This window comes from Leucopleurus acutus (genome assembly GCF_964270905.1).
Source record: "Leucopleurus acutus genome assembly, chromosome: 1".
Classification (NCBI taxonomy): Eukaryota; Metazoa; Chordata; class Mammalia; order Artiodactyla; family Delphinidae; genus Leucopleurus; species Leucopleurus acutus.
The window spans coordinates 80,572,472-80,716,650 of record NC_139142.1 but is presented as its reverse complement, the minus strand read 5'-3'; positions in this window follow the sequence as shown (position 1 = coordinate 80,716,650).

The following is a 144,179-nucleotide window of genomic DNA, read 5'->3' as shown; positions in this document are numbered from 1 at the left end:
CTTCCTGATTTCATACTATATTACAAAGCTACAGTAATCGAAACAATGTGGTACTGGTATAAAAGCAGATACATAGACCAGTGGAACAGAATTGAGAGCCCGAAATAGACCCATGCATATATAATCATCTAATATTTGACAAGGGAGCCAAGAATACTCAATGGATAGAATACTCAAAAGGATAGTCTTTTTCATAAATGGTGCTGGGAAAATTGGATATTCACACTGAAAGCAATGAAATTGGACTTAGATCTTATACCACTCACAAAAATTAACACAAAACAGATTAAAGACTTAAATATAAAACCTGAAACTATAAAACTCCTAGACTAAAACATAGCAAAAAATCTCTTTTAAATTGGTCTTGGCAACATTTTTTTGGATATGACTCCAAAAGCACAAGCAACAAAAGCAAAAATAAACAAGTGGGACTACATCAAACTAAAAAGCTCAGCACAGCAAAAGAAATAATCAATAAAATAAAAAAGCAGTGTATGAAATGGGATAAAATATTTGCAAACCATATATGAGATAAGGGGTCAATATTCAAGATATATAAGAAACATATACAACTAAATAGCAAAACAAAACAAAAAAACCCACAACTAACCTGATTTCAAAATGAGCAGAGGACACGAATAGACATTTTTCCAAAGAAGATATACAAATAACAGGTACGTGAAAAAGTACATGAAAAGATGCTTAACATTACTAATCATCAGGGAAATGCAAATCAAAACCACATTGAACTATCGCCTCCCTCACACCTGTCAGAATCACAGTTATCAAAAAGACCAGAAATAACAGGTGTTGGTGTGGATGTGGAGAAAAGGAAACCCTTATGCACTATTGGTAAGAATGTAAATTGGTGTAACCACCATGAAAAACAGTATGGAGGTTCCTCAAAAGTAGAACTAACATCTGATGTGGGAATTTTCCTTCTGGTTATATACTGAAAGAATGAAATCTCTGTCTCAAAGAGATATCTGCATCTCCATGTTCAGTGCAACATTATTCACAATAGCTAAGACATGGAAACAACTAAGTGTTCATCAACAGATGAATGGATAAAGAAAATGTGATATATATACACATTTTATAAGAAGGAAATCCTGCCATTTGTGACAACATGGATAGACCTTGAGGGCATTATGCTAAGTAAAATAAGTCAGAATAAGAAAGATAAATACTGCATGATCTCACTTCTGTGTCGAATCTAGAAAAGATGAATTTTAAGAGACAGAGTAGAATGGTGGTTGCTGGGAGCTGGAGGAAACGGGAATGTTGGTCAAAGTGTGCTAGTAGTTACAAGATGAATAATTCTAGGGATCTAATGTACATCATGATGACTATAGTTAACAATATAGTTAACAAAAACTATATTTCAGGCATACCTGTTTTATTGTGCTTTATGGATATTGCTTTTTTTACAAATTGAAGTTTTATGGCAACCCTGCATTAAGCAAGTCTATCTGTGCCATTTTTCCAACAGCATTTGCTCACTTTGTGTATCTGTCACATTGTGGTAATTTTCACTGTATTTCAAACTTTTTCCTTATTATTATATTTGTTATGGTGATCTGTGATCAGTGATATTTGATGTTACTATTGCAAAAAGTTTATGACTTGCTGAAGGCTCAGATGATTTGTGGTAATTTGTGGCAATGAAGTATTTTTAAACTAAGGTATGTACGTTGTTAGACATAATGCTATTGCACACTTAATGGACTACAGGATAGTGTAAACATAATGTTTATATGCACCAGGAAACCAAAAAATTTGTGTGACTCACTTTACTGTGGTATTTGCTTTACTGGGGTGGTCTGGAACTGAACCTGCAATATCTATGAGGTATGCCTGTATTCACTTGCAAGTTGCTAAGAGAGTAGATCTTAAATGTTGCCACCACACACACACAAAAGGTAGTTATATGAGGGGATGAATAATTTAAAAACCTTATTGTGATGATCATTTTTTAATATATATGTGTATCGAATCATCATGCTGTACACCTTAAACAATGTTATATGTCAATTATATAACAACAAGGCTGGAAAAGTATAGAGGATTGCCAAAAGAGTTATCATTTAGGGATGCAAACATGTAGCGAATATATAAATGCAGGCATAGAAATAATAACCAAATTTAGTACAGTGATTATTCAGGAGGCCAAGGAAGAGAAAAATGGGATACATAAGGTTAAAACAGAGACATGCAACCATATATGTCATCTTTTATTTCTTAAAGTTGGTATGTCAGTGTACATTTTAACATCTGTATGACTTTTGGATATCTGATACGTTTTATAATATACACATTCAGTTATTTTTTTAATTTATAAATTCCCCATTGATTAGAATATGTACTCTTTAGCTTGATTTTTCTTCAATTTCTAATTTATATTAGCCCAACTCTGTTCTGTATAATTCAAAACATAAAAATTGGCTAACAGTAGCCCTAATCCTTAGTTTAAAACTTGAAAAAAATTGTCAGCCCAACAACCAAGCATTGACCATCTACTCTACGTGAGGTATTGTACCCACTGTTAGAGGGCAGAAATAAAAGATAGCAACCCTGCTCTTGGGGATCTTGCAGTTCAGTGAAGAAGATCAGCCTGTGAGTAATTATAGTGTAAAATGCAAAGCGATGTATAAAAGGAACTAATGAAGTGGGTCATGAAGTATGAGTGGCATTCCAGGTACAGGGAACACTATATATAAGGCAAAGCAGTGGGCAAAGCATTAACTGTTACAAAATTTGGGATTTTCTAAAGACTATCCAAATGCTGACTCTATCTTGAGGAAGATGGTACTGCTTGTCTCAGCTCTAACAAGCTATTGTTACAATTCTACCTATTCTAACCCTGTAGAATTTTCAGTTTGTTTTCTGGACATTCTTGTCACCTATTGCTCATCTGGCTTCAAGGTAATATTGAGCAATTTTATGTACTTCTTTTTCAAAAGGAAGTGCACAATTTAAGCTTATTACAAATGCTGTATCTAATTAAGTTAAATCATGTAAAATTACTGATATTCAACCATTTCTGACCTACGAAAACAGTAGTTTTATATGGTTTCACTCAATATTACCTGGCCAATGTCCCTTTTTCTTTTAATAAGTATACACAAATATTCTGGCTCACTTCTTATTTTCCTCAATCCAACTTCAGCGACTTAATATTTTTGCAATATTACATCTATTTTGAACAAAAAATATTCTACCATTTTCCAGAATATATGTGTTTCTATGAAGTTTACAGGGATGCCCTTTACTAACATTAGAAAATTGATGTGAACTGATTAATTAGAAAGTACATCAAAGTTGGAGGCAAACATATTTGCCTCGATGGTAAGAAGATGGAAACCAGAGGATGAGACACTGCCTTAGTTCCTGGGAGATTTGTTTCACTGTGATACCATTGAGTGTCACTTAATATGTTCAGTCTTTTAGGAAACAAGGCAGGTTTTGGGGGGCAAATCTATTCCTTTTACTTCTTTTTAGTTCTGTGTTTCGCTTGGCTTGCTGTATGTTTGTAAGTAAATTGGTACACATTTTCTTTAGCGAACCAATTTTTTTCTCTTAGAGTGATAACATGCAGGAGATGGAAAGAAATATAACGTATTCATTGATTCTCTCAATTAAAAAATGTTTAATTCTACCTGGTACTTATGCTGGCCTCAGAGACTGACAAGGAGAGGTCACAAAGGGCATTAGGTAATGATGAAGGAGATAGCACTAAACTATTAGATCCAAATATTTCCAAATGTTCTATTTGTACAACTGACCTTCTTCACTTGATTTCAATCACTGTTGTATTTGGATTGTGAAAGTTTCTTATTGTCAGATACTTATGGAATGAATGGCCGTTAGTTATAAAATGCTTCCTTTTGGAAGAAAAGCAAATATTGCTTTTGAAATCAGTAACTCAAGAGCGTAATAAAAGTAATTGAAGTACATTCACATGGTATTTTCTAATGTCATAATCTTTTTTTAATTTCTTTTTTATTGAAGTATAGTTGATTTACAATATTGTGTTAATTTCTGCTGTACAGAAAGTGACTCAGTTATACATGTATACGTTCTTTTTTATATTCTTTTCCATTATGGTTTATCCTAGGATATTGAATATAGCTTCCTGTGCTATACAGTAGTACTTTGTTATTATCCATTCTGTATGTAATAGTTTGCATCTACTAATCCCAAACTCCCAGTCCATACCTCCCCTACCCCCACCTCCCCTTTGGCAACCACAAGTTTGTTCTCTATGTCTATGAGTCTGTTTCTGTTTTATAGATAGGTTCTTTTAGATTCCACATATAAGTGATATCGTATGGTATTTGTCTGACTTACTTCACTTAGTATGATAACCTCTGGTTGCATCCATGTTGTTGCAAGTGACATTATTTCATTCCTTTTTTATGGCTGAGTAGTATTCCATTGTATATATGTACCACATCTTCATTCATTCCTCTGTCAATGGGCATTTAGGTTGCTTCCATGTCTTGGCTGTTATAAATAGTGCTGCGATGGGGTGCATGTATCCTTTCAAACCATGTTTTTCTCCAGATATATGCCCAGGAATGGGATTGCTAGATCATATGATAATTTATTTTTAGTTTTCTGAGGAACCTCCATACTGTTCTCCATAGTGGTTGCACCAACTTACATTCCCACCAGCAGTATAGGAGGGTTCCCTTTTCTCCACACCCACTCCAGCATTTGTTATTTGTAGACATTTTAATGATGGCCATTCTGACTGGTGTGAGGTGGTACCTCATTGTAGTTCTGATTTGCATTTCTCTAATAATTAGTGAGGTTGAGCATCTTTTCATGTGCCTATTGGCCATCTGTATGTCTTCTTTGGAGAAATGTCTATTTAAGTCTTTTGCCCATTTTTTGATTGTGTTGTCTTTTTGTTGTTGAGTTGTATACGTTGTTTGTATATTTTGGATATTAAGCCCTTGTCAGTCACATCATTTGCAAATATTTTCTCCCATTCTGTAGGTTGTCTCTTTGTTTTTTGGGTTTTTTTTTTTTTTATGGTTTCCTTTGCTGTGCAAAAGCTTGTAAGTTTGATTAGGTCCCACTTGTTTATTTTTGTTTTGATTATCTATTGCTTTGGGAGACCTACCTCAGAAAACATTGGTATGATTTATATCAGAGAATGTTTTGCCTATGATCTCTTCTAGGGGTTTTATGGTGTCTTGTTTTATATTTAAGTCTTTAAGCCATTTTGAATTTATTTTTGTGCATGGTGTGAGTGTATGTTCTAACTCTATTGCTTTACATGGAGCTATCCAACTTTCCCAGCACCACTTTCTGAAAAGACTGTCTTTTTCGTATTTTATATTCATGTCTTCTTTGTCAAAGAGTAATTGGCTGTAGGTGTGTGGGTCTATTTCTGGCCTCTCTATTCTGTTCCATTGATCCATATGTCTGTTTTTGTGCCAATGACACATTGTTTTGATTACTGTAGCTTTGTAGTATAGTCTGAAGTCTGGGAGGCTTATGCCTCCAGCTTTGTTCTTTTTCCTCAGGATTGCTTTGGCAATTCTGGTTCTTTCTAATGTCACAATCTTGATCACTAGAAAAATTCAATTAGTAAAATTTTCAACAGTAATATTAAAAATCAAACTTTTATGTAGTGCTTTCTATCTGAAAGAAAATTATAAAAATCAAACAAAATTGAGATATTTAGATTTCATTTTTTCAACAGTGGTTTGCCAAATTTCATATTCTGGAAATAAATTATTATGACGTTAAAAAACCTACATTTTAAAAAATTGAGTCACAATATAACTAATGTTGTAAATTTAGGCGCATCATGGTGAAATTTTACTCCAAAAATTAAGGAAATCTGAGCTGGAGTGCCTCTGGCCTATATTATGGCATCAATTGTCAAACTTTCTCTTTTTTTAACCACAGAATTGTTATTCCTGTATGTTGACTGCAGACTCTGCCTTAGTTTGGGAGCTATTAACATCTATCAGGATCAATTGTACATACTTGAACTAAGAAAAATGTACTTGACAACTCTAATGGCTCTGAAAAAGCCATTACAGAGTCACAGAGAAAAGGGAGAAAAAAGGCCAAGGCATGGCAAGGAATCAGAGGAGAAATTCTTCTCTTTTTCTCTTACTAACTCCTACCATTCTATTTTTAGCCCCAACTGTGCATTTTTTCCTTTTTTTTTTTTAACAAAGTTAAATGCATGTTTCTCAATGACTATGCTTTTGTGTTTTGTTGAAAACATGCATATATGATACAGACACATGGCCTTGATGCTGTGGTCTTCTGGGAACACATGGCATTCAATACCGTTTGATGCCAATGAAACAAGCACTGGGGACAAGACTTTCCTTTAAACAGAGCAGCAAACAGCATAAAGGAAATCATTCTTAATAGGTGGTATTTTTCAGGCCACCAGAGCAGCACCGCCTTCTGTTCAGTTCTACCCAACTTTTCAAACAGCAAGGAATGATGCCATTGGTGAGTGGAGTCATTTCTCAGTCTTTTTCATTGTTTTCCAGAGCAGCTCCACTTAGCAAATCCCTTACAAATCTCAATGTCATATTTAAAGTAAATACACCCAGAAAAGGTAACCACAAAAGCTTTAAAGTTCAGCCTGTTAACTTGTAAATAAGTGCTACAGACTTAATTTTCCTTTAAATAAAACAAAGGTGTTTAATTCTTGTTGTTATTTGATGAGTCATTGCCATTTTCCCCAAATACAGCAAATATTTACTTGTTATTTTTCCTTCTGATCCTGCCTCCTGTTGTATTTTCATTTTATGAGGCCACAGAATGGGTGAAAACATATACTGTCCCAAAGGTTACTTATAGAGAGATGATGGGGAAAGGAGCTGTGAAGGAGCTGCATAATTGATTTCTAAATCAAACGACCTGTTTATGAAAATAATTCTATAACTTCAACATCTATTTAGAATGTAACAGAGATCTTTCCAGGGAGAAGAAATGCATCAAAAAAGGAAAAAAAAAAAAGGGAGTAAAGAGAAAAAAAAAGAAAAGAAACAGAGATTTTACTTTTAGCTCATCCTCAGATTTGCAAGGGACAATAAGCGAGATTCATTAGGCCATTTGTTTCTGTCATCTGCCATGATTCAAAATGAAACACTAAATGTTTCATGGACTCAGAAAAAGAGTAGAATTTGTCTTTGTGTTGGCTGTGCAAAGACGGTGTGGCTTACAGCCCCCATACAAGAGGCCTGACGGATGAAAGGGGGAAGGGTGGTGCCATCTGAATGATGATGGGCTAATATCATCACCCTCTTGTCAGCTGTAATAGGCCTTTCCTCACAGAAATAATTCATAAAACCGCTACATTATATTCTATCCCTGACAGGCCCTATCTATCCTCCAACCCAGCAGGCTCACAACTAATAAGAAAATATGTGGTTCAGGAACCCTGAAAAATTAAACAGGTAGTTTATGAACAATTTGTTTCATGGGGATGTTTATTATGTTTATTAAATATTGAGCCTTTAATGTTTTCCCAGTACAGATGATATCATAAAACTGCTGACTTAAGCCTCGGATGTATTCTTAGAAAATGACATTTTACACGACTAGTAGTACATAGTAAATAACTAAATTATAGCAGCTTATGTGTATGTGTATAGAGACAGGATGTAGAAAATGTAATTTGTAATGTATATTTATGTACACGTATATGTGAGATACGTCCTTGTGTACCCTCGTGGATCACGTTCAAGCTTTCCTTGCAGGCTTAGGTTTAAAAGTAAGTTGGGGAATACCATTATTTTAGCATTTGTCTTGAGGAAGGTCAGCCCGAGGTTTGTTTTATTGCTTGTACTGAAGGAGAAACCTTGAGTTCAGTGTTTGAGGCATCAAGAGTACACATACTCTGGGCACTAATAATAAACTTAATCAGGAGTGTTACTCTGTAAGTACAATTTTTATAGAAATCCGTTATCTAGGTTTTCTCTGGAGACCAATGTATGTGAGCATAGGAGGGAAAAATGGCTTCTGGTAATGTGATATTCTTTATTTGAAAAGTACCAAATTAGATACAGAAACTGTTCTGCAGAGAACGGCAGAGAAAGTGCATGAAGCATGTTCTTTCTTTGCCCATACCTTGCGCATTACTAGCTTTGCTGTCATAATATATTTAATCAGTGTGACAGTAAATGATCTTCTGCTGTAGACAAGCAAGTGGAAGATTATCTGCATCTTACAGGGTTAATGGCCCTTCCATAATAAACAATACCCACAGTATGAAAATAAGGCAATAATTCACATACATATTTCAGAAAGCACATGCCCAAGGTGATTTACAAAGGAAGTTGGATGAAACCTGTGGTTAAATGCTCTGGCATTCCAGGTCACAGCTTTACTGATCTCAGAAGGATATCTTAATTTACTGTATATTCCCACAGAGAAACATACACACGTTTTATAATAAATACATCCTCACAGCGTTTCACCGAGGGTATATAGGTACATGTAATGTGAAAATTCAGATGAAATAGAAAATATCAGCATGAAGAGGTTAAATGCAGAGTCTATTTGAAGAGTGGTTATCAGTAAATCAGCTTCAAGCTAGGGGAATTCTTTAGGAGCCACTCATGTACCATTTTTGTCTAATATTTTTATAAGTATCTAAAAGAAAGGAATAGAGAGAAACTGACCCCAAGCGTGAGGATGACCCTGAAAGCAAGCATGCAAATTAAGGGTGACTTCTGTAAATTGCGAGGCATCATCAGAGATGAGTAGAAAGAGATTCAGAAAGAGGAGGTCCCCTTGGGTAAGACACACACATGGGATGGGGGATGCCTAAATCTTTGCAGGTGTGGCAAAAAGCTTTCATTGTGGATAGTAAGCCAGTTGACAGCAAAACAGAAGTATCTGAAAATCAAGCAAGGTACTGTAACTATTAAAATAGTCTAGCTTAGGGGATATAAAACAGTCTTTGTGCTCAGTACTGCTCAGCTTATGAGCTTTTCTCAGTCTAGCTTCTACAAATGAAGAGTGGTGTGGGGAATTTGGACAGAAAAGTTAAGGGATTGAGATATGTAGCTTACAGAAGAGAATGGTGAGGCTGAATAATCTTTACCTCTAAAGTGTTCTTATCTAAAGATGGGGAAAAAAACTGCGTTCCTGCTTGCCCAGTAAACTGGTCCAGCAGGATGAGTTGAGATTAAATGCATTATTTTTTATAATGGGATCGTTAGATGTCAGATTAGGTAGCAAGAGAGGTATATTCTGTTGCTGAGATTTTAAAAATAGATTTGATCTTCGTTTGTTAGGAATAGGCTAGAAGCAGCCTGTCCTTAAAAGAAGGTTGGTTGTTTAACCTCTTGTGGTTCCTTCCAGCTTTAAGAATCTGAATCTATGCATGATCAAGTTTCTGTCCCTGCACACAGTTTCTAATATTTCCACTGAGAACATATTTTAACAATTATTGGGTCACTCTGAGACCTCTTTCAAGGTTTAATTCTAAAGAATAAAAACTGTAACTCTCCTTTCCCAAATATCTTCTCCAAGTGGTAGGTTATTTTCTGATAGAATTGGGAAATTATTCATTTAAACTGGACTCATTTGGAATTTTTTTGTCCTGGCATAGACTTTCTGGGCTGAGGTTGCCACTCCTGGAGCTGGTATCCCCTGAAGGGCTGACCCTCCTGCCTTGCCTGTGGCTTTCTGTGTAGTCTGAATTTGTTAATGAAACCCAGAACCCTGAATAGTTCTATGCACAAGAGAGAGACAAAATGAACGGCAGTTTATGGAGAGAAAAAATTTACTCTGGGTCATTAAAGAACCGTGAACATCCCAAACAGCATTAGGCACTGTTTGGTCTCTGGGGCACATGTTGCGCTACTAGTTTCAGAAATCCTCTTAGAGGAAGGCAGCTGGTGGCAATTAATTACCCCCAGATAGCCTATGTATGGAAACAGAAAAGAAATTAGATTTAATTGGCCTTAGCACAATCAGGAATGTGGCATTTATTTAATTATGAATTGTTGGGAATGGAGCATTGATTAGTGTTTCATTTCATTATTAATATTCATAATACAGTTAATAACACATGCAGCATATAAAAATGAAATAAGCTTCTTGGATGTTACAGTAAGGTATTGCATGTTATTTTTAGAAACACATGAAGTATGTTCTTTTGACAATCAAAAAATTCTCAATTATATAAAAAATTAAGCATTTCTTACCCTTGAGTGTCAGTCACATTGATTATTTCAAAGTTTTCCTTTATCAAGCCAAGGTCTGATGCAGCCTCAGCAGAGCTTGTATTAGTGGGTGAAATGATTCATTGAAACCCAATTTATTTTCTATTTTGGTCTACCTTTTGGCTTTGAAGTTAAAATGTTTGTCATTAAGTGCCCTTGCATCTTTTGCTTGGTAATAACTGGGATTTCTTAAAAGGAAAAAGAAAAAAATCTGGCATTTGAATAAAAAGTACAGAAACTGAACTATCCTAACTATATGGGGCTTTTAAAATTGTCACAATTCTCACATACTGCTTTATCTTTTATAGAAATATTTGCCTAGGAAAATATTTTACATCATATTAATAAAATAATTGCACTTACACTGATTACGTAGTATTTTTCTTGGTTTGTATATATTAAATAAAATCCTTAAAAGTAAGCCTCCAGACTTTTTTACCCTATGGTTTTATAGGATAAACATTTGCCCCCAATTCAAGGGAATAACTTGCATTTAAACAATGTCTCCCTGATGGGAATGTCCCCCAAATGCCACACAGACTAAACAAAATGAATGCTTCTGACTGCCATGTTGTATTTTGAAAAATCTGTCTTATATTCCACACGTACCAGGCAATATTTCTGCACAGTTTCACACCAAAGCAGCAGGATTGGAAGTGCTTTGCTGTTGTATCAAACATTCATAAATAGAGGGAAAGCAACACCCCATGGTCCTACAGATGTTTATAAACTGAAGTGGTTGCGTGTTCTAGAAAGTAAGGCAGGCATCTTTTCGCTACACTTAAAAACAGTCACAGTGACTTGCTGTGCAGTCTTGAGAACACTATTTATTTTTAACTCCTTCACCCTTGCAAATGGGATACTGAAATTTTATGTCACAAACTTAAGTGTAGAGAAAGGATACCAAGCTCAGAGGTTAAGCAAAAAGCTAAAAAGGCTAACCATAAATTCACAACATCCAGGCTTGGAGAGAGGGTTACTTTACAGAGGCCAGCTTTTCTACTTCCCTTTCCTTGATTTTTTTGGTATTCTTTTCATCATATGAAAAAATTAAGGAAAAAAAAGCATTTTTCACAGAGGACACTAAACACTTCTTCATTTTATCAAACATTTCTTAAATACTGCTGGTGTATACATTCCTGTTCAAGATACATATGATATCAAAATGAAAGATGGGTTTGCCCTTACAAATCATGAAAGGACCAGCAAATCAAAGCAATCGTATGATTGCTTTACGTGGGGCACCCCAGAAACAACATTCAAGGAAAACTAATCCAGACTTTGGAGTCAGGAGACCCGGCTGTCATTCTTGTTATTCTGCCAGGAATTGACTGTGGGACCTTAGGCTTCACTTACTTCTCTCGAATTCAGTTTCCCCATTCGCACAATGAAGAAGTTAAACTCTTTAGATGATCTCTGAGGCCGCTTCATATCTAATATTTTATTATTGTTATCTATAGGATTGAGGCGATGTGATGGGGCCTTCACAAAGAGATGGAAAAATCCTAAAATTCAGAAATGTTATTTTGTAAGGGCATGTCAAATGTCTACTCAAAGCAACAGAACAGGGTCTCTGCCAAAAAGTATCCCTATGAAAATTGACTCAGAGACCTAACGGGAGAGCAGGAAGGAGGGGGATGCAATTGTTTCCTTTTCTTTTTTCAGGAGTAGAGAGACATTTCATAAATACGAGGGAAATCCAGCCTCTGTTTGGTGTGCTGTGGTCCCCTGCAGACCACACTTTGGGCTTTGTTTATCCTGTGCTGTGGCCTTAGCCCTGTACACAGGGCTGGGTTACTGCTGAGGAAACACCTCCGCTGTCCCTTAAATTGGCTTTTGAAAGTTAAACAGGAGAAAGATACATGCAGAGTGAGTGAAATCACACCTCAAATTATAGCCTCATTTGACATCATGCATCAGAAATAACAGTTAAATATTAACACACGTGTACATTTACATGTGTCTATAGACATAACCTCCACCTTCCTGCTAACTTCCCCACTAAGTTTACTGTTTTTGTTTCATTAGTTGTGGGGCTGTTTTCAAGATCTGCCAGTTGGAAGTCACTACGTTTTGCAAAGTTAAATGAACTTGGCCCGGGAAAGAGTTCATTATGTGAGAAATTTTATGTAAACATATGGGAACTGAATTACTCCTTGTTACTTTAAGCCAGTGACAAGTATCATTATCCGAAGTGTTGTTGGTTTGGTGCAGGAGCTGTGTGTGCTCCTAATGTACTTTCTTGACTTTTCTGCAGGAAAACCCTCAGACACAGTGTCTAATAGCAGCATGTACCTATCTGTCAACAAAGAAGTCCATGATATGAAATCACCACTATAGCAGCTGGTAGAAAGAGACAGCCAACAACCCATGTTTGACAGAACACCCACACCTTTGGTGGCTAAGAAGCCAGTTGCACAGCAAAAATTAAGGATTGGGACTTTATTTTCTATTTGTCTAACCCCATATTCCCATCACTCTTGTACAGTCTATATAAGTACGATAAAACTACCAGTGACACCAAGGCATCAGGACTCTTGCGGCAGTTATACTCAAAACAAAGATATGAAATACGCACCCATACATATGTATGTGCACACAAAATCAAGAAAATAAAGCCAGGTGAACATGAGTACATATCTACTGGGTATAATTATAATTACAAAACCAGTACATCCAAAACTTCATTATCAAACTATGATTTGACATGTCCCTTATAATGCAACTCATACATTTACAAATAAGTCTTCGGAGGTGTTAAAAAATAGAATGGCTGACTGGAGCTGTTATTTCATTCACAGGGACGGAAGGACATATGTGTCATTATGCATGTAGCTACTTAACTAAGGCTTTCTATCTAAAAATATTTTCTCTTTTGTGCTGAAAAATATAAACATATATTTTTAAGCTAAAAATTCTATATGTCAGGGAGTCTCTAAGTGCCCTGGTAAGTTCTGCCTTTTGTTGGAGTTTGTTAAAGTATTTTGGAGTTAAATCTAGTCTCCTTTTGACAACATGCTGGGAAACTGGGGACTGGGGAAAGGATTAGGAGGTTAAAAAAGGACGGAAATCCATATTTTTGGTTCAGGAGAAACTTGTATTTATTCTTATTTATTTATTTATTTGTTTATTTATTCATGGCTGTGTTGGGTCTTTGTTGCTGTGCATGGGCTTTTCTCTAGTTGCGGTGAGCAGGGGCTACTCTTTGTTGCGGTGCACGGGCTTCTCATTGTGGTGGCTTCTGTTGTTGCAGAGCACATGCTCTAGGTGAGCGGACTTCAGTAGTTGTGGCTCACAGGCTCAGTAGTTGTGGCTCACAGGCCCTAGAGCACAGGCTCAGTAGTTGTGGCGCATGGGCTTAGTTGTTCCATGGCATGTGGGCTCTTTCCAGACCAGGGATCAAACCCGTGTCCCCCTGCATTGGCAGGTGACTTCTGTACACACTTGACTAGAGTGTACAAATGTAACATATATACTCCTGCCAGTAACCTCTCCTTTATAAATAATGAGGTGCTGCATCTTAAGACTGATTTCCAGTATCCTACTGCAAGACTGAATTCAGAGCCTTTTATTATTATATATTTTGTTTATTGGCTAATAACTTTGATTTAAGTTTTGAAATCTAAAAGTAAAACAGAGACGCAATTGGACTTGTTGCAACTGATACAGCTACCACAGGCGATCAGATTACCTGTCCTATGTGGCCCCAGATGTTTATCTTATTGAGAGGTTTTTCTTGCCTCAGAATCCCCTCCCGCTGTTCTATGATTTCCTCTCCCTTTGGTGAGCTATTTTAGCTTGTCTCCAGCTGCCGGACAAAACAGTCTCACATCCCTGACACCAGAGGGGGAAATAAAAAGAACTTATTAAAAAAAGCATTTTCATGTCAATGTTTTATAATTTTGAAAGATTGAAAAAAGTTGTCTGCCCATCAGACATTGCAAATACCTGGTAAACAATGGGGAACACAGACTCTGAGGAAGAAAAAACTAATCAAACTTATGCCTCAGGGAGGAATAAGAGAGAGAGGATTTTATTATTTCCATGTGGTATTTTGAATATATTATTCTGAACAGCACTTAGCACCTTCATGGTGCTAAATTAATTTAAAATGATAATATTTTCCCTTCCTTTCTAAGTGTTCTCTTCTGTGGGTGTTGTAGGGTACAGGTGGTGGGCAGAAAACTTGGAGGTTTTGATCTTGCATATGAAATATGCAAGTTGTTAAGTTTTTACATGCGCAATTTGTTGCTGGGTAACAAACCATGGAGGTAGAATATGATTATATTTCCAGAATAGGTATTTTCATCGGTTTATAAAAACTGTGTATTTATAAATCTGTGTTAAAATTTTCAAAGCAGTTCACATTTGTATGGTACTTAACCCTCCAACTTACCCAAGTGCTAGTTACATGAGGTGGTGTGCTATGTAATTTACATAGGAGGAAGGTTAAATGACTTAATCCAAGCTGAAAGTGGTATTATCACCAGAAGCTGAATGCTGTCTCTTCTACCTCAGAGTAGAACTGAAGTAGAAACAGATTTTACTTGAAATAGAAAGCAGTGATCTTGCTTGAATCTGTTTCATCTTTAAGTTCTAGGAAACCAGGACCCACAGCTTAAAATGGGTTAGAAAGATTTTCTAGAAAGATGTAACAAAGGAACCTGGCTCTTGTGGCAATATCTTGTAACAGAGTGTAGTCAACTTGTAATTGCCTTTCTATTCTTTGCTCTTAGATTGTTGTTGTTGTTTCACATAAGGATGCTAAGCTTCGTGAAAAGAATATATGACTCCTCCACCAGAGCTAGACCCAAATGACACAGTATCCTCACTGCCCCTTTTCTTTGTAATCAGGGGCCTTTGGGGTGTTTCTCTTTTCTTCTATTGTACTATGCTTGCCCCTTTTTCTCCCTGTCAAAACGGACTTTCAGGAAATAAATTGGTAGCATTCTCTGACATTCTGAGAATTCAGGTTTTGTTTGAAACACACACACACACACACACACACACATACACAACTTTAAGTAAGGCAGATTTTTCTTGTCTTTCTCTCTAATAGTATAAATGAGGGAATAATTCCTCACTTACAATCACTGGCATAAGAATGTAAGTTGAAAAGTACACTTGAGAGAGAAAGAGATATTTAAAATAGAATGAAAATTTTACGAATGAATTGAAAAAAATACTAGTTACGGACATTGTAGACAAGATATGGACATGGGGAGAGAGAAGAAGAGAAGAGGAAAGGAATGAGAGACAGAGAGAAGGAGAAGGACAGAGAGAACCAGAGAAAGAGAAAAAAAGACAAAGAGGAAGGAAAGAAGGGAGAGAGGAAGAGGAGGACATGGAAGGAAAGAAAGAAGGGGGAAATGGGAAGGGAAGGAAAAACAAAGGAAGAAAGGAAGAAAGAAAAGAAAGAAGCAACTAAGCAAGGAGTGGGGAAAATATATGTACATTTCAAAAAGATATGTCAATAAAAACAGGAGGTCCCAGATAGGAACTTGTTTTTAGAGATTTTGAACTTAAGTTTGACTATGATAAGGTAGTCAAGGGCAGATTTTTCTTTTTAGGTATGGTGAAGATGAGGCAGTAGAAGACTATAGATGGACAGTCACCTTTTAAAATAAAAATTAAATAATTTGAAACTAATCATATTCTGAGCATTGGCTTCATGTCTTAATTTTTCAAATGGAAAGTCTTGATCAAGAGTAGTTTGAAGGTTTAGCCCCAGAGCTATTACCCTCATAATCAATCTTAAAGATTCTCCTATGAATTATTATTAATTTATGTATTTAAAGATATGTTTCTTTTGATTATTTTTAAATTTGGGTAGCAACCCACTAATAAGTTCATAAAATTGATTTAGATGGTAACAACAACTATGTTTTAAAAAATAAAATAGAATAAATAACAGTACATTAAGTTGGCTTAGAGTTGAATGTAAAACTGAGTACATCATGTGTAGGAATATTGTGTAGGAATATTGATTTCTGAAGTTTTTGTTTCAGTTGTATGTGTTTGTATGTGTGTATAGGTATTTATATATGTATTTTTATGGGCATATATTTGTCTAAAATGTTTGAAAAAGACTGATCTGGGTGGTATTGAACAAAAACTCACCAGGATATGTATGTGTCGTGTTCTTTGGGATATTTTAAGTGTCTCTCTTCCTGATGGGAGGATTGTTTATTTCAAAATGTGTCCATTTTGGTTTTCACCTTACCATATTTCCAGAGTTAATTTTTCACTCAAAGGTATAACTTGTTTAATGAATGTATGTAAAAAGTGCTTTGGTTCGACATCATATGTCACTACAGAATTGCAAATTAAAACCATGGTAAGATATTACTACATACCTATTAGAATGGTCAAAATCCAAAACAGTGACAACGTTAAATGCTGCTGAGGATGTGGAGCAGCAAGAACTCTTATTCATTGCTGGTCAGACGCAAAATGGTCCAAACACTTTGGAAGACAGTTTGCCATCTCTTATAAAACTAAACATACTCTTATCATACAATCTAGCAATTGTAGTCCTTGGTATTTACTTAAATGAATTGGAAATATGTCCACACAAAAGCCTACACATGGATGTTTATAGCAGTTTTATTCATAATTGCCAAAACTTGGAAGCAACCAAGATGTCCTTCAGTTGGTGAATGGATAAATAACCTGTGGTACATCCAAACAATGGAATATTACTCAGTGCTTGAAAGAAATGAGCTATCAAGCCACGAAAAGACATGGAAGAAACTTAAATGCATGTTACTAAAAGAATATTCAAGTGAGAGAAACCAGTATGAAAAGACTAAATATTGTATTATTCCAACTATGTGACATTCTGGAAAAAGCAAAACTATGGAGACAGTAAGAGGATCAGTGGTTGCCAGGGGTTAGTGAGGAGGGATGAATAGGCAGAACACAGAGGATTTTTAGGGCAGTGAAATTATTCTGTGTGATGCTACAGTGGAGAATCCATGTCATTATACATTTGTAAAAACCCATAGAATGTGCAGCACCAAGAATGAACCCTACTATACTCTGTGGACTTTGGTTAACAATGATGTGTCAGCATATGTTGATGGATTTAAAAAATGTACCATTGTGGTGCAGAATATTGTTAGTGAGGGAGGCTGTGCATGTGTGGGGGCAGGAGGTCTACAGAAACTGTACTTTCTACTCATCTTTACTGTGAACTTAAAACTACTCTAAAAGTAAAGTGTATTAATTAAAAAACAGATATGCTCTAAAATGTATCTGTGTTGCCAAGTTGACCTCCAATACATTATACCACTTTATTCTTCAATTAACATTGTATGAGAGTGTCAGTTTCCCCACACCCACACCAATTCTGTGTGCTATTAATTTTGCTATAGTTATTTACCATCTCAATATATGAAAAATAATATCTCATTACTGTGTTTTAATTTGCATATCTTTATGGTGAATGCTAAAGTGTCTTTTCCTATGTTTATAAACTATTTATTCTTCCTTTTATAACTGAATATTCCTGTTCTTTGACAATTGCATGGCTTTTAAAGTTGATGATCATTAAAAAAAATCTTAAATTTTTTTTACAAAGGTGCTTTGGGTTCTTTAGAAAAATAATATTAATGCAAATCTGAAACAGAAGTAGCAATTAGTACTACATGGTGAAAAATGACCAAGATGCCACCAGAACAATTGCCAACAAACCTGGCCTGTTCCTTAGCCAGCCTGGAGACCACCAGCCAGTTCTAGGCTCCCTGCTGTGGATTACAAAGCAACACAACCCTTGTCTTCAGGATCATATTCTTCAATCAAAAAGTCTGGAAATCTTTCCCTTTATCTTCCTTTTCTTCTAAGGAGGCAGAATGGAACAGAATGAATGGGAGGAGGAGGTAAGAAAGAAACAGGCAATAAATAGACCTTTTGGCAAAGGAATCAAAAGCTGGAGATGACACAGGAGAGAGGTAAACAGTTGCTGTCTGAATGTGGGAGCAGTTGCTGTCTGAATGTGGGAGCAGTTGCTGTCCTGGAGGCCAGTTGGCTTGGACTCAGGTGGAAAGCGCTAGCCCAAATGCCAACACGGCCATGGGATCTGTAGACTCTTCTCAACGTGATTATGGCAGATTCAGTCGAATCTATTTGTGGCCCCCGTAGGTGAGACTGAGCGGCAAAGAGCTTGTCTCATCTTGGTTCTTTCAGGCACCACTCTCTTAGCTAACTACCCGCCATCACCTGTGTGGTGCATCTGATGCTCTGGTCAGGGAGACTGTACTGCAAATGCATCCCCACCCTGCTTGCAGGCCTCACACCCTCAATCCTCCAGCTGAAGCACTGTTGCGAGGCCACAAAGAAGCTCTTTGGATTTGGCCAAATCAGTCGTTAAGAAGGCAGTGAAAGAAAAACTTGCTTCACCTGACAGATAAGCCACGTTCTATGTGGTCCAGTCTCACCTGGACAAATTAGGTATTAGTGCTTTTTTTGAGAGTCATTTCTGATTATGTATATTTACACTGATGCAACATTACTGGAATGTTTGGACTGGGAGGCAGGCTATATCGCGGATGGATACACACTTTCTGTGTCTCTATGTGTATGAAGGATACCGGCCCCCTTCCTAGGGCTTTGAACTCTTTGTCAGGATTGGCAATCACAGAAATCCTCCCTCTCTCTCCCATAGCTGTTTAGTTGCATTGAAATTATTTTCCCTGTCTCCGGAGGAAATGTCATTGGAATTCAGTCTCCTGATTCACCAGTTTCACATATGCATCTTAAATAGACAATCCCAAATGGAGGTGAACCCCAAATTATGTTTTCATCGTTAGCCCTCAATAATTTCGGACCGTGTCCCGACTCCCCCACTGTAGCTCCTGTCGCTGTAATCCCTCCATCATTCCATTTGCATGCCTTTATTATGTAGTCTTCCTTCGTGAGGGCAATGTGTCAGGAAACATCCCGTCTATAAGTGACTAGAGTTAAAATCATCCTCAACAAATCGGCAGTGCGATCGGCTCTGAGCCGTGCTAATAATGCCATCCTGTCAGCTTCCACGCTTTTGATAAACACTCCTTCTCAGCGAAGGATGTGGGGAAGTTATGTAATCATTTGGAAATATGTCAACATAGCCGTGGCATTGGGGCAATTAAGCCTGTTCTTCCTTACGTAAATGCAGAATGGGGTCAGAAAAGTGGGTACTTATACCCAATTTAGTGACGGTGTCTGGAGCCAATTCATTTGTTTAATAACTCCTCATTTGTGTACAGTGAAATTCCTCCAGGGAGGGGTGGCAGAAGGTGGGGAGAGGGAGGTTGAGAACAGCTCAACAGGAAAAGAACTAAATGGGGGAGAGAGAGAGAGAGAGAGAGAGAGAGAGAGAGAGAGAGAGAGAGAGTGTGTGTGTGTGTGTGTGTTAGGGGCAAGGTTGAGGTGATTTTCTTTCTGTTCATCCTCCTCTGACTTCAAAATAGTCACCACCCTCCTTTTCAGTCCTCCTGGACAAACATCCTGCCCAGCTGCTGGGGCTTCCTCCACAGGTAGTGGACACCTCCTGAGGGAGGGGATGCTGTCACTGACGGGTGCAGCAATCTACGGATGCATTGCTTGGCTTGAGTTCTGACATTTTCCGTGATGAGCAGTGACAACGTTTCTGTCCCTTTTAGTGCCAAATCTCATATAGTGGGGGAGACTCCCCGTGTGCCTACACAATTCGGTGCATATTTCATAACAATAATACCTCTCCCCTTCCTAATCCTCTTTTGTCACAATGTTATATTTTGTTTGAGTTTAAGTTTTTAAACTATTCATTTTTCTGGTCATTCTTTACACACACATCTGGGATACATCATTTCTTTGAAAGTGAGGAAAGTCAAGTTAGCATCTCCAATTCTTGTCAGGTCAGTGACTCAAAGCCAGACAAATTTTGGTGGTTTGGCAGCTTATAGGAAATGACAGCGCCCTTGGGTTGATGCTTCACCTTGCCAATGACCACAAAGAGATTGGAATCCAACCCTATCAGCCCCTTTGCTGGGATGCTGTCACGTGTGGTGAACGCTTCCTGGTGCTTGTGGTATTGGAGGTCTATGTAGCTTCCTATGGTGGTTTCTTGGCCTATAGTTTGAGGCCTGTGCCTGGCTGAGAGCGTGTTTCCCCTGCTTTCTCTACCCAGTGCAGCTGCTTCTGTGACGGGTAATTGGAGGGGTGGTGAATTTCCAGGAAAGCGTCTGGTGTTGAGTCTTGCATCTTAGTGGTTGTGGTCACTATCGTTTCTGATGCCAAGTGCCTGTCCTTGAATCAAGGCTGTCAGGGGAGCTGGCTGGAGAAGCTATGACTCCACATCTTGTCTGTAAGCCCTGTTGTTTGGAGATGGAGAGTGGCGGGAAGTGGGAGGAGGTGAGATGAAAGGAGAGAGTGGCTAGATCAGATAGGGAAGTTGGGGGGGTGGGGGAAGATAAAGAGCACTAGTGTTCAGATGTGCCCTTTCCTTCCTCCCTTCTCTTCTTTTGTCCTCTGCACACTCCTTTTTTTCCTCCAAACTCTTGTTTCTGATCTCATCTAGAATCAGCTCTTGACCTCTCTCTCTATTGTTAACCACCATGCTAATGTCTTCCAGGTGTTTCCCGTTGTAAGACTGAAAATAACATGATGGGTAAGAGAGGAAACAGTGAAGGGTCAACTATCTAAGCCTGAGAGTCAAAAGTGAGGTTTGATGAAACAGCAATCTTTAAGAAGGGAAAAAAGAGGAAAGTGGTGGGAGGCCTCTGTATCAGGGTCCACAGCCCATCAGCACACTGTAGGTACAGCCTGTGATGAGACCAATAACTGTGTTTCAAAGAAAACTGCTTTTCCTCCAGATACCCTACCTCACTGGGGCTTGACAAAACTGTACTCAAAATGCCAGCTACTATCTAAAAACACCCACCTGCAATTCCCTGCATGCAATACAGGATTAAAGGAAAAGCCATTCTTTGCAAGCTCTGTAAATGAAATTATAGAGTTTAATCTGTAAGCAAGGCACTTTCTTCACGGGGAGGACAGTAATCCTCATCAGAGTGACTATGGCAAAAGTAAAATTTTTTTTTTTTGCGGTACGCGGGCCTCTCACTGTTGTGGCCTCCCGCTGCGGAGCACAGGCTCCGGACGCGCAGGCTCAGCGGCCATGGCTCACGGACCCAGCCGCTCCGCGGCATGTGGGATCTTCCCGGACCGGGGCACGAACCTGCGTCCCCTGCATCGGCAGGCGGACCCTCAACCACTGCGCCACCAGGGAAGCCCAAAAGGAAAATTTGAAGACATTTATTTCAAGAAGCAAATGATTCCCAATGTAGTAGTTTTGTGGAATCATGCGAAAAGAGGATATTAGGTCATGGGTGACAAATTCCAAAGCGGAGAGTCACAGAATAATGGTTTGATGGTGTTGGTGGACTTAGGAGCCCCAACTAATTTGGACGTATTGATGGCACCTGATATGCTGTCGTCTTTAGGATATTTATACTTTCTGGGATAAAAGATATTATAGCGGATGTAATATATTAAGAAATATATATATATGACATACTCTAATATGCACATTTGTATGCATTATAGAAAATTAGAAACAACATTTATCCTTCATGAATCTCCAAAGTTGGCAGGTTCAGGGGAGCTATTGCTTATGGACAGAGCATGCCCAACAATAGAAGAAGAAAATGTCTAAGACTCTATCTACCACCTTGAGATTGAGTGACAGTAGTAAGAAATAGGCTTCTTATTTCAAAAGTAGTCTGCCAGTTTTTAAAAGTCAATCTGTACAGATTACTTAGGGAACTGCTTACCTAAGGTATTGTTGAAATTACTAGAAATGTCTGGCTGCCTCACATCCATTCCCTCTATTTCCTCTGCTTGAGAGAACACAGTCCCTCCCCTCCCCCACCACCAACCCCTCTCCTTGTTTTTCTGGGAGGTTTAGTTTTCCATGAATTTGTGATGACCCTACGACAAAAAAGTGTGTTTCCTACCTCACCTATAGGATGTTCTCAGTGTTCTATAGTTGTAATTGGTACATTGACTTCTGAATTGCTCTTATTTTGAGCTATGTAATTAGGTCATCCTGGCTAAAAATAGTTCAGATTAACATAAAGATTTTAAAAGGCATTCCCGTTTCCCCCTAAATAAAAACAACATTATTTCGTGAGTTCTTTGGTTTGCCATAATGCAGAAGTCAGTAACCAAGTGAGTTCTTGATTATTAATCTTCATCATTACAGTCCATTCAAATTGAAAGAGCTAAGGAGAAAATTTAAACCTACCAGAAACTAAGTTCCTCATTTTTCTGTATTCTACTGTTTAGAGGAAAGAATTTGTAAATATCAGACATTAAAGGGGAGAGATGTCCAGGCTCTATTCTGGAGTCAAAAATCAGTTCAGCTTAGTCTCCTGTGCCTGTCACATCTAGATTTGCTTCTGTACATTGAGAATTCATGGTCAGAAAACTGACTTCAAAGACACTGCAGAATCTTAGAATAAATAACAAAAAATTATATTATAGAAAAAGCCCTCTTATTGTAATTCCACATAATCACCTACCTCTGGACTGATTCTCTCCACACCTTTCACAAAACTGACTGATATCACCCACTTCCAAACTCTTATGGCAAGTATGTTGACATAGTTCTTCTCCCATTGGTTGAGTTGTATGTTTGCCAAGAGCCAGTTGTGTTTCCTCCCAAATCTGATTATGTCAGTTGTGCTTGTTCTTGTAATTAAATAATTTAATCAAATATTATATAAACTAATGAACTAAAAATAAGAGAAGAGAGCTGTTGTTTCTAAGTTGAATGCTTTGAAGACTCAACAAAGCAAGTCACTACAAAATCACTATCAAGATATTTAAGGGCAAAACAACTGTAAAGCACAGAAAAAAAGTAGTTTTTCAACTAGATTTTTCCCTGATATTAATGCACAGTTGTCATTAAATGTTTAATTCAGTTTAAACTGGCAATCATGGAGACTGCATTTTTTTGTTTGTGTGACTCCAGTTGAACTGACTTCTTTCTTTAGCCACAGAATCACTGATTTCAGTTTTATAAGATAAAAAGGACTCTATTGTATTTGGTTTGCTGTTCTTAAGGCAGTAGAGAATATTTATATACCATTCATTCATTTATTTATTCAACAAACAGATATTAACCGTATGGTATGTTCTAGGACCTATGCTGGGCAAAGAATTCAAGGTCATTGTCCTTTAGGGGTAGGGAGATAAATAAACTAATGGTGGCACTATCACTGGCATTTTGAGGGCAAGTAAGATTTGGCGAGAGAAAAGCACCATTTGTGAAAATCAGAAATATGAAATAACATGCTGTTTCAGGAGACCACTTGGAGTAACAAATCATGAGGTTAAGGTTGGCAGTGGCCATGTGGGGACGGGTCTATGTGCTGAACTCTGAAGTTTTAACTTTATCCTGAAAGCCGTGAAGAGTTGCTGAGTGTTTTTAAACCAGACTTACAAGATCAAATTTGTGTTTTAAAATGACTACTCCAGCATCGTTTTAGATTAAAGACACTGAAGACCAGTTAGGAGGATGCTGTCCAGTTGAGAAATGAAAAGTATATGAATATCTGAACTAAGACACACTTAATAGTGAGGTTATATGTGGGGAGGGAGGGGGGCATAGAGGAAGGAAGAGAGGAGAGAGAGAATGAATGAGAAATTAGTTTCTTTCTGAAGTTTCATCCCACCAGGATTTAATTCAGATCAATTATAGACTTATCAACACATATACAACATAATATTCTTTTTTCTTAAAATACTCAGTTGAGATTAGATTTTTAAGAACAGAGTATTTGGATTTTAGAATATTATGGTAAGGAACAATATAATTATTCCAATAATATTTTTAATCAATAAATTATATGAATTATAGCAATAATGCTTCTAATTTAGGAGGATGGTTAGTGCGTTAAAATCTGGTTCTTTGTATTGATTCCCCACTAGTTAGTGTAACAGAGGTAGCACTTTTTTTTTTTTTTTTAATTTTTACTGGAGTATAGTTGACTTACAGTGTTGTGTTAGTTTCAGGTGTACAGCAAAGTGAATCAGTTATACATATACATATATACACTCTATTTTTTTAGATTCTTTTCCTATATAGGCCATTACAGAGTATTGAGTAGAGTTCCCTGTGCTATACAGCAGGTTTTTTGGGGTTTTTTAAATAAATTTATTTATTTATTTTTGGTTTTGGCTGTGTTGGGTCTGTTGCTGTGCATGGGCTTTCTCTAGTTGCAGTGAGCAGGGGCTACTCTTCGTTGCAGTGCGTGGGCTTCTCATTGCAGTGGCTTCTCTTGCTGCGGAGCACAGGCTCTAGGCACAGGGGCTTAAGTAGTTGTGGCGCATGGGCTCAGTAGTTGTGGCTTGCGGGCTCTAGAGTGCAGACTCAGTAGTTATGGCACACGGGCTTAGTTGCTCCACGGCATGTGGGATCTTCCCAGACCAGGGATCGAACCCGTGTCCCCTGTACTGGCAGGCATATTCTTAACCACTGTGCCACCAGGGAGGTCCTATACAGCAGGTTCTTATTAGTTATCTATTTTATATATAGTAGTGTATATATGTCAGTCTCCAAATTTATCCCTCCCCCCGCCATCCCCTGGTAGCCATAAGTTTGTTTTTTACATTATTGACTCTACTTCTGTTTTGTAAATAAGTTCATTTGTACCCTTTTAAAAATGTTCCACGTATAAGTGATATCATATAATACTTGTATGTATCTGATTACTGTATCTGATTACTTCACTCAGTATGACAATCTCTAGGTCCATTCACATTGCTGCAAATGGCATTATTTTGTTCTTTTTTTAATGGCTGAGTAATATTCCATTGTATATATGTACCACATCTTCTTTATCCATTCCTCTGTTGATGGACATTTAGGTTGCTTCCATGTCCTGGCTATTGTAAATAGTGCTGCAATGAACATTGGGGTGCATGTATCCTTTTGAACCATATTTTTCTCCACATATATGCCCAGGAGTGGGATTGCTGGATCATATGGTAATTCTATTTTTAGTTTTCTGAGGAACCTCCATACTGTTTCCATAATGGCTGTACCAATTTACATTCCCGCCAGTGTAGCAGGGTTCTGTTTTCTCCACAACCTGTCCAGCATTTGCAGAACACTCTTTGACATAAATCGCAGCAAGATCTTTTTTGATCCACTTCCTAGAATAATGAAAATAAAAACAAAAATAAACAAATGGGCTCTAATTAAACTTAAAAGCTTTTGCACAGCAAAGGAAACCATAAACAAAGCAAAAACACAACCCTCAGAATGGGAGAAAATATTTGCAAATGAAGCAACCGACAAAGGATTGCTCTCCAAAATATACAAACAGCTCATGCAGGTCAATATCAAAAAAAAAAACCCAATAAAAAAAATGGGCAGAAGATCTTAATAGACATTTCTCCAAAGAAGACATACAGATGGCCAAAAAGCATGTGCAAAGATGCTCAACGTGACTAAATTATTAGAGAGATGCAAATCAAAACGACAGTGAGGTATCACATCACACCGGTGAGACTGATCATCATCAAAAAATGTACAAAAAATAAACGCAGAGGTTGCCTTTTTAAATGAATAATTTCAAACTTTGTTTTCCTTACTAATACTTGAGGATATTCAGAAGCGCATTTTAGAAGTTGGTTTATTTGTGGGTTGCACTTCCATGTTATTCTAAACATGATGCTGCCTAAATCTAGAACAGATTCCTGTCCAGTGAAGCTCCAAATTTAATTTGTTAGAAAGTATTTAAAGCTGAGCTTGAAAAGGAATATGTAAAAGCCAGTTTAGACTTGGGGCCGTCAGTCATCACTATGAATAGTCTGAAACAGAGCAAGCCCCAGAATAAAACAAAAACATATCATTCCATCAACTTGAAAACATTATTTTCTAATAAATATTTGTATATACTCTATCAGTAAAACTGCTTACCATCCTGTGATAGAGAAAACTCTGTTATGCTGAAAACCCCATCATCAAAGGTTATTTTAAAACCAGGTGACAGAATATATTGTGATGTGTTGAGTGACTTCTGGGTCATTGTGTCAACACTAATTTTCAATGGAAAATATAAAATCATACTTCTGCTTTAGAGGTTGATATTTAATTTTTCCTGGAAAATAATGTGATTAAATTATGAGTCTGGACAATGCCTCCTCAGGTAATAGATACAAAAGCTCAACTCTTTATATGCAGTAAGTCTGAAACTAACATCTTTACCCCTTTTGCCTTCTTACTTTGTTAGCTAAATGGGTATTGTATAGTTGAAAGCTTTAGCATCAACTAACAATGCACTTTTCATTATTCAGCGCTTTAAAAAAATCTTAATAATTTTGCAGTTCTAAAGATGAGATTGTCATAAATGTCCAGCTATATACGATCAGAATTAAATCATTGGTAAGCAGAGTAGCTTAGAAACTAGCACAAAACACCTCAGACTTCCTGTATTCTTCTCTTTATTCACGATGCTGTGCTTCAGGTAATTTTGAGGTGGCAGCTCTCCATTTATTGTACAATTATGTCATGTTATTTTCCTATTGCCACATAGCTGCCACAAAGCATGCTTCATATATGCCTGAAGAGTTTACCTTGCATGAATATTTGCATTAAATAAATGAAAATTCACCTCTTTCAACAGATATCATGCAGAGACACAAGTGTTCCCTGCTATTAGAAATGGGCTCGTACAGACTACAAAAATTGTAAATGAATTTTTGGTTGATTTGTTCCATTTATATAAAATAGATTGAACATGCAGGCTTATGAAAATGTGTTTATTTAACCAGAAACCACAAATATTTTTAAGAATGCACTTTCCTATTTAACTTTTAGTTCTAAGATTTCTTTTTATGAATCTGCATAGTGATTTTATTGAACTGTAAGCTAAAATGAAAGCACCAGTGGGATTTTGTAGGGTTTTTCTTTCAACAAAGTATTTACTTGGGATAGAACACAAGTTTTAGAGCTGTGATTGATAGATGGTTGAAATAAAATGTCTGCAAAAGTAGAGAGAGCAGATTCAGGGCGACTTCACTTTGAATATTTAACAGTCCAAGTCAATGCAAACTGTAATGGACTATGGAAAGCTCCCATAACAATTATGTATTTTATTATGATTAAAAATTCCCACATGACCATACCTTTCTTTCTTTGCAACCTCAGCAAGAGAAAGCTGTATCCTTTATTTATATACAAATTGCATTACTAGTCTGAAATGCTAGGAAGCCAAATCAAAACGGCAACTTCTATTGTGAACATTGGTGCTTGTACTCTTCTCCACAAAAAGCACATGAATATACACATAAACATACATATAATATAATAATTAGTGTTTTGAGATAGAAATTAAGTAACAGCTGAAGAAAAAAATTGCATCTAGAGAAATGAAGTCGGAGTACAAATCTATTTTGGTCATCCTGTCGGTAATTCATGCTGGATAATCATGAGCCCAGCAGTTAATGACCTCTACTCTGATACATTAAGTCCAACCAAAGATAATGGTGTCCCGGGTAAATTAACAAACCCAGTGGTAAACTTGCTTCCAGTTCAGCAGGAGACAGTGTGCAAATTAGCATTAGTTCTTAATAAGATCAGTGTCCTGCAATCCACAGTTCTACACTGTTCATAATGCTGTCTCTTTTCAGGTGAAAATTTTTTCTCCTGAGAAGACTTGCACAGTACATACTCTAGACAGAGACTGTTGTCATCCTAATCAGTTCCCCACCTTAAAACTTTCCTCATTTTTCCCACTTTCATGCTGTGAAGGTTGCTGTGAGTTGTTGAGAATGATTATTCATTTGTAAGCTTCTTTAATAACATTTTCACTAGATGTTGAGGTTCCCAGCAGAGTCAACCAAGAATTTGATTTTATAATTATAACCATTCTGCAAAAGTTATGGTCAATGTATGGGCAGTCTTGGTGGAATTTACTAATCACCACTTTACATATGTTTTTCAAGCAGCATTTATATTTTGTTAAATAAATGAAACACCCCATGGACAAGTAGGCACTGAGTTATTTTGCAGGACACTGGTTCTCTTAGATGGCTGTGTCTGTCCTAGAGTGTATTTGTAAAGGATAAGACCTGCAGTGAGAGATGAGAGGTATTTTTAAAACTCTATTTTAAAGCCATGTTTTACTGTAGGATTTGGAAAATTGTATATTTTTAAAAGCAATTATTAAGAAAAAACTATGATATGATATTGGTGCACATCTGCTACTTTATTTGAATTAGATATATTTGGCTTTTGCAGAGTACCTGCTAAAAATGATACTTGGAGTGTTAGTGTTGCAAATAAATGACATTTAAGTGCCTAAACAAATAAGGTATGTGTGTGTGTGCACACGAGTGTGCGTGTGTTAGTTTGTATGTACAACCACCTATCTTAGAATTGAAGCACACGATGTTGAAAGTCTGCATGCTTACTTCAGTGGTTTTGGGATGTTTCGGATACAACTTTTCACACATTATCTGTCAAAAATTTTGTAAGTTAAAAAAAAAAATTAAATACATGGATCTTGTCTGAAGAATTCTCTCACTGTAAAATGTTTACCTTTTGTGACACATACTATTATTTCATGATTATGTTAAAATACACTTAAAGAGTTTTACATGTTAACCAGCTACTAAGAATGCCTTAATAGAGTACTAATTTTTGTTAGAGGTGTCTCGACAATTTGAATTTTATATGCATGCATTATGTTTTCTTAAAATGGGAAAATTATGCATCTGAAGGAATCTGTCTAGAATAATGGGGTTCTATAGAGGTTACTTTAATCACGTTCTCCAGCAGTTATAGCTGTTTTACATCTTATTTGCAACAAAAGGGAACTCTAATTATCTTCAAAAAGAGCATAAAATGGTGTGTCTTGCTGCTGATGTAGTGTTGATTCCTGAATGCTGCTGATAGGAACTGACAACTAAATGCATGTCACACTTTTCAGACATCAGCCGTAGTGACAGGATAACCACCTTTTGTGACCTAGGAACCCAAAGAGGGAGTATATATTTGCCTGTTAAGTAGAAACAATTTGCAGTCTTTCTTTTTTAAAATAAAAATATACTTGTCCCTGGGTTAAAAATAATTTATTTACTGTTAAAACTTGCTTATGTAACTTAAATTTAGAATCCATCTACTGTAAATTATCCTAAGTATATTTAATCTCAGTTCAAATCATAAGAGAGGTGAGTAGCCTGAAACCCTGACCCTCCATATCCTTGGTTTTTTTTTTTTCTTTTTGGTTCACAGACATAGGTGAACATATATTTATGCTCAGTACTAGAGTCCTGCATGTATCATTAACATGTGCTTGCAGTTTTATTTCCAGCTCATACGGATCTCATTTATAAATACAAATGAGACGCATATAGCCTATTACAAAATATTAAAACTAGAATTGAAAAGAAGATTGCATGTTTTAAGTCTGGCTGCAGTAGTCATGTTATGTACAGCGTTCGTAAGATTGAACGGGTCGACTCTGACCCCCAGATGTGAAATTAATCAATGCAGGTCTGTAATATACTGCAAATAACCAACGTGTACCACGAGACTTGATTTAAAGTTCACATTAAGTGATGGTGAGCTGGTCTAGGAAAGAACTCATACTCATCCATACATGGCATGTTCAAATATACAGAACTCAACCTCAAAACTAAGGTTGAGCCTTTGTGGAGAATAAAACCCATACTTTATACTCAGATAGACTTTTATGCACAACAATAACATCAGATCCTATTGCTTCTATCTGTCTTTACTCCTCTCCTGCCTGGAGTGGGAGACTTGAAAAGGGGGGGAGGTAAAGAGCAGAATATACATTTTCCTATATTATATATACAATTATGCAAAATATATCTTTATTATGACTGCTTAGACCAGAGCAAATTTTTGGTGAGCTCTGAATTTTGAGCATACAATGCACATTTATAGCTCAGCTATTTATAGAGTGAATTAATCTACTTTTGGAATTAAATTGGCATTCTCTTTCCTTTTGCCCAGCTAGCTTTCAAGTATTCAATAATGCAACTATAAGGAGTAATAGTAGGCAGACAGATGGAGAGAGAGAAACAAAATAGAAAAAAGAGAAAGAGAGGGAGGGAAGTAGTGAGAGTTCAGAGAGAGGTATACCTGCAATCAAGTTTGATAAAAATACAAGTATGCTCAAATAATTATGTGTCTTTTAAGATTGTATATACCTTCTACTACAAATACAGTAAATCAAAAGTGGCTATAAATAAAACTATGTTTGAGCAGATGGTATAATTCAAACAAATTCCTCCATTCATCCAACAAAAATTACTTCAACTTCTCTTTTTATCTTCTAGCTTTACTGAGGTATAATCGACACATAACACTGTGTAAGTTTAAAGTGTACAGTGTAATGATTTGCTATATAGGTATATATTGCAAAATGATTATCACATTACGGTTAGTTAACACATCCATCACCTCACATAGTTACAGTTTACTTCAACTTCTCTTGAGTACTCTAGGAATTTAGGACACAGCAGTGAAGAAGACAAACCAAAGAGGTGACACTGTAGTTGGGAAGATACAGGGTATTATTAATAATTGAATTACAATCATGATAAGGTAACGGGGAAGTGTGGGGTACTCAGAGGTCAAGGAAGACATCCTTGAGGAAATGACCACAGGCTGTGGAGGAATTAACTGCAGGAACTGGGAAAGAGAGGAGAGAGTAGTGGGTCTATGTTGGATAGAGTGTGGTACAGTGAGTGATGTTGTCCCTGGAATTAGGCCACTCTTATATTCCTTTGGTAGTAAGAGCAATAACGCTCTTCGGTCTTTGCATCTGAGTTCAAGGAGAGTTTCTTGGACACTCTATGATGATAGAAAACCAATTGCGCGTTTACTGCTCAAACAAATTTATTTTTGCTGTTGTCGTTAATGTGCACTTTGGAATCTGAAAAAGATTAATTCTAACAATTTCTAACTGTGCAACTTGGGGCAGTTTACATGGAGTCTCCATTTGCTCATTTGTAAAATAATGATAACACTTACCTTACTGGGTTATTGTGAAGAGTAAAATACATATATCAGCATACCTAGTATTCAGTAGGTGCTCAGGAAAACACATTTTTAGTAACTTGAGTTTAATAAAGAAAATTGTTCTGGAAAAGATTTGGAGATAAAATAGAAGGAAATAAAAGCAAAGACATGTAATGAAGAAAAATTCAACTCCCTTAAAACCTGCTACCTAAAAATCCTTCACACAGGAATCATTTTCTCAGTGCTCACTTCCAAGGCCGCATCATTAACTAACCCATCAGGTTCCAGCTCCTGGAATTTAAGCCTTTCCAAGCCAGGTGCCTTCATTCTGCCTTTATTTTTGCTGTATCCTCACTAATCTGGACTGTCAAAATTAAATATGTCCAAAATTTAAGATATATGTAAATGTAAGAAATTTCTTATCATTTTTGAGTGCTTTTGCTGTCAAAGAATCTTATAAACTACAGACAAGGGGGTGATATCACTTTGTTTTGTGAGTGTGTGTTTTAATTTAGAATTTTTCAGTCTTGAACAATGTATATATTTCAGTTTAGACCTCTTTTAATTCATCAGATGAATTATATGCCAATAATAATCCTGGAAGAATAAACCCAAGGCATTTAGTTAGATTGTTTACACATATTGCAGAGTTATTAAGCTCCTAAATTGATTTCAGTTACAATTAATATTGTAGGTAAAGTATTTGGGAGTTTTCATTTTCATGACACTGTATTTTTTAATTGAAGTATAAGTTGATTTACAATATTATATTAGTTTCAGGTATACAGCATAGCGATCCAATATTTTTATAGATTATGCTCCAGTTAAAGTTATTATAAAATATTGGTTGTATTCCTGTGCTGTACAATATATCCTTGTAGCATATTTATTTTATACATAGTAGTTTGTACCTCTTAATTCCCAACCCTATCTTGCCCCTTGCCCCTTCTCTCACCCCACTGGTAACCACTAGTTGATCTTGTATCTGTGAGTTTGTTTCTGTTTTGTTATATTCATTTATTTATTTTTTAAATTTCAGATATAAGGAATAATATACAGTATTTGTCTTTCTCTGCTCACTATGCTTATTTCACTAAGCATAATACATTCTGTGTCCATCCATGTTGTTTCAAATGACAGAATTTCATTCTGTTTCATGGCTGAGTAATATTCCATTGTGTGTGTGTACACACACACACACACACACACACACACACACGCCACATCTTATTTATCCATTCATCTGTCGATGGACATTGAGGTTGCTTTTATGTCTTGGCTATTGTAAATAATGCTGCTATGAACATTAGAGTGCATGTATCTTTTTCAGTTAGTATTTTCAGGTTTTTTTGTATATATGCCCAGGAATGGATTATATGATAGTTCTGTTTTTTTTTTTTTTAAGGAACCTCCATCCACAGCGGCTGCATCAATTTTCATTCCCACCAACAGTGTGTTAAGATTCCCTTTTCTCCACATCCTCACCAACATTTGTTATTTGTGGTCTTTTTGATGATAGCCATTCTGACAGATGTGAAGTGATATCTCATTGCAGTTTTGAATTGCATTTCTCTGATGATTAGTGACATGGAGCATCTTTTCATGTGCCTATTGGCCATCTGTATATATTCTGTAGAAAAAATGCCTATTCAGGTCTTCTCCCTCTTTTTGTCAATCAGGTTGTTTGTTTTTCTAATACTGAGTTGTATGAGCTGTTTATATATTGTGGATATTAACTCCTTATCAGTCATATTATTTGCAAATTTTTTCTCCCATTCAGTATGTTGTCTTCTAGTTTTGTTGATGGTTTTCTTTAATGTGAAAAAGCTTTTATGGTTAATTGGGTCCCTTTTGTTTATTTTTGCTTTTATTTCCTTTGCCTTAGAAGACAGATCAAAAAAATATTGCTATAATTTATGTCAAAGAGTGTTCCACCTATGTTTTCTTACAGGAATTTTATGGTTTCAGGTCTTACATTTAGATCTTTAATCCATTTTGAGTTTATTTGTGTATATGACTTGAGGAAATGTTGTAATCTCATTGTTTTACATGTAGCTGTCCAGTTTTCCCAGCACCACTTATTGAAGAGACTGTCTTTTCTCCATTGTATATTCTTGCCTCCTTTGTCATAGGTTAATTGACCATAGGTGTGTGAGTTTATTTCCGGACTCTGTATTCTGTTCTGTTAATCTATGTGTCTGTTTTTGTGCCAGTACTGTACTGTTTTGATTACTGTACCTTTGTAGTATAGTCTGAAGTCAGAGAGCATGATACCTCCAGCTTTGTTCTTTTTTCTCAAGATTGCTTTGGCTATTTGTGGTCTTTTGTGGTTTTATATAAATTTTAGGATTACTTGTTCTAATTCTTTGAAAAATGTCATGGGTATTTTGGTAGAATCACATTAAATCTGTAGATTTCTTTGGGTAGTATGGACATTTTAAAAATATTCATTCTTCCAGCCCATGAACATGGGATACCTTAACATTTCTTTGTATCATCTTCAGTTTCCTTCACGAATGTTTTATATTTTTCAAAGTATAGGTCTTTTACTTCCTTGGTTACGTTTTTTCCTAGGTATTTTATTCTTTTCGATGAAATTTTAAACAGGACTGTTTTCTTGCTGTCTCCTTCTGATAGTTCATTATTAGTGTGTAGAAGAGCGACAGATTTCTGTATATTAATCTTGTATCCTGCAACCTTGCTGCATTCATTTATTAGTTCTAAGAGTTTTTTTGTGGAGACTTTAGGGTTTTCTATATATAGTATCGTGTCATTTGCAAATATTGACAGTTTTACTTCTTCCCTTCCAATTTGGATTCCTTTTGTTTCTTGTGTGATTGCTTTGGCTAGAACTTCCAATATTAACGTTAAATAGAAGTTGTGATAGTGGGCATCCTTCTTGTTCCTGATTTTAGAGGAAAGGCTTTCACCTCTTCACTGTTGAGTATGATGTTAGCTGTGGGTTTGTCATAAACGGCCTCTATTATGTTGAGATATGTTCCCTCTGTATCCACTTTGATGACAGTTTTTATCATGAATCGATGTTGAATTTTGTCAAATGCTTTTTCTGCATCTATTGAAATGATCATGTGATTTTTTTATCCCTCCTTTTTTAAATGTTGTATATCACATTGATTCATTCACGGATATCTCTCTTTATCTTTAAATTTTGCCATTTTAATTATCATGTGTCTTGGTGTGAGTCTGTTTGGGTTATCTTCTTTGGGACCCTCTGTGCCTCCTGTACCTGGCTGTCTGTCTCCTTCTTCAGGTTTGCAGAGTTTTCAGCTATGATTTCATCAAATACAATTTCGACCCCATTGTTTTTCTTTTTGCTGTTCTGATTGGGTGATTTCCATTACAGCAATTCCCCTACATACAAAAGAGTTCTGTTCCGAGAGCACATTTGTAAGTCCAATTTGTTCATAAGTCCAACAAAATTAGCCTAGGCACCCAACTAACACAATCAGCTATATACTGCTGCTTTTATGCTTGCTTCTGGACATCCTGGGCTTGAAATAAAGGTACTGTACTACTGTACTCTATACAGTACAATAAAGAACACAAAAGCACAACCACTTGTAGAGGATGCACACATGTGACAATGTACACCAGACACGTGAACTAACTTACGTGACTGGACATGTGAATGCATATTCTCATCTTTGAAAGTTCACAACTTGAAGATTTGTATGTAGAGGACTTACTGTATTCTATCTTCCAGAACATTTATGTGTTTTTCTGTATCACCTAGTCTGTTAACTCCTTCTAGTGTGTTTTCCATTTCAGTTATTGTATTCTTCAGTCTGACTGGTTCTTTTTTATATTTTCTAGTTTCTTACAAAATTCTCACTGATTCTTTTCCCTAATTCAGTTAGCATTCTTATTACTAATACTTTAAACTCTTTATCTGGTAAATTATTTGTTTCATTAGGTTTTATTTCTGGGGTTTTCTCTTGTTCTTTTGTTTGAAACAAATTCCTGTGTCTTCTCATTTTGCTTAAACTTCTCTGTCTCTATGAAATTAGATGAAACAGTTACCTATCCCAGTCTTCAAAGTGGTTGGTGTCCTTGTGTAAGAGTGTAGACAGTCTGCATGTGCCCACTAGCTTTGATGGTTGAGCTGGGTCTGAAAGTGAGCACAAGTCATGTCTTCCCTCAGGGTGTGCCAGCAGCTATCACCTTGGTAGGAGGTGGGGCTGGAGATGGAGGGGCTAGAGAGAGCCAGGTGTTAGCCAGGATTCTCCTCTGCTCAGTGGACAATACCACGCTTCTGAGGGTGGAGGTGGGTCCCAAGTTGCTGTAGCAGAAGCTCTTAGGGTTCAGGTCTGAGCTGGCTCCATTCTGTCTATGTGTGTGTTCTCTCCTTCCTCTCAGCACTGACACTCTTGCCACAGAGAGGAACAGTGCTGGAGCAAGAGGTTCTGGAGTGTGTGCTCAGCATGTGTCAGGGCACAGGCACGAGTCAGAGTTCTGCACCACTCCCAATCCTCTGCCTCCATGAGAGTCAGCAGTGGCTGCCCTCTCCCTGTTCAGAGATTATGCCAGGTCCGAGCTGGCTCCAGTCCCCACAACTGCATATTCCCGTTGGCCGTGGCAGCCCTTGCCCTAGTGTGGAGCTGCACTGCAGAGCAAGAGGGGCTGGAGCGGGCACTTGGCACAGGTCAGGGCATGGGCTGTGGCAATCCTGGCAATAGTCATAGTTCCAGACCACTCCTGATCCACTGCCTCCATGAGCGCCAGCAATGGCCGCCCTCACCCTATGCAGATGCCATGTCACGTCTGAGCCGGCAGCCCTTGCCCCAGTGTGGAGCTGTGTCAGGGAGCAAACAGGGCCAGACCAGGCACTCAGCTCAAGCTGGGGCATGCTCGGTCGGTCAAACTGGCCAAAGTTCTGGGCAGTTTCAGTCTACTTCCTCAGTCTTGTTTTGGGAGCAAGCAAGCACGCACCCTCTTCTGAAAGGAGTCTAGATAGCTTACTGCTCCGGTGTCAGGCCCACTGGTTTTCAAACCAGCGAAGGGAACTAGTCTTCCCGGTGTGGGGCCCCAAGGCTGAGGCATCCAATGTATGGGTCAAACCACCCACTCCCCAGGGAGCATCTCTGAGCCTGTATAATCCCCCGCCTCTTTTTTGTCACGTCCCAGGGGTGCAGGCCCTGACTTGATTGCTTCTCTTCCCTTTCTACCCAATTCCATGTGGATCTTTCTTACAACCTCGGTTGTATGAGTCTTTCTGTTAGTCTCGTTTGTTTTCAGTGAGAACTGCTCCACATGTAGATGTATTTTTGCTGTGTTCTTGGGGGAGTTGAGCTGCGTGTTTTCCTACTCTGCCATCTTGATCTCCCTCTGGGAGTGATATCACTTTGAAGGAGGAATTGTGATTTAGTCACTCAATAGGCCTCTCTTTTGGCTGATTTTACATGATAAATGAGGGGAAACCTATGTTTAAAGTCTGTGAAGCTAATCTTTTTTTCACAACTTTCAGGTAGATAGATGCAAGGAAGAAAATTTTTCTAAAAGATAAAGGCATAAGTTTAAGACCTTTTAATTGTTAGGATATTGTTTAATCCAAATGGGGTTAAATAGATAGTAATCATATAGAATTTCCTCTCCTAAAACTGAATTATTTTCATATTTATTTTAGATTACTAACATTCCTAAAATGGTGCAAGTACAGAATTACAGAGACAGGAAAATAGATAAACAGGCAGAAGGGAACAGTGTTTGCATTTCCCCAATGGCAAATGATGTTGAACAACTTTTCATGTGCTTATTTGCCATCTGTATATATTTGATGAATATTTTTTTGTCTTTTGCCTATATTCTAACTGGATTTTTTTTTTTTTTTACTGTAGAGTTGTGAGAGTTCTTTATTTATTCTAGATACTAGTCCTTTGTAGGATATGTGATTTCCAAATATTTACTGCCAGTCTGCAGCATAATATCGTTTTTTAAAAAGGCTATCTTTCCTTCATTAAATTGCTATTACACCTCTGTTGAAAATCAGTTGTGCAAAGTTCTGTTGGACTATTTCTGGATTCTATATTCTGTTCTATTCGTTTATGTGTCTTGATTACTGCAGCTATATAATAGGTCCTGAAATCAGTAGATAGATTCTCCCACCTTATTTTTCTTTCTCAAGATTATTTTAGCTATTCTAGTTCCTTTCCATATAAATTTCATAATAATCTTGTCTATTTTTACAAAAAAAAATCTTTCTGGAATTTTAACGGGAATTGTGTTAAACCTGTGTATAAGTTTGGGAGAATTGACATTTTTTCTTATGTTCAGTCTTCCAGTCCATAAATATGGTATGTCTCTCCATTTATTAAAATCTTCTTTTATTTCTTTCATCATCATTTTGTGGTTTTCTGAATACAAGTTCTGCACATGTTTTGTTAGATTTATACCTATTTCTTTTCTCTTTTTTTTTTGAGTGATTGTAAATGGTATTATATTATTAATTTTAGAGTCCATGTGTTCACTGATAATATATAGAAATACAACTAGTATTTGTGTATTTTTCTCATATCCCATGACCTTAATGAATGACTTATTAGTTCCAGGTATTTTTTGGTTTTGATTTTTAGATTTCTTGGTGTTTTCTATGTGAGATCATGTCATGTGAAATATAGAGTGTGTTATGTCTTCCTTCATGATTTGTATGGCTTTTATTTTTCTTGCTGTATTGCACCAGCCAGAGCTTCCAGCCCTGTGTTGAATAAGAGTGGTAGGTGTGAATATTTTTGCTTTGTTCGTGACCTTATGGAGAAAACTCTTTCACCACTAAATATAATGTTAGCTATAGGTAGTATATGAATTTTTTTTTCAAGGTGAGGAACTCCACTCTACTCTTATTTTTCTGAGATTTAAAAATTCTGAATCAGGGTTGAATTTTGTGAAATTCTTATTCTGCATCAATTGATATGATATAAATTTCCTTTCTTAGCTTGTTAATATGGCGACTTTATAGATTGATTTTTTTTTTTTTTTTTTGTGGTACGCGGGCCTCTCACTGTTGCGGCCTCTCCCGTTGCGGAGCACAGGCTCCGGACGCGCAGATTCAGCGGCCATGGCTCACGGGCCCAGCCGCTCCGCGGCATGTGGGATCTTCCCAGATCGGGACACGAACCCGTATCCCCTGCATCGGCAGGCGGATTCGCAACCACTGCGCCACCAGGGAAGCCCTATAGATTGATATTTGAACATTAAGCCATCCTTTCATCCCTGGAATATACTCTATTTGTTCATGAGGTAATATAATAATTTTTATATATTGCTAAATTTTGTTAATACTTTGTTAAGGATTGTTGTGTAAATATTCACGAGGAATATTGATCTGTAGTTTTCTTCTTTTGTACTGTCTTTGTCTAGTTTTTGTATCAAGGTAAAATGTATTGAGAACTGTTTCCTCCTCTTCTATTTTTCAGAGAAAGACTGTGTAGAAATGATGTTAAATCTTTAAATGTTTGGTAGCATTCTCCAGTAAAATCATATGGGCCTGTGTATTTCTTTGGGGAGAGTTTTTAAATTACAAATTCTATTTCCTTAATAGCTACAAAGATTTTCAAGTTATGAATTTCATATTGGCAAATTCTGGTAGTTTGTGTTTTTCCAGGAATTGGTCCATTTTGTTTAAGGTCCAAATGCATGTGTGTAGAGTTTTTTCCTCCCTCCCTCCCTCCCCCCTCCCCCTTTCTTTCTTTCTTTCCTTCTTTCCTTCTTTCCTTCTTTCTTCCATGTCTGCAGGGTCTGTAGTGATATTCCCTGTTTCATTTATGATGTTGGTAATTTGTGTCTTTCCATTTTTTACTTTGTCAGTCTTGCTAGTCTTGTTAATTTCTTTGATATTTTCAAAGAACCAGCTCATTGTTTCACTGATTTTTCTCTGTTGTTTTTCTACATTCAATTTCATTGATTTCTGCTTCTGTCTTTATTTTTTTCCTTCCTTATGCTTGCTTTGGGTTTATTTTACTCTTATTTTTCTATTTCTTAAGGTGGAAGCTAAGATTATTGAGACTTTCCATCATTTCTAACATAAGCATTTAAGGCTACAAATTCCCCAGTATTGTTTTGTCTGTGTCCCACAAGTTTTGATGTTTATTTTAATTTTGTTAGATTCAATGTATTTTTTAATTTCCTTGAGACTTGGTATTTGACCCATAGATTATTTAGAAATGTGTTGTTTAGTTTCCAACTGTTTGAAGATTTTTCTTTTATCTTTCTGTTAATAAGTTCTGGTTTGATTCCATTGTGACCAGAGAACATACTCTGTACTATTTCAATTGTTTTGTATTTTTGAGGTTTGTTTTATGGACCAGGATATGGTCTATCTTGGTATATATTCTGTGGATACTTGAAAAGAAGGTGTATTCTGCTGTGTGGGGGTGAAGTGTTCTGTAAATGTTGATTAGATCTTGTTGGTTGATGGTGTTGTTGAGTTCTTCTATATCCTTGCTGGCTTTCTGCCTAGTAGTTCTATCAGTTATTGAGAAAGAACTGTTGATGTCTCTAACTGTAATTTTGGATTTATCTCTTCTTTCAGTTATATCAGCTTTGGCTTTACATATTTTTCAGCTCTGTTGTTTAGTGCATACACTTAGGATTGCTATGTATTCTTAGTAGATTGGATCTTTCATTATTATATAATGTCCCTCTCTGTCTCTGGTAATTTTTTTGCTCTGATGTCTATTTTATCCAACATTTATAAAGCTAATTCTGTTTATACCTGATTAATGTTTGCATGATATACCTTTGCCTATTCTTTTATTTTCAGCCTCCCTATATTGTTATATTCAAAGTAAAGTGCCTGTAGATTACATATAGTTGGCCATGTTTCTTAATTCATTCTACCAATTTCTGCCTTTGGTTTTATTTAGACCATTAACATTCGATGTAATTATTGATATGTTAGGAACTAAGTCTGCCATTTTATTTTTTGTTATATGTTTGTCTCTATGGTCTTCATTGCTCTGTTTTATTTTAACTGCCTTCCTATGAGTTTTACCTGAATATATTTTATAATTACACATTCATCTATCTGTACTTGTTTTGAATGTATCTCTTTCTATAGTATATATGCATATAAAATCTCAGTTCACTGGTGTCATCATTTTACCAGTTTCATATCCCTTTATTTTCCACCATTTATAACCTAATAGTATGAAATATTTTATCTATCTGCCTTTAGAACTACACCAGATATTGTTTTGACTTTTGCTTCAACTGTTAAATATAATTTAGAAGACTGAAGAGGAGAAGGAAAGTCTATTGTATATCCTCATATTTTTGACACTCTATTTATTCTTCCTTCCTGATGTTCCAAGATTCCTTCCTTTATTTCCTTTCTGTTTAGAGAACTTCCTTAGCCATCCTTTTAGGGTAGATCTGCTGTCAACAAGTTGTCTTAGTTTTCCTTAATCTGAGGATATCTTGATTTCCCTTTCATTCCTGAAGGTTATTCCTGCTGGTAAAGAACTCTGAGTTGACAGGGTTTTTATGTTTTTGTTTTTTGTTTGTTTGTTTTCAACATTTGAAACATGTTGTGCCACTTCTTTCTGGTGTTTATAGTTTCTGATGAAAAAGCCACTCTAATTATTTTCCCCAAGGGGTATTTTCTCTCTCATAGCTTCAAGATATTTTCTTTTTATTTAATTTTTATATGTTTGGCTATCATGTGCCTTGGTGAGGATTTCTTGGGGTATATTCTGTTTGGAAATTATTAAACTTCTTAAATATATAGATGTATGTCTTTTGCTAAATTTGGGAAGTTTTCAGCCATTATTTCTTTAAGTACTTTTTCAGTCCCGCCTTCTTTCTTCATTTCTGCTAAGATACTGGCTACATGGATGTTAGATCTTTTGTTACAGTCCCACAGATCCCTGAGGGTTTCTTCCTTCTTTTTTTCAGTTTATTTTCTCTCTGTTGTTCAGATTGCATAATTTAAATTGTTCTATCTTCAAGTTCACTGATTCTTTTCTCTCTTCCCTCCATTCAGCTCTTGAGTACAACCATTGAGCTTTTAATTCAGTTATTGTATTTTTCAGTTCTAAAATATGTTTGCTTTCCCTTTGTATTTTCTATTTCTTGGGTGAGACTATTTTTTCATTTGTTTCATGTGTGTTCATAATTGTTCATTGAAACACTTTGATGTTAATTGCTTTAAAATATTTATCAGATAATGCTAGCATTTCTGTTTTCTAGGTGTCATCACTTATTGTCTCTTTTAAAAATTTTTCATTCAGTTTGAAATCTTCCTGGGTTTTGGTATGACAAATGATTTTCAAATGAAACCTTGACATTTTGGATATAATGCTATGAGACTCTGGATCTTATTTAAGTCTTTGAGTTAGGTGGCTTCTTCTGTTCTGGCAGAGAAAGGAGGAGCACTCCTTTGTTCCTGCCAGGTGAGTAGAAGTCCATGTTTCCTGATTGGCCTCTTTTGACACCTGAGGTGGGGGCTCTTTATTACAATTGAGTGAGGGTGAGAACTATGGCTCCCCCAGTGCCTCTATTGGCTTCCCGGGCTTAGAGGGTAGGAGTGTGTCCTTATTGTTCCCCAAGTAGCCTTCACTGACACCATGGTGTGAGGGCCTCATTAGCACTGGGCAGTGGTGATTCTCCATTAGTCCTCCTCTGACTTCATCCCACCAGGGATGGGGAGGGACATCTTATCACTGTGGTGGAGATCCAGGATCTCCATCACCTAGTCTCCATTGACATTGGGGCAGGGGTGGCTCATTACTATCTGGCAGGAATGGAAGTCCTGACTGTCTACTTGAACTTCTCTCACATTACCACCATAGGGGGTTTTGGATACCTCATTACAGCCTGGCTAAACTGACAATCCAAGTAAGCTCCCCACTCAGCCTTTGCTAGTATGGGTGAGGGTGGGGCTACAGTTTTTCTCTGTAGTGTTTGGCTATAGCAGAGCAGTTATTTTCTAAAAGTTTCCATTCTTACAAGGCTACCACTTTCCTGGTTGTTTGACTAGAGAGTGTTAGGCTTTGTTGGTTCTTCTTCTGTTTGTGCCCACTGGTATTTCTGGTATTGTCTGCTTCTTCGGCAACAAGTTTGGTATACATGAAGCTAAAAGAAAAAGCAGAGGACTCATCACCAAGTTTTTCTTTGCATCCCAAGTTCTCTAGCATGTCTGCCTTCTCTCCACATTTCAGAGACTTCATATGTTTGTTTTATATATCATGTTCAGGCATTTTACTTGCACTTAGTGAGAGGCACAGGCAAAAGTATGTCTACTGCATTTCCCGGAAGAAGTCTCCCTGTCCAGACTAGCTTTACCATTTACATTCTCACCAGTATTGTATGAGAGGTCTAGCTTCTCTACATCCTCTCCAGTATTTGGTGTTATTACTGTTGTCTATTTCAGCTGTTCTAATAGATGTATAGTGATATCTCATCATGGTCTTAATTTTCATTTCCCTAAGGGCTAGTGATGTTGAATATCTTTTAATGTGCATATTTGCACCTATGTATGCTTTTTGATGAATGTCTTTGCATGCCTTTTGCCCATTTTTCTATCTGATTCCAATTTAGCTTAGATTATCAGAAGACTGACTATTCGCAATTATTAAGCCAATTTCTGTCAACAGTGCTGCGAAATAGAGAAATGAGACAGTGTTACTTATTACCTACACCAGAGTTTCTCAACTTTGGCACTGTCACTGATATTTTGGACTGGATAATTCTTTGTTGTGGGAAATTGTTCTGTGCATTGTAAGATAATTAGCAGAATCCTTGGCATGTAGCCATTAGATACCAAGCCCCCTTTGCTCTCTTCCTCTAGTTATGACAACCAAAACTGTCTCCAGATATTGCTAACAATCATCTGGGGGTAAAATCATCCTCAGTTGAGAACCACTGATCTACACTCACTTAAGCCAATATTAGTATATGTATTAAATTCAAGATCTTCCATAGGCTCAGTTTGACTCTTTTACACATAATTCAGTCTTCTTTTTCTATCATGACTTCCTCCTCTGTGATGCAGCACCTCCTTCACTCCACCAGCAACTCTGTTGCACACCCCCACTCCTCTGCCTATTCCCCAGGCCTTCCTTCAAGTTGGTGTATTATAGATCACATGTAGTTCTATTAATACTATTTTTCTCTCATTTGCATGTTTTTTTCTCATTAAAAGGTCATTATCACAGTGGAAACCTCTTAGGGTGGCATAAAAAAGATTGTGAACAGTCCAGTCTTTACTGAAACTTTAACTCTACCTGATAAAGCTCCCACTGTGTTCTTGGCTCACTTCAGGTTTGTGATCAAAAAATGCTTAACCTTCATGGTTTCATCTGTTTCTTCTCAATGTTTTTTCCATTTCTCCATAATTTCTTACTGACCTCTTCAGCTTCTCCTGAATATATCTTAACTCACTTTGTTTCTGCTAACTAAATTTGATGCTTTTTGCTCTTCTTTCATAATAGGCGATCTGAATTGCCCTCTTTCCCGTAGTATGTCCCATGTAGGATTATTTATATAAAAGAAAGACCAAGAGATAACCCAGTCACTCCTAAATGAAGTCAAGGATTTGTATCAATGTAATAACAAGAAATTCTCTTGTTTTCTGAAACAGGAAATAATAAAAATGGAAATGTGAACCGTATGTTGGAAGTATAATATAAATTGAGATCTAAGAGACATAAATATCTAAGAAAAAGGACATGCTTAGTGCATAAGGAAATCTGGCCAGGGTGACCCTATTTCATGTATATAAATGGACAGATAGGCGTAACATGATAATAATCTGTATCTTGGCTACACAACATTCCTTAATGTGGACCTCGACCACAAGGGACAAAAAATGATTATGTTAGATTTCATTATTTGCATTATTTTAAATACAGTATTTAGCAGAATAAGGATGTCAAATCATAATAATGGCCTCTCTTTTTCCTTTTCCTTTCTAGAATTGGTTGAGTAAATGTATCACATTTTGCTAAGAACTCAGCCATAAGATCACAGGAATATATCCTCCTAATCAATTAGAATTAACTCATTCTGTGCTGATGTACTTCACCTTCTTCATGTTAGAGTTGTAAAACAAAGCATTGATATAAAGTGATTCAACCATTTATGGATTATCAGGTTTTTAATGTTCAAAAGATGTGAACATCTCTGATAATTTCAGGACGTATTTTTATTTCAATATTTAATTCCAATATTTTCCTAAGCCACGGAAGTCTAGATGTGATGAGGCATTACTTTTGTGTAAACTACAGAAATTGAAGGAATATTTTGCTGTCCTAAACTTTATTGGTTGTTGGAATGTTTGCAATAACAGATAAAATTTAGTTGACCTTTTTAAAAATTTGACTTGACTTTTTTGGAGCCAGTCGTTTTCCCATTGGATTTGAGTAAAAGGTTAAGCCAGCTCTTCCATATAAATTATTACATATTGGTGAGTCACATAGGTGTTGGGAATTTGACAGGTTGTGAGGTTTTCTTCAATATGTGACGCTAGAAAATATGACACCCAAAACTAACTTGCAAGATGTATTTTTCTCAAAACATCTTACAATTTAGGAAATGCTCCATTTCAGCATGCTGCAAAACCTGTTTTAAAAAGCAATAGTTTTTAATTAATGTCAACTATTGCGTTTGAGGATTAGTCATATCTTTTGCTATTACTATTCCTTTTGTTTACAATTCTGCTTATTAGCACATCCGATTGGAAGAGAAGTTTTTTTTTAAGAAGTTGGAAATTTGAGTTAAACCATTACATTATTTTCTAACATCCCTGGTCAATTTGGGAGTGGAGATAGTGTGGCCTATGGACCAAATTACCAATCAGGAACACATGTGAATTTCATATTACATTATAGGTGACTTAGAATCAGCATAAGTGAACTAAATCAATGTTCATGATGTGCTATTGTAATATTTTCCCTTAATATGCTTAGCAGCATCAGTAAAATGAATAAGAATAGCATTGACTAAAACATAGTTTTATCCAGTTCTGAAAAATAGGAGTTATAAAAAAGGTTTTTTAGAAATATAAGGATGTACTATATACAAGAGAGGACTGGCCCTCTATTGAAATCATTGAGTTACCAAAGTAAAATGTATAAATATGTATAGAAATGTAATCCTTTATAAGATTAAGTTATAACTGGCATATGTGTGTATATATGCATCTGTGTACGTATGTCTATATCTGTATCTACCTATATCTTAGTTTTTTCTATTGAAAATATAATTTCTTAATTGTGGCAGGTTTAAAATTATCTAAGCCAAAAATTTGAATAAAAATTACATTGTGTTCATATTGGAGCAAAGGAATCAGTCTCTCCAACTGTTTTCTTGGAGCAGTTAAGAAAAAACACTTTTTTTTTTTTAATCAAAAGATGAGTTTTAAAGAACTCGAAGAGCACTTTAAAGTGTAAGTTGATCTAAAGAATTCTTGGAAATACTTTTCTGTGGTAATGAAATAGAGAATGAAGCTGAGAACTTTCAACTAAGGGTTAAAAAAAGTAAATTTAGTCATTTGTATTGTTTTGTTTACTTAAATATAAAAGTCAATATATATATATATATTTACATAGATATTTTCTAATTGCTCTACTCCCCATTGCTTCTTGTATCCTGTTTCTTCTTTTAGGCCAACCTTTTTTTTTCCTTATATAAATTACTTAGCTCTTTTATCAAGGGTCTTAGAGTCACCAGCTATCTGTCTTTATTTAAAAATATCTTAAATAGAATTTTTGTTTTAAATGATAGCATAGATGGGTATTCAAGTCTCTTGATTATTTTCCCACACAAGTAAATAAGTTCTATTTGGTTATTTTAAAGCAACTTCTTTTGTCTTAGTTTTTATTTTTTTTCTTTCACTATGCTTTCTATTTCTACTTATATGCCTTCAATCCTTTCAAGTATACTAATTTTGTGATTCAATTAATATTAAGTTCCTGGAGGCAAATCCTCTAGTTTATTGTGACTATTGAATTTATTTCATGGTGGATCATTTCCTTTCATAATTTTTAATTTTGAAATTTTAGCCTATTTTTAAAGAGATCTGTACCTACTGACTTGTTGAAAGATGGCTAGAATTTCTTTTTCTAGATGAATTCAAGATTTCACTAGTCAAGACAAGTTTTTACATTTTTCCCCTATAAAATCAAATTCCATAGTTCCACATGTAGTGTAGGCCTAGAGTTGGGTTTCTTAAAGTAAGCCACCTTATCTTGTCTTCTCTTGTCTTCTCTTGTCTTGTCTTGCCTTGAAGTTGAAGCAAAGGCAAGTTTTGGTGTTACTTTTCTGAGCTGGAGAGTAGGATATTTATAATCCTTCTTTTCATGAGAGATAGCACATAAAGACTCTAAGGTTTATGCAAAAATCTCTGTTCCAACCTGCAGTCTTACCTGGGTTCTAAATCATGTTCTTCAGTCTGTGTAGATGTTAAAAACTGCAGAGCCTAGCCATTAGAATTTATGCCATTCAAACATTCCTCTGCGGCTATAGAGTTATCCACTCAAAATTTTACCGTTTTAGCTTTATTTCTTCTTCCTTTCTACCCCTGAATATTTCCTTTTCTTTCATGTGTCATTATTGTATTGTTTCATATTTTTCTTGTATTACCTTGTTAATTATACCTTCTTTACTCTTCTTTTAATGGATAACTTAGAGATTACAAAATATATGTTTGACTTATTGAAATATAATACATATTATTACTTTTAATACTTTTAAAATAATGTAGAATCCTATAACATATAGTCTCCATTTACCATTCTCTGACCTTTTGCATTATTGTTGTCATGCATTTTAATTTTCCCTATATTTTAAACTCCAAAAGACATTACTATTAATGTTATTATTAATTTTTAAAAATATTTACCCACATATTTATATTTTCCAGTAGTCTTTATTTCCTCCTGCATTTCCGTGTTTACATTTGGAATCATTTTCCTTTGGCTTGAAGGACTCTTTTAGGGTATATTATGACAGGCTTCTTGTAAACCAATTGCTTTAGTTTTCCTTTGATAACATCTTTATTTCACTTTCATTGCTGAAAGATATTTTTGTTTGATATGGAATTTTAAATTGACAATTATTTTCTTTTAGCACTTCAAACATTTCTTTCCATTATCTGCTGGCATATGTTATTTCTATTGAGAAATCAGCTTTCCGGCTGATTGTTTTAATGTCTTCTCTCTCTAGCTGTCCTTTGATTATTAATTGTCTTAGGTATTTAGCAATTATATTGTGGTTTTTGGTATTTATCCTGCTTGGTTAAATTTCATGCATCTGTAAATAAATCTTTTCCATTGATTTGGAAAACTTTCCTGCTTTCTTTGTATGATGCTTTTGTCCCATTTTCTCTGTCTAGTCTTTCTGGAACTCCACTTTCACACATATTAGAAATTTTGAGCATATTCTACATTTTTTTTTTTTTTGCTCTTTTTTTTTTTAAGTTTCATCCTAACTTCTGTGTTTTAACTTCAGTATTTTCTATTGACTTGTCTTCCAGTTCATTAATTCTGATTTCATTTGTATCTAATCTACTAAAACTTTGTGTTCTTAATCCAGATATTGTATTTTCAGTTCTAGAATACCCATTTGATTCTTCTATATAGATTCCAATTCTTAATTATTTTGCTTCTAATCATTTTATGTATTTTTATTCTGTTCATCTATTTTACTGGACATATTCAGTACTAATAGTAGTTTTAAGTATGTATTGGCTGCTTCAAAATGTGGATTATTAACTGGTCTGCTCCTATTGTCTATCATTTTATTATATACCAGGCATTGTATATTTAAAATCCACACACTCTCTAGCTGATATTCTCTTCTACCAGAGAGGATTAAATGTCTCCTCTGTTAAGAAGGTGGAATGTAGGATATGATAGGGTTGGAGGGTTTATCAATTCAACACAATCAAGGATTAGGTTGTGTTGAGAGTAGGTTGCAGTTTTGATCAGATTTAATCTATGAGTGGGTCACCCTGATTCCTAGGGCATGGCCACCAGGGATTTCAAGTGACAGCCTGATGAATCTTTGTCTTTTCAGCTCTGAAAAACCTCAGGAATTACATCTGCCTAAGAGAGGATTAACCTTAGCTCTTTAGCCTCACACTCCATGGAACTTCACAGTTTGGTCTTGAGGGGGAAACTGACGTTGTGTTTGATGTCCTCAGGTCTCCAATTTTATCATTCCAGCCCTACACAAATGCCAAAGTTTCCGTTGTTTTCAATGTATCTCAGAAGCAGCTTCTGCCAGATCCGAGTCTGGATTTTCAGCATCCAGTTATGCTCAACATTGGTATGTGTCCTTAGGGAAAACTACCTGTAGATCCGTAAACTGAGTATCAACTCACACATTCCAGGGATTTTGTCTCTTCTTTGCTTTTTTAAAATTGTCTCCTCCTCCTGATGGGTCTTGGTTTTCTCAGTACCATGAAACTATAGGATATTTCACTCTTTCCACAAATTTCAGTTTAGCTCTTTTGTCTTCCATTGAACTTCAGAATTCAAGGGATGTCAAGGGTAGGGGAAATGGCCTTTTGTTTAAGGTCCCGTTAGGTCTCTCCAATTTTGTCAGTGCAACTTCTGTGATTGCTAAAAGTTTTTCTTGTTTTTCTTTTTGCATCAGTGGCCCTGAGGTTATGTCAAGCCCTTGTTCTTAACATCTAGCCTGTACCTAGAATCAGCAGATGATATGGGGGAAAAAATCATCTAACAGCTTACCTTACTTTTGGACACTTTGCCCCTCTGTGGAAATTGAGTCCTTCTAGTTCTCATTACTTCTACAGCTCTCTGATACTTTCAACATTAAATTTTTTTCTGTAATGTCAGCTTTTCCAATTGTTATAAGCATAAGTATTGACATAGTATATCTTAACTGGAAGCAGAAGTCAGTTTTTCTATATATCAGTATTTCATCTATATCATTGGCATGTGTTTACAGACAGAGAGGGATCTGTTTAGGTATACCATTGTTGACATTATTATCAACAAATATTTTTGTTGAAATTTTAAGCTATGTAATTTACTAAATGCTTGATATAATCTACAGGCGTATCTTGGAGGCACTTTGGACTAGGTTCCAGACCACTGCGACTAAGTGATATCGCAGTAAAGTGGATCACACAAATTTTGAGGTTTCCCAGTGCACATAGAAGTTATGTTTATACTATACTATGGTCTACTAAGTGTGTAATAGCATTGTACATGGCTTAATTTTAAAATAATTTGTTTATAAAATATGCTAACTGTCATCTGAGCCTTCAGTAAGTCATAATCTTTTTATTGGTGGAGAGTCTTGCCTTGATATTGATGGCTGCTGACTGATCAGAGTGGTGGTCGCTGAAGATTGGGTAACTGTGACAATATAAGGCAATGAAGTTTGCTTAATCAATTGACTCTTCCTTTCACAAATGATTTCTCTGTAGTACGCAATGCTGTTTGATAGCATTTTACCCAAAATTGGAGTCAAATCCTCTCAAGCCCTGCTACTGCTTTGTCAACTAAGTTTGTGTGATATTCTGAATCATTTGTTGTCATTTCAACAGTCTTCCTAGCATCTTCACCAGGAGTAACTTCCATCTCAGGCAACCACTTCCTTTGCTCATCCATAAGAAGCAACTCCTCATTCATTAAATTTTTATCATGAGATTGCAGCGATTCAGTCACATTTTCAGGCTCCACTTATAATTCTAGTTCTCTTGCTATTTCTACCATATCTGCAGTTACTCCCTCCACTGAAATCTCGAACCCCTCAAAGTTATCCAGGAGGGTTGGAATCAACTTCCTCCAAATTCCTGTTAACATTGATATTTTAACCCTTTCCATGAATCATGAATGTTCTTTTTTTTTTTTTTGCGGTACTGTTGTGGCCTCTCCCGTTGCAGAGCACAGGCTCCAGACGCACAGGCTCAGTGGCCATGGCTCACGGGCCCAGCCGCTCCACAGCATGTGGGATCTTCCCGGACCGGGGCACGAACCCGTGTCCCCTGCATCGGCAGGCGGACTCTCAACCACTGCGCCACCAGGGAAGCCCATGAATGTTCTTAATGGCATCTAGAATGGTGAATCCCTTCCAGAAGTTTTCAATTTACTTTGCCCAGATCCATCAGAGGAATCATTATCTATGGCAGCTATAGTCTTATGAAATGTACTTCCTAAATAATAAGACTTGAAAGTCGATATTACTCCTTGATCCTTGAGCTACAGAATGAATGTTGTGTTAGCAGGCATGAAAACAACCTGAATCTCCTTGTACATCTCCATCAGAACTCTTGGGTGACCAGGTGCATTGTCAATGAGCAGTAATGTTTGGAAAAAAAATTTTTTTTTTGAGCAGCAGGTCTCAACAGTGGGCTTAAAATATTCAGTATACCATGTTGTTAAACAGGTGTGCTGTCATTCAGGCTTTATTGTTTCATTTATAGAGCACAGCCAGAGTAGATGTAACACAATTCTTAAGGACCTTAGGATTTTCAGAATGGTAAATGAGCATTGGCTTCAACTTAAAGTCATCAGCTGCATTAGCCCCTAACAAAAGAATCAGCCTGTTCTTTGAAGCTGTGACCAGGCATTGACTTCTCTCTAGCTATGAAAGTCCTAGATTAAGTCTACCATCTTATATGAGCATCATTCTCAGCACCCCAAAACAAATAGAGTATAACATCAAAGATCACTAAAATCATTTTGTAGATAGGGACAAATCAAACAATTAATGATTGGTGAAGTTGGGATTTTAATTCACACTACTAAACCACACTGCCTTGTACCAAATCCTTATAGGGTATAGGGCATTATTATTGCTTTTAGTTATTTTCTAACTCTATAGACATTTGATTTTCCACTCCAAAATAGGATCAATCCCTAAGCTGTTGTTACCAAGTTTAATACGAGTTTAATAATACCACTCTTATTTTAGGCGTTTGAAAATATATTGGCATGTCATATCAGTACCATATACAATCTAAGCATTTGTGTAGCAAAATTCCTGATACAAATGCACTCAGTATTTAGAAAATGGACCCAACATGCGTCATTGTCAACTAAGTCTCTGTTCATGCTGATTTCTGATGGTTTTGCAGAATATTGTGTTAGTTTTTAGGGCTAATGAGTTTAGCTTAATTTCTTTACCCCTCTCAGCCAAGTCTTTCCACAATGTGGCTTCTCCCATGGGGTCCTTGCTAATAAATATTTTAATTGAACTGCTTTATTAAAATGAGTGTCTATATGATCATCTAGACACCCCACAGATGTGAGGAGAGATTATGAGTTTAAATGAGATTGGGGTAGGCAGATCCAGATTCTATCCTGATACTGCATTATCACAAACCCTGATAATAAAGAAAGCCAAGTTCACAGAAGATTAGTAAACATAATGAAATGAAACTTTAAGTACTTGTTAAGTTTGCTTTCAGCAAACCATCAATATTTATTAAGCATGAGAAATTGGCACAATTTCCAAGCAGAATGTTATTAACCACATATTAATTTCAGTTGCTATGTAACTTGATCATTCACTGATTTTATTCAGCTAGGTAGGTCATTGTCTAGTTTCTTATCCCTATAAAAAATGATCTTCCATCCATATTTTGTAAACAAAGTAATCAAAATTGTTGCTTCCATTTCTGTTTAGAATAGAATTTTCCCTTGTTTCTTTGGTTTTTCCCTGACAGCCACAACTATTCACAATTCATTTTATTTTGAATAATATTTATCCCTTTATAATTTGTTTTGAATTTTTATGTGATTTAATAATTTTGTATAACTCTATTATATAAGTTGCAAAAGAGTATTTGCCCAACAAATCAAAAATTTAAGAAGGAACAAAAAAACCTCCTTAAAAGAAATTTTCAGGTCTTTTTATACTTCTAAAAGTTTTTCTTACCATATTCATTCTCTATATGTAATTAAATCTAAATAGCATTTAAATATAATTATATTAAGATGTTGTATTTAATTCAAACCTTGCAATAGTCATGGATGTCAAAGATTTCATATTCTAAGAGAAGAACAAAATAGTCATAGAATAATATTAAGACCTTCCTCTATTCCTACACCAAAAGCAGGTTATTACAACTTGAGAAAAGGAAGTTGAGATCTCTCTTAATTTAAACGACATCTCACTTGATAAAGAATTTAAAACTTGAGGTGGTAAAAGATGAGGGAGAAGAAAGGAATAGATGTTATTGCGATGAAGTAAAGCAAGGCTTCTTTTTCTTGGGAAGGTACAAGGAAGAATCTAAAGATGATTCAGTTAGTTCTAGAAAAGAGGTGTCAATGACAAAATGATGAAGATTATATCTCTCTTCATAAATACTATTTCAATTTAAGTAACAATAAAGTTGTTTACAAATAAATCCTTTTAAAATCATTATTTTGGGGCAGCTGATTAATCTGAAAATAAAAACATCCATCAAAACTTTATCAAATCTTAAGAATATTGGAGTTTATTATTAATTTTATTTGTACCCCATATTTGGAACATTATGAAGAATCCAATCATAAAAGAAATTGGGCAAATATACCATTTAATATTTGAGCCTGATAAATTGTCCCATTTTAATATAGTTAAATCAAATTTTTTTAGACTTTCTTTGAGTCCTAATAAGAATATGTTTTTACACTGTGAGCTTCTGAAATTGCATTTTAACACTGGCTATGATCCCCTCATCCACATCTGGCTCCAATCACCTTTTAAACTTTCTAAAATCATCATAATAATAAAGATAAATTGAGTACCCCTAAATACAGCATGTCTTGGTTTCCCAAATTTAGTTCACTCTTAGAATGTGTTCTGCTTCCATTCTTAGTTTGCTTTCACTCCTCTGGTCACTGCTTTCGGGTCTCTCAAATTATATTCTTGTGACCTTTTTTGCAATTTGAAAACATCTGGGAATATTTCAATCCACCCTAGAATTTGATCCATGAAAAAGAATAGACCAGATAAATGTCCCTCCCAGGAATTTCCTTGGGTCCTATGAAGATGTGCCTAATTCTTTCCTTCTCAAGTGACCTTTGGGTCACAAAATATTCCTTATCTTTCCTCTCAGGGTAATAGTTATCTACTGCTTTATATTTATTTGATTATATTACAATATAATTCTTCATAAAACTAAAAGGTCCCCAGAATGGTGATTTTCTGTCTGCACAGAGATTTGGCTAGCCACAGATAAATGGTAGACTTCTTTCAGTAAAAAAACTCTAAAAATTAAATAAATACCATCTCTTTCACCTATTTCTCCTGCCCCCAATTCACACAAATCCCAGTCTGTGGTAGCAACTTTGTGAGGCTCAAGGCACAGGGTTAGATGAGGCACAAGACCTACTCATGGGAAACCTACAGTATAGATGTTGACAAGTCGCCTAGATTCCTGTGCAGTTGGCAGAGGAGAATGTAAATTCTAGCCTCAGTGCCACTCTAAAGATGCTGTTTATTTTCTCTGTGGCTCCAAGTTAGTCTCCCCTACCCAGAGGCAGCAATAGGGGATTTTTCCATTGAATTGTTTCATACCAACAGATCACGTGTTTTACCAAAATGCTATGTGATATATGTCTATATCTATATATAGATATATATAGTACTTTGACTTCTGTTCTTTTACCCTGAAAGCTCAGAATATAACCACTGTGTTCAATTACAGTTGCTTGATCAGAAAAAAGGAATTTCATTGGAAGGACCTTTTCACAGGCGTATACCTGAGTCTAATAGGTGGAAAGCCAGGTCAAATGATGTGAAATACTCTAGGTCCAAAGTCAGTAATCACAGCTGTAGACTCCACTCTGCCACAAAGTAGGAATGCATCCACGGTTTGCTGGGTCTCTGTTTCTCATCTCTGTGTGAAGGATGCCTCTTAGCTCAGACACTGTCTGATTAGAATACTAATTTCAAGCATCATCTGCAACTGCAGAAATTGCAATTAGAACATAGGTTTTCTCCCTTATAAATGGAAATTTTAGAGTCAGATCCAGTTAGAGGAATAGAATTCTGGCAGGAGAGTCTTCTAGAATCTCTTCCTATTGAGTTTGTCCTTCATCAGTGCAAGTGTTGCCTATGAGGCTTTCTAGGCCCAAGAGGAGTTTTGGGCACAAAGCTTTGAGCTTTAGAGTCCCTGTGAGTGTTGGGAATTGCTGGGAATTGTAAAGTGGTCCAGGAGGAGAGAAAGCCTGCTTAGAGTCAGGAAGCATTTCCATGTGAGCCTATCTAGCAAACTGCCCAAAGAAATCTCAAAGAAAGAAACATAAAACTCTAAGGTCTAGGAATTTGTTATAATTTCTTTTCTCATTCTATATAAATATTGCTGTCATACCTAATTTTGTATTAGTACTTGATATTCTTTTCCTTATAGCAGGCCCCCCAAATTATAAGTTTTGGTCCCACAAAACCTGGATCCTCTACTACTTACTCTTTGTTTTTTGTGAGTAGGAAATTACAGCATCCATTTTATAGTTAGAAATATGCTGAATACTAGGTACCAGTGGAAGGGCTTGTTGTATCACCAGCATCAGACTGCCTCAAAATGTAACTGATCATTTCAGGAGCAAGTGGATTTTGGATTTTTTTTTTTAAGATAGTAGGGGATAGGAGATGACCTATTGATTCTGAATTATCTCAGCAATCTTGCATGATATAAATTTACCTGGTCCAAAAGTACTTAATGCTAATATTTAATCCAAAATGTATATAACTCAGTGGCTTTCAAATATTTTTTAATGCAACTTACAGGAATATGTGTTAGATGGTTGTCATTACCCATTGTCTTAGTCCATTTGAGCTAATATCACAAAATACCACAGACTGAGTAGCTTATAAACAACAGAAATTTATTTCTCAAGGTTATGGAAGCTAAAAAGTTCAAGATCAAGGGATCAGCATGGTTAGGTAACAGCCCTCTTCCTGGTTCATAGCCAGTGTCCTCTCACTGTGTCTTCACGTGGTGGAAAAGGCTGGGGAGCTCTCTGGAGCTTTATGATAAGGCACTAATCCCATTTATGAGGGCTCCACCCACCTACTACTATCATCTTTGGGGGCTGGGATTTCAGCATATGAATTTGGGGGTGACACATTCAGACCATGGTACCTTAGATGGATTTTACAACTTGCTAATGGGTGACAGATTTTAGTTTGAAAAACAGTGCAAGAACACATTGACTCCAACTGAATTTTTTTCTGCAAGGAATACATGGACCTGGGGAAATGGACTAATCTAGTTGTCCTTCCTTATCCAATCACTTTTCACAATGAGAAATAGGACTTGCTGCTCCAAAGGGAAACTAACCACTGACAATAAGGAGAAATCAGTCATTCAGTGTACTGATGAGATTGTCATTGGTTTGTTGATTCATTTATTAATTGGGAGTGAGCCTTTCCCTGACTTTTACTGCCCATTTTACACAGGTGCCTCTCACTGGTTCATTGGCTACATTGTCTAATCATCCACAGGAGGCTAATTTAAATGGCTGTGCTATTGGTGATTAAGCCATCAGTTGATGAGGGAACCAGTGGTTGTTAGTGTAAATTTCCTTCCAAAGATTTTTTTTCACAAAGTATTTAAATATAGAAACTAGCTCAAGTTAGTGATTAAGAGACTCAGTACACTGGATAAAGAGTGGTATTCTTCCACAATATACAATTACTGAGAACAATCAGCCTATGTTAGCTAAATTGCACATCTTGTGAGAAAAGAATATAGAGAACTGAATGAATACACAGTGTCTTTGCTAGAACTATAGACTTTTACAGGGCTTCTTTTTGTATCCTATCATTCCAAAAATGAAATTCATCAGTAACTTTAAATGCAGTGAGCCGCAGAACAAGAATTCTTGATTCAGAGCTACCTTGTCATTTAGAGTTAACTGGTCTAATCAAAGAAGCTTAATATAGATATTAACTGGCAAAGTAGAACTGCAGATGCACTTTCAGTTATAAATTTAGTGCAGCAATTTCTTTTTATCTGTAATGGGGTTATTTATCAAATGTCTGCCACGTGTGGGAATTTGGAAGTACCAGGAAGCCTCATACTGTATTGAGGCCTTTAAAATACAAATCTGGAGAGTTTATTTGTAACCACTTCTTAATGTTTTTGCAAAATGTATAGCAATCATTGTAACAGCCATTGGAGGCAAGCATCTGTTAAGCAGTTATTCCCATTTTGTGGAAGAGGTGATCAATGACCCTTTCAGTAGATTTCCTTGCTAAGAGGAAAGTTCTGTTCACTTACTACGTTATGTGAACGATCTTAGCTCACTGAGCATGATGCGGTCTTAATGAATGTGTATTCTTGAGGATGTGGGTAAGTAAGGAAAATGGTCATATAAATCCTTCACTATTATGTGAGCAGTTCCTAATCTTCCTCCCATCACCTGGGCCTGCTGAGTACCACTCCTTGAGCACTTAATGCTTCAACAATTTGCTCCTCTGCCAAATGACCAGGTCAATGCCTGGTCCTGTTTTCCCAATGCCTGTGAATCTTTCATCCGGTTATGTTTAAGGAAGCCCTCTAAAGAAGATGCAGCTATTCAGTGTGTCACTTGCTCAATCCTGTCCACACTGAGAGAGGCAGGATATGATTCTCACATGGATGGATGAGGAAACAAAAAGGTTGGGGTTGGTAAGGGTGAAAATAAACATTTATGCTTATTTAGATCACTATTTAGTGCTGTTGTCCTGGGCACTATGTCAGACTTTTTCCTGGATAGCATCTCAATTAAACTTTAATTGATTTCCCAAAGACAATGAGTCTCAGAGAAGCGAATCACTAGCATGAGAGTTAGTATGCAGCTGAATCAGAATCCAAGAAGTGTATCTAAAGATAAACTTCATTACAACATGCTCTCAGAGGTCCCAAGTTAATCTGGGGCTGATCCAGGACTAGATCCCTAGCTCATACCTTCCTGACCAGTGTTCTTTTACTAGACTATGCTGTGTCATAACAGAGCTACAGCTCTATCAACCCAGAGCAAGAGCAAGATTGTCTTCTCAGTGTGGGCACTTGACTAATGTAGTAGCTTAGGTGAAGGGTCCAGAGCTTTCCAGTGAGAAGCCAGTCATTCAATTAGTCATCCAGCTACATGTTGGTGACACAGCAAACAGGGGGGTCTGAGTCAATCAAAATCATTTCTCCTTTCACAAATATAGCCAAGTGTTGTTGCCATCAGGGAAAAAACTGGGCTCCATTAATTAACAAGTAGCTGTGGTGGTTGATTGATGACTGAGCAAAGCAGTCTTGCTTACTTACTCTACAGATGGGGCTTTTTCATTGTGGTCATGACTCTGAGTGTCTTCAGGGCTTATTTTCAAGAGCTTCAAGCTCAACTGCACTGTGTTGATACTCCAGCACAAGACTGTTCTAATCTGTGATTACTTACAAAAGATTTGAATGGCTGTTGTCTAGATTTCCTTTCTCTGAACAGTGCTATTGAGTCTCTGCTGTTATGGTAACCATTGCTTTCTAGATCAAGATAGATGTCAAAAGAAATAATTAACCTCCTCAAAGCCAATTCAGTTAAATGATTATCAGCCACCTACTTAATGCCAGATATAGTTATAGACCCTAAGGGGGCTACATAGATGAATATGCAGTTTATCAAGAGAGGAAAACAGGTGCACAGATAACTCTAGTGTAATTCACACTGTGCTGTAGTAAAGGTGCAGGATAGGGATGGCCACTTTTTGTTAGGAGAATCAGCAGTATATTTGGACACATTTGATCTGTCTCTGGAAGACAAAAAGCATTTAAATAGAGAAGTGCTTTGGATGACAGGGCAGAGTCAAGAAAGAGCATTACAGTCAGGCTGGCAGGCAGCACAAATAAAGTTAGGTTGACTTGAAAACACATGGTTAGTGTGGTTACAAGTAGCACCATACTGAGAAATGAGGAAAGGAAAGAGGCAATGGAGATTCAGAGGCAGAGAAATCCAGAAAATTTTGTGAAACAAGATTGCCAAGCTGCTAATGAGATGCACCTTCATTTTGCAGGAAATGAGAAGCTTTTATGAATTTATAAGTAAAGCAGAGAAAAGAAGATTGTTTAGGACATACAGCAGTTTCAAGATGTCAGTCGATTAAGAAATAGAAAGTGATTCTGCCCACCTCAAAATAATGCCTAAGAAGAGTTTAAATAAATGTCACCTGGATTTCTATGGAAGTGAGTTAATTTTAACCGTGGATGTCAATACTCCAACTCACTATTTGAAATATACTCCCCCCTTCAGACTTCTGTTTATGTAGCAAATGTGTGAGAAGGTAATTTTATCTGAAACATTTGCTGGGGAGAAGGATAGCATAAAGGTACATCTTTCTTTGCACTAATAAAGGTGGTAGAACAAGCAATCTCATACATGCTGTTTTGAAATCATAATCTCTTAGCATGGTTCTAAGAATTTAATTTGGAAAGTATAGATCTAGAAAAAGTAAGTGTCAGGTGCAATGCAAAAACTTTCTTCATCTTTCTGAATTACAAGTGCTATTTGAAGGAGGATGTTACCCTGCCTTTGCATTGCCTATATAAAACCCAAGATTCTGAAGACTCATAGAACTTGAGCAAGAAGACAACAGAAAACATAAACAGCAAAAGATGAGGTATAATGAGTTCATCCTTAATTTTATTGTCTTTGAGAGGCAAATAAGTTGGTCATCTGGATTCCTTTAGCTCTGTGTTGACCTGGCTATTTTAATTATGCACATTTCTTAATGTGACTGTTTTGTGAATGTACTGAATTTTCTATATCTCTTTGCAGTATCATGTGCAAGTATACCCATATTATCATAGGGCATATTTTCAATCCTTGTCTTTTTTATTTACTCTTGGCTTAATTAATTTTAATCCTTCATTGGTGCTTTAAATTCCTTAAATGAGAATAATGCAAACTAGGGTGATTGTCACCTTTTTATTAGCAAATGTGAAACATGTGTAACTCATAATCACCTGGTTGTTCTTAGCCCCGGGCATCTTGAGGGCCTTTTCAAGATTTCTACTCTCCTCAGGCACTTACCAAAGGGAATGCAAGATTCAGTCGTTTTAACTCTATGAATCAAGTCCAGATTTGATTATTAAGGTTTCCTATTTCCTACTTGCTGTCACAAACCCATCCTGGAATTTGATTCACCTACTAGACATTTTAAGCTAGGTGTTCAAATGAAAATGGCCAAACACTAACAAAGACTTCCAATTGGAGAATGATGTGAGATTGTGTCAAGAACTCAATTTCATGTTTGTTTAGAGGGAGGCAAATTGCGGAATACTGATAGTCTCTGTTGTAATGAATCTGAGAATTAAATCCTCTTCCATACATTCCACAAATTTCTATAGCTGTAGACACCTTTGTGGGTATACTGATTACAAACATGTCAATCCAGGTGCGTTACAGAGAGAAACTATTTCTCCCCTTGGTCTAGCTAAAAGATAGCAGTAGTGGGCAGGAAAGAACAGCTTAATTAAAATTCTTTTACTTTTTAAAAATTTATTTATTTATGGCTGTGTTGGGTCTTTGTTGCTATGCGTGGGCTTCCTCTAGTTGCAGTGAGCAGGGGCTACTCCATTGCAGTGTGTGGACTTCTCATTGAGGTGACTTCTCTTTGTCATGGAGCATGGGCTCTAGGGCGGGAGGGCTTGAGTAGTTCTGGCTTGCGGGCTCTAGAGCACAGGCTCACTAACAGCGCCCAGGCTTAGTTGCTCCGTGGCATGTGGGATCTTCCCAGACCAGAGCTGGAACCCTTGTCCCCTGCATTGGCAGGCGATTCTTAACCACTGTGCCACCAGGGAAGTCCCTATTCTTTTAAATAAGAGTTTATTTCTTGGATCATTGGTAACAGAGAACTATGAGAAATTATTGAATTGCTGTATCTACACATAAGAATGGGTTGATGGCTGATGTAGGTTTTCTTATTTGTGAATAATCATTCAAATGTAACAATAAATAAAAGAAACCTCTAAGTTTCGTTCTTGTTTTGTTGTTTTTGTTATTAGTGCTTGGGGTTCTCTTCACGCAGTCATCTTCTTCTTGTCATCACATCATTACCTCCTCAGATAGACGCCCTCAACCACAGTCTACTGTGGCCCTATGCCACTGCCTCTATTGCACTATCTTCTCTTCATAGCAGTTACCACTTTCAGATGTTTTCTTACTTATGTACTTATATATTAGTTTACCACCTCTCTCCACTCTAGGATGTAAGCTCCATGAAAGCAGGAATGTTTCTGTCTTGTTCACCATTGTATTCCCAGCCCCTAAATCTGTCTGGGGTGAGGTCTGAGCTCAGTTATCATCAGGGTACAATTTTGATGAATTTGGTATTTATTGCCCATGGAATATAGGAAAGTTTTGCTTTCATTAATGAAAGTGTGTTTTTCAGAATATGAGCTTTTTAAATCCCTTTGAAGTAGAGATGTTTATGTGAAAGTGTCAGGAATAAGAAAATATTCATGTGTGTTTTTGCTCCTGTATTGCTCCTGCATTCTGCTATGGTCTGAATTGTGTGCCTCCCTCCCCAAATTCATACACTGAAACCCTAACCCTAAATGTAACTGTAGTTGGAGATAGGGTGGGGCCCTAATCAAATAGGACTAGTGTCCTTATAACAAGAGACACCCAGAGAGCTCACTCACTCCACCATGTGAAGACAAAGCAGCCATCTGAAAGCCACAGAGAGAACTGCCGCCAGAAACTGAATTTGCTAGTAAGTTGATATTGGACTTCCCACTCTCTAAAACTGTGAGAAAATACATTTCTGTTGTTTAAGTCACCCTATCTATGGTATTTTGTTATGGCAGCCCAAGCAGACTAATACACATAGTAATCAACAACTAATTGTTTTAATGAGTTTATTAGGAAATTTTCTATTTTTCATGCTATATTATTCAGGTCTTGTTATGCTTATGTCATTGACAGCATTACTTGAAATGTGCTGGTGATGGGAATGAGGAAGCAGTTTAATAAGATCAAAGCTGAAATTTCCACAATATAAAGCTTTTCCTTCTACAAACTTCTTCATTTTTATGTGATAGGTTCCCAAAATAGATGGCATTGTTTGGACAAAGAACAAGGAACAAGCACCTTACTTGTCATTATGTTACTGCTACTTCCATTTTATTTTATTTTATTTTTGAATTTTATTTTATTTATTTTTTTTATACAGCAGGTTCTTATTAGTACTTCCATTTTAGATTAGTCAAGGGTATAGTCTTCGGGAGAAGATGTATCTTCAAATGACATAATAGTTTGTGAAATCAGGAAAATACTAGAGTGTGCAGTTTTTGAGCACTCCTTGGACTTTAGGAAAGCAGATTAAGACCAAAATCATGAGCATGAAATAATTCCTATGTCCCTCTGTGTTATTTTCAGGAAGCAGATCTAGCATACACAGAGCAGAAAAGCAACTAATGGGCATATATTATTAACTTAGGAACACCTCCAAACATTTTGTGACCTAAGTTTTTTTTTTTTTTTCAAGATATAATGGGTACAGATGTCTGTGAGAGTAAAGAAAAGTCACTGTAGATAAAGGCTCACCCAAAAAATGATTATTTTAAAAATTATATTGGTCATTTTAACATGCTTTATATACTAACAATCTAAATTAATGGATGAAGGGAGTGCATACGTTGTTTTAATTAACAGCTGTGTTATAGCAAAAGTATAGGGGCTTATTATGGCATCGTGTATTAAGAACATGTTGCCAATGCATTTTATAAGATCTGTTATAAAAAGTTATGGAAAAATACAGCTATATCTTAGAATAATTCAATAGATATTAATAAAGCATTTGTGATTATGCCCTTAGTTTAAAATATTATCATTATCTTTCAAGCATATGTCAGCATCAGTGGCCAAGGATCCACTCCTGACCACTTCAATGGTACAGTGGTGATTAGCAGCACTTTCCCTGAGTGTGTCTTAAACATCCTCTCCCTTTATTAGTTTGGAAGAACTCACTTTCTGAATGGTAGTTCCTGAGACTCCCAGGGTGCTACCTGAATCTCAGTAGGAAAATAGAAAAAAAATTAACTCCCCCAAATCTTACCTACTGAGTTTTAAACTAGTTACTTGTAACTCATGTCTTAGGTACCGACTATGTTTGAGTTTTCCATACCATACATAAGTAATCTTTGGTCACCTTCCTTTTAATTCTGTTGCTTACATTATCAAATATATTTATTGATGAAGAATTTTTCTCTCAAAGTCTGGTAGGATTCCATAGCCCATTAATTGCTTTGAAACCTCATCAGTCAGTTTGTAATTTGCTGTCACTGGTGGGTAACAGTGCTGAATGGAATGGCTACAAACAAGGCCATCTATTTCAATTAGCCATTTGTTTTATGAAACATCAGTTTGCAAGAGTAAAGGTAAGAAATCTTCCCTAGATGAACTGTGCTGAAAATAGATATAACATTTTAAAATTAGAGACTCTTGAACAACTCAATGAAAAGTTCTGAAATGTGTTCTTTTTACAATGCAGGAAATTCAAAGACCTTGTAAATTATAGCTATGAGGCTAATAAGATCTAAAAACAAACAAAAATCATAGAATTAACATTGTTCCTCTCCGTAGGATACAGAATACAAAATGATGAATAACTAGTAGTTAGCTACAATTCTTTTACTTTTCTTAAAGGAAATCCTAGAATGTGATTTATTTCCCCCAAGCAAACCTATTTGCAATGAAGTTGGTATTTCTGGGTTAACCAAGCAAGAAATGTTGATGCCACCTTTTACAGTCAGTGGATAAATTTATTAAACTCTCTAGCTGTAATCAGGTAAGCTAATTTCATTCTTTCTAGTTTAAATCCCTTAGCTTTAAACTAAGAGTTTTACAATAGTCCTTTTAGATGAAAAATGCTTATAAACTTCTCCCATTTTAACTAAACAAACCCAGAAGACAACTGTGTTTCCTATCTAATTGATCCTCTTCTTAAAGTTTTTGTTCATGTAAAGGAAGGCTAACAAACAAGCATTGGCAAGGATGTAGAGAAATTGGAACTCTCACACACTGCTGGTGGGAACGTAAAATGATGCAGCCACCATGGAAAACAGTATGGCGGTTCCTCAAAAAAATTAACAATAGAACTACCACATTATCCAGCAATCCTACTTCTGAGTATATAGTTGTATAGCCAAGAGAATTGAAATCAAGATCTTGAAGAAATATCTGCACTCTGTGTTCATTGCAACACTATTTACAATAGCCAAGGTATGGAAACAACCCAAATGTCCATCAACAGATGAATGGATAAAAAATGTGGTTTATGCATGCAATGTAATATTATTCAGCTTTAAAGAGTAAGGAAGTCCTGCCATTTGCAACAAAATGAATGGGATTGGAAGACATTATGCTAAGTGAAATATGTGTATTACAGAAGGACAAAGTGCATGATTACACTTTTATGAGATATCTTAAATAGTCAAACTTATAGAAGCAGAAAATAAAATGGTGATTTCTAGGGGATAGAGGGAAGGCTAAATGGAGAGTTTTTATTTAATGGTTATAAAGTTATAATTTTACAACATGAAAAAGTTCTAGAGCTCTGCTGTAAAAATACAGTATCTATAGTTAGCAATATTTTATTGTGTATTTAATATTTTAAGAGAGTAGATCTCATGTTATATGTTTTGCCACAAGAGGAGACACAAGGAAACTTTTCCAGATGACAGCTATGTTTACTTTGATAGTGGTGATGGTATCACAGGTGTATGTATATGCCCAAACTCATCACATTGCATATATTAAAGATGTGCATTTTTGTGCATCAATTATAGGTCAATAAAGCTAAAAAAAAAGCAAAGCTAAATCTTCAAAGAACCCAGATATTTAGGCCTGTTTTGTTTGTAGCTTCTCAGGCAACATTTCATGTTGAGGAATGTACAGGGGGTAGAGTTGGTCTCCAAATTTTCTTATTTTAAAAACAGAAAGAAAAGAGAAAATGATTTTAAAGGGGGGAAGAAGGAAAGACAAAAACTGGAAATTTTCTTAGTTTAAGAGTAGACATATGCATATATATAATATACAACGTTATATGATTTCCATATGATTTTGGGTTTCTGTATATCATTTGAAAATATTTTATTTTTTAAGATTGATACACAAAACTTTGAATTTCTCCATACATGTTGGGTGTACCTGGACTTGAGTGGAAGACTTTCAGGATGCATGGTTAAGAATGTTACTCTGAATTAATAGTAGTAATGGTAGTAGCAATAGCAGTGTTAGGAATAGTAATATGATGACAGTAATAATGCTTTTGTTTCTCTTTCTAAGTTCCTTAGTCCAGGTAGTCCTCACAGCTGACATTTTATATTAGCTCTGAGAATAGATTGGAGTGATCTGATTGTGATCAGTTGAGAGTCAGGAACTCTTCCACAAACTGTATTTTTTTAACTTTAAAATCTTTTGTCTCCTTGTTTATGAAATGAGTAAAATATACTTGTCTTTTATTTCTTAAAAATGTTGAAGATCAATTGTAATAACTGATAAATCCCTGGAGGGCCAGCAACTGTGCCCTTCCTTCCGGCATAGCTTATGGTGCTTCTCATGAGGCTTTGCACAAAGAAAACACCAAGTATTTGCTGTTGAATTTAATGTGGAAGTATTTTGAAAAGCTACACAAATAATCAGTTATATAGTTTATTGTTTTAACATGTGTCATTTCAAAGCGTCGCACACTTAAGTGACATTATTGGTCTAAGAAAAGTCTTTGCAGAAAATACAAATACTTGAAATTATGGAACCAAAATTTTCCATACTTTAAAATTTGGGGGAAATTGTTCATGAATGAATTCTCATTTTCAGACTGAATTTACCACTTAGTTTTAATCTGTGTAAATTATGGTTGATTGTAGAAAACCTGTGAAAAGTTCAGTTTTCAGAATCTGGGGAATTTTATATCTGTGACTGGTTTTCTTAAATATAATGATTCCTAAAACCATGTTTATTTATTTATTTATTTATTTATTTTTATTTTTTATTTTTTGTGATACGCGGGCCTCTCACTGTTGTGGCCTCTCCCGTTGCGGAGCACAGGCTCTGGACGCACAGGCTCAGTGGCCATGGCTCACGGGCCCAGCTGCTCCGCGGCATGTGGGATCTTCCCAGACCGGGGCATGAACCCGCGTCCCCTGCATCAGCAGGCGGACTCTCAACCACTGCGCCACCAGGGAAGCCCCATGTTTATTTTTTAATTGAAGAAAGTTTCTTACATATGATTATGGTTTATAATTTTCCAAACTCTACTTGTTTTGCTTTCAATGGGTAGAAAATATTATAGCTTATAAAACTTGAGCACATCACATACTTTATATAATGGGAATTATTAGCTAACATTAGTTGAGCATCTGTGATGCTAGATACTGCTCTAAGCTTTTTGCATCTTTAAATAATTTAATCCTCCTAACAACTCAACAAGGTAGACATTATTGTGATCTCCATTCAAACTCATCTCTTGAAGTTGGTACCTAAAGAAAAATGACCCAATGTAGCAGATTGATTGCACTTTAAATTAATTATCTCAAATCTCAGATGGGCTCTCAACATGGTCTAGGAATCCTGCAATTTTCATTTAAAAAGCTTCATCCCTTGTTTTCCAAGGTGATGATTTCATAATTTCTCCTGTATCTTCAAATATTCTGCATAAACTTTTCCCTCCTAATCAGCTTCATTCTTGCTTTAAAAAAATGGAAACAGCTAGAGTAGCACTTTCCTATCTACCCACCACCAAATCTATCAACATTTACATCTTATTTCCCCTAATACAAGTAAACAAGAGTTTCTCTTTCTTTTAAGAAAAGTTCATCTACATGGGTGCTGGATTCTAGCCACACTCACCAGCTAGTCTGCTTCCCTTTCCCTGCCAGCTGAATCAGCAATCTCTCTCTCTCTCTAATGGACCACCTCCAGTTGCTTTAAAACTTGTGCCCTGTGTTTTTACCAACCTATACATTTTCTTTGGGGCTATGACCAGCTGTGGGCACTAGTTTTATTCTGTTTTGTTTTTCACAATCTTTTTTAAATAAGAACACCCTAGCCTGGAAATCTATCTAACTTCTTTGTCTATAATATTCACTCACTTATCTAGTCTACTTAACAATTTTTTTTAAATCCACTGGAATTCATTTCTGCTCATGGGTTCTGAATCAGACCTAACTTGTAAGCAGTGAAAATATTCCTGACCACTTTGGATTAACAGCATTTAGATCCAAGCCATTCTTTTGGTCATCTCAAAATGTATCGCCTTATGTGTGGCAGAGTGATATGAACTTCCTGGTTCTCAAATCCATTCTCAATCAGTTTTTGCTCTGGACACAGGATGATTTAATTTTCCATAAAGTAAGCTTACAGGATATTGTTGCCTTGGAAATATATATTTAGGAGGGTAGCCCAACATTTGCTGGTGATCCATTTTAAAGTTTTGTCAAAATATTATACAAGTATTTACAATAGCCAGGACATGGAAGCAACCTAAATATTCATTGACAGATGAATGGATAAAGAAGATGTAGTACATGTATACAATGGAATATTACTCAGCCATAAAAAGGAACGAAATTGGGTCATTTGTAGAGAGGTGGATGGACCTAGAGACTGTCGTACAGAGTGAAGTAAGTCAGAAAGAGAGAAACAAATACCATATATTAACGCATATATGTGGAATCTGGAAAAAATGGTACAGGTGAACCTATTCTCAAAGCAGAAATGGAGACAGAGACGTAGAGAACAAATGTATGGACACCAGGGGGGTGGGAAGGGAGTGTGGGATGAATTGGGAGATTGGGATTGACATATATACACTATTATGTGTAAAATAGATAACTAATGACAACCTGCTATATAGCACAGGGAACTCTACTCAGTGCTCTGTGGTGACCTAAGTGGAAAGGAAATGCAAAAAAGGGAATATATGTATATATATAGCCGATTCACTTTGCTGTACAGCAGAAACTGGCACAACATTGTAAAGCAACTATACTCCAATAAAAAAAATTATACAAGTAACAAAATTAGTCATCTAAATTTATATTAATTTTTTTGTTACTAAAATGATGCCTTGAGCTTAAAAAACAAATGACAGCAAACTTCAACTGTTACCAAAATGTAAAAGATACAAAAGTAAAAGTGTCAAAGAGTTTGCTTTTTCACCAGACTCTTTTATACTGAGGTGTGAAGCTAAAGATGGGCACCTATCAGAAATCATAAGAATGATTAATCCTCTGGGTCATATACTCCCTCATCACTTGCTCATGGCCAGATTCCTCATGAGCCTAAAACTAACTCCATTCATGCTCTGGGTCTAGAGCACCAAACTCATTTGTGTAATATATTTTGCTCTCACTGAATGCCAAGTGTAGACTAATAATCTGATTTGGAAAATAGCGAATGATTGTTTTGGAAAGTTGCAATTGTTCCTGTTTTAGGGGTGCTTGAATTACACATCTAGTGACAATAAGCATATTGATCCAAACATGTTTGGGCCACAGAAACAAATATCACAGAAATACCAATATTTGAATTTAAAATATGGCAGTATTGTCCGACATTCACTGCCTTTTGGCAGGCAATTCAGTGAATCTGTGAATGTATTCATGTGAATAATTGTTCATGATCAGACAAAATCTCTTGTCTGCTCTTGTTAGAGCCCACCACACGATGCCATAGCAGGGTTTTTGGAACTGTCTGAATTTTTCTGAATGGAACGCATATACAGGGGCACAGAGTAGGATTAAAACTGGGTTGCATTTATTTTGGGCTCCCTGTCTGTTTTCCTCATACCTCACAGCAGTTCAGTCCAAAGCACAGTTTTATAAAATGTAGAACTTCTTAGTTCAGGCAAGTGTTATTTGAATACTGCTTCTGTAGCACAAAAGAGATAGTCAAAAGTCAATTATGTTCTTATTTTGAGAGGCTATGATAATTCCATCACCACCCATCACTAATATTGAGCATTGTGTGGTTTTCCTTAATAATGTTTTTCACCTATAAATGATCTTTTGTCAAGGACCATGTGACCACAACAAAGTCACTGGAAATCACTGAAAAAGAAAACATTTTAGTATAAAGAGTTTATGAAAAATGACACCTTGTTGCAGTTTTTCCAAGCAAATTATAACTGCCTGTCACACAGACAAGGGTTGCCATGGTAAGCAGTTTTTTGAATAGGTGAGCGATACAAAAGTGAGACTGAGCATGTGTGAAGCTGGTGGGAAAGGGAAGTTCAGGTTGCCTGGAGCAAGAATAACTTCAGAATTTAAAACCACGGGAGAGCACAACACCCTTTCCCTAAATGCGGTGCAGGCAAATGCCTATTTTTCTCTCTCAGGCAGTTTCTTTCTAAAATGTTTAGTGTAGGAATCGCTACTGGTTAGTGGAAGAAAAGACTGAATCAGAGAAATGTTACTAGCAGGTTAGGATTTGTTGTTCATTGATTCTAAGGAAAATGAATCAACATTCATCTCTTTCTCTCCTCTCTTCTATGTACATCGTCATCATTGTGCCAGGTGTGGAGAAGAATTTCAGACATTTGGTCCTCAAACAATAGGCAAAAGGTAGAGTGAAATAACTAATAAAATTAGTAAAATTATTGAGTATGACACTATCATTTTTCTAATTATCCCTAATTTAAGAACTCTCATGTTTACATTACTACTTCATTTGTTGCCACTTAACAAAATGGAGATGCTAGTCAATATGTATCAATACATTTCACATTTTTGAACACTTCTGTGCTCTTTCACTTCTAGGTCCTCTTTTTTCTACCCACACTTTTTCCTTCAGTGACTCATCTGACCCCACAGCATTTAATACTTTCTATGTTGCTGGCTCCCTCATCTAAACAGTGAAAATTCCAGCCCAGACCTCCCTGCCCCCATCCTCAGATTTGTACATACATGTGCCTAGAAATAGCTCTACTTACATGTCTAACAGGTACCCTCCTTGTCAATTTACTGGCCTGAGCATGAGCTAAGTTGTCCCCTTCCGCATAAAATCCTTAAAAATGGTAGATATCGGTAACTAAAGAAGAAATCATGTACAAATGTGCTCACAAATAAGAAAGGGAATATATAAACAGAAAACTCTTAGGAATCCCAGGGGACGGCAAGCAGATAGGATTGGAGTTGTTGAATACTGGAAGCAGGAGGTGGCCTGGGAGAAATAATAGGAAAGGTGGTTGGAATACCCCAGCAAGAAGAGCCAAGTGAATCAACACTGTCACAATCTGGACCAAACAGTTGCAGTGGGGATTTCTTTCTCCAGGTAGTGTCAGGGGTGTATGAGCTTGGATCAGAGAGACATGGCCATATCCAGGGTGGCTGGTAATGGCTGAAAGAAATGGAAGGGAACCACACCCAGAAGACCAGCTGCCCATGTACAGCACCAGGAAGCATGTCTCACTCCTCTTCAAACTCACTGAGAAGCTGCCAGAATATCTTCTCAGCATGCTTTTCCATCCTTCCCCTTAGTAGGTCTTAGTTCATAGAGACACAGTTTAACAGGAAAGCACACAATCTCAAATTGTGGACACACAATGAATTGCCAAGCACTAAGAAAAGCCAAGAGCTTAAAAACAAAACCATATAAACAGTAAATACACGTGCTTAGAATAGTACAAGCAGAATTAACAGAACAAAGAGGCAAGAGCATGAAAATAAGTATAATAGACATACTCAGAGGGATGAAAGAAAATAGCACTCATGAAAAAGGAACATGCTGTCATGCAAAAGAACCAACTGGAGATCTCAAGAATAAGAACTGCAATTGATTAAATTATAGAAAAACTGGATAACTTAATAGAGAGACAGCATAAAAATGAATTAGACAGCTTGAAAATCAAACCAATGAATTCTCCCAGGGCACCCCCAGAAGGACTGAGGCATGGGGAATATATCCAAAAGTTCTAGTGTCTTATAGTTTCAGATTGAGAGAAAAGGAAAGATGGAAGGAGGCCATATTTAAAGAACTATTTAAATAAAAATTTCCCAGAAATATTTTAAAATGGTAAGTTTTTAGACAACATATACATGAGGCTGAGCAGAATTTTTTTAAAAACTATCATTTTGGTATAAAATTTCAAAATCCTGAGGATAAAAAGAAAAATCAGAAACACTTCTAGAGGTAAACAAAGCAGATTATTAATGCTAAAATAAGATTTAGAAGGACATCAGACTTCTTAAAAGCAGCCCTGAGTGCAAGAAGATGATGGAGCAAAATCTTGGAGGAGATGGTAAGGGAAGGTAACTTTATCCCAGGATTCTAACCAGACAGAATGCAGACAGTCAAATGTGAGGGTGAGAGTAAGACGTTTTAAAAGCAATTACGGCATGAAGGCATACCAGGATTCAAAAAGTTTACCAACTACAGATTTCTAAAAGAATAACTGAAGCATGTACTTAAGCAAGAAGAAGGTCTATTAGCATGTGAAAGGCAACACATGCAAAACAGAGCATTCGATTCCCTTCCCTAGTGTTGTCTCTGTCCCAATCTTCTCCTTCTCAGAAAATGGCACAATTATCCACAACAACACTTTTGATTCCTCTTTCACTCTTCACTTTCCATCTTTCCTTACATTCAACTCATCATCATATCCTATAGGTTCTACCTTCAGAAACGTCTTGCATCCATTCCTTTTCTCCATCTACATTGCCACCATCTGTGTTCAAGCCACCATTATCTTTCTCCTACACTACTGCAGCAGCCTCCTAACTGGCCTTCACTCTTATCTTATCTTCAGCCGCTTCTCTCACACAGCCAAGATGACTTTTTTAAAAGCACAAACTAGAAAATGTCGCTTTCTGCTCAAAGTTCTTCAACGGTTGTACATTACTCTTCCACCACTCATGTGGATGGCTTGTTTTCACCTCGAAAGTCTCAGGTCAAAGCCTGCTTCCTAAGCCTTTTCCTGACACTTGCTTTATAATGCACTGTTTATTTTCTGTATGATTCTTATTACAATCTGTAATAGCTTTATTTATTTACTATTTTATTTGCAATTTTTCCACGAGAATGTAAGCAGAGGACAGAGATCCCGCGTGTGCTGTTTGCCAGTTTTCTTTTACCTTGAAGGGGCTCATTTCACTCTGGGCAGAAAACTCTCTTACTGACATAGACAATTTGGAAAACAGCTACATTCCCTGGTTAAATGGACTTTAGGAGTTACGTGAGAAATATCTTGAACTGTATTAGGAATTAAGGTTCATACCATTCCTACGTAGGCATTCATATAAAGATAGTTGTCAGACCTGAGGCAAGAGGGTGTGCAAGTGATGACTCTAAACAGATCACAGATGGGAATAATGGGTCCCCTGTAAGAAACTCCCGTGGATGAGGAAGAAGTCTGAGAGGCTGACCAGACTGAGCCTGGGGGTTGAGGCTGTGCTCACCTCCCCACCTCTTTCCTCAGCCCCCACCAGGGGACGTTATCATCTGGGAAGGAAAGTTTGTGGCAAGTCTAAACCATCCTGTCTAGAAGCCTACTGTGGAAGAGCTGGGCTTAAGAGAAGGGTTTTTCCTATAATTCAGAGAGAAAGAGTGGTGAGCAGCAGAGACTTAGGAGAGGTTGCCAGTCCAGAGGAACATGGTTGTCAGGAGGAGTGACCTCCCAACACAGTGACCGTGAGTTGTAGCAGAGGACTGCAGGGCTGCAGGCAGGGGCTCTAAACTATATCTGAAACACCTGCCCTTCCCCATACACATGCCTACAGCCATCTCCCTCTGAGCCAGGGCCTCTGAGGGGACAATAATCTTTTCTCAGGAGCCACAACTGGAGGAGGACAATCACATTACACATATGATACTCCTAAGATTCTCAGAAGTATTTGGGGGAGAACACTGTCAGAAAAATCAAGATGCCATGCTAATGTTGGAGTAGGGGCTCAGAGTGTTAAGATTTGGGGATGCCCGGACTGAAATATGGCTTAAGGATACAAAGCTATGAAGACACAGTCTCTACATTATGGAGACCCAAACTAATTAGGATAAAAATAGCAGTAATGATAATAAACCTTATTGATTTTTCTGTGTCAGACTCTCTGCTAAACACTTTACATGCTTTATTCCATTCAAGCCTTTCAGCAATCATATGAAATAAGTACTTTTATTATCAATTTTCAGATGAAGGAAATGAAGCTTGTAAAGATAATGTGACTTGTCTAAACTGGTAAGGTTTGGAGTCACTTAGTTGAATCCGGACAGTCCAGAGGTCGTCAGCTAAACCACCGTGTTCCTTGGCCTCCTGATAGTACTGTGAGGAAACAAACCTATTAGCATTATAGTCACAATGCAGCTTAGAGGTATCTCCTAATCACAAGGAAAACAAACTTGCAGCTGCCCTTTAAACTCCTAGGGGGCGATCATGGCTATGACTACAGAATAACATGACAGCAGCTCCATAGAAGGGCTTGGTCCTTAGCTAATGGCTGCTTGGCCACCCAAGTCTGAAAGGTGGAAGAGGAACCAACCCTTGGAACAAGGTTTCAGCTGGAGTGGGGATAGGAATTCAACGGGATAGGATTCAACAGGAATGCACATGTTTGCCTAAGGGAGTCAAAGAAGGATTCTCAGGGGCAGTACCATTTGAAAGGACTCTGGACTAGGAGTATAACAGAAGAGGGCCACAGTCACATGGCCTGGGTTGACGATGAAAACTCTAGTCCATGGGAAAATAGACCAGGGCAAAGCAGGGCCCCAAGGCTGGACAACTGGACTACTGTATAGATTCTATTAAGACTGGGACTCGAGAAGATAAGATGGGGGCTTAGTCAAAAGGGATATTAGTAAGAAGGCAAAAATCCAATTAATAAAACTGTTAGATAAAGTCAGAGAAGTGTCAGTTGGTAAGTTGGCTTGAAACTGATTTCTTGAACAATGAACTAGAGCTTTGACTCCCCTAAGAACTTAGATTGACTGCAGTGAAGGAAACTGGGATGAGCTTGCAGGAGGGTCCCCAGTCACAAAGGAGAAAGACTATGAGAAAGAAGGATCTACCACCATCCAGTAATCTTGTTTCTGGTATTTTTCTCTGCTTGTTTAAAAGTGTTAAAGTTTCTCCTTATTCAGTTTCCAGCAAAATCACATAGACACAGACACAGGCACACACACACACACTCTCTGGCTGGTGAGTGAATGTTCTTTGTTGTTTTAAATCAGGCATCATGGTTAAAGTATTATTAAGTGATGAAATTCTCTTGCCCTGGTCTATAGGTTGGAAGTAACATGAAATTTATTTGGATTTATATAGTTCCCGTTGAAATGGGTGTTTTAGTCAGTGAACCTCAAATATTCTAAGATGGTAACAATATATAAATTTATTGCATTCTTAGAGAAGATAATGTGACATGAAGGACTAGATATCTAACTCCAGAACTCAAACTTGGTCTCATTTATAGTTTTTCTTTTTAATATTTGTTTTAGAAATTTGTCATTTATCTGCTTTTAATTTGGTAGTACATTTTATAATTGATAGCATCTTTGATTCAAAAATTATTATAGAGTTAAGAGTCTTCTCTGAGCAGTACTTTTTGCCAATATCTGGCCCTTAATAGCAATACTGGCTAAACTAGTGTTTTTACATCTAGCATACACCATCCTGGGCTAGGCTATTGATGTCATGTGTCCTGGAGTCACTACCTTCTCTTCCAGATTTACATCTCTGAGAAGGATCTTGTCTCTTCATCTCTACCCGAAGAAACAATAGGGCCCCTTTTCCCAGGCAACCACAATTTGCTGTTAATATTATGGAGTTAATAGTATAGAAATTCACATAATGATGGACAGAAAGAAATAAGAAAAGTTCCTAGGACAGGTCTATGACTATGATTTGTTTTTGTATTGACTTCCAAAATGTAAGCTATGATGGCAGAGTTTGTCTTTCTACTATACATGTTAATGTGCCCAGAGGCTAGTAAGCATTGAGTGCATTTAATATACATGATAATTAAAGGCATGAAGCCACCAATTTTGTTTTAAAAAAGAAGGGTTTAGTTATTTTTCTAAAAATGAAAACTTCTCCATAAATGAAGATTGAAGAAACAAACTGTTAGTCTGAAATCCCCTGAAATAGGAAATAATAAAATAATAATTCAGCTTCTGCAGAAAAGAATATGCAAGTCATTTACTGGGTGGTTCTATGCTATTCTCCCTACATACTATTGGCCATTTTCATACCAGAAATTAGGGGGCAAAGGACTGGGAAGAGACATAAGAGCTGCTGAAGCTACTGAGCCTAAAATCCGCATGTTCAATGAAACAGGTAAGGGAAGATGATAGCATTCTGTGTGCCCTGCAGCTTACTCTGTGAAATTAGAGCCCACTTTCTGTATCAACTCGTTCTTTTTCCCATTTTGAGTAGAAATGAGTCAGGAATCGACCCAGAATTCCCCAGCACGTTGGTCAACTAGGGCTTCAACAGATGAATTCTTTCATTCTGGTTCAATACCTATAACTCATAGCTCTAGAAGAGGGAGAATATTTTTACTTTGTCTTCATCATCAAGCATGCCCAAATGTGAGTTTTAGAAATAATTTTATGAATTATTTTAGTATATATTCCATATTTAATAAAAATATTAAATATATATAAAATCAAACCAACTGTGTCACTCAGCTTCTGAGTTATATTGGCAGGTATTTATAAGTCCAAGGTCACAGGATTATGGTATTTTGTCCCACAAACTGGCAGGAAAGCATGTTAGTGAAACATAAAGCTGGGGAGATGAACCATGAAGACCAATGTTATTTCTTTGGATTTTGAAGGTCCATTTTCTCCCTGACATTGATGTTTTCTAATGTGGGAGATGGGTCTTTCTTCTGGTTTAGACTGAAGATGCTGGTGAAGCCAAAGTTGAGTTTGAGCCGTGAAATGACAACCCCATTCAGCAGAGAGGAAAGCTCAGCCTTATCCTATACCACTCCTTGAGTGCCAGCAGCCCATCGCAGGGAAACTCAGTGCAAACATGTGGTTAGAGCCCAGTCACAATTGCTATTATCTGGGAAAACAAATCCAAGTACCTGTGTATGCTAGTACACTGTTCAGCCATTCATTCTTCCTTTCAGCCATTCATTCAGTAAGCTTTAACTGAATATCCATGTTTTATAAAATATCTATAATTAACACATGGGTGACAAATCCATCTGTTTTGGATTTGAATCCAGTATGTTAAGGCCGGCATGTATTTTGAGTGTGTATATTTGATCTAGATTGTTCATAACTGGGTTCTGATTTTTTTTTAATTTTTTTGTTTTTATTAAACACAGTATATGAGAGGTGGTGCTTAATTTTATTTCTTAGTGCTGTGGTAAGAATAGATTTCCAGAGAGGTATCAATTAGCATTCGTTGATTGATTCTTGTGGCCAACTTCCACTTTTACAAAATTCCTGCTTATTGCTAAAGGCAGTTTTTCTCTCCTGTGTCTTCATGGAACTCCATATGACTGTGAGAAACCTAAATCTCTTCACAAAATGAACTCTATAAATAATGCTCTGCTTTAGCCCTTAAAATTCCTTTTTATTGTATTACTGAGCCCCTTCTAAGATTGTGTTGTTGAATGTGTTTTGTGTGAGACCTCTGGGTGAATCAGTATTCGAGAAAGTGACCACTCAGAGCTCTTGCTTTCATATTATTACTGGCTTGGGCCAAAGATCTAAGGTTATTGAATTAAAACCGACACCAACCACTTTATCAAATAATAGTAAAATGTTTTTTGTTACATATACAGAGAAGTATACACATGCGTAACAAAATGGAAGACTCTTTAGGCTTACATTCTGTAAATTCCAAAATGAAGGTCAAGTTATTTGAATTCACTGTTTCTAAAAGCACTGTCATGCTCACTTTTTTCCTCCGTATTATTAATCTTTACCTTGCTTGCCTCAAAGCCCAGGTTTTGGTCTTTGAGCTGGTAATATAGTGTTTACTTCCTACCTGCAATATAGTGAAAAAGCACAGTCAGAAGATTTGACTTCAAGGGTCTGGATTGTTTCCTTGTCTTCAAAATGGAGACAATAATGGCATTCTTGTTCATTAGGATTAAATGTGATAATGGATGTAAAATTATAACTATAAAGTGGGTATAAGTTACCAGTCTTATTGCAGCTATATTAGAGGTGGAGGTGCTTCCTCAAATTCCTTGGAAGTTTCTAGTGGATTAAAGGCAGAACTTCTTTCACTCAGTTACAAATACGTTTGGTGATGTTACTGTGATATTTCTGTTTCCTTCCTGTACATGGAACCCTGACTAAATCTACAGATTGTATTTTCACTTATAATCCCCATGTATCTGATGATAGGATATCCCCGCCTGCCTTTAACAGAAGGGTAATTATTTGTGCTAGGGTGTAGAGTGTAATGTTTGTGAATCTTAAATGTCTTATTGTGTGCTTGAATTCTAACAATGAAAACAGAATAATGGTAGGGATTTCAAGATGGATTCTGAGGAGTGATCAGACAAGCGTGCTTTTATGCCATTGCCATCATTTTGAATTTTAAATCACCTTTTAAAGGGCACTAACACATTCTTGCAAATTAGTCTGCTCTCCAATTAATGTGCCGAACATGACAATAAGACCGGTTTCAGCTTGGCTAAGCAAACCAGTCAACCAGGAGTGTGTGACTTGAGGACTTGGAAAGTTTGTCTTAGTTCACATTTCCTTCCCCTCCCTCCTCTGGGGCCCTTTTAACAGCTTACATTTAATTAGACCAGTTAATCCACCTAAAACCAATGGATAGAAGAGTTTCTCTCAAAACCGTCCCACTACTTGTAACAATATGAAATTATGTTCTACATTGCCAAATCTAATTGCTACATGGAACAATAGCAGTGCATTTCTTAATCTAGATCACTGCTTTAAAATAGAAATATATTGTGAGCCACATGTATAATTAAAATTTTTCTAGTAGCTACATCATAAGAAAGTAAAAAGAAAATGAAATCAACTTTAACATATTTTATTTAACCCGCTATATCCAAATATTATCCATTCAACAAACATTGTTAGAGTGGTATTTTTACAATTTTGTGCACAATTTCAAAATCCAGTGTGTATTTTATATTTATAGCACATTAGAATTTGGACATTTCAAGTGCTCGATAGCCACATGTGGCTAATGATTACTACATTCCACAGACCAGGTCTAGATCATGAGAATTCTTGCCTTGATAAATCCATTTCAGGACATTTACTGATAAAGAGAAGGTTTCTTCTTTGTCTCTTTATTTTCCAGATCATACACAATTTTGACATGCATTAAATTTTATAAAAGTAGACTACAAATGGTAGTGATGAGAAATGCCAGGTTTTATTACAAGAAAGTGTTCATAAATAGAAATGACTTTGTGTTTTCAATCAAGAAGTAAATAATGCTTGCATGGGAATATGAGCATCAGATTTTCCAAAGGAAAATTGAAGAGTGGGGTGCAAGAAGAAACCAATTATATACTTTATGAATGTAGAGATGTGCTATTTCCCAAGTTCGTATAGAAAAATAGTGATTTTGAACTACAAAAAATGTTAAGTCATAGCACAAAATAGTCCTCTGTGGTATTCTTATCTGAAAAATACTTACTAAATGCCTGCCTTCAAGGGTTTAGGATTGAACACCACACCAGTAAGGATTGGCCCTGCCATACTGGAACTTCCATGTTAAAATAGGCCACAGGAATGCAAAGGTCTAGAGATTTAAGGGTTTTCTAAAATGCCCACCTCCCTTACCTTCCTCAAAAATGGTTTTCTATCTCAATTTTCCATTGTTTGGGGCAGCTTTTCTTTCCCATTCACTTTGTTTATTAAATTTGGCATAATCTTAAGGGAATAGGAAAATGAGTTGGGAAACTACATAGTTGCCCAGAAAATCTTTCAAATCCATGAAAGGGGAAGTATAGCCTTAAAATTTCTTTAGGCTTTCCTTGTTCTAATATCTAATATCTTATAGCATTAATGGATATGCACGTGAACACAGACACAGAGATACTATGACAAAAAAAAATGTCCTCAGCATTCTTGACATGTCTGGGGCCAGGCTGAGTTTTTGGTCCAGGAATTCCTTGGAGGGTGGTCTCAGAATCACCAAGAGCATCTTATTTGTCTAAACATGGTATCTTTTGAGAATGCATCTGCCCATGGAAAGGGGCATATTGTGTTCCTATATCTCAAGGCATTTAAAAACTTACTAATAGATAATTATAATCATATAAAAACACATATATAGATTTTAGTAGTCAAAATATAAGTATATAAATGCTATATTACATACTATATATAATCACCTTCATTTAAAAAGGTAGTTTATTCATTCCTTTAAAAACTATACAAATATTGATTCTCTATCTTTTGCTCAATTTAGTATGTATAAATATCACCTGAGGTGTATGAGAAATATTGATTCCCAGAGATTCAAATTCAGGAGTTATAATGTGGGGCCCAGGAATCTGAAATCATTCAAGCTCTCTCAGGGGATTTTGATCTCATACTTCGAGAGACGTGCCTCCATCTAGATGGACATCAATCAGAATCATCTATACAGGTGCAGAGATTGCTGTTTGTACAGATGGATTAATTATTGCCAGCAATGCTGATAAGCTTAGGGTCAAGTCAGTTAATAAATGTTAGTTCCTTGTCTAGGCAAGATTTGATTAACTGGTGCTTTTAGTATTTTAAAATACTGTACTGCCTAACTCAGGCATTCAGCACCTTAAAAAATCAATAAATAATTTGCATTTTAGAAAGAGCAATGAAAATGTTTAATATAACATCACAGTCATTGGTCATTAAAAATCCTTGTCTCTATTTAAGTGCTAACTATGAAAAATAGAAATAAATATAGGCATTTTTCTAAATATAAATTAGCTCTCTTAGAGAGAGCCCATTTTGTATTTGCTAAGGTATTCCTTAATTTACATTATTAAAGAAACGTTCTTACTGTTTGAAATGAAAAATTACCCTTTTGCCTACTAAAAATGGTAACATCTTTTTTTCTTCAGGTATATTATGCAAAAATATTTGTGTGATAGATTTTATCAGCCCAGCTGCGTCTGTCAACAGGTAGCTTTAAGTATTTGCTTCTAGGCAGAATTGGTGACAGGCTCTGATAATTTGATCTTATTCCAATGAGCCGAAAGACCTCATCAAAACTGGGAAGCTGCAGGTGTATTTCAGAGCCTCATAGCTTAACACGGCTGGACCTTCATTTATTTCAAAATTTAAATTTTATTAGCCTTTTAGTCATCATGTTCGTTGAGAAATTATTTCATATATTTCATAGCAGAGGCAAGAGTCATAGGGATTGAATATTGACGGCAAAAAAAAATAAATTCTTCATTTCTCTATTACAGAAAGTTATAATCCTTACTGTTCTCATAAAAGAAAGTGGAAATTAAAATATATCTGTGGTCAAAATACAATGTTAAATACTAAATACACAAACCCTAACCATAATCTACAATGTGGAGATAATTACTATTAAAATATTTCATTTCTGTATATGTAAGAAGCATACATGAATATTTTTACATAATTCAGGTGTAAAATTTTATGTGCTGTTTTAATAAATTTCAACTCTAAATCAGAAAGACTGTCATTCACTTGTATTTTCACCTTGTTAGTGTTATATAAACAGCAACCAATGAATTGTTGTAATTGATTTGAATAACTCGGGGCATTCAGGACCCCAAGTTTTTGCTGTTACAAATAATGCTGTGATAAATACCTTTATATGCTTATCATTATCCACATTTCTGTAGGACAAACCTTATGAGTATGGCAAAAGTATCAATATTTCTCTGCAACTTAATATGTATTGCCATATATACAGTTACACAATAATATGTGTTGCCTCATAGTACACAGTATCTATTGCTTTCCACAAAGATTGTGCCAACTTAAACTTATACCCCAGTGTTTTTAAGTTCTGGTCTCATCACACCTCAAGAGAATGCTGAATTTCAATTCATTTTTGTATGAGAGAGTACTCTTCCAGTGGTCTTTAAAAGCAGCAATTAAATGAGGTCAAAAGGAAGAACCTGACTTAATCTGTGAAAAATATGACTTTACTGTTAATTAACTGACCCCAAAGCTTGGTGATATTTTTCCCGATTAGCTCTTAGACCCTGAACTTTTCCTTGTGCTTAGGAAAGTCAGGCTAATAGGGAACATGTAACGGCAATCACTAAATGTATCAGGTATTTCAAATCAGAGGTCTAGTGGTTGCCCATTTTCCTTTTTGTTTTTTAAAACTTGCAGTTTTCTGAGGGGTTGGCTGTATCAGTTATTATCTCTTTGCCCTTGTCTTTTATAAGAGACACATATACACAGAGACATAGACCAAAGATAAACTGGGCCAAGGGCATCTTTCTTTGGATTGCCAGGATATGATATACAGTATCCAGTGTTTAACTATGTGTCATTATTTGTTGAAAAACCTCTCTCTCACTGCCATTTTACTTTTATTTATTTATTTATTTGGCTGCGTTGGGTCTTCGTTGCTGTGTGCGGGCTTTCTCTAGTTGCGGTGAGTGGGGGCTACTCTTTCGTTGTGGTGTGCAGGCTTCTCATTGCAATGGCTTCTCGTTGTAGAGCACAGGCTCTAGGCGTGCGGGCTTCAGTAATCGTGGCACGGTGGCTCAGTAGTCGCGGCTCACAGGCTCTAGAGCACAGGCTCAGTAGTTGTGGCGCATGGGTTTCGTTGCTCCGTGGCATGTGGGATCTTCCCAGACCAGTGCTTGAACCCGTGTCCCCTGCACTGGCAGGAGGATTGTTAACCACTGTGCCGCCAGGGAAGCCCACTGCCATTTTACTTAATACATGGAGCCTGATGTGGGGATTATAGGGGGCAAAAAACTTTCAATTGAGTGTTGCCCTACCCTACACATCCAAACTGAGAGGTTTAAAGTTGTATAATATTAAGTGTAATTGAAACTATTAAATATACCTGGTTAGTCAGCATTGTTATTAGCATCACCCATGTTGTTGTCTTGGTCTATAGACACATTTGTTGGTGTTTACCATTTTATCTGCCCTGACATCTCCATAGGATTTGATCTGGTATGTTTGGGGGACTTACCTGAATAGGCTTTAAGTGAACCTGAGAAAATATCATTAATGGATTTATCGTGGTTCTGAAAGCTCTTAACAGATACTGTGCAAGGTACTAAACTGCATGTTGGTATATCCAACTGCCTACTTGATGTCTCTACTTGAATATCTCATCTCAGACATCATGAACTCTTATTCCTAAAACCTACTTCACCTGCCACTTTATCGATCACTGCTGTTGGCACCAATATCCTCTTAAATTTTAGTCCGGTAACCCAGTAGTCATCGTTGACTCCTCTCTTTCTCTCATACCCGACACCTAATGCATGAAGGAATCCTGTTAGTTCTGCCTTCAAAATAGTTCCAGAATGCCATCATTTCTCATCACTTCCACTCCTACCTTGATCCAAGCTACCATCATCTCCCTGCTGAATTATTGTCAGGTGAGACAGATCATACCGATCCCTTCTCAAAACTCTGCAAGTCATTGCTCATTGTTTCATTGACAATAAATAAACTATCCCTAAGGTGACACTGCCACCCTTTTCACCTCCTTTCCTGCATTGATCCTCTTATTCACTTCACTTTGGAGTATTCTGCTCTCTCTTCTTTACCTCTGCATTAGGGCCTTTGTACTAGTGGTTCCCTCTGCCTGGAATGCTCTTCCTCCAGATAACCACCTGACTAAACTCTCACCTTCTTCTATTTTTTTTGCAGAAAAGTTATCATCTTAATGAGGTCTAGTCTGACCACCCTGTTTAAATGGCAACCCCAGCACTTCAGGTCCCTGTTACTCTGCTCTACTTATAATATTTTTCTAAAGCACTTATCACCTTCTAGACTACTACGTAATATACTTATTTACTATTTCTATAGTTTGTTGTTTGTCTCCCCCACCAAAAACTAAGCTACGTGAAGGTAAGGATCTTTGCCTGCTTTGTTCAATGATGAAAACTCCAAGAGTCTAGAACAGTGCCTTTGCACATGAAAAGGAGCTGAATAATATTTGATAAGGGCCTCCCAAAACACAAACAAAAATAAACTGACAATCCTGAGGCTAAGCGTTAACACTTAAAATGCTTATAAGCTTTAACGGTGATGTATGGAGATGCAGCTACGTGAAAATATGCTCCTGCCTCTTCCCCCTTTGCTCACACACTCTTGTTTCTATTAACTATTTCTTATTATCTCCTTCGGTTTTCATCCTAATTCCTGCCTTCAAACCTGTTCCATCAAGACCAACAATAATTTCCATCTTGCAAAATTCTCATCTTCTTGACCTCTCAGAAGGATTGAAAATATTTATCCAATTTCTTCTTCTTGAAACTTCATGCTCGTGGATTCTGTATCATGGTATTCTTATGCTTCCCTCCGCCCCATCTTGAGTCTCCAAGATTGGTTCCTTCCCTTCTGCTTAGCCTCTAAATATTGAAAAACCCCAGAACACTATCCTGGGCAACCTCTTCTTCCCTATTGATTGACCATTTCTACGCTTTCAATTATATCTATGCAGTTACTACTACTGAGGGTCTATTTCCAGCCTCGGCTTGAGTGCAGCATTGATGTATAGAACTGTCTACTTGATATCAGCATTTTGTGTCTAATAGGCAACTTTAAGTTAACAGGGGTAAAACCAGCCTCTCAATGCACTGTCCTATTTCTTTTCCTAATTCTTCCTTCCTATCTGAGTAAATGTCATGAACCACTACTCAGTTGTTCAAACCAAAAAACCTGGAAGTCATCTTGATCCCTCTCTCTTTAACACCTGGCCCCCAAATTAAACCATTATGAAACCATTTAGCTTATCTCAAATATACCCCAAATCTAAGCACTTGTTACCAATTCCACTACTGCCATCACTGGTTGTTACGATGACTTCAGGAGTTTTCTACCTGTTCTCTTTGCTTCCATTCTGGGTCTTTATAATTCATTGTCTACATAGCAGGCACCAAATCAGATCATGATACACCCTTGCTGAACTCTCCAAAAGTGTCCCATTGTATTTAGAATAATTCTGAAATCTTTACTGTGTTCTCTAAAATGCACATCATGCATCCCTTTCTACTTCTACATCTCTTCTCAGACTGCTCTCTCTCACATTCACTACACTCAAACCACCTTGGGCTTCTTTCTGTTTCTTAAGTGCATAAACTCTTTCCTTCCCTAGGGGTCATGTACCTGATGTTCCTCTGCCTGAACCACTGTTACTTCTGATGAGCCCAAATATTACCCTCTCAGAAAGTACTTCCCTGATCATTTACTCTAAAGAGTCATCCCTCTCCCCACCCCCCATCACATAACCCTTTTAAATGTTTTCTATCCCTAGGCCACAATGATAATGTAAGCTACACTAGAGCACAGATTCAGCCTTTCCCACTCACTGCTATATCTACATTGCCTTGTACGATTTTGGGCACTTAGATGGTGTGCAATGAACGTGAAACAAACATTTTTGAATAGATGAATGGATAAATAAATAAAAGAATAACTGAATAAATTAGCTACAGTTGAACACTTTACTGGTTGAGCATTTTTTCAGTCTAAAACCTTACTAAATAAGATATTTTCAGGCAGTTGTAATATCCTTTTTATACACTTATTTGAGACCTTGGCCAGTTTATGCATTTCTAAGGTAATTGGACATTTCTGGGTTTCTTTTTTGTTTTTGTTTTTACAGATGGAGAAAGTGAGATACAGATTGATTGTCCAACATTTCTGATATTCTCTATCTAGGGTCATTAAATCTCTATTCAGAATTGCTAATGAAAGTCTTGGCTCACCTCCAACCGTTGGGCCACACTTCCTGAACATAATCATTCACTTGTGTAAGAGAACAAAATATTGTGCACAGGACTATTTATTTATTTGGCTGCTTTCTTTTCTCAAGATATATGGTTCTTTACTTTCTTAGTATCAGAGAACTATGGTGCTAATATTAACTGAGTCCTCTGGGGAATACAGAATGAAAATTTTAGAAAGAGAACCAAGAAGCAGGTTGTCATTTGGATAGATCTTCACTATTTGGTTTTTGGACAGAAATCTGGACAGATCATTGCCACTTACCATGACAAAATGTTTATTTTCATTTTTTTCACAGAAGTGAACCCAAATAATTCCACTCAAGTTTAAATAACACATTTCATTTAATGAACAGGGAGACTTAAGAGTGTATTTACCCTTTCAATGATGATCACCTTCCTAGTAGAGTGAACCCAACAAGAGATATGACAATATTTTAACTAGAACTATTCGTTAACTATCTGTAAAAGGGAAGGATAATTAAAATAATCAAAGGCAAACTTGCCAAAACACTGCAAGGGTGATCAGAGAGCCTATCTTTACCAGATGAAAGAATGTGGCTACTCAGAAGTTACTGTTACCCAGAGGCTGGGATGAAAGCACTCATTGGTGAGACAGAAAATTCACCACAGAAATGATTGAATAGAAACATGAAAGAAAACACGCTCAGCATCCAAGCCTAGACCTAATTGCAAAGAGGAACTATTCCATGAAATGCAATTAAACTTCTAGGGAGATCAAAGCATTCTTCCACAAGGGAGGTATAAGGGCAAAGAAAGATTCCCCTTACAATTAAGAAGCATTATCAAAATTTAGAGGAAAATCCAGAATATCTCTTGAGATTGAAAAAAAAGTGAAATGAACATATAGGATAGGTTGTTTGTTATTATGGCACAAGCATAAAACATAAATAAATGCAATTAGCCCAAGATACTCTAGCTGGTAAAATAAATTACCCTGCACTGTAATTAAATGACATCTAAAAGCATCTTTATAATAATAGTTACTTCATTTTATAATATTTTTGAAAATTAAATTTACAACACTGAGTGGAAATGATTCTCTCTTGTGCTCAAATATAGACACAGTATTCATAGACGACTGTGCATTTGCAATGCTATCCTTCTGAACTGCTTGAAGCACTAGAAAGACAATGAAGTTCACTACTCTGTGCAAAGTAAAATGGAGGAACATGTTTTGTACATATACAGTAATGCCTTCCCCACTGAGAGTTTTTCTTACCCAAAATCCTAGTTAATTTGGATTTGATTTTTGTTTCCAGCTTTTTCCTGATAGCAAAGAAAACAGAAGGCAGGTGGAATTATAAGTTTTGTTGTTGTTGCTTGTTGCCTAAGAAGCCTGGGAGAGCTGGGAGAGATTAGGAAACCCAGAGTCTGATTCTGTTAGTGGAAATGTATTGGGCCTGTGTGTCAGTAGGGCAGACGGTTAGTAATTTAGTAAGAACGTATGAGAAGGTAGGTACCATGCATTGTGTTGTTAAGACCACATACCCTTAGACTGTGTATAGAGGAGTTGAAAAATAGCTATTCAGTTTTATCTCACAGATTAAAATATAGTTTCCCAAGGCTCTCAAACGATCAAATGACTTTGTGTCGGAGCCCAGTTAGGATCCTAAGGCAGGAAGAAATAGTGCTATGTCACAATATCAGAAAGGCATGGGAAACAAAAGAAAACTAACCTCTTAGCATGTATTTTATTTCCAATAGAGCACTTTCAGGTATTTTGTTAAAATCACAGGAAAGGAATATTTTATAGCAAGCATGAGATGCTAAATACAAATAAACTGTACTATTGCTAAGTAATGATATATAGTTGTTGATTTCCACTTTATATATTTTGCCATCTTTTTGCAATGCATATTTATAAGAATTTTAATAAATTAACATGAGATTTCTAGTTTTCTACTTCAACAAAGAATTTTGTTATTATGAGCCTAGTGGAGAACAAAATTTTCCTGATGGAAAAGTAGGCTAATAGCATGATTTTCCAAGGGAAAGAATGAAACTCGTATTTCCAATTTATAACTGGCATACATGTATAATAAAACCAAGTGTTCCATATCCCAAACCACATTACTTTTCTCTTACAAAATTTCCCAACAGGTGAATTAAAACTTTCTATTCTGGCAAAGTGGTTATTTATGGAAAAAAAAGAACGTAGCAATTAAGATTTTGAATTTTAGATTTTAATTTTCAGTAGCAACAGAATAAGGAGATTTTAATTTGAAATTTCCTTGAACCTCTTCCCACATTAACAGTATCTACTTTGACTTTATAGTTCTGTTTTTAAATTGTGTTATATTTTGTTTAAATCATTTAAACTTTTTTTGACAAATTTAATTAAAAATAATTATAAGCACATTATAGATGACACATGATGACTGAAAGTAAAGCAAATAGGGACAGCATTTCATGGCATTTACAGGGGGCCACAGCACTGCACAAATGGAGATTTTACCCAATTCATTCTGCTTTGAAAAAAAAAAAAAACAGGTTCAGACCTTGTGTATTGTATACTGTCTTTTGTATTAAAGGGTTAGGATTAAGAATATGTTGATATTTACTTTTATATGCATAAAGAGGCCCTGGAAAGATAACAACAGCAAACAGAGGATGGGCCAACAAGAGGAATACATTTCTTGAGTTCAGAGAAATCCTCCTAAAATTGCTGGTAGAGCAGTCGATAGCCTTCCAAAAAACATCCTGGAAGAGGGCAGTGACCCTGCACTTAGAGTGAACTTAGAGTAATGGCAGATGTAAGATCTATGAACTTAGTAGTAAGGCGGTTAAAATGTAAAAACAGAATCCCAGCACACTGGTAGGATGCAGTCCTGTGCAACATGCAGTGGAGTTTCAAGAGAACTAGGAAAGTGGACCATAACTTGAATTTTCATGTGGTGATTGAGAGAAATGGAGGCCAGAACTACCATAGTAAAGCTGTTTAGTGAAGAAAACCTGAGACTCTTTAGAAGACTTAGATAAGAAAAATAGTAGTACCAATGGGGGAACTACCATCTGAAGTGGGGAGGGACTACAGTGCTCCTGGATTAACGTGGAGAGTAAGTGACCAGTACTCAGCATTGTCAAAATTATGAAGTGACACTTTGTATAATGTCATCTTCATATGATTTACTTCAGTCTACATGAATTGTATGTCATCCTATATAACTTTAAGTGCAAGTGAGGTGGGTGCAATTCTGTTGAGTCTATATATTGAAGCTCTAACCCCCCTGTGACTATATTGTATTTGGCGATAGGGCCAGTAAAAAGGTAATAAAGTTTGAGTTTATAAGTGTGAGCCATAATCCAGTAAGACTAGTTTCTTTATAAGAAGAGGAAGAAACCCCAGAGATCTATCTCTCTCTCTACAAACACAAACAGAAATAGGGCCATGTGAGGAGACAGTGGAAAGTTGGCCATCTGCAAGCCAGAAAGAGAATCCTTACAGGGAACCGAATCAGCCAGCACCTTGATCATGCACTTCTAAGCTCTAGAATTGTGAGAAAATAAATGTTTGTTGTTTAAGCCACCCAATCTGTGGTATCTTGTTATGGCAGCTCGAGCAGATTAACAGTCTCCCCTAGAGAATTTATGGACATTTATTGAAACTTAATATGGTGAAAAACCACACCTGTCTTCTTCCTCCCCACACTGTGTATTTTCCATTCCACTGGTCACAAAAGCTTGAGATGCTGACCTCTTTTCCAACCACTTTTTCTCTTTCCCCACAAGGAATTAGGTACCAGTGTTACCTAGTTTTCCTCAATAATGTCTAATTCTAGTTAAGATTATTTTGATTGCAAAGAACAAAAACCCTCTCTGACTTTGAAAATTTCTAATTCCTTTTAACTCCTCCGTATTCACTGTTATAACATTTATTAGATGCCGTACCTACCTGACACATGGCATCTGCTATTTGGTGTTGTTGTGAGCCACCATAGAGCATGGGCCGTGTGTCTGTATATATTATACACTTGAAGAGAAACTTACAGAGGTGATCCCACCATTCTGAGTCCATCTTTCCATTTAGGCTGCTCTCTGAGTCTTCAGCTTTGTGAGACAACATGCTTCGAAGCTGGACAGAGTGCAGCCACTAAGAGACAGAGAAGACAACAGAGCTTTTAGAAATCTCAATGGATTGGAGGAGATAAACACTGAAATTTGGGCCTTCTAAAGTAACCAGGGATTAACAGGCCAAGTTTCCAGAGGGAAGGAAAACAGGGAATCGAGTCTGACACTATTCACTAGTTCTTTCTTTGAGACATTAGCCAGTTATTAAGCTGCATAGAAAGAAGCTGAATAGCTCAGGAGAGCTTCTGGCAGTTTCACAGTTGTGAAGACTTAAAAATTGAAGTTAAAATGCATCAAGAAAGAGATGCTCTGGTAAATATCCCAGGCTCTTAGTGGACCTCCTAAAGAGATACACCTTAGTACTGAGGGAGTACTAGAGGTAAACATAGCCTTAGAAAATCTTAAACTCAACCTTGAGTCAAAATATCATTGGATTGAGGTGATTTTCCCCTCGTCTTGCAACATGCCAGAGGACAGGTTAAATCATCTCTTGAGGTTGAATACATCGTCCAGATCCTCTACAATTTTTCATGCCCATTGTCTGACATTCAGATCAAAATTATGAGGCCCATAAGTAAACCAGGAACAAGAGAAACATCAGAAAATAGAAACAGACCAATAGATGATTCTGACTTACAGCTATCAAACAATGAGTTTGTGTTAATATTCTGAAGAAAATAGATGATACAATTGATTACATTCATCAGAGAACTGCAATTTATAAAAAAGAATATTTCTAGAACTGAAAATATAATAATAATAAGAAATATAGAGTGTACATTCTTTCTGGCTTCCTTTACTCATCTATGTTGCTGTTTGTATCAATAGTACATTACATTTTTATTGCTGAATAGAATTCCCTAACATGGATATACCTCAATTTGTTTATATATTCATTTGTTGTTGCACATTTGCGTTGTTTCCAGATTGGGACAATTACAAATAAGGCTGCTATAAGCATTCATGCACAAATTTCTATATGGATTTATGCTTTTTTCTTGCCTAGGGTGAAATACCTAGGAATATAATGGCTGGATAATTTGGTAAGTGGGGAGAATCAACATTTTAATACTACTGAGTCTTCCAACCTATAAATAAGATATATAGCTCCATACATTATTATTTAAAAAAATTCAGAGCAGAGTTTTGCAGTTTATGGTGCATAGGTATTTACCATATTTGTCAGATATAAAGTATTTTATATTTTTTATGCCTTTGTAAATGAGATTTTTAAATTTCATTTTCCAGTTGTTCATTACTAGCAAATGTGACTAATTTTTGTATATTGATTTTATATCTATCACCTTACCAAATACACTTATTAATTCTAGTACCTTTTTTGTAGATTTCTTCAGATTTTCTACATAGATGAGATGCCATAAACAGAATATGACTTCTTTCTTTGCAATCTGGATACTGTTTATTTCTTTTTCTTACCTTATTGCTTTGGCTAGAAATGCTAGTATAATGGCAAATAGATGCAAAGACAGCAGACATTCTTATATTGTTTCTGATCTTAGGGAGAAGTACTCATTCTTTCACCATTAAGTGTGTTGTTAGCTGTAGGTTGTTCATAGATGCTTTCTACTGGGGTGAGGAAGTTTCACCTTATTCCTAGTTTGCTGAGAGATTTTAATGGTAATATATTTTGAATTTTGTAAAATGCTTATCTGAGATTGACTATCATATTTTTCATTTTTACTTTATGAATATGGCAAACTACATTGATTGTTTTCAAATGTTAAGCCAAACTTGCATTTCTAACATTAACCCCACTTGATCACGATGTATTATCTTTTGCACATTGTTGGATTCAATTTGCCAAAATTTTGTTTAGAATTTTTTGTACCTATGCTCCTGATAGATTTGGTCTATAGTCTTCATTTCTTGAAATGTCTTTTTATGATTTTGGTTATCAAGGTAATGCTGGCCTCATACAATTAGTTGAGAAGTATTTAGTCTTTTTTATTTCTCTGAAAGAGTATTTTTTTCTTTCAACATCTTTATTGGAGTATAATTGCTTTACAATGGTGTGTTAGTTTCTGCTTTATAACAAAGTGAATCAGCTATACATATACATATATCCTAATATCTCCTCCCTCTTGTATCTCCATCCCATCCTCCCTCTCCCACCTCTCTAGGTGGTCACAAAGCACCAAGCTGATCTCGCTGTGCTATGCAACTACTTCCCACTAGCTATCTATTTTACATCTGGTAGTGTATATATGTCCATGCCACTCTTTCACTTCTTCCCAGTTTACACTTCCGCCTCCCCGTGTCCTCAAGTCCATTCTCTACGTCTGCATCTTTATTCCTGTCCTGCCCCTAGGTTCCTCAGAACCATATTTTTCTTTTTTTAGATTCCATATGTATGTGTTAGCATATGGTATTTGTTTTTCTCTTTCTGACTTACTTCACTCCACTCTATATGATACTCTATAGGTCCATCCACCTCACTACAAATAACTCAATTTCGTTTCTTCTTATGGCTGAGTAATACTCCATTGTATATATGTGCCACATCTTTTTTTTTTTTACATCTTTATTGGAGTATAATTGTTTTACAATGGTGTGTTAGTTCCTGCTTTATAACAAAGTGAATCAGTTATACATATACATATGTTCCCATATCTCTTCCCTCTTGCATCTCCCTCCCTCCCACCCTCCCTACCCCACCCCTCCAGGCGGTCACAAAGCACCGAGCTGATCTCCCTGTGCTATGCAGCTGCTTCCCACTAGCTATCTACCTTACATTTGATAGTGTATATATGTCCATGCCTCTCTCTCGCTTTGTCACAGCTTACCCTTCCCCCTCCCCATATCCTCAAGTCCATTCTCTAGTAGGTCTATGTCTTTATTCCTGTCTTACCCCTAAGTTCTTCATGACATTTTTTTTCTTAAATTCAATATATATCTGTTAGCATACAGTATTTGTCTCTCTCTTTCTGACTTACTTCACTCTGTATGACAGACTCTAGGTCTATCCACCTCATTACAAATAGCTCAATTTCGTTTCTTTTTATGGCTGAGTAATATTCCATTGTATATATGTGCCACATCTTCTTTATCCATTCATCTGATGTTGGACACTTAGGTTGTTTCCATCTCCGAATATTGTAAATAGAGCTGCAATGAACATTTTAGTACATGACTCTTTTTCAGTTATGCTTTTCTCAGGGTATATGCCCAGTAGTGGGGTTGCTGGGTCATATGGTAGTTCTATTTGTAGTTTTTTAAGGAACCTCCATACTGTTCTCCACAGTGGCTGTATCAATTTACATTCCCACCAGCAGTGCAAGAGTGTTCCCTTTTCTCCACACCGTCTCCAGCGTTTATTGTTTCTAGATTTTTTGATGATGGCCATTCTGACTGGTGTGAGATGATATCTCATTGTAGTTTTGATTTGCATTTCTCTAATGATTAATGAGGTTGACCATTCTTTCATGTGTTTGTTGGCACTCTGTATATCTTCTTTGGGAAATATCTATTTAGGTCTTCTGCCCATTTTTGGATTGGGTTGTTTGTTTTTTTGTTATTGAGCTGCATGAGCTGCTTATAAATTTTGCAGATTAATCCTTTGTCAGTTGCTTCATTTGCAAATATTTTCTCCCATTCTGAGGGTTGTCTTTTGGTCTTGTTTATGGTTTCCTTTGCTGTGCAAAAGCTTTTAAGTTTCATTAGGTCCCATTTGTTTATTTTTGTTTTTATTTTCATTTCTCTAAGAGGTGGGTCAAAAAGGATCTTGCTGTGATTTGTCATAGAGTGTTCTGCCTATGTTTTTCTCGAAGAGTTTGATATTTTCTGGCCTTACATTTAGGTCTTTAATCCATTTTGAGCTTATTTTTGTGTATGGTGTTAGGGAGTGATCTAATCTCATACTTTTACATGTACTTGTCCAGTTTTCCCAGCACCACTTATTGAAGAGGCTGTCCTTTCTCCACTGTACATTCCTGCCTCCTTTATAAGGTGACCATATGTGCGTGGGTTTACCTCTGGGCTTTCTATCCTGTTCCATTGATCTATCTTTCTGTTTTTGTGCCAGTACCATACTGTCTTGATTACTGTAGCTTTGTAGTATAGTCTGAAGTCAGGGAGCCTGATTCCTCCAGCTCTGTTTTTCTTTCTCAAGTTTGCTTTGGGTATTCGGGGTCTTTTGCGTTTCCATGCAAATTGTGAAATTTTTTGTTCTAGTTCTGTGAAAAATGACATTGGTAGTTTGATAGGGTTTGCACTGAATCTGTAGAGTGCTTTTGGTAGTATAGTCATTTTCACAATGTTCATTCCTCCAATCCAAAACATGGTATATCTCTCCATCTGTTTGTATCATGTTTAATTTCTTTCATCGTCTTATAGTTTTCTGCATACAGGTGTTTTGTCTCCTTAGGTAGGTTTTTTGTTTTTTGTTTTTTGTTTGTATTTTTGTGGTACACGAGCCTCTCACTTTCATATCCTCTCCCGCTGCAGAGCACAGGCTCCGGACACGCAGGCCCAGCGGCCATGGCCCACAGCCCAGCCACTCTGCGGCACACGGGACCCTCCTGGACTGGAGTACGAACCCGCGTCCCCCGCATTGGCAGGTGGACTCTCAACCACTGCACCACCAGGGAAGCCCTCCTTAGGTAGGTTTATTCCTAGGTATATTATTCTTTTTGTTGCAGTGGTAAATGGGAGTGTTTCCTTAATTTCTCTTTCAGATTCTTCATCATTAGTGTTTAGGAATGCAAGAGATTTCTGTGCATTAATTCTGTATCCTGATACTTTACCAAATTTATTGATTAGCTCTAGTCATTTTCTGATAGCATCTTTAGATTCTCTATGTATAATATAATGTCATTTGCAAACAGTGACAGCTTTACCAAGTTGGCTGAGATAAAAAATGGTACCATAGTGTTTTAATTTGCATGCTTTTGATTGCTAGAATGAGTCTATACTTAGTAGTGAATTCTCTCTTTGAATTCTCTCTTTGAATCACATGTTGATGACCTTTGCTTATTTTGAACTCAAAGTTTTATCTTTTTTAATCTTTATAACTTCTTTGTATAATATTTTTGTGACAATACTCTAGATATCTATAACTATGTGTGTATGTATATAAACTACATGTACAAACATACTGATTTAAGATCCGATGCAATGTCATTTGCTTTTTTTTGTCATCTAGCATAACTTGCATAGTAGGAAAAAAAATAATAATGACCACTCTTTATTAAGCTTTACTTTGTGGCAAATTTTAACGTATTATTCTTAATCTTAAAAAAAAAAGGTACGTAGTAGGCGGTATTATCCAATTATACAGTAAGAAACTGGTCTGCGAGAGATTAAATTATATCCCTAAGGCCACATAAATGAGTGAATTAAAATTTGTATCCAGGTGTATGGCTCTAAAGCTTATAGTCTTTCAATTACATTATTAATGTTTACATCTTTTGAGCCACTAATTTCCCTTCTGAGAATTTATCTAAAAATAATCTAAATATTTAAAAAATCATATAGATATCTGAAATGACATGGGATATAATAACAATATTGTAAATAGTTTACTGGCATTACAGTAGTGTATAGTTAAATAAATCTTGATATATCCACTTAATGGAATATTTGCCAGAAATCTTTATAGACTGTTGTGATGTAGAGAAGTACTTATGACTAAATATTCAATAAAAGCTCAGTGTAAAAACCTATATACATAGTATTTTTGCAAACAGATAAAATAGGCTTATAAAAAATAGGAAAAATCTGTATATAATTGATCATAGTTATTGGATTTGGACATTGAATTATGATGTTCTTCTCTATTTTTCAAGCACTTTAATGTTATTTTATTACTTTTGTAATTATTTTAAGATAAGCATCAGTACACAGCAATTGACAAAAAAGTCCCAAAGAGTACTGTAAACAGTGTCACAGACTTTGAGACAAGGCAAAAAACTATCACTGTCATGGTCAAAAGGGACCATAAAAGAGACTTCAGCATGGCCTTGAAAAATGAACAGAATTTAGATAGATAGATTGCTGGTTTTGCCAAATCATATCTATGAGGTGATGTCAAACATCATCTATCATTTTTTTAAAAAGAAGAAGGAGCAGGTGTTTAAGTATCAAATAATTCTCTTGGGACTTTTGCCCTCCCACTGTGATGGAACTAAGGTTAGCCTGGGGGCTTTAGATGAGACAGGGAGGAGAAATGGTGTCTCAATTCTTTATTCTGAAAGACTTAAAATTTATCACACACCTCTTCTGACACTCTGTCTAGCCCTTCTTTCTTTCCTCTCCTCTAGGAAGGAAGAGCATGTGGTGTTCAAAGGTCTTAAGAGGGTGCAGGAAGGAAGAAAATACTATTAGAACATGCTTCTTTCTGCTGCCCAACTTCAAATGACACTTTGGTTATATTAATCCCTACCAGTCATTCTCAGAGGAGGGTACTCAAAGTCTGCTTAGAGTCTCTGGGTTGAGCACAAGTTGAGAATGAATTTATTGGAGTGCTATGTTTACTAAATACTAATCCATTTCCCAAGATAACTGCCAATTAGCAGTAGGTATTGAGATCAAAGCCAGAAGTTAGATTGCGCATAGTTTCACTGAAGTATGGCTTTCTAAATTTATCTATTAACTACAACAAATAATTCATTTTTTGAATCTAACAAGATATTAAGGTATTATGTTATTAGTGTGTATAGGTGGAATAAAAAGCAATTAAAAGGTGAGGTCAGGGAAGGAGTGGAATTGCCATGAGTGTTTCAATTCGCACATTGATAAAACATGTAAATAACATTATAATTATTTCTCCTAAATCCTCACTTTCATTGATCAGTAAGAGAGCAGTATGTAAGTAGATTGTTTGTTTTTAAAGCAATAATCTGGAGTCATCTCTATTTATCACCAACATGAGAAGAAGTGGAAAGACAGTCTAACCATTGGCCTTATGAGGCCATATAGCATTTCCTACTCTCCACCCAGCCTCCCCACCCACTGAATAAAATAACTATCATGGAATGGCACTTTTTTCCTGCTTAAATTTGGTTTTAAAGTGAAGCGTAACTTTCTGAATAATTATTTTGAGCTTGTAAATGGTGTCTCTCTATAACCAACCAAGCATATAACAAGAAGATGAAGATGAGACTTATTTTCACTTCATTTCACTTCTCTGTAATTGACAAGCTCTCACTGGGTGTCAACTTTAAAAGATGACAAATCCTAAATCTTAGAGGACCTAATTCAATAGTTCAGCTTTCTAAATTGTTTGCAAATTAATCTACATTTTCAAATGAGTCAGGCATGAAATATAAGATGACATCTATATTACAAAAATATTAATTTCCTCGTCTTTCTCTTTTTCCTAGTCAAAGACAAAAGGTACATTTAAAATGTTCATTTTGTTAAGAGATTGTAAAAATGAACATATAGTGTGCTTGGCCTTTTCTCTTTTTTACACTAATTCATTTCCATCTATTTAAACCTGCAGGTTATTCAGTTTGTAAATGTTCTGTGTGTTGATGAGAGAAAAATTAAATTTGTGAAGTATTTTCAGTACATTACATTTTCTTAATGAAGGTTCATTTGGGTTCAACAAATATAATAATTTGAGCCCTGTTGATTTAAAGGCTAGCCTTAGCCCTCTTCCCAATTAGCTCTAGCCTCAGTTTACCCCATGTGTAAGTAAACACAGCTGTGTTTTTTCCATACAAGCGAATTGATAGTTGTATGGTACTCTGCACATTTTTAGTTCCTAACTTACCTTGCCGTAACACTGATGTCAATGGTCTGATTTACTGAAGGGTATAAAATACAAGACAGACATTGTGGAGTTTTCTGCTCCTGTAAAATGAAATTTCAGATAATTTTTTAACTTCCTTGATTAAACATATATTTTGTGCCCAAGAGTTAACTCTAATATCACTATCAAGAGAAATTGATCTATATTAATTAATGATCATTATAGGACAGTCAAATCATATTTCTCTTGAAGATATCACATTTCAGATAATGCTATTTCCTTAGTACTTTAACATACTCCACTAAGGAAGGCTAGGAAAATATCATCATTTCAGGAAATAGCAAGTGAAAGACTTTCCAAAAAGTTTTAGATATTAGATCCTCTTGGTCAACTGTTACAATTATCACTATCATATGTTACTGGATATAAAATTAATATAAAAGGAATTAATAAAAACAAACTACCCATTTATATTCCTCTGGGACAGGAAACCATGACCAGTGAATCAATTAGGTCACAGTTAAGTTCAACAGAGACTTGTTTCTTGAGGAACGTTATATAAAAGCATATATTTGTAGAGCTGAGAGGGACTTTACAGGCCACCTCATCCAACTTAATTGTTTTACAGAGAAACTGAGGCCAAGATAATCAATATAAATCCAAAGGAGAAAATTATGAAAATAAGTTCTTTAAAAATAGTCTTTTATATATTAAGCACATTTCATTATGTTTATTGGTGAAGAACTTAAAGGTGATTTTCATATATTAATAGATTCATGTCTGAGAACAAGACTATAGCCCTAACTAATCTAAAAAACAAAAAAAGGTCCTGAAGAACCTAGGTGCAAGACAGGAATAAAGGCACAGACCTACTAGAGAATGGACTTGAGGATATGGGGAGGGGGAAGGGTAAGCTGTGACAAAGTGAAAGAGTGGCATGGACATATATACACTACCAAACATAAAATAGATAGCTAGTGGGAAGCAGCCGCATAGCACAGGGAGATCATCTTCGTGCTTTGTGACCACCTAGAGGGGTGGGATAGGGAGGGTGGGAGGGAGGAAGATGCAAGAGGGAAGAGATATGGGAACATATGTATACGTATAACTGATTCACTTTGTTATAAAGCAGAAGCACACCATTGTAAAGCAATTATACTCCAATAAAGATGTTAAAAAAAGAAAAAAAAGAAGAAGAAGATAGGGGCCCACATTAAAAACAACAACAACAACAACTCTGTCTCACCCTGGCTACACTACACCAATAATTTCTGTTTCCTGCCATTTGGACATGGTGTCTTGGATCCAGACAATGTTAGTTACACATATGGGTTATGATGATTTGTTTCTTCTGTCTTCATGTCCATTCACAAACTCCATCAATAATAGAGATAATTATATTATAATAAAGTTATTCATATAGGTGTCTGTCTTCTCCCTTAAATCTTGTGATTCTTGAGGGTATGAATTTCTCTTTCTCCATAATGCCAAATAAGCACCATGAACAGGGAAGATGTTAAAAACAAAATTTTTTAATAAAAGGAATAAATGTGAATACATTTTCAGGATAATCAATTGTCCTCCCAATCCACCAGCTATTTATCTTCCTTATATATTTTCTTAACCAGTTAAGATCTGGTTAAGGTAAGCATATTAGCTAAGTCACTGTTTTCACCTTCCCTTGAGACTTTCTGTGTTGGATTGTAGCTTCCTCTTTGAAATACTAGTATACAAATTTAGCAGCCATTTTGCAGAGCAGCTGTATCTGATTCTTTCCTTTGCCTGAAAGAATATCTGGACTGATAAGAAATAAAGTGAGGTTATCTAAGGAAGCAAAGATACTAATGTCAATTGATGAGGGTTTTTGATATCCGCACTGTAGCTTTCCTCCACTGCTTTAATTAATACTTGCTTGTTCGTATTATTATCCTCAAATACCTGTACTTGGAAGATCATTAAAATACCCAGTTAAGAAGGTCATTCATAGATTAATGCCTAATGCGTAGAATAATCTACACTTATGAGAAATTCAAAAAGATTTATTAAATATATGATAGAGATAAAATGATTGCAGATTTGGCTTTTCTTCCCCAGTTCTATGTTCCCTCTTTAACTCTCATCTACAGTACTTTTAGTTCATTGAAATATACTAGGGACAATCAGGCATCTACTTCAACCTGGTTCTATTTTTTTATTTGATATTCAGGGCTTTCTCATGGTCTCTAGATTCTGCCCCAAGTACCTTTCATGGTATAGACAATCTCTTTGGTTTAGAATAGGGATTGGCAAGCTCTAGAAAGATAAAGGGATAGATAGTAAATATTTTCAGCTTTGCAATCTGTGTGGTCTCTGTTGCAGCTACTCAACTCTGCTATTGTAGCATGAAAGCAGTTGCAGACAGTGCTTAAGGGAATGGACATGGTTGTGTTTCAATAAAACTTTATTTACAAAAAACAGGTGGGAGGTTGGATTTTGGGTCATCGTGTCATGGGTTGCCAATTCTTGGATCTTCTTTTCCATTGTTACTTCCAACCACGTTGTACTAGCCTTTCAGATCTGGGACAAATATCCAGTTATGATTCTAAATCCATGCACTTAAGGTACTTTAATCTTCTATTGTAATTCATAGGAATGCTTAGACTTAGTTTTCTTATTTGTGGAGTAATGATAATATGTCATTTCTCTGTCTTTTGTGAAAATGAAATTACTATTGATATCTGTGAAAATTTTTTATCACTTGTGAAATACTATGTAAAGCTAACATAGAATTATTTTGGTGACCGAATCCATGTGATTATTCAAAGTTCTTAAACCATTAGTCTTGGAAATGGGAAGTTTAAATATCAGGAAAAAATCATGGCGTTTCTGATGATATTTTTCAAATGTTATCATATCAAGGTGGAGTAAACACACACTCAATTTATATTAGATGGCTACCTGGGACATCTTTGACTTCTTGCTATACTAATGTTATATCCATTTATTCTTAGTCAGCGACTCAAGAATTCCTTATAGTGAACACAATTGCAAACTGTGAGTTCTCACTTCACACACCATTTCTAATTAAGAAATAATTAAATGATTTTAAAATGTCAAGGAATTTGGTCCAGTGGTTATGTTAGCATAAATAATTATATGATTCTAATCATAACTTTCCAGTCTGCTGTGATCATTTCTAAGCAGATTTTACTCGTTTCTCAAAGTCCTGAATTTATCTTTAATGTATAAAACTGCTTTCTTAAAAAAAAAAAATCTAGCAGCAGAAGCCAGGAAGAAAATGGAGTACACATTCACTGAGCTGTGAAATGTGGAGATCTATTCAACTCCATTAACTACAAAATATACATTATCCACTAACATACTAGACAATGAATGACTCTATATGGAGTGCTACATGTCCAAATTACTGCAAGATGAACACTTTGGTAAAGGTTAGATGGTACAGATAACTGTTTACATATATTAACAGAAAGGTAAGCAGTGACAATCTTGCAGTCCTTTCACAAGCTTAATGCCCTCCAATTCCAATGAGCACTATAGGAATTTCAAAAAATTCTCTGAGAAAATCATCTATAACCTTTATTTCCAGGGTAGAGGAAGATTAAATTATTTGCAATACTTTTAATTTTAGAAAAGTTGTAACCCGTGTCAGTGTTATGATGATTTTTATTTATTAAGCATCTACTAAATGCCTCATGTAAATTTTATGTGAGTAAAGGGAGTAAACAGGAAAATAAACAAGTAGGTTTCCCTGTAGAACAAAAAGCTTAGTGACATTTTGTCAACATAAAATTTAGTAATTTTAAAGGGAAGTGATCCATATTTGTTTTTATTTTTAAATACTTTCTTAATTATTTTTATGATATATCAATATTCAGGAAGCTCTTACGAGATTAAAAATAAATTTTTTAAAAAAATTTTCTGGAGATGGAATTTTTTTTTTTTCTATTGTAAGATGGGTATTTTCTGAGTTTCCACAGGAGGAAAATACTAGACTTGAATATGTCACCATAATAATCAGCAAAAATGCTTATATGCGTAGTTGGTAACTACTGCAAACACAAATAGTTAAAATGAGTAAATGTCATCTTTCTCCTCTCATGGAATTTATTTTATACACAAACATACACACAGATTTATGTGGAGATATATATATATATATATATATATATATATATGAAAAAGGTATTTATACATAGAACAATAAATAGTTCAAAGCAACATAGGCAAAGTGACAAATAAGTAGTAGTTGGAATAATTGAAACAGGATTCAGAAAGACTAATATTTTCATCACGTATAATAATAAGCTAGCACTTACTGTGTGTTCACGGTGTGTTCAGCACTCGTAAGTGCTTTCTATACACATCAGTTATTCCTCACACCTCCTTATAAGTTTTGATATTACTCCCATTTTACAATAAGGAAACTGAGAAGTAGAGAAATTAATCAAATGGCCCCAGTTCACGTAGCCATAAGGTGGAATAGCCAGCATCTAATCCCAAGCAGTCTAGTTGCTGAGTCCGCACTCTGAATTATCAAGCTGTACTTCCTCCCTCCCAGTAACAAACTTTTATCAATACAAAGCCCCTTGACTTTTGTATGACTGATTTTGAAATCCTTATACAATACTTCTTCCAAGGTCTCTGACTCATATAATCTATTTTTGAACAACTCAGAATTATATACATTTCATATGGCATCTCTAAAGCACATGCACAATTTGTATTTTTGAAAATTCAGTTAATAATTAATATTTTCAGTTATCATAAAGTGATGTTTGCCCTAATCAGATGACTTGTTGCCACTTTTGAGCAGCAGAATTTACACAATAATTTGAATTTAATGCTATAATCATCTTTAATTGTAACTAACTCATGGAAATGCTAATACTACATCCTAGTCATGAAAAAGACCTCATAAAATTAAATTTGATCCAAGTTTGAAACCACTAGTAGCCTAAAAGCTGCAAGTTAACTTCATTTATATTTTCACTAGACTTGAGCCAATTGATTTTAATTGTAAAAGAAAAGATCAATATTTACAATCATGTATAAAAACCTGAAAATGTATTATCAGAGAGTGTGCCTATAAAAGGTAGGCATAATTCAGAGTTCTATAATGTGAGCTTTCTCTAAATTTCCGCTCTCCCATCAGTGAATAATACATAGGTTTATTGTTTACCTTACATGGTAGGTTTTCTTGTGCTGATTTTCAGAAGATGTTGTGTATTAAACTCATGAGCTTCCTATATAATACTATATTTAATCCTATATGTTCAAAGTCTATGTAAACCTTAGAAATATTTTCATGATTTATCCCAGGTGAAAAATAAAATATTTTTATTACACTTTTTGACATTCTGTGAATGGTCTGACATAGGAGGAGAATCTATAATGTAATATTATGGCCAGTTAGTCACTAGAGTTTATTTGTGAAGCTATCACCAACTTTAATCTAGGAAGAAATAAAGAATGATTAGTCAAAAATAGAAACGTGGTATGTACCTTACTTGTTTTGCAGGAAGTTTCCAATTTCTATAATTATGATCTAATACAAAAATACTAAGAACTCAAAGGTGTTTTTATGTAAGAAAGATCAAGTCATTTCACATGTTTTGGACAAAGCCTAATAAAAATATCTTTTAGAGAGCAAAAATAATAAAGATCATTTTCATACAAAATGATAGGAAGAAAATATAAAAATGTGAATAGTAGTTACTTGTGGGTGTTTTTTTTTTTTAAAGTTCCTTTCCACTTTTCCCTATTTTTAAATTTTCCTGCAGTAATCTGAGAGCAATTACACTAAAATTTGGATTTGGGCGTTTGGTGGGAATAATTGGTCAGAATCTCGTCTTGTTTATCCCACAAACAGATTTTTGTTTTAGAAATCTTTATATCTAAGGATTTCAGTTGGCAAAGGTGTTATATTTGAATTAAAAACTACTTGCTATGATTTATTGAAGTGCATTTAACTAAATGGAAGTGGAAACTACACATTTATTCCATATCCATTTTATTAACACTTTCTACAATACAATTCAGGTTTGGAAATAAGTTTATATGGAATCTTAGTGTAGCATCTGAGTAGAAAAATAATGCAGTCTGAATTTGATGGCTTTCTATTCACCAGTTCTTTGACTTATAATTCCTATGTATTTCAATCAGTCTCATTAATGGCACCAATCATTTTTGTGGGGTCAGGGTTTTGCTATAACATAGGTTAGTATGGTGTAATAATTTTTCTTTGTTAGTGCAGCATAACTAATTAAGTACTTCCTTTTAATGTTTGATTGAATTTTGTAAAAACCATAGTTCAAACAAATGAAGGTGTGTCACTGACCTCAAATGGGACCTGGGTTTAAGGAAATCATTTGATGGAGCAACTGAATTAGGTCTTTTCCTCACTCTATTTTTATCAAGATAGGGAATATCTCAAGCTGGTTTTAAATAATGAAAATACATTTGTAAGATGTTTATTAAATTGTGAACTTTCTACCTCTGATGCAAAACTTGAAGGCAAAACTATTTTATTTGTATATATTAAATACAATACATATGATTTATATAAAAATTTTATAGATTTTTCTTTCAAAATGTTATTAACTCAGGACAACTGCTTGTTACGTTTCCATTTATCATAGTGTCACTTTATTTCACTGTTGTCACTTGAATAATAGGCAATCAGGATTGAAAGTTTTTCAAAATTGCAGTCCTCTAGATGTTACAATTAAATTAATTATAAATCCAGAATAAACAGTTCTTAATCACATAAAACAGTTCTGCCACATTATACACACTTTTGTTATGATGTAAATTGAAAGCCAGTGGATTTTTTTTTAAATAAATAAAGCCGCATGTTCACAAAGCTCTAACTAACCCCTCATTAATAAACAGATGCACTGAAAAAGATGTGCCCCAAACATCTGCTCTTGCTAAAAATGACACCTTATTTTTCAATTTAATATTAACAATTTGACAATCTAAATAGTATTTATTTCCCATTTTTATGTGAACAATCAACAGCTAAACAACTCTAAAGTACTTTATTCATGGGCAAACTAGCTTGACAAAATGGGATGTTTTCAGGAGAGATTCAAAGAGATAAAGACAGTCAGGGTAGTCTTAGTCATTTGGGTTAATATAACAATACCCTAGATGGTGGTTTATAAACAACAGAGATCTATTTCTCACAGTTCTGGAGGCTGGAAAGTCCGAGATCAAAGAGCCAGCAGATTTGGTATTTGGTAAGGTCCTGCCTCCTGGTTCATAGATACCATTTTTTCAGCCTACACATGGCAAAAGGGACCAGGGATTTCTCTGAGTCTTTTTTGTATGGGCATTAATCTCATTCATGAGGGCTTCACCCTTAAGACCTAATCACCTCCGGAAGGCCATACCTCCAAATAACATCACATTGAAGATTAGGTTTGAACATATGGATTTGGGGGAGACACACATAGTCTATAGCACAGAGAATAGTAGATTTTACAACTAGTAAAGGAGAATAATGTGAAGATCCAGATCCTACAGTGCTGGAGTTATACATAGAATAGGACACAATGGGTCATTATTCTGGGTCCCATGTCCTGTGGCAGGTAAGGTTTCAGTAGCAGCATTCAAGCTAAGTTAAAAGCAATAGCATTTCTTTCCCAAATCCCACATATTACACTAAAAACAATTAGATTATATAATTAATAACTATATTTATTTATTTATAACAGCATTTCACATACCATTATAGTGTTCTGTCTATTCTTTTCTGAGAGTTACTTATTGAATCACTGCTATGTTTTTTTTCTTTTTTTTTTGCGGTACGCGGGCCTCTCACTGTTGTGGCCTCTCCTGCTGCGGAGCACAGGCTCTGGATGCGCAGGCTCATGGGCCCAGCCACTCCGCGGCATGTGGGATCTTCCCGGACCGGGGCACGAGCCCGTGTCCCCTGCATCGGCAGGCAGATTCTCAACCACTGCGCCACCAGGGAAGCCCCCACTGCTATGTTTTGATTTATGCAAAATATAGTTTTTATTTAGTAACATTATTTATCAAGAACCTATTATGTGACTGTACTCTGCTAAGTGTGTACAGCACACTGACTTGAACTGCATTAAAATTTTTTAAATTCTCAAAAAAAACACCCAACAACTATATTATATTACAAAATATTGACAAAAGATACATATAAAGAATATTCTAGGAGAAGGCTATACCAGGGAACCAAATTCAATAGGCAAGGTGGGGCATCTTGGAAAAAGTTACAATGAAGTTTGAAGGATACAAAGTATTTAGAAGGAGATAAATATTCTGTGCTAAGGGAACAACACACAGAATGGCTCAGAGTAGTGAAAGAGCCTAAAGAGAGCATTTAAGAAACTCAGAATAGCTTTTACATATCTGGGGATGTAGGGCGTGCACTGGAACAGTAGCTTGGGATAGGGCCAGAGACCTAGGTAGGTCCACATCAATGGAAGCTTTGTTCCTTGAACTGAGTTAGAACTTTATCCACAAAGATATGAATAGCTATTAAAGAATTTTAAGTAGGGGAATAATATTAAAGGGTTTGTGTATGAGATCAGTAACTTAGGCATTAAGCAACAGGGAGGATAGATTGGGAGTGGGGTTAGGGCACTGTAACAGTATCTCTGTTGAGCTTCATTGTTGCCATAGGTGCTACAAGTTTTACAAAATTTAACAAGATCTAGTCAATGACCGTTGGTATATTAATTTATTTACTAATTTACTTACTTTTTGAAAGAGGACCAATCCCAGGTTGCTTGGTACTTCATGTGGGTCAGAGAGAGAGGATAGGTAACATTTGCATATAAATACTTACTATATAGAAGTACATACCAAATGCAGGTGAGTTGTTTAAAATAACTGTTCTAAGACAGTACAGGCAGGGTCCACTCCAATTGAGGTGGTTAGAAAATGCATTAAGGGAGGAAAGCCAAGGAAGAGAATTCTTTTTGTGAAGAGAAAATTTATAGCCACTACTTTGAGACTGTCCAAATATCTTAAACTCATTCTAAATTAAAATCATACAGTACCAGGAAAAATGAAATAATTTAAAATGGAATTTATTATCAATCAGGAAAAAAATGCTCTGATATCTAATGATGGGATTATTCCATAATGAAATATAGAATTTACAGATGCTTCCAAAAAGGACATTTCATTTTGCACATTATAAACATTCTTTATTTTGCCCCCAAATCATTTTTTTCAGTGTTGATTCCTAGTGCTTCTTTCATTTATCCTTGATCATTTTCTCTGCCTTTTTCTGAAGGTTTGTTGTCCCAAATGTCATCTCAATGATATACTGCCAAATACAAGGAATTTTGCTATGAAATTAAAAGTGTTTCCATGTTTTATGAAGTCAGGAATCTCACTCAGCCAGCTACTATATTCAAAGAGACTAGTGTACAGAGAAGAATAACTGAGACAGACGAAAACAGGAAATACAAAGACAGTCTCATCAGATTTTTTTCTTCCACTGACATTGCATTTTGACTAGTTCAGACTTCTTTTAAAAGGGTATAGTTGATTACAAATTAAAGTTTACTGTGTGATCTTTTAACAGTCTTTAAACTTTGGCTAGGTATGATTGCCAAGGAAAAGAGCAATCTTTGATTGAAAAATGCTCCTGTTATAAAGCTTAGAGTAAAGTAGTAAATACCACTAACTGATGCTTTTTGCCTAGAAACATCTGTCTGGTGAATGTGTTTTGATAGGTGAATTAACAGAAGGAAACATAAACATATCTTTCTTTGAATTACAAAAATCCCTTTGTTTTCTCTGGAATCAGAAGTTTAAGTAAACTTCTAAAAGTCAATATATATTGGTCTAGTCCATGGCCAGCAAGAAAAAAAAATTCTATCAGCTAAAAACAACTCAAATTCTAAAACGGGGTTTGGAAGGAGAGCTATCCAAATCAAAAGTAAATCCAAAAAGTTTGATTTTGACATAACTGTAGAAACATTATACAAAGAGTTGTGGAAATCCATTTTGTCTGAAATACTGTACAGTGACTTCCAAGAACTAGTAGAAACATATGAGTTCAAATATAACTCTCACGATGAAGATTACAACATATAGTATCTTATGTAATCCTTCCCACTAAATGCTAAATCCAAAAGCCTCAAGGTCATGAACCAAACATTATTCAACATGCCGATCATTGGCAGGTTTAAGCTGTAAGATGTTTTTATTTCTATAACTGATTTCTCTCAGTAAGTAACTTTGGTCTGAAAAGATGATAAAGTGGATATGAACTTAAATATTAAATTAAAAGTGAAGAAAATTATCAAACATTTCTATAGCTGTAGTTAATTCTGCTTTACAGTTCCCAAGGATCTCTGAACAGGATAATTGAGCTCCTCAAGACTGTTATTCTTAGGAAAGATGCAAGAACTCAAAATCTTCTAGCCTTAATTTTGAAAGTGAAATATCAGTAATGCAGTTGATAGGTTGCATCTGAATACACTGATTCTGAATCCACTGACATGATGAGTGTTGACTCAAGAGGATCAAAGGAAGCACTAAGAAAATGAAAATAGAGGAGGCATTGTAGGATTTGCTTGATTTCTCCTAACTCAGAGGTTATTCCCAATCACTCTTGAACTCTTCATAGGTCCCTTTTCTCCCCAGTATCTCTTCAATAGTACACACTGAGTCCAAATGACTATACACTCAAGGATACTGCTAAGATTAATTTGGTATTTATGAGCCTGTCTATATATCTGACACACTATCTGCAAGGCACCAACATAGGCACAGCCCAGTTCAAACTTCAACCCCTGATAAAGTGGATACAAAGCTTTATTTAAATTAGTCCCTTGAAACAGATTAATTCTGAAATGTTACTTCCTTTAACACTAACAAAATTTTCCTTGCAGATTTCTGTCTATTCCTTTCTGATTCCTACCTTGATACTCTTTTTCATCATAGATCATGAACACCTTCCAAACTCCAGTGCTTGATTAATTTCACACCTCTACACTCTCTTAAGCAATACATTTGAAATAGAAAAATGGATACATTCCCAATGAAATATAAATGCTAAATGTTGACCTAAGAAGAATAGAAATTTTAAACATGTTAAAAATTATAGAGGATGTTAAAGTCCTACCATTTTTAAAAGGCAGAAGATCAGATTCAAATACAACTTTCAAGGACCATACAATTTTTTTACCGGTACACTAACTCTCGCCCACAGTTCTCATATCCAAAAACAAAAGGTTTTTTTTTTTAATTCATTAGGTAGAAAAGCCAGACCTGTTAAGTCTTGTCCCATTTAGTATGAATATTCACATATTTTCTGCAGAAATATTAATATGATTACAGAGTACTATCCAACATCTAAAAGCAAAATGTTTAAATTAGGTATTAAAACAAATTCCAGAATATTATTTTAAATAATTATTTCTGCCAAGTAGATTTACTCTAGGAATTCAAGAATTGTTTAATAATACAAAGAGTATCAATATGTCATTTAAAAGGGAAAAATTACATTAATAGATGCTGACAAGATATTTGACAAAATTCAGTTTGCTGTAACTGATTTTTTAAAAAAACTTACAGTTAAACAAGAATTTGATGAAACATTTCTGTGTAAGTTAAATAGCATTTATGAAAAGCCAAGGACAGGCATCCAATCAAATGAGGAAGTGTTAAGCTTTTTATTCATCTTTAGTAATAAGTCAGGGATGCTTACTGTCACTACTAGTACTGTTTTTGAGGTTCAATCAAAAGTAATATGATATACATTATATAGAAGCACCACAAAAGCAAAGATATCAACACTATTTATAGATTGTATTATCATATTTTTAGAAAATCTTAGAGAATCAACTGAAATACCTTGAAATAATAATAAAATTTGTTGAGTGCCTGTCATTGAGTCACTTAAACTTGTGCTAGTCCCCTAAAACTTTCTCTGCTTCAGTTCTCTCATCTAAAAAATGGAGAAATAATATCTAACTTATTGGGTTGTTATGAGTATTAAATGAATCAATATAGGTATAATGTTTAGAATGCCTTCCTCTGTAGGTGTTATCTATTGTTGCTCTCGTTGCTATTATGATGGTTAAAATGTTATATATATGTTCAAATCAGAATATATATCTTTTTTTGTGTGTATATATGTATAATTAAGAAACAGAACTTGAATGAATGGAGAGACAAGCTATGCTCTTCAATGGGAAAACTGTTATATTGTAAAAATATTAATCCTTCTTGAATTAATATATGTATGATATATTTTTATCTGTTACTATCAGAATCACAGCAGAATTGTTTGCTAGTTTGCTTTTTGGAACACAAACTGTACAAAATGTTCAAATTTTAAAAATGTGTAGTATTTGCCAAGGAAGTCTTGGAAAAGAATAGTAAGAGGGGGAGTTAATATTTGATTAAGATAACATTCCATTCAGTGGTGAAAAAAATGGATAATCTAATAAACGGGATTGGGATATCTGACTATCCATTTTTAAAAAATGAATCTCTTACTTTCTGTATTTACCTGAGAGAATGAAAACATATATCCACACAAAGCTCTGTATGCAAATAGTTATAATATCTCTTTTTCATAATTGCCCAAAACTGGAAACAACTCAGTGCCCTTCAAGTGGTCAATAGATAAACAGATTGTGGTACATCTGTAAAATGGAATACTACTCAGCAATTTAAAGGAACACATTATGGATATACATACAACAATATGGACCAATCTCAAAATTATGCTAAGTGAAAAAAGCCAGACTCAAAAGGCAACACTCTGTGTCATTTCATTTGTATGCCTTTCTGGAAGAGGCAAAACTATAGGGACAGGTATCAGGTCAGTTGTTGCCAAAAGCTAGGAATGTAAGAGAGGCAATTAACCACAAAGAATAACCAAGGAATGTTTTGAGATTAGCAAAATATTCTATATTTTTATTTTGGTGCTGTATGTCTGTCAAACCTATGACACAGTAAATTTTACTGTACATAAATTATACCTCAGTAAACAAGTTGAAAAAAGAAAATGGAACTAGATCCACACCTCAAGCCGTGATCAGGATAATTTTTAAATGTATTAAAAATATAAATATAGCAGGAAGCCCTAAAAGGAGAACCTGACTCAGAAATGAAAATATTTGTTACCAAGACCTTTCCTACAAACGAAGGCTCAGGCAGAAGTTAATGTCCTCTTGCGTCTGCTCCAGAGCAAAGTTTTCTGGGGGCTGTACAAGACTGTAACAATCTACAGATGTAAAAAGTACCACCTTCACTTTAAAGAAACCTTCAAAACTACTCCACTTAGTGATGAACTCCTGAGAGCCTTAAATTTATGCTTTCTGGTTATGAAATATTATTAATATATCTCCATTATGAAAAATTTGGAAAACACAGAAAAGACAAAAATAGAATATAAAAATTACCCATAATTCTATCTTACCTTTTCTCTCTCTTTTTCAAAATATAGAGAGTAAAGAATGAAATTCTTCCTCTCTCCTTGGTCCAACTCCATCCCCTGGAGGTAGCTGCTGTCGTCTTCAGTTCGGTACACATTCTGACAGATACTTTCCTGCTTTCCTACAGAAGTAGGTTGGAGTTGTGTCTTAGTCTGTTTGGACTGCTATAACAAAAATACCATAGACTGAATGACTTATAAGCACAAAAATTTAATTCTCACAGTTCTGGAAACTGGGAAATTCAAGATCAAGGTGCCAGCAATTTCGGTGTCTGATAAGGACCCACTTTCTGGTTTATAGCGAGCCATGTTCTCCCTGTGTTCTCAAATAGCAAAAGGGTCTAGAGGGCTCTCTGGAGCTTCTTTTATAAGGACTAATTTCATTCATGATGGCAGAGTCCTCATGACCTAATCACCTCCCAAAGGCCCTACCTCCTAATACCAACACATTGAGGTTTAGGGCTTCAACATATAATTTTTGGGAACACACAAATGTTCAGTCCTTTGAACTGGTTTTAAAAATTATTATTATATATTTTTTGTTTTCCAAAATGTCATATTGTACATATTGTTCTTCAATTTGCTTTGTACTTAATAAATATACTTTAGGGATCAAAAAATATAAATATAAGAAAGAAATTTGGATGATTTTAGTGGAAGTGGAGGAGAATATTTGTGAACCTTGGAGTAAGAGGATTTCTTAAGATAAAAAATCCAAAAGGCATAAAATGTAAGTCCTTTGTTTCTAAAAGATACGGTGATCATTAATTGTATGTGTTAACTTGACTGGGCTGAAAGATGTCCAGAAAGCTTGTAAAATATTATAAAATATGATTTCTGGGTGTGCGTGACGGTGTCTCCAGAAGAGGTTAACATTTGAATTGGTAGGCTGAGTGAAGAGGAGAACCCTCACCAATGTGGCTGGGCATCATGCAATCCCACCCTGAATTGAGGACCTGAATAAACAAAAAGGCAGAGGAAGGACAAATCTTCTCTCTTTGCTTAAACAAAGACATCCCTCTTCTGCCTTTGGACATCAGCACTTCTGATTCTCAACCTTTTGTACTCAGACCAGGACTTAGAACCTTCAGCCCCCGGATTCTCTTTGGACTCAGACAGAATTACACCACCAGTTTTCCTGATTCTCTAGCTTGCAGATGGCAGACTGTGGGACTTCTCAGCCTCCATAACCACATCAGCCTATTCCTACAATCAATCTATCAATATTGATTATGTTTTTCTGAAGAAACCTTGACTAATAAAGATACTAAAAGCAAAGTCATTAAGCAATTCACCAGGAGAAAATATTAAATCATATAGGGTATATTAATAAGAATAAGATAAACAAAACCAACCACAGAAAAGGAAAAGGAAATGAATAGGCAAGTCAAAGGAGAAAAGAGACAATAAACACATTTTAGAAAGCATAACCTTATTCATGGTTAAGAAAATGAATGTTAAAAACACAATGAGATAATATTTTCTAGTCACAATTGGAAAATGAAATTTACATTGAAAACCTTCAGTATCAAACAGGTAATTGTATATGCTTCTGATGGTAGTGTGCATTACTATAATCATTTAATAAGATAACCTACTATTGTTTATTTAAGCAAACATACCTAAACTTTGACTAAGCAGTTGAACTTATGGAAATTTATTTAACAAAATATGAATTCAGAAAAACATACATAAAAAAATACATAAAAAAGCATTATTTGCATCAGTAAAAAACAAAAAATAAAAGTTAAAATAAATAAAATGTATAATCTTACAATGAATATTATGTAGCCATTAAAATAAGATAGACTTATCACTTAGTAGGATGTGCACATTGCAAAGTTAAGTAAAAATGCAAATAGATGAAGATCATGTATTTCTGATTATATTTTTTAATTAAGTGAACAGAGATCTCAATTGCATAAATAGACATAGAGGATATTGTGGACTGTTCTACCCAGATACCCAGGCTATCTCCCAGTTGCTGGGATTATCGACTGATGATGGCTCTGAGTTTTGTCCTTCTCTGGAAACTACTCACCCAAGATTGTACCTCTTCCCAGGGGTTGGCTAATGACTTTGAGAATACAAAATTCCAGTTCCTTGTCTCAATTTGGGACCACTCTGAGAGGTCTCATGGAGCTTGAGGATTTTCCCATGAGTTTGATGAGGCCTCAACTGCAACTTTATTTTAGTCAGCTTGTCCCTCTTCCCCCTGCTGCCTCCCTCACTTCCTTAGGTGTGTATTTAGAGGTGTATCTCCCAAGAGCTCACCCCAGTGAACATTTTGAACTCAACACCCTGTCATCAGAGAGCTCAATCTAAAATAAGGTTTGTGTCTCTGTATGTTAACAAATGCAGAGGGAAAAGTACCAAAGAAGATCCGTAGCAGGTCATTTATACTAGGTAATCAAGGGTATAGGATTAAAAGAGGAATGGCAGAGGAGAGTATTTCACTTATTCATGTCTTCATTGTTTTAATAATTAAATTCAGAGATTGTTTGTTCTGTAATTTAAGTCACCTAGAATGTATTTTGTGAAACATCATAGGGAACGATTCCTTTTGTGTATATAATACTAAGGAAAATACACTAAAATACATTTTGCATGTAGTAAGGGAGATCCATTCCCATGCCTTTTAGCTCCTTTAACTTGCTTTAGAAGGAAACTTTTTCAAAGTTTCTTTTAAACCACTCAAACAAGTAAGTCATCAAGCTTCCCAAATGGGCATATTCTGCGCTTTTAATTTTATGCTGGCAGAGAACACAATCAATCAATTATTGCTGTTTGTGAAACATTTACTTTTATAATTCTAACATATGTTAACTCCTAGGGTTACCAGAATGTTTTTTTTTTCACATTATTTGACAGCTGAAATTAAACAAATCCTATTCAACTACAAGGCTAATAGAAGGTTTACTATGTGTGTCATTAGCACCATCCATATAAGGTAACGGAAAATATGAGGTGTGGATTTTTAAAATATGATAAAATGAGAATGCTGTTAGATGCACAGGAAGGTGTGACTTCAGGCCTGGCATTTTCTTATTAGAATAAAACTGCCTCTGTTTTATTTTACTAAAATAATCAGCCTTATGTGTTTTTGAGTTGACATCTTTCAAATTATTTTATCAAATCAAAAATATGTACCTTAGTTGAAATAGGTCTTAACTATCATGTCACTTTAATGTAATATATGGCATAATAGATTGCTCCGTAATAGGCTGCTAAAGATTTTTGTGTTCAAGGATATCGTGGTTAGAATGAAGAAATGTAATTTATCTGCTTATATTTTTTAACCCTTATCACTTTTGCAACATGCTTTTTATGATTGAATAGAAGACTTTTAGGAAAGTATAAAAGCACATAAAAATTGCCCAAAATATTTTAAATGTAAGCATGAGAGAATATACATGTAATATGTGTATATATATTTACATGTATATAAATCTTAATGAGTACATTTATTCATAATCACAATACTTAGATTATGTATTATCATACTAAAGGAAAAAGATTGCCTTTTTCCTACTTTGCACTTATAGAACTCCTTTCATTCAGAGATATTCTAAGAATACTACACAAAGAACAAGGGGGTTATACAGCCTATCTATAGACAGGAAGAGACAGCAGAGCCTTCATTCTTTTTAAAAAACATACAAACGGATGTCCCCAGGATATACTGAGTGCCAGTTGAGTTGTATAATCCCTAAAGCATATTATTTTTATTTCTAAGCCTGTTTATGCCAGTAGTTATTGTAATTTCATAACTTAACTAAATACATGAAATAAGTATAAGTATGTAAAGAGAGTTGTTATTAAGAAAATCAAAATGATTAATGTGTTAAACTTGATGAAGACAAAATTTTTTTTACAAAAAGTAATTGCTGTGCGTTTAGGTGTGGATGAGACAAGTACAAAACATTAGAAACTAAATTTGTAAGAATCTAGAATAGAACTTCACTTATATTCCTTTACAAATGTTTTTGCACCCTTTAAAGATACTGAAATTCAAGGTTGTGAAAGACAAAGTATGGGTATGGTTTATGCAAGAAAATACAATGGAACTTTAGTCAGTAGATCTATCCTTAAAGAATACTCTTTCACTCTACATCAAAAAATAAAGTAAAATTTTAAAAAATGATGAATGACCCTATATTTATATATTTTAAATGATATCTTGTGCGTGTATATTTGTATTTTTTTTTATGGTTCTTCTCTTAACTGACCAGTTGCTGACCCAACTGGTTTTCGTTAAAAGGCTTCTGCTGTGGCCAAATACTCAGACTGCTTTGGTCCCATTACAAACACCAACATTTAATACATGTGGAGGTTTGAGCAAGTGAATCTTAAGTTTCTTCATCTGGTAAAAGACAGTAATAGTTGGACCAGCCCTATAGTGTTGGGTGAGAATTAGTTGGTCATCACTGAGCAAAAACTGAGCACAGTACCTAGCAATCAGTAAATACTCAGTTAGTGCCAGCTGATATGTAATGGGATGTGGATAGGACTATGAATTTGTATTTGCTGCCATCAATGATTTGCATTTTTTTTCCTCACAACTCCCAGATTTTTTTTTAAAATAAAGGGCTATGTATAAAAAGCAAATTTAATATAATTTTAGTGTTACTAGTATTAAGACTATGGGATGCCGAACCTTCTTGCTTTTAAAATTAAGAGCAGAAAATATTAAAAGTGCAATCTGTGGGCTTCCCTGGTGGTGCAGTGATTGAGAGTCCGCCTGCCGATGCAGGGGATGCGGGTTCGTGCCCCGGTCCGGGAAGATCCCACATACCGCGGAGCGGCTGGGCCCGTGAGCCGTGGCCGCTGGGTCTGCGCGTCTGGAGCCTGTGCTCCGCAACGGGAGAGGCACAACAGTGAGAGGCCCGCGTACCGCAAAAAAAAAAAAAAAAAAGTGCAATCTGTGAATAAAACATATTCTAAATATGCTGTGTTTATGCATCAAAATTCATAATTATGTGAAAAAATCTAAGATTATATGAACTGATGGCATAATGAAGTTAAAACTAGGGAAAAAAACTGTAAATCCACTTTCATTATGACTATCTTTGATAGGAACAAAATCTCAAGGGTTACTAAAGTCACAAAACTATACCCTATATCCTTTTTTACTTAAACATATTTTAATATGCACATTGTTCATTCTTCTTTCAGAAACAATGTGAGACAATAGGCCCTTAAGTTATACAGTATGTGTCTTATTTTGGAGAACAAGTTTCAAAAAGTATACACCATTTTTTAGGTACCCAGTGTTCCTGTTTACAACATGGTACCCATTTATAAATGTATGGTTCACTATAACCAGCCCCTTTTTAAAGAAGTGTGGCATTCCATATCCAATTTCAAGAGCCGGTGAAATGTTGCCTTTTTCTAAATTGACCAGTAGTGTTTGCATGATTCAGGTGACAACCTTTAGCCTTGTTTTTAGATATGACTGAGGAAGAATTTTTATACATATGCATCAGAAGAAAAATTAAGTCTTAGGAACTGTCAGAGTTTCTTAAATTTTAAACTTAGTGTTTTCATTGTATATTATTTCAAATGGTTTTCAGTTTTTTTAGTAAAAAGAAGTCTTTAATTCCAAAACTTATTAAATTTGTTCAGTTTGGGATCAAGAAGATGAATGTCATTGCTCCTGTATTTGGCAATGTAATTTGTTCTTATTGGTCTTTACTCAGTATATGCTAAGGCAATTATTTTTGTTGACACCATCCTGCTGTATGTGATAGGAAATGAGTATATTTCTTATGCCCAATGAAATAATCTTAAATTTAGGCTACCTATGGATTCTTAGGGATAAAGGTCCTATAACCAATTAGCCCATTATTTAGTAAAATTTTCTGATAGCACTTATTCTAACAACTAGCTTAATACTAAAATGTTATTAAAGAATAAACTTCTTTTATAATAATTTGTTGGGGAAAAGAAGCCAACTTTACCGTAGGTGACCTGAATTTTTTCACATTGCACAATGTTGATTAAATAATACAAACTTCATCAAGAATGCTTTTTGTCTGTAGAATTATATCAAACAATTGCCAAAATATACTATTTTTATCCTCCTTATTCTCTCTTCTCCAAGTACAATAGATAGAGGAAAGATAGTTTGGTAATGAAAAAGAATTATCTCTAAGTAAACATCAAGATTATTCAACTCAATAGACTCATTTTCTTAGCCAAAATTAATAATAACTATGATAATAACCTTGAAGAATAGTATACAACTTTTCTTTTCTGTGAGCTCTGTTAAACTGGGAAAATACAAAGATCTCCTCATCCATCATTTCTGATTACATTATTTGAAAGGCTGGTTTCTTTAAGAAGGGGAAAATTGAGAAAGGAACTTTGCTTATTATTGCCTTAGAAGTAGTATAGATTAATCTAAAAATATTCTAAAAGGCTTTGAAACATAAAGCTATTTCAAATTTTTAAAAATTTTAGTTGGGAAATACTTTTCCAGAAATACCAATTTCATATTAACATATGTGCTTCACTATAAACCATTGCAAACTTCATAGGTTGTGCCGGCTGCATTTCCCTCCCATGATGTCACAGGAAAGCTCACTGTACCTTGTCAAATTGGGTTTGGAAGCTAGGCTTCAGATACCATCACCACTACCATTATCACATCTTATAGGTGAACAGTGCTTTCTAGTGTTAAAAGTTCATGCAGAGTGAACAGATGTACCTGTTTGCCCAAGATAGTCCTGATTTGTGCATATTGCCTCAGTATCATTATAAGCGCCTCCCCCCTTCTGTCTCAGAAGTGTCCTGGTACAGGTGACAAAATAATATAGTCATCCTGACTTTAACCAGCATTAACTTATATGGCCAATCTATGAAGTCCAAGAATCTGTCAGAAAATTAGCACTGTCCTAATATAACAGATAAGAAAACAGATGAGGTCTTAAAAAGTAACTCACTGTCAAGTGAGTAACAAACTAAACTAGGTCTTTTGGCTCATTTTTCAAGGCTCTTTCCTTGCTACATATTAAGTTTACAGAGCCAAATCCTGAATGCTTCAGGACTGCCTGAACTCAGGCCAAAATGCTGCTCTCCTGAAATCTTATACTATATTCAAAAGACATTTATTCTTTATGAGGTATGGATTAGGGATTGTTCCAGGATTCTAACTTTTTCTTATTAGTTGATTGTGTGCATGTGTGTGTTTATGTGTGAGTGTGTGATAGGTCTCATTCTTGGTTACATTCTTAAGGACCAAAGAGAATTTTCTTATGGTCCACACTGCCCAGTCTTCTGATGGTGCTCACAGCAAAAGTGATTGTACATGACTTCACTATTTCACAGTGCCACAGGACAGACCCGGGAACTTCCAGATCCCCTGGCAGCTGCTCTCGCTACTGAACTTGTAGGTGCCTGATTTCTGGATCTACCCAGTAGGAACTGTGTCAATCCTGTCTCTCCACCCAGTTTATGACACATATTGTCATACCAACAAGTTCCAAGTACCAAACTAGGTCAGAGAGTAGTTTCTCTGTGTTCATAAGCTTATCTAGTGAAAGCTTTATAAGTTACAGAATCTTGTCCCTCCCCCAAGTTTTATTTTTTCCCGTCTTAGAAATCTGAGTGTTTATCAAAATGGTTCAAACAATTGCAAGATAAAAGCAAATGCTAAGCAACAATTCATTTACTTTTTTTTTTATTGGAGTATAATTGCTTTACAATGTTGTGTTAGTTTCTGCTGTAGAACAAAGTGAATCAGCTGAATTTGCCTGAGAGAAAATATTTTTAGAAATTTGCTGAATTTTAGAGTTCATGTTATTTCACAATTAAAAATAATCTCAAAAGTAATAGCACAGCTTAAAAGAAGAAAGTACAAAAAGAATTTATTATGAAACAAGTAGATGCCTTTAAAAAGAAAGAAGCATTTAATTACATCTTAGTATATTTGCAGTGATTCATGAGGGCTATTTACATCAAATGATTTTTTAAATATTAAATATTAAATCCATTTAAATGCAATAAGTTGTATGGAGAATTTCATCCTTATTTCAGAGTCATGCTACTTTAAAATTCGTCATTAGAGTTAATAAGAAATTATATTAGAACTACTCTGTACATTTAAATGAAGCATAAATCAATTATTGAAGCCAGGAATTTTTTCATCATTGTAATGATTATCGGAATAAATTTAGTTCTTCAATGCTGTCTAATGATATCTTCAAAACAAAAAAAATTGTGCAGACAATTTTTACTAGGAATTCTTTCAATGTGCTTATAACATCTTTTTTCAGGCAAAAATATTTTAGAGAATTTTCATGCAGTCTTGGAAGGCTCTAAATGCCAGATTCAGTTATCCTCAATACCCTGGAAACCAAAATTAGATTCAGAATCAATATACTGTATTATCCATTTAACATCTAGTACACCAAACACTAACAACATTTATGAAAGAGTAACAGACTCAAAAAGGTTAAGCTAGTAAAACCAATCAATATAGCAAGTAGTATTATTAGAAGGGAGAATTTTGTAAGTCTGTGACTCGCTCAGGTGTGACCCAGGAAGGCTAGTTTGCTTTTGGATGAATATCTTTTGGAATTCACTTGACAATCCCTTTAGTCAAGCATGAGGCATGGATTCTTGCTGTACCCTGCACTTTGAACTTCTCACCTTTTGTGGAGAACAAAATAGGGCAAAATCTAAAATCATTGTTTGGCTGACTTGCTGACTACATCCTGGTGTGAGTTAATAGAATTATTTAATAATCATTATTATTGTTGTTATTAAGTGCATACTGTGTGCCTGGAATTTGGGAGGCGTTTGCATATACATTATCTCACTCAGTCCTCAAAACACTCTCTTTCATTTTTCTGATAAGAAAACAGACACTGAGAGGAAAACTGACCTACCAGGGTTACCCTGCTGGGAGGTGGCCAATTTGGAACCCCCAATCTGTTTACCTGATGACAAAGACTGTCCCACTAACCATACACAAGTGTGCTGAAGTGTGATTTGCAGCATTCCCAGGGACTCCAGATTCTATGAATCAAAGGGAAAATAAAATGGTGATATTTGTCATTATACTCCCACACACATTATTCAGATTTATCAATAGAATTGAACCCTTAAAAAGTTCTGAAAATTGATCTACACCTAAAGAATTTTAAATACACACAAAGAAATAATAGTCTGGCAAGTGTCTTTCCATGTTCTGTGACTTCTAGTCCAGGCAATGCCGGATAATACAAGTGTTCCTAATAGAGTAGACCATCAGAAGGTGAAAAGGTCACCTCAGTGGGTAATTCATTGCCCCTCAGGCAGGTCCGCTTTATCTCCTTCTGAGACAGGAGTGATCCCAACCAGTGCTGTCTTGATACTTTGATATAGCTGATCACTTATGAAGTGAATTACTGAGAACAGCTGATATACTAATTCTTGAAAATTATAGAGAGATGATGAGAGACAGAGTTTAATTTGTTACTTTAAAAATGAAGCTTTGGGCTTCCCTGGTGGCGCAGTGGTTGAGGGTCCGCCTGCCGATGCAGGGGACGCGGGTTCGTGCCCCGGTCCGGGAAGATCCCGCGTGCCGCGGAGCGGCTGGGCCCGTGAGCCATGGCCGCTGAGCCTGCGCGTCCGGAGCCTGTGCTCCGCAATGGGAGGGGCTGCGACAGTGAGAGGCCCGCGTACCGCAAAAAAAAAAAAAATGAATCTTTCATGCAGATATGCTTTCTTGAATGTGAGAAAAGAGGGATGGAGTTTCAACTAACCTTTAGGGCAGCGGTCCCCAACCTTTTTGGCACCAGGGACCCATTTCATGGAAGACAGTTTTTCCACGGAATGGGGTGTGTGGGGGGATGGTTTCAGGATGATTCAAACACGTTATGTTCATGGTGCCCTTTATTTCTATTATTATTGCATTCTAATATATAATGAAATAGTTATACAACTCACGATAATGCAGAATCAGTGGGAGCCCTGAGCTTGTTTTCCTGAAACTAAATGGTCCCATCTGGGGTGATGGGAGACAGTGACACCCGAAGTGTGTTGCTTATGTCCTGTCTACTCCGTAAGATGCAGCTTAATTGTCACTTGCCACTCACTGATAGGGTTTTGATATGAGTCTGCAAGCAATTGCTTTATTATGGTCTCTGTGCAGTCAAACCTCTCTGCTAATGATAATCTGTATTTGCAGCCACTCCCCAGTGCTAGCATCACCACCTCAGCTCCCCCTCAGATCATCAGGCATTAGATTCTCATAAGGAATGTGCAACCTAGATCCCTCACATGCACAGTTCACAGTAGGGCTTGAGCTCCTATGAGAATCTGATGGGCTGCTGATCTGACAGGAGTCGGAACTCAGGCGGTAATGCGAGCAATGGGGAGTGGCTGTAAATACAGATGAGGCTTTGTTCGCCGGCCCACTGCTCACCTCCTGCTGAGTGGCCTGGTTCCTAACAGGCCACGGACCAGTGTCAGTCCGTGGCCCAGGGGTTGTGGACCCCTGCTTTAGGGAATTTGCTTATTGGGAGTGTATCACTGATATTAATATCATCTTATGTGTATTTTCTGTAACAGGGGAAAGGTTTACAGCTACTCAAAGAAGAACCAGAATAAGAAATTTTCCACTTGGACTCAGGTACCAGCAAACACATTCAGAACAAACCAATCAAAATAAGGGATGAAGGTAGGGCATGCTATATCTATACCTACTCATTATGTTATATTGTCTAGAGATGTCACAAATTAGATTTCAAATTACTCCTTCTTTGACTTCAACCAATAAAGACTAAGAAACGTTTTGTTTTTTGGCATAGCTAGAAAATTTTCTGTCTGGGTTTACATGCTTATAAGAAATCCAATTTATAAATACATAGTAATCTATATGAATACATTTATATTGATGGGAACAAATCTGGATAACCTCAAAGAGAACTGTATATATAAGATTAAATTAATCTTTTTTCTGATTTTGCTAACAACTGCTAGCAGGTAGATGATTACACTTTCACTAACAAAATTCTACAGAGATGTGCTTAAATACAGAATTACTTAATAAATATTTTCTAGATGCGTCACACTTCACTCAGCTGTCAATACATTATATGAAAGAAAATGAATTTTAAAAGGAAGCTAAGAGGACACAAAACTACTATTGTAAACATTTGATTCCATACTCATTTTTCCACTTAGAATCTGGCAAAACAAGCCAATTACAGTACCCTGAGACAGGAAACTAGACATATGAACACTGGCGCAGGTGTCAGAATCCACCCAAGCCTCGCTCAGCCACTTGTTAGCTCAGTGGTCTTTATCAAGTGTTTTGACTTTTCTGGTTCCCAATCTTATCATCTGTGCAAAAAGGGGGTTAATGAATATACTTACAGTTCTAAAATTATTGATAAGGACTTTAAATTGGATAATACAAAATTATTCAAGAGATATTTGAATGGTTATTTATAAAACAATATTTAATAGGTTTCTTTCTCTTTCATTTTTCACCCAAGAGCAGTTTTTTTCCTCTTGATAAAGACTACAGAAAGTGAGTTTTATACTGAATAATATGGGTGTATCTATACATCACAATAATTCTGCAAAGGAAGTCACCACGACCATGCCCATTTCATAGAGAAAAGAACTGAGGCCTAGCACTACTGACACTCCTGGAGGTTAAGTGTCTTAGATGCCATTAAACCAACCATCTACCCACACAGGAATCCCTTCTATGGTTTTCCTGAGGGCCAATCACACGGTTTCTTTTTCAGCAGGAAGATCATAATATCTCAAGTGGCTACACGTTGTTGAAGATTTGGGTTTATTTTTAGAAATTCCCCTTATACTGAGCTTACTCACTGTCCTAGTTCTGCTGTCTATGCTTTCATTTGTCTGCATGCCATTGTCTGCATAAAATGCATAATGAGCTTAGATTTAGCTCCTGTCCCAGGGTTTGAGAACCCTGCTTGTGTTGGGTAGAGAATTTCGAACAGTGGGAGAAGGGGGAGCAGGCTTATAGACATTTATAAACTTATGTATCCTCAACATTAAAAGGCAGGTGTTTAAATTTAAATTTTACGATGAAATAGTAGAATCACTATGGATGGTGAATTCACAGAGGTCATTGAGTATGAATTGTCTTACCCTCCCATATATAAAGAAAGTCAATTGGTCTTGGATTCAGAATTATGATCCCATCCCTTAGTGAGTAGGTAATAGCTTGGCAACTTAAACTATCGGAGCTTAATGAGCTAATGTATATGAAAATGTGTAGTGTAGTATCTGGTCTGGTACGTGATAGATTTCCTTCTTTTCTAATCACATAGTTGTGACGTTTACCATCATCCCAGAAACCTTTCCTAATTTATAACATTAGTAGTCCACTATTAGAAAACTAAAACGGTATAAAACAAATTTCTAAAACCTTCATATAGATATGTTCAGTGCCTGTGTTCTGGTGGATGAGGCTGGATCTTGTCTTTTTGTTGGGCAGGACCGCCTTTGGTGGTGTGTTTTGGGGTGTCTGTGAACTTAGTTTGATTTTAGGCAGCCTCTCTGCTAATAGCTGGGTTTGTGTTCCTGTCTTGGTAGTTGTTTGGCATGGAGTGTCCAGCACTGGAGCTTGCTGTCCGTTGAGTGGAGCTGGGTCTGAGCGTTGAGACGCAAATCTCTGGGAGATCTCTCACTGATTGATATTACGTGGGGCCAGGAGGTCTCTGGTGGTCCAATGTCCTGAACTCGGCTCTCCCACCTCAGAGGCTCAGCCCTGACACCTGACCAGAACACCAAGACCCTGTCAGCCAAACAGCTCAGAAGAAAAGGGAAAAAAAAAAAGGAAAGGAAGAAAAATAAATAAAATGAAATCAAGTTAGTAAAATAAAAAAATTTTAAAAGTAATTAAAAAAAAGGAGAGAGCAACCAAACCAATAAACAAATCCACCAGTGATAACAAGTGGTAAAAACTAAAGTAAGATAAACATATAAATCAGAAACTAGTAAGTTGCATACAGGAAACTCCGAGTCTACACTTGCTCCCAAAGTCCACCGCCTTAATCTTGGGATGATTCATTGTCTATTCGGGTATTCCACAGATGCATGGTACATCAAGTTGATTGTGGAGATTTAATTCGAAGCTTCTGAGGCTGCATGGAGAGATTTCCCTTTCTCTTCTTTGTTTGCACAGTTCCTGGGGTTCAGCTTTGGATTTGGCCCCGCCTCTACATGTAGGTCACCCTCTGGTGTCTGTTCTTCGCCCAGACAGGAGGGGGTTAAAGTAGCAGCTGACTAGGGGGCTCTGGCTCACTCTGGCTGGGGGAGGGGGAGGGGTACGGAATGCAGGGCAAGCCTGCGGCAGCAGAGACCAATGTAATGTCGCAACAGCCTGAGTCACACTGTGTGTTCTCCCGGGGAAGTTGTCCCTGGATCACAGGACCCTGGCATTGGCAGGCTGCACAGGCCCCTGGGCTGGGTGGTGTGGATAGTGACCTGTGCTTGCACACAGGCTTCTTGGTGGCTGTAGAAGCAACCTTAGCGTTTCATGCCCGTCTCTGGTGTCCATGCGGATAGCCGTGGCTCACGCCCATCTCTGAAGCTCATTTAGGCGGTGCTCTGAATCCCCTCTCCTTGCGCACCCCAAAACGATATTCTCTTGCCTCTTAGGCAGTTCCAGACTTTTTCCGGATTCCCTCCTGGTTAGCTGTGGTGCACTATAGCCCCCTTCAGGCTGTGTTCATGCAGCCAACCCCAGTCCTCTCCCTGGGATCTGACCTCTGAAGCCTGAGCCTCAGTTCCCAGCCCCCACCCGTCCCACTGGGTGAGCAGACAAGCCTCTCAGGCTGGTGAGTGCTGGCTGGCACCAGTCCTCTGTGCAGGAATCTCCGCTTTGCCCTCTGCACCTCTGTTGCTACGCTCTCCTCCGTGGCTCTGAAGCTTCCCCACCCACCCACCCACTCCCTGTCTCTGCCAGTGAAGGGACTTCCTAGTGTGTGGAAAATTTTCCTCCTTCACAGCTCCCTCCCAGAGGTGCAGGTCCTGTCCCTATTCTTTTGTCTCTGTTTTTCTTTTTTCTTTTGCCCTATCCAGGTAAATGGGGAGTTTCTTGCCTTTTGGGAAGTCTGAAGTCTTCTGCCAGCATTCAGTAGGTGCTCTGTAGGAGTTATTCCACATGTAGATGTATTTCTGATGTATTTGTGTGGAGGAAGGTGATCTCCATGTCCTACTCCTCCACCATCTTGAAGGTCTTCCTATTTTATATATAGTAGTTTGTATCTGCTAATCCCAAACTTCTAATTTATCCCTCCCCCACACTTTCCCCTTTGGTAACCATAAGTTTGTTTTCTGTGTCTGTGGGTCAGTTTCTGTTTTGTAAATAAGTTCACTTGCATCATTTTTTTAGTTTCCAGAGATAAGTGATGTCATGTGATATTTGTCTTTCTCTGTCTGACTTACCTCACTTAGTATGATCATCTCTAGGCCTATCCATGTTGCTGCAAATGGCATTATTTTATTCCTTTTCATGACAGAGTAATATTCCCTTGTATATATATACCACATCTTCATTACCCATTCCTCTGTCGATTGACATTTAGGTTGCTTCCATGTCTTGGCTATTATAAATACTGGTGCTATGAACATTGGGGTGCATGTATCTTTCCAAATTAGAGTTTTCTCCAGATATGTGCTCAGCAGTAGGATTGCTGGATCATATGGTAGTTCTATTTTTAGTTTCTTAAGGAACCTCCATACTGTTTTCCATAGTGGCTGCACCAATTTACATTCCCACCAATAGTATAGGAGGGTTCCCTTTTCTCCACACCCTCTCCAGAATTTATTATTTGTAGGCTTTTTAGTGATGGCCATTCTGACCAGTGTGAAGTGGTACCTCATTGTGGTTTTGATTTGCATTTCTCTAATAATCAGTAATGTTGAGCATGTTTTCATGTGCCTTTTGGCCATTTGGATGTCTTCTTTGGAGAAATGTCTATTTAGGTCTTCTGCCCATTTTTTGATTGTTGTTCATTGTTATTTTGATATTGAGTTGTATGAGCTGTTTGTATATTTTGGAAATTAAGCCCTCATCAGTCATATCATTTGCAAGTATTTTCTACCAGTCTGTAGTTGTCTTTTGGTTTTGTTTATCGTTTCTTTTGCTGTGCTTATAAGTTTGGTTAGGTCCCATTTGTTTATTTTTGCTTTTATTTCTATTGCGTTGGGAGACTGACCTAAGAAAACATTGGTATGATTTATGTCAGAAAATGTTTTGCCTATGTTCTCTTCTAGGAGTTTTATGGTGTCCTATCTTATATTTAAGTCTTTAAGCCATTTTGAATTTATTTTTGTGTATGGTATGAGGCTGTGTTCTAACTTCACTGATTTACATGAGGTTGTCCAGCGTTCCCAGCACCACTTGCTGAAGAGACTGTCTTTTATCCATTGTATATTCTTGCCTCCTTTGTCAAAGATTAATTGACCACAGGTGTGTGGGTTTATTTCTGGGCTCTCTATTCTTTTCCATTGATCCATATGTCTGTCTTGTGCCAATACCATGCTGTTTGGATTACTGTAGCTATGTAGTATTGTCTGGTCTGGGATGGTTATGCCTCCAGCTTTGTTCTTTTTCCTCAGGATTGCTTCAGCAATTCTGGGTCTTTTGTGGTTCCATACACGTTTTAGTATTATTTGTTCTAGTTCTGTGAAGAAAATCATGGATATTTTGATAGGGATTGCATTAAATCTGTAGATTGCTATGGGTAGTATGGCCATTTTAACAATATGTATTCTTCCAGTGCAAGAGCATGAGCTATTTTTCCATTTCTCTGAATCATCTTCAGTTTCCTTTATCAATGAGAAACCTCATTTATAAAGTTTTGCCATCTACCAATTTGTCATACTTATATTTATTTGGTCTAAATTTAATCCCTTAAACTCTTAAATCTGCAAATGCTTTCTTCTAATTCTATATGCATTGTTGACTACATTATTGAAGCTAGTCATACCTACACATCTTCTCTACTACTAACAGTAATCAGAAGATTAACATGATAGGATAGCTTTGTTAAAAGTGATAATTTATATTAAGTAATAACATCCAAATATGCTTTGAAAAAGTTTAAAGTATGATAGGCTACAAAGTTTTTACACTTCCAGCTTAATTACCTGGCATGGTATAAACAGGACATCATGGTACACTTAACATTTTAGTTATCTGAGGCTCAAGAAATTTCTGTGGCTAAATCACCTTAAAAAGGGACACTGCTGATGAGAATGGGATTGTAGTACCAGGCAGTTTCACTATAAACTGTATTATGCTGGTTGATTTCTTGGTTATGATAATTTAGAAAAATAGTACTTTACCAATAGTGAAACCAAAACCTTCAGCGTCTATGTATTTTGAAAGAGGTCTCATAAGAACGCAGTGAACATGAAGCTGGATACATGGTAGACACAGTAAATGTGCTGCTTACCTTTTCTACTCATCTTCCCACTCATTTTTGTGTTTGTAATTATTTTATTTATCATTCAACATCACCTATGCCTAGCATCCCCATTCTGTTGGCTAGGAACCCATTCCACTTAGAAAGCACACCCATGCCTGATAACAAATGTGTCCAGTAAATGATACTGTGTGTCACTTGTTCCCACGTAGTATTTGTCCGTGGATATAAATGGAGGAAAGCTCAAAGACCAAGTTGTCAAAAGATCATCACAGGTGAGTAGTGAGAAAGAATAAGAATTCCCTATTCTGATATCCAAAGACAGGTGGCAGGGAATATAATAGATATACACGAAAGAAATGCCCTGTACTTAGAAACATGTGAATTTTTGCAAATCTGCCATTCCTATTACCACTTTCTATGATATTTTAAAATAGATAAAATTTTTATAAAAGCATTTTTAGAGATATCTTCATGGGAAATACTTTTTGTTTTTCATATTCAGATAGGAGTAATTTTTTTCTTCCATACAACTCAACGATTCATTATCTTTGCAATACCCATACATATGACAGATTTCTTTGGTCCCATTGCACAGGTAGAGAAAGTAAAGTATTGAAAAACTATAACTAAGTCAGGCTCAGGGATGATGCTGGTTATTGAATTCACTTTCATAATTCCCTAGTTTAAGGAAGGAGTCTTTGGGCCAGGACTTCTTGAATGTAGCATATATCAGATCACACTGATTTTGACAGTGGTTTTGACAGAAAAGGAAACATATCTAAATTAAATCATTTCCCCAGTCAAACCTAGTAGAAATGCTTTGTCAGCAGTGACAAAGTTTTTGTGTTTAAGTTACAGAGTCACAGAATTTTGAGCTGAAAGGGGCCATAGAGATAATGTAATCCACCTTCTCATTTTCCAAATGAGGAAACCAATTCCCAGAGAAATGATGCAAATTACCCAAGGTGACACAGTTAATCCATGTCAGGGTTGGGACAAGAGCCAAGTCTCCTTACTCCAAGGTAATTGTCCCCCTACCATTTTGTCCTGTATATTCCCAAGGAATGTTTAGAACTAAAAATAAATTTAGACCCTGAAAGGTCCCAATAGATCCTTTTATCCAGTAACTAGTCTACTAGTCATTCCCTCACTGTAACACACTCTCTTTCATACTTTTTACTTCCTCTGCCTAGAAATATCTACCCTTCCTTCACCACATGGAGAAGCCCACTTCATTCTCATAAGACCCACTTCAAATGTTACTTTTGGTGTGAAACCTTCCCCCAGTTCCATCTGACAGTCCCTTGTTCTCTCTGCAACATCTTGCCATATGTTACATGACTGGATTGTGAGCCTATTTTTCCCATTTGACCATAGGCTTAGATATAAACACAGTGCCCAAATTAGTTAATATCTTTTAGGTTACAAATAAAGGGAACCCATCTGAACGAACATCAGCAAAGAGTTTTGTTTTCTTTTGTCTTGTTTTGTTTTAAAAATCTGTAGGACAGCTTCCACAATATAGGGCAGGGAAGCAGCCCCTTCTCAGGGATGGACTGAATGCAGGACTGCAGCGTTACAAGGCACCAGGAGGACCTCTCCCTATTTCTCTTGTTCCTGCTTCTCTCTGTATATCTGCTTCATTCTTTGCTGTTCCCACAGAGCAGCTGTCTCACTTTCCCCATCCCCAGAGTTGGAAATGGACACTGCTGGTAACTCTCCAGTTGACAGCACTTCCACTCAAGCATAAGCCAGATCAATTTGGAATCTCCTTGTCTTAAATACAATTCCTAGGAAAGCCTGGACCCACCAGGACAAGTGCCCACTCCTCTACCAGTCAGCTGTGACCACAGGACAGACATGTCATATTAACATGGCTGCTCTGACTATAACTATGGGGATGGCAGAGAAGAAAGTCTCCAGGGAGGGGAGCAGGGCAGACTCAGCAGACAAAACTGGGTTTCTACTACAGAGTTTTATTCATCGTGTATTCCTGTCTCCCCTTACCAACACGCTGATGAACTTAGTTCTTAGAACTGTGATAGACCAAAGTTTTGAAAGAATTAATTTAAAATATTTTACATATGCCTATAATTTTATACATGAGTAAACTGAGAACAAGAGAGAATAAGTGACTCCTTCAGTGACACACAAATGGTTAGTAATCAAAGGAAAATCCAGACTTCCAGAACTTTAGCATTAGACTTTAATTTAAACATTTATTAAGTATTTATTCTCATACCAGGTAATTTGCCAAGTTCTTTACCAACATTATCTCAAGTCATCCTCATGAAACATTATGGTGAACACTACTATTATGCAAGAAGGAATCTGAGACTTGGAGAAATTAGGCTTCAACGGACCAGAGCCAGGATTCAAAGCCAGGTCTACCTTACCTAGAGATCTCTAAACCAGTGCTGCCCAATAAAATAAAATGTGAGCTACTTAGGTGATTTTAAATTTTCTAATAGTCACACTTTTTTAAGTACAAAGAAGAAATAGGTGAATTTTTAATTTTAGTTATAAACCCGATATATCTAAAATATTATAATTTCAATATGCATTAAGTATAAAAATTATTATATCTCATTTCTTTCTTTGAACTAAGTCATTGCTAAAGAGCCACATCTGGCTAGTAGCTACCATACTGGACAGTGCAGTTCTAAATGACTATGCTCAGCTGCCTATCAGAGCTAGTTTACATGAATTTTGAGGCAACATAGGACAAATCATCTATCAGACTTTATTACATCCGGCCTTCCCCTCAGATACCATATCCAATATTGCACTGCCCAGCTCAAGGCAGATTACACTAATTTGGAATCTCTTTGCTCTGCCTCTGGATGAGATCCCTGCAATGCTACTGTAAGCACAACGGAAGACCACCTGGCAAAAGCCCGACCTGGGGCTCACACAGTTCTCTGCCCTCACAGCAGAGGGACTTATCCCTAGAAAAGCTACCCTGAAATCTGGGCTTCACTGCGTGCTATATCAAGTTCAGTTCAGTCTCAGTTACTCAAGAAATTCAAAAACACAAGTAGTTCAACATACCTTATCTTTGGTTCTGCTCTCAGAATGCCCCTTTCAGTAGATAACAAGAACTAGATGTGTTTTGACTCAGAAGGTTTTCCAAGTTCTGGTGTAGACCATCAGCAAGCATGTTATAACCCATTTAGATGAAGGGGGAAGGGCCTCACGTTAGGCATATGTTGAGCATCCATCTCCGCCTCATTTCTTAGGCTGTGGGCAGCAATTAACATCACCAGCTGACAATGCTTGTCCTCTTTTCAACACCATTTTCAACAACACTGGGAAGCAACTATACATAATGAGAAGAAACAGGAAGATTGTTGAGAAGCTCACTAATATATGAGAATACATAAGGTGAAAAGCGAGGAAAGATAATTATGTAAGCCACATCTATAAGTGATGAAAAATAACCAGTTTAGAATTCCATGAGCTCACAGTTCTGCAGTATCTTATTACTAATTTCTGAAACATTTATTTCATTCATGTAAATCTGAGTACTTTATTTTATTAATGAACAAATCTAAAGAGATTGGGAACTATTCTAGAATTTAAACAGTTAGGAATTAAGTACCATATCTGCTATTGATCTACCTTTTAAAATATTGTGTTTTTATAAGCTCCCTTCTTCTACATACAATATTGAAGAGTTCAGAACAACCCACACTTAAATATGTTAATAAGAAATAAGATGTGTTAAAATGAATACATTTACATCACACCCATTTCTGATATCCATAATCTATTTTCTTCTAGGTAGAGTAGTACTCATTTGCAAATTAATCATAAAGACATTTGTTTTTCCATTTTGTTAAGTTTTTGTCACATGCTTTTGTCACTGATCACATTATAGAACAAATGAGAAGAATTTAAAACAATAGACACAGTACCTCCGTTAAAGAAATATGTAACTTAAATTCTTTCTTGGAGAGACAAGACAAACAAGATAAATTACTACATGACTTCAGTAACTGCCAGAATAGATAGAAGAGAAACAAACAGAAAGAACTGTGCTAGTTGATTGAAGAAAGGTGAATAATAAATCTGAGATGGCTACCTGGGAGAGCTCTAAGCCCCAGCAAAGTAGGACTCAACTAAAAAAAATAATAAAGTTGGGAATGAGAGTAAAAGGAAAACCACTGGGTGACATGAAGAGAGATTGCGCAGAATTTAGTTTACAAAACATAGAATTGAAATAAGTGCTAAAAAGAGAGAAGCAGAAAGGAGGAGAATCTTGAAGATAACCTCAAATACCTAGGACATAGTAAGCCTTAAATAGATGTTTATTATAATTAAGTACAAAGAATGGTGAGGATAATTCATAGGAAGACAATGAACAATATCCACAGAATGGCTGAAATGACTTGAGAATTATTTCAGCTGTAACATTCTATGGTGAAAATTGGCTGGAGTCTGGGAAACCAAGAAGAATGGAGAAATAGAAGTGGAAGGACCTGGTGGAGAGAAAACAAAAAGAAATGGGCAAGAATAGAACAATGTTTGGGAGAAACAATTGCCTAATTGTGAAGAGTTACTACAGAGTACTGATGATTTAATAAAAAACCAAAAATGATGATGTCACTCATCCTTAGTCTTTATGGGTATAAGTGCAGACTAGCCTTAAAGTTGGCTCTTCCTTGAATAAAAACAAATCATAACATTTCCTGTGTTCAGTTTTTTTTTTGTTTTTGTTTTTGTTTTGTTGTTGTTTTTGAGAGAGGGGAGAGGAAGGAACGGAAGGAGTAAAAGAGAAAGACAACAGTTCTGGCCCCGTCTATAACGTCACAGTACTAAAAAGCTTGTTTAATATCTCTGCGTTTTTTTAAAAAGATAGAATTATATAATTTCAAAATGACATTGTCATTACTGTTGTGTTTAATGAAAATCTCATGCTATATTATCAGCTTTTTCCCTTTTCTGTCTTCACAGAATTTTTTCTCTTTACAGTCTATGGCCTAATTCATACCATGTTGCATTTTTCAAAGGAATGAACAAAGATAAATTCTCTGGCTAGACATGCTTACCTGACATTTTGTACCAAATAGTATGTTATAAATTCCATTTTTAAAGTCAAGAAACTGGGTTTAGTTATATGGAATTTATAATATTTTAAATTATAGGGATTTACAAAGCCTGAGTCTACCTTTACATTTCTAAGCTGTTTGTACACTTAAGCTACTTTTTAATGATTTCCCATCATTTCTGATGTCTATGCCTTGCTTTCTGTTTCAATTATAAACTACCCCAAAATCCTGTGTCTTAAAATAAAAGCAGTCATTTATTTAGCTCATACGTCTGCAAATTGGGCAGGGTGCTAGGAGAAGGCTTGCCTTTCTCCACATAGGTCAGCTGAAGTGTCTCAACTGAGGCTGTAGGATCTGGTTCCAAGATGGCTCATTCACCCAACTGGCCAGTTGATATAGGCTGTCATCTGGGAGCTCAGCCAGAGCAGAGGATTATGGGTCTTAGTTCTTCTCCCTATGAATCTCTCCATTTGGGCCTCTCCATGAGTTGCTTTCACTTCCTTGCAGCATGGAGGCTGGTTTTCAAGAGTGAGAATTCCATAAGAACCAGGCAGTGGCTGTATCCGGTTTTTTTTATTTTTTTTATTTATTTATTTTTGGCTGCGTTGGGTCTTCGCTGCTGTGCGCGGGCTTTCTCTAGTTGCGGCGAGCAGGGGCTACTCTTTGTTGCAGTGCATGGGCTCTCATTGTGGTGGCTTCTCTTGTTGCAGAGCACAGGCTCTAGGGTGTGTGGGCTTCAGTAGTTGTGGCACACGGGCTTAGTTGCTCCCTTGCATGTTGGATCTTCCCGGATCAGGGGTTGAACCCCTATCCCCTGCATTGGCAGATGGACTCTCAACCACTGCGCCACCAGGGAAGCCCGTGTATCAGTTTTTGTGACCTAGGCTTGGGCGTCATAGATCATGCTTTCTGCCATAGTCACAAGTCAGCCCAGATCTAAGGGAGAGACTCTAGACCCTACCTCTCAACCAGACAAATGTTAAAATCACAGGATAGTAAGAGTTATGTGGGATGCGAGATAACTGTTATGACTATTTTTGGAAAACACAACTGTTGCAGATTCAAAATCTGTCCAATTCTAAATGAAGAAAACAAACTTCTGATTCACTGCTTTCCCTGTGTCCTTACCCAAATCTCATTGCTCAGGAATCCAAAAGTCTTCCTTGGGGCTATTGGCTCTTTAGAAATAACCTTGAGGAAAGGGTAGGGAACAGAAAGCCACTGCCATCTGTGCTTACTAGAGAGATCACTATTAGCTCTGGAGCTAACACTAGTAGCTCCAGACTGACTTTAAAACCCTGACAGATATTCAGCTTTAGATGGTGACTCACTGAATCCAGACTTATTTGACCAGAATGCCAGTGCAAGCCATATTCCTAGTCTTTAATGCTCTAGAGAAGAATCCCTCAGTATCTCTTAAGAGTGATCACTGTTAGCTCTGAAGTCTAAAGCTGCACCCTTCCAAGAGACCACTTGGTATATCTGTTACAAATCACTGTACCTTTGATTTTATATTCATAGCTTAGCAAGTCACAACCCCCAATGCCTCCCTCTACACAAATTCTGGAGTAAATCTAGAGAAAAGTAGGGAACATGTAACTTGGAAAACCGCCTAAGTCAGACAACACACACACCAGGAAATAGACAACAGCATGGTTTCTATTGAACATTATATTCAAGAGTTGCCTTAAAGAATTGTGCATTCGAAAAGATAGACTGAAGAAAATACTTGATCTTGGTTGAGTCCTTGTTCAGATCTAGGGGGCCATGTGCATAGTAGAAGAAACATGGGCTCTCAAACAGATTTTGGTTATAATTCAGCTCTGCACTTAACTGTGTGATCTTGGGCAAGTCTCTTAATCTCTTTGAGACTCATTTCCCTTGTTTGTTAGGCAAGAATAATAATACCTATCTCACAGGATTTTGGTAAGGACTAAATAATGTAATGTGAGAAAACCCTTATAACTAGCATATGGCAGGCCCTCAATAAATGAATTCTCTCCCCCTTTTCTCTATTGTTGACTCACTATGCTTTAGAGCACCTACTTTTCCTGAATCTCAGTTATCCCATTTTATAGTGAAGGAACTCAGATGAATTTGACCATTATACCTCAAACCAGCAAGTTGATAGCAATGTCAAGAACAATGTAAATATATTACAATCTGAAATGTATTAAATGCTCTTCATGTGCAAAGGATGCATAAGTACAGTGAAACCCCATCATCATGGTTTCTAAAAATCAAAAATCAATCTCCCCCCCCAACTGGAGACATTTAAAAGGAAGATATTGCCCATTTATATAAATGAGGATTCTCTAAAGAAAAAGACCACATAGAGAATCTTTACCGGAATATATGGTTACATGTGGACTTTCACTATGTAGAATAATTTTGTATACATGTGCTGTGTATACAATTTAGATTGAGAAGAATGCAAGTGAATATGACAGTTGGGGGGTTAGAAAATGGTATGTTTGCCTAAAAGCTTACAGAGAACTTAGATTCAGTGATGAAATCATCAAGAACATACCATTGCTTTTCAAGTTTATCATTTTGCTCTGGGTGTATATGACTGGCCTTTCTCTGTTTTATTGCTCCAGTCTCTGTTTATAATGAAACCAGCAAATAGAGGAATGTTGGCAGACTTCACACACGCTTCATGCCCTGAACTCAGTGGGGGAACAGTAGCAAGTTTGTAATGTTTGCCAAAATGGCCTGGAGTCACTTGCTAGACTCAGTTTAAAATGCTGGCAAATATCCAGCTTTAGATGGTGACTCATGGAATCCAGACTTATTTGACCAGAATGCCAGTGCAGGCCGTATTCCTAGTCTTTAATGCTCTAGAGAGGAATCCCTCAGCATCACTTAAGTGCTCACTATGTACTATCATTTAGTCTATACTCATGATACCGTGTTAAATCCATCTCAACATAGGCCAGGTTTCTGTGGCTTTGACGGCTATGGATTTGTGGTTTGAAGATGTTCTAGAAAATTCCATTCTTATTTTAGTTATTTTCCATTTGAGTCATTTTAAATTTGCAGGTAGCCCAAGGGGCCATTACCTGCCTTAACAGAATCAGTTAGTATCCTGTTAGCAACCATACGTCCAGGAAAACAGAAAGGAACCAGTCAACCTAGTTTGAAAAGGGACTCAGTTTCTTCATCTGTAAACTGTATTCCTGTTTCACAAGTTGCTATAATGATCAGTTGAGAAAATATTTTTGAATGCATTTTTTAAATTCTACAAAGGCAAGGTGATAGGAAGGAAGTCAGATTCATTATACTGAGAAACTCTGAGGAGTCATCGTAGGGTCCTGAGAAAGAAATGCTAAAAGCAAACTCTCACGGTAAAGCATTCAATCAGGAGCACTTAGAGTCAGGGAAGCAGGCTGGGGTCAGAAACTAAGGTCCCTTTCCAGATCAAGTGGTATCATCTCAGGTCTGGAACCCAGGAGATGGGGGTGGGGGCCATTACGGAAGCACCAAGGCGCAGGCACGAGAGTTGAAGCAGAGAGATATAAAAGGTTAAGTTTGCCATTCAGCACAGGTGGCCTGGGGAACTGTAATCGCCTGTTCCCTGTTTTTATGTGTTTATGGTCTAGCCTGACTGTTCTCCTCAAGAAAAAAAAATGCTTAATATTCAGTATGAGGACAGAGTTTGCCTAGCAAAGCCAACCTAAGGAGAGCAGTATAACTTGTTAGTGCGTCTTCTAAACTCTTGTTCCCACCAATGCCCACCTCCACTGTTTTCAGCCTCCCTTAGATGATCCAGCTTCCCGTTAGGTGCCTAGCAACCCACCCCCAGGGTTCTCTGAGAAGTAATGCTGCCCAAATTCCTCAATACACCCACTTCAAGAGAATATCTTAATGTATCTTGGCATTTGCAATTCTTCAACCCAATCAAAATATACCCGTATTATGTCCCCTTCCCTTGAACATTTGGTCTCCGTTCAGCTGACCATTTTCTCTTGGGATATGACAGTAGTGACCAATAGTGGCTCACATGTTTTTTCTCCTAAGTAACAGTTTTGCAATAGGGAGTTTTTAATGCCATGACCCCCAAAATTGAAGATGTCATGGTATATTGCTCATGGAAATGAAACTCTGGCCATGTTTCAGACATGCTTCAAATCACCCTAGCAAGGTGGGCACTGCCACCGACTGCTCATAAGGTGTCAAGCAGGAAGAAATAAGTAGGTGGGCCCATTTCAGTAGGGGGTGCTTCATGGAGGTGGCAGTGAGGGTGGGATGGTAGTCATTCATTTGCAAACCGACATATATGCAAAATACTTGGAGAGGAAATGATAGATAATTCACCAGTTTTCATGATTTTCTTGACTAATGTAGTAAATGGTCTGAGACCATGCATACAATTACCATAATATTAATTTATTCAACAAATGTTTATTGAGCATTTACCATATGCTGGGCACCATGCCAGGTCTGGAATATACAGTGAACAAGAGGACACAAATTCAAGCACCCGGATAAATAATTTGAAATCGTGTTGGTTGTTCTGAAAGAAGATACAGGGTAGTGGGAGAGAGTAATAATGTGGAATCGAGACTTGAACTGAGAGTTAGGCAAAGTATCTCTGAGGCAGTGTCCTGAAGGATTAATAGGAATTAGGTGAAAAAACAGAAGGAAGAACTTTCTAGTTGCTGAGATATGAAAAAAATTTGGTTATTTGTGTAGGAATTGAAAAGAATGGCAGTGTGTCTGTAACCAGAAAGCCAGCGGAAAAGTAAGTGAAGGATCTGGAGGGGTAAACATCCTACAACTTCCTGTAGGTTTTTGTAAAGAATTTTGGAGTCTATCCTAAGTGTAGTAGAAACCCATGGGCAGTGGGGGATGGGGGAGAGCATTTAATTTAGGGGAATGATGTGCTATTTAAATTTCAAGAAATCATTCTGGTTCTTGTGGGGATGAAATTATATCAGGGGCAGGGGATGTCACATAGGCAAGAGAAGGAAGCTTGGACTAGAAGGGTGGCAACAGGAAGAGAGGACAGACTCCAGATATATTCTGTGAGGAGATTCTGAAAAATTTAATCATGGATCGCTTGGGGCAGGGGTTCTGTGGGACAGAAGAGGTGTCAGGAAGCTCTCTCTTATTTCTGGCATCAGCACCTAGGTAAGTGGAGGAGCCATTAATGGAGATGAGTAGGCTCTCACAAACTGAAGGGGTTTCAACCAGCATAAAATGCAGACAGTGTGGATATAGGCCTTACCTTCTAATATTCAATGAAAATGGCAATGCCAGTCGTCATCCTTATTTGAGTGTGTCTGTGTGTGACAGTGACTGTTTTTGTGCTTTGTGGAGAGGAGCACAGGGGCTTAAAAAGGAAAATTGCAAACAAGTAGGTACCTAAAATGATGGGAAAATGATCGCTGACTAGTACAGATGCTGCTGGGGAGTCTTTCTGATGCAAATACATACCTAAGTTAGCTCTGCTTTCACCTCAGGTACAAAAAAAATAAAAGAAAGAAAAGCAAGGTTCAGAAAAGAAACACTGCCACCACAAGCTACAGATTCCATTGTTTCTAGAGAAAAATTCATTTACATCAAATATCTGAAGCTGTCAGTGCACACAAAGACTTTGAAAGCATTTGTTTGGAGCTAATACTGTACTTTCTATTTATATTCTAATACCTCGTCCACCCCCTTCTGATTCTTTGTGAACTTGCTCAAGTTTTGGGTTTACTATACTTTTATTTTTTTTCCCCTGAGACACACTTGTAATCTTTAAAGACTTGTTCCAAGAGCAAAGGAACGGATCATTAAAGAAAGAATGAAATGTCATTTAATGGTGTGCCTGCTGCTTTCTTTGTGGAGAATCTATTCCCATAGCCATGTAAAACTGGAGAGGCTGCATGCCACGAAGTTAAGGACCAGATTAGACCTGGTCAAGGTCAGAAAACACATGTTCTACCCCGCCCCCTTCCAAGAAGATGAATTCTGAAGCTGAAAGATGCCTGGTATTTGTAATTGTTTTTAACGAGAGCAACCTTTTTGTGACCTGTCTCAGAAGTGATAAACGGCCTCTGAAAATGAAATCTAAGGCAGACAATGGACACCAAGCTCTCATAAGATTAATAATAATAACAAAACTTTAGTAAAGATAGGGCTAATAAAAATCAGATCTGAAATAATGAGACATTGTCTGACAGAATCATTGGCCACTTGAAGTTCTGATGATATTGGTCTGGAAGAAAATATATGAAATCTTCAGGAAATTTTCAAATCTTATATGAAAAGAACCTATATCAAAGCTAGATCGAGAGTTTCAGAACTAGTAAGAAAGAAGGGGATATAAAAACTACACATGTATCTGCTAATTTTGGAAAATAAATACAGGAAGAATGAACCGGAAACTAAACTAAAGAGATTGGTCCTCTAGAGGGGGTGAGTAGAGAAGTGACAGAAAAATTGTAGAATAGGATTGAGTAGAGATGGGGAGGGAGTGACATCTCCCTGAGTATACCATTTTGTATAGCTCTGACTTTTAAAATCATGATATTATTTTACATTCCAATAAGATAATGAATCAAAGTTGATCAGGATGTGGGGGAACCCAAATGGAATGCAAACTACAACAAATAAACCTTACCGTACAGCTGTATTTCAAATGAGTAACATAACCACACTGAAGGGGTGGGGAACCAAAGAACTGATCTGCATAACTGAGGAAAACAGTGTCTTGGCTGGATATTCTAACGCTAAGGAACAACAGAACTGTACAAAACCAAAAAAATTAGTGGCGGGCTTCCCTGGTGGCACAGTGGTTGAGAGTCCGCCTGCCGATTCGGGGGACACCGGTTCGTGCCCCGGTCCGGGAAGATCCCACATTCCACGGAGCGGCTGGGCCCGTGAGCCATGGCCGCCGAGCCTGCGCGTCCGGAGCCTGTGCTCCGCAACGGGAGAGGCCACGGCAGTGAGAGGCCCGCGTACCGCAAAAAAAAAAAAAAAAAAAATTAGTGGCATAATTAGTGAAATTCAAATTTGGTCTCTAGTTTAATTAGTAGACTTGTACTGACACGAAGTTCTGGTTTTGATACTGGTACTATGGTTATATAGGACAACTAGAGGAAGCTGAATAAGAGGTTTATAGGAACTCTGTGTACTTTTTGCACACTTTTCTGTAAATTCAAAATTATTTCAAAATAAAGTTAGAAAAAGAAGTATCAAAATAGAACAGTTCTTAGAGTTTGACAATTGAAATGGGCAATATGAGTGTGGTAGACGAAAGTGAATTTTACTTCTAAAAGGCTACTAAAACATCTGTTCTGCTATTAAAGTGAACAGTAGAAAATTCCTCCGTCACGATTTATTTTACTCTGTACTTCTGACTAAACTCTTGTAACTTAAGACTTTTGACTAAATCCTTACTTGGATTTGGTGTCCTAATTTCCTAAATTTAATCTGTCACTTCCTCAATTTCATATCTTGGTCTTTGTTTATTCATAGCTTTCTCTTATAATGAAAAGTAAGAAGTAAGATGATATTTCAAGGGAGTCAAAAACTTCTTTTCAAGAAGAGTACCAGGCCCATTTAAGGGAAAACCCCTCAGTTTCATGTTCCAGTTATTATTTCAACAAGCAAATAAGGCGTCTTGAACTTGCAAGCAAAATTCCCAGAAAAAGAAGCAAGTTAGAACGTTTAACTCATAGACCATTTGTTTCTCTCCAAGGAATGTTGGGGTTTCAGGAGACATTTTAGAAATAGTATCAATCTTTTATTTAATGAATAATATTCATTCAATTTATGTTAGATTTATGTTCTTACAAGATGACTCCATCAGTCTTATAGTGAGAACAGTTGTTCATCTAATGACCTTTTATTACTTGATACATGCTGGGAAAACCTCATTATAATCGTAGTTTCTATACTTGGTATTTCATAATCCTCCCAAGACATTAAAGCAGGATATACATAGACTAGGGAAAAGTGGAGAGAGAACACAATCCCATAGGTCTTTCTTAGCTCTCTAATCCCAATATAAGAAATACAAAGTTACAGGAAGTAGTTTACAAGATAAAGATTTCCCAGCAGGTAAGAGTGGGTAGGAAATAAGTTGGATTGTAGTAACCACAGGGGCTTTATGTGATAATAGAGTAAAGCATTATCTTGAATTTTCTAATACTTTCCAAAATCTTCCTCCTATAATTGCTAATAATCGAATAGCTTTAATAGAGGACAAAATTCTCATTTCATAATTAACATGAAATCAAAGAGATACAACGTTTGTAGATCATACCAATAAATAAAGGACTGCTAACGGATCCTATTTCCAAAGTTGACCGTGATAGGAACGAGAACCTTAACAGAGAAGTACATTATGTTTTACTTAAAATATTCGTTATTTTTCTCTAAAAATTTATCTGATTAGGTGAGAGAAAAATGATGGGAAAATTAACAATAATGAGTTAATCTCTACTGAGTTTTTGCTCAATACTAGGCATTGTTCTAAGCACTATTAGCCATTTATTCATTTAATCTCCAAATAACTGAAAACATAGGTATTTTTATTATCCCCATTTTGTGGATGAGTAAACTGAGGAAAGAAGAGCTAACCAGTCTGGAGCAGCAAGGTACTTGCTGCCTTGAAGAAAGTAAAAATAATGCCTTTACTCCTGAGAGTAACACTGTTGTCAGCAGAGTAAATGTAGTTTTTAATATTTAGGAATAACATATTTCCAAATGCAAGTGTTGCTATAGAGCTGTGTTAAATTCTCTAGGATTCACAGGTAGATCAATGATTATTGAGGAACTCATGTCCCTGGTACTAATCCTGATGTAATCCTTTCAGTCATGGGCCTTACTTCCAAAACAGCATAACAACTAGATATGGAAGGAAAGATTATTAGAGAAAAGGACAAAAAGGTGCATAGAAGAGGTCAGAGCTACTCCTTATTGCAACCACAGAACTTTCTGGGATCCATGCTTCTATGTACAATGAGCTCTAATTTCTTGTACATTAATTTTCCATAGATTCATTTTTAAAATTTCTGAGTGCATTATACTCATTTGTGTATGAAGAAAAAAAAAGACATACCACAAGTAAACGTTAACAATTAAAATTTTGTAACATATAGAGGAATACTAGGTACAGAAGCAAAGAGGTTTTAAAAAGCAAGACTAAAGCAGTTCATAATGGCTAGAAAACTGGAACTAGGTACAGGAGAGCTCTGCAGGAAACAGATCCTAAGGGTTTACATGCCGTGAGAGGGTATTATTTTTTTGTGTGTCTGTGCATGTGTGTGTTTGCAGTAAATTCACTCCAGCCTTGGTATGAAGAAGAGATTAAAGGGGATGAAGCATGGAGTTGGGTAAAGAGTTCACCCTAATAAGCAATGATGGGATATTTTCAAGGGATTTTGGGTGAGCAGAGAGTTACAGAATCTGTTGATTACTGGACATTGCAATCTCTAGGAGAAGACTAATAACAAGGGAAGAACAAGCTTATGAAGGAGACTGAGGAAAGGAAAGGGATCAGAATGGTGGAGGAGAATCAAGAGAGAATAACTTCAGGCTGAGAAAGCAAGTGGTTTGGATTTCGACTTTCATGTAGGAACAGTTGATGATGCCTTGTGGGCCCACATGACATAGGGAATTGGAGCTGAGATCCTTACAAGACATGGGACTCCAGAAATGCTACATCCTTAGTGGAAAAGTAGATTAGGAAAAGAAAAAAGTCTCTCATATTGTGCAGGGAAATGACAGTTACTTGTGTCTCTGAGCCTCGTCTCTGGTGAGAAAATACTCTCCTCTGAGAATCCTAAAACTTGGACCTACTCCCATTTGGATTTTGAGTTTGAATTAAACTACAAATGTGGTCTAAGAATTATCAAAAATAGGACAACATAAAAAGTGGTCTTCAGCCATCGATAATCCTAGAATAACTGCCAGAAGCAAAAAATATCTTGGGAAGGATGTACCTTCAACCCCAGAAGCAAAAGGAGACCACATGACTGCCCTGCTGAAGATGAGCTGAAGTTTATAGTCCAAAGTGTACACACACACAACACTAACATGTACACACGCAGAAGAAACAATGTATCATGAGAAAGGATCATACTGATGTTTCAGGAAGATTGTAGACCCTCAGAATTTGTCATGATAGAACTATCAAATAGAGACTTTAAAAAGTGGTTGGTGAAAATAATAAAGTAAAATAAAGAGGAAACATGAGGGGAAGAAACTCAATAAATACTAGGAAATTTGGGAGGAAAGTTACTATTTTTAAAAATAAAAATACACAGCAAAAAACGCAGTCATTGACACTAAAACAAAGTTTAAACATGAGACAGACAGGTAAACAACAGAAGCAACAAAGTTGAGAGGAATAGTGAACTAGAAGAAAGATCTGAGAAAATTGCCCTGATGCCACACAAGAGAATATATATTTGGAAAATATGAAGAAAGATTAGAAACATGGAAACTGGAATGTGAGGGTCCAACATACACCTATAAAACATTCTAAAAAGAAAAATAGAATGTGGGAGAGGCAGTATTTGAGAAAAATAATAGCTGAGAATCGATAAAAGCCACAAATACTCAGATTTAGAAAGGATAAGACATGAATGTAAATGGCAGGTGGGAAGCTAGTCCTTTGAGAGGCTTGGCCATGAGAAGGAAAAGCTAGATGAAAAAATGCTGCTAATGAAAGACTTTCTTAAAGGTATGTGAGATTTATGTTTTTCTACCTCAGGCAAAAAGCCAGTTTGAGGAAGAGGTTGAAGATAGAGGAGAAAATAGACTAATGACCATCTGAGATTGTAGACCCTCAGAATTTGTCATTGAATAAATGGTGTAATGCAAAATAAATAATTAAATAAAGGACAGAGGACGGGCTCCTTGGCTGATGGTGGTGGCAGGAAGTATAATGGAATCCAGTTTTTCCCTTTGTCACTGATTATACTGTTAGTTGATCACAGATTGTAAAGTGTGATAAATCTTGATCCCATTCTTGACACAGACACATGTTAGCAATGTGGCTTATTCCAAGTGAATTAACCTTTCTTAGCCTCAATTTTTAAAAAAAAAAAAAAAAAAAAAAGGCTATGTAAGGATTTGAGAAATTTGGACAAAGAACAGAAAAATTCTGAATTAATAGTATCAATTGTGCACTTCCACCATTTGTATCTAGTGCAGTGCTAAAATAAGCTCTTTTATGGTTCATTCTAAGTCTCTAGTGAGTTTATGTTTATCACATACCATATTAAAAAGCAGAGGCAAGGAGGCTCACCAATACATTCTACTCCTCTAACTCCCTAACCCTCCAGGAGTTATTCAAAGATTCCAAGCTTCTGAGATGTTCTGTAACATTTCCTCCTATTCTCATTGTCTCTGTTTCTAAACCATAGTTTTATATATATATATATATATATATACACACACACACACACACACACACACACACACACACACATATATAAAACTGAAATATATATATGAAATTATATCCATAAGTATTCATAGCTATTATTTTAGCTTAAAAGTCTGCAGCAAATTCATTTGTAAGAATCTTAAAATAGATGAAAACCTATAAAAAAAGAATGGCCTGGGACTTCCCTGGCAGTCCAGTGGTTAAGACTCCGCACTTCCATTGCAGGGGGCGTGGATTCAATCCCTGGTTGAGGAACTAAGATCCTGCATGCCTCGCGGTGTGGCCCCCCCAAAAAAAGGAATGGCACCTAATTGGGTGTGTGGTGGGTGGGATGGGTTCTGACAACAGTTTTGACAGATAGTTTGTTCATACATAGCATAAACATTTTAGTTAATTCTAAAAAACAGATTTAGAACTAGAAAAGCACCCTCAATCAACACCCTCATTATACAGATGAATAAATCCAGAAAAGCTAAGCAACTTGTTCAAGGCGCACAGCCTTGCATTCCCAGTCCAGTTTGTAGAATGTAAGTGGTAGCAACCACATGTGTATCCTCCCTGTCTTCTATACAGAGAACCCTACACATAGCTCAGAAAGGCAGTGTACCCAAATTCACAAAGCAAGAAGAGGGCAGCAGGGCTGCAATTAGAAAGCCCTCTTTCTACACCCTGTTTGTGACCATCATCTTTGATGGACTACCCATACATCATCTTTGTATGGGTAGTTTCCTTATTCTTCTCGGCTTCATAAGAAAGAGGAAAAATCCATTCTACCCACAGTGTCTAGCACAATGATTGACACATAGTGATAACTGTGAGCTGAAGCTAAGTTTAACAGTGAGTGCTGGACGCTACATCACAAACAGAGGTCACAGACAAAGCAGGAATCAGAAGCAGGATTTGTGAACTTCATGCTAGGAAGACAATTCACCTGAATAATTAAAACAATAATCCAGTTATTTGGGAAGAGGAGTGAGATTCTAATTCTATAAATCAGCTGCTCATATGGATCTAATATCTCAGTCGCTCATCCCGACTTTTTTGCCATTCTTTGGCTAAACTTGTTTGCAATCTTAATTCTGAAGTTTAGAACATCACTACTTGAGAAACTTTACTTTCTTCAAATCAGGAATAAAGTTGAACGCTAACTGGATGTACTGCACAATCTTATAGTTTGTCACTGTTTGTTTCCTTTACAACCTTTTGACTTGCCTCTACATTTTTACCGTCTTCTCTTGATAGTAACAGGGACTTACATAAAATTCCTTTGTTCCACTGTTTGCTATTTCAAGTTCCATTGTTTTGCTATTATCTTAAAAGAGGTACATGATCTCTAAAGAGTTGCAATGATAATGTTTTGACACTGTAATTTAACATGGCAATGTGGTCTCAATAATCTTTCAATGACATTGTTTTACCATTGTCTTGACATTGTAAAATGGTCTCTCTAGACTTACATTTTACTTTCGCCTTGACATTGTAATATGGTTTCTATACATTTGCATTGAAATTTGTTTTGTCATTGTCTTGATATCATAATGTCCTCTCCACGGACTTCTTTTCACATATATAATCCTCTCCAAAGACTTGAATGTCAGCCCCATTACAAGAGCAATGTGCACTGTTAACTTCTCATTCAGGTGAACTGGGAATGATCTTTCATGCTTTCTACTTAACAGTAAGTATCACATCTCATCAGTAACTATTTTCAAACTCTTTTATCTAAACTCTTCCCAAATTTCATTCCTGATGCAGGGTTTTTACCAAGAAGCAAAGTGGACAAATTCCCATTAAGTAAAATCTGCCTGCACATTTTTCATTTTGAATATTAAATTCACTCACTTTAAAAGCATTAAAGTGGAGCAGATCATGAGGGAGTCTGCCACTCTCTAACCGATAATGGGGAACTATTTCATAGAGTAGATCCAACCCGTACAATTGCATAGCAGACTACATTAGAAAGAGAAAATCTTGATACTTTCCCTACTCATGAAATACCTTGGTAAATGCTGTTCCCCTTATTAATGTCGTCACTTTTAATGCTTA